We start from the raw sequence: 143,810 nt of genomic DNA on the forward strand, positions 1-143,810 counted from the left end.
ATATGTGCAGATGAGGTCGAAGTTTGGATAAGAACAGAGGGTGGATTTACTTGCACAACACACCTAAGATAACACGCATTTTCATCCACAAATCAACATACTTGAAGGCGGTTTTGCGTCTCTCTCCACTTTTTTTTGCATGGGCACACCACATTCACACGTCAGTGTAATGTATGCAAAGATCAGTTTCCATTGAAAAACCACAGCCTTCGAGCTCAGTCTTTGAGAAAATAGATTTATTATTCAAATGAGCAACACAGTATACACAGTGGCTTCGAGGTTCTAATCAACAAAAAGATTATGAATAAAGCTGCTGATCATATACAGACATATCAATCTCACTCAGAGCAGGAAAAGCCTTTGGAAAATTCACATTCTTATTATATTTAAACATAATTTACTGTACAAACATAAAGAGCTGAAGGCGGAGGGGAGCTTGATTCCCACTAAGGCACTCGTAATTAAAATGACATTCACTACCATCAGTGTGCATTAAATCACACGACAATACAACAACTGGATGGTTACATTATCTTTTTGGTGATTGCATTGAGACAAATTTTCAGATTGAATGTATGCTTTTAATCTGAAATACTAAGACAGGCCTTTTTAGATAAGGACTGACAGTATAGCTTGTGGGCTGTAAACTGTGTTGGGAGGCTATAAAAATACAGAAAGAGATTTGTAACTTCAAAAGGAAATGTGAAACACAAAATTTAACAAGTCAAATAAAATGTTCATTGCCTCGTTAGGAAAAGAGACACCACATCTCTGAAGTCTACCAAGCTGACACTGCAGCAGTAAAAGACTTTGGCTGAAACACATTCCTACCAGTGCTTTCCAATAACATCCTGCAGTGTGGAAATACATTAATCCAAATCATACATAAATGCAGAAAAAAGAAAAAAACATAATCAGACCTTGTTCTATGCATCTTATCATTCCTGTGAAGGACATTTATGACATGAAATAGTTAGAATTTAATTAGTGAGTGGATAATACCTCATTAGAGATTGGAAAAATACACCTGTAGCACTAGCTTCATTAGCAAAACTGTATTCTCTCCTCCAACTTTGACACCTCTGTTTTCACTGTTTGCTAACACCCATCTTCCTAAATGTACCCATTTCTTCCAAAACGTGGGTTCCTAATTACAAATAGACATAAAGAAAATATTATTTTAAATTCCTGTCCAACTGCTGTCAGTTCAACCAACTAAAATTCCAACTGTTTCCAGCTAAAATTAGCTAACTCAGCTAGCTGTAGCTGTAGCAAGCTAGCCGAGTAAGCTAACTTTAGCTTCACAAGCTACTTAAAAATGCTTTCTCAGTTTGTTTCTATGTCATTTCTTTATAAACAAGAATCAACAGAGACATCTTTAATGTGCACTTCAGTGCTACATTATGCTAAAAGACAGCAGCTAGTTAAGTTAGCTCATGTCCTGCTTCTTGGCTTTTTAGCAACACTTGATAAGGAAGTAAGCTAATTACTAATTAGCAAGACATGCTAACATTTACAGCACAGGTTGAAGTAGTTAAAAACAAATTTGAAGTGATTCTTTACACTTTTATTTAATTGTGTTGTTCTTTTACCACTTTGCAGTTCTCTGTTTAATTTGCATCATTAAAGTTAATCAAATGAAAGATGGGCTCATTATCATTTTTTCCCCCACTTAATCTAACTTGTTCATGTATGTTTGTAGCTTCAAAATTAGGCTTGTAGACAAAAGCAATTATCGACATTATTATTTTTTTTAAATTCTGTGTTTTGTGCTTGCAAGTATGAACAAGAACATCTTAAACTGACAAACATTTGTCAATTTACAAGAAAAATGAACAAGAAATGGATAAGGAAGATCTTTTCTCTTTAGATTTTCTTTTTTTAGAATGTAAGTTGAAAAAAGAATTGCAAAGATGTACACAGATGATATTCCAAATTCTTTGCATACGTTTTTTCTCCTATTACAGCTCCATATAAACAGATTCACCCTAGTGAAAAATCCTTGCTGTGGTTCCTAATGCATGATTTGACAGTTGTTGTTTAAAGGTGGAATTTAGCTTATGGTCTACTGCAAACTAACAACATTTATTTTAATAAATAAAAATCACCTTGTGTTTTGAAAAATCACATATATAATCATCACAGTCTTAACCGTTTTCAAGGCATCAGACTTGTGATGACTCATTTCGGAATATTTAGCAATATTTACTATAGCCCTATTAGTGTTTAAAATGACACATCGTGTGTCAAGACTTTGATTCAATTGATTTTTTAAATAGAGACAAAAGTATTTTAGTGCTTGTGGTTGAGGTGCGTTCATTTCCCCAGCCTCTTGGCTACGTCCCTGTAAGCCAGCTCGATTTCTGCATCAGCTGGGCAGGTGTTGGTGAACTCGTCTCGGTCGTAGGCATTGCCAAGGTAACGCCACACACCTCTGAACTGAGACGGGATGTCATATTTTCTGTATTTCTTTGCAACCACCTGCCAAAAACAAGGTATTAGCAATTTCTGTGATCAAATTAACCAAAAGGAAAGAAACTGCTCCACAGCTGGTTACCTTGACAACATGAAGTTTGGGGAGAAGATTGCAATCAGCCAACGTCAGCTCATCTCCGTCCAGGAATTTGCGGTTGGACTCTCCATCACCGCTGTGGCGCCCAGACTGAACTTCTTCAGGCAGTGGACTCATCAGATACTCATCCAGGTGAGCCAGGGCCTTGTTCAGACTCTTCTCCAACGCTGGAACACAAAACACAGATCGTTAAAGATGCTAAACTACTGCTTCTGTTCAGATTTTAATGTTTCCAGATAGCATCCTCACCATCATGTTTATCTGGCCTTGTGTTTTTGACATATGCTGAGAACCTGGCGAAGATGTCATTTCCTGCTGTGTTGGATTCACGGTTCCTGGCAGCGAGTTTGGGATACCTGAGGAACAAGGTGTTAACATGATGTCAGGGTGTCGGCCGCCCTGTTGTCGCATCCCATTTGTGTGTTTTGTGTGTGAAGCCTACTTTGGTGGAGACAGCTCAGCCTCCAGGTACTCCTCTATTTTGTTGACGTCGGTGAGAACCTCTCCCTGGAAGCTGATGAAGGGCGGGTGTGTCCCCGGTGCCAGGTTGTAGAGATCGACTGGTTTCCTTATCAAAGTGGAATCATTTAATAATCTCTTCCACACATATGTTTGCCAGTGATAACATTATAGTTTGCAGTGAACTAATGATCGCATAATGCAACTCATTTCTCCATAACAATTAAATGTTCTTCAGTGTGAACTGCAGAGAGTTTGTTTATTACTGTCAAGTATTTCTCAAAGCAGCACTTGGAGTCAGAGGATAATTAAACACGTCTTAAAGCCGAAAGTGCTGCTGTGTAGGTTTATGCACATCTGCTAAGAAATGTACACTTTGAAAAGCCACAAGGAGCAGTTTTTGAGGGCATTTTTTCCACATAATTAAATAGGCAAGTATATGTGGATTTATTTTAAGGGCAAGAGTACAATTATGTAATTTAGGATTATAAAAAAAAAACCCTCAATTCCTCACTGTACAATGTAGAAAGATTTTGTTGAGAAATGAATAAGCTAGCATACCATACAAGAACAAGTATGGAAGTGTGTATCAGGTGTTTGGACATATATAGTTCCTGTATAAACTGTCAGTGTAGTTAAAAATCTTGAGCCAACCTGTTTATCTAAGGGAAACATCTACTGTAAACTGATAATTGTGTCATGCCTAAATGTAAAACTTCAGCAAACAGTTGACTAACATGTAAACAAATTGATCCTGGAAATACAGTTTCATATGTCTTACTGATATGAATAGCAAATTTGCATTCATTCATCTTCTAGACTTGTCTTTTACAGCATTTTAATGTGAAAGAATTATGATAAAATAGCATTTTTACCTCTTTAGGTCAACAGTGGTGACATTGAAGACGACTCCTTTCAGCCACAGGATCATGAAGAGCCTCTGGGAGAAAGGACAGTTTCCAATACTCTCCCCATCACTTCCAGCCTGCACACACACACACACACACACACGGTAAGTGACTAAGACTGCACACAAATGTACTTTATGACTGCGTACAAATCGTCCCGTGTGTCTGTTTGTCATGCAGACAAACACGTAGCCTTGACACACCGCTGACTGACCGAACGCTGCATCAATTACTCAAATCACTGACAGTACACATGAAGAGGAATCAGTGCCTTTATTTTGAACTGTTTGGGTTGGGTTCGTGTACATAGGATCAAACGTGCTGGTTGAATCCGCATGTGTGTGTATGTGTGTATACGTGTGTGTGTGCGCAAAGCTGCAACAGGACACTGTAATAAGACCCCAAGTCCAACATGAATAATCCACAGTGCTTCCATTTGCTGCCTCACTGCCCATTTGGACCTCCAGTTCCTACATAGTGTTGCACTTCCTATGTATTAGTCATATAACCCACTGTCCTACCATGATGTGTGTCTTTCACCAAAAGTATACATGCAATAGATGTTTATCTGCCTTGTTTTGAGGATTCCTGAAGAAGCAAGTGCGGATTTATTGTATTTATTACAGAAAACATCCGTAACATATGTTTTAGTGGACTATAAGCAAACTATGTGGTGCTGAATGAAGCATTTTTACATTTTCATGCTGCTGCCATCTATGACAATTAGAAAATCACTCAATGTTACATTTCCATTAGGAATGTGGCTGTTTTAAATCAGTTGTAAGGGAAGTGATTGGCTAAGCAATAGTATTGTGTAGCACATACTTAAAATGGTCAACAAAAGGAGCTCAGGCTTGCAAAATACTAAAAGGTACAGCTAGATGCTAGTTCGCTTAGCATAAAGCAATACAGTCTTCACCAAAATGTGTGCTACCTACAGTGATCCCTTTTTTGAAAAACAATAACTTCTTAAAAAAATGTGAGATTTCTTTGTTTCTTTGAAGCCTTTTTTTACACAGAAAAAGTTTGTTCAGTGTTTATTTTTTTATATACAGTCACAGTTTGCTTTTGTTTACACTACAGAAACACTTTGTCCAGTTTAGCTAACAGCTCAAAGCTACAGGGTTAAGTTAAGAAACAATCAACGTTTGGGTTGAAATACACCAGTGCAAACACTAAACACCAAGCTCCAGTTGTTTTCTACATTCCTAGAGTGGCAAAATCTGCCAAACGAATGGAATAATTTCACAACTTTGCAGCCTTTTCCTGTGAAAAGGATGCATTTTGTATTGTGGATCAGAATTGCTATCCTAACATAACCGGTGTAAACCTGCAGATGAGAGGTTTTTTTTAAAAACTAAATGAATAAGATTTAATATTTTAATCTAAAGTCTGAGAGTTAAATTTTAAAGTTTTGTTTTTTGTTTTTTGTTTTTTTAACTTTTGAACAGACAATGGCTAGCCATTTTAACTAGCTGCCGTCCTCTTGTTTGCAGTCTTGATGCTAAGCTAAGCTAAATAGTTACCTGCTCTCGCTTTGTATTTTGACAAGTGGTATCCATTTTTTCATCAAACAATATATTTTCAAAATTGTCACACTTTAGATATTTTAAGATTATTTTTAGACTCAGTTCAAAAAAGGAGTAGATTTTCACTCTATGTAAATATATATGACTTGCCTAATGAGCTACAGCAGACTCATTAGGCTGTCCCACTCAAATATTTAAAGTACAACTATTTGTATTGGTTATATTCACTTAGAGACACATGTTTATGCTGTAATGGAAGAAAACAAAGGCTTATCCATAGGACAAATACCTCAACCTGGTGAATAGCATCATTATGTTGGGGAGAGCATGCATATTTAAACCTACAAAAACACAACAGTTGAGCATAGAACATTTCAAAAGATTGTTGAGGCATCAGTGGACTTTTAAAAGATATCATCTATAAATGTATCTACCTTTTGTCTGATATTTTCAATGGGACATACAAATTTGGTTTGCTTTTCTTTTTCCCCTCATTTGACCACATGCTGAACATTGTGTATTAATACACACAGATATAACTCCACACACAGACCCACACTTACTGTATCCTAACCTTAGATTATTTAAAGCTGCTGCTCTCAATACTGAAAGGGCCCCAGTAATAATTTAGTGGCAGAGAGAAAGAGAGAGATTGTCTGTGCACGTGGGTGTCAGGTTAACACACGGAAAAATCAGCATGCAACAACAACAACATGGCATGCACACGCTTAAAGGAGCCGCCAGCCCACAACACAGCTCAGAATCTGGTGGTAAAGTGTACATATGCAGCTTAAATTTGACTTAAATAACAACTATTATGAGCAGAATGCCTGGTGAGATTGCAAAAATTGACACAAAAATTAGATTTAGAAGTCACACAGGACCAAAATACACACACTCAGAGCCCCACCTTGACAAATAGTTCAATATCAGGGTCCTTGTCCTCCTCGACTGCAGTATCCGTCATGGTCAAGAAAAGAAGCGCTTTGTTTGTGTGTTTTGTGTCTACAGTGTCTGTGTGTTTGTTTGTGTGTGAGCTGTGTGAGTTTCTATCCCAGGTCCAGTCGGGGAAAGCAGCTCGGTCCCATAGCAGCGCTGTCAGGCTGTCAGCTGAGGATGAATGCAGGGTGAGTGTGACACTGGGTGGGAGGGAGAGAGGGAGCGTGAGGGGTTCAGTTTGTACCCGAGGCCTCAGTGGTGGGGCGTGACAAAAATAACCCCCCTGTGGTGGGGCGGGACGGGAGGGGGGTCAGCAGGGAAAGGGCAGAGCAAGTCACCCAAGGGTGCCGTACACCACCCACCTCTTCCACTGTGACTGACAATGAGCGGATGACTTTGAATCACCTCCTCAGACTCATCAGCACCCATCAGGTCCCACGCTGTCCGTCTGGGTGCACCCACTTGGCCTTTCCCCGCAGGGTGACGTCAAACTCTCAGAGAGTTTGTAGGAGGTTCAGGTTCTCACTGGGGTCATATGTGATGGGTGGGGTGTGTTTGATGTTTACTGGCAGCTCGGATACACGTAGTTTTTCATCACGGCAGCACATTGAGCAGGCTTCAGCAGCTAAATGCCAGTGAAATTTATATTTTTCTACTTGCCCTAAAAAAATTGCACAAAAAACAGCAACACCAACCAGCGCTAAAGCCTAGAATGAAATGATCCTACTATCAAACATCACCAAAGTTACACTAAACATAAATTTATCCAAAGATTAACATCATTCTCAGTAAAACCTCTACGTACCCCCAACTACTGAGTGACATTTAATGAAAACTGCAGTTGTTTTAGGAAGTTATGGAGCATTTTTTAACAACAAAAAAGAAAAAATGTATTTGTGACTTTTCTTTATCCCTTTATGAAGAGTTTTCTATTTCATCATATATGATATTTGTATGATGTACTTTTTTTTTCAAATACAGACTGTTTATTATATATAATTGCTGACACTTAGCTTTAGCTTTTTCCTAGTAGTTTGTACTTTCAGCTTTATTTTTCATAACAGAATTAATCCAATCTGTTTCTGGAGAAATGTTCTGCCATTTCTCAATGAGTTTTTTTTAACACTTGTTTGCCAGAGGGATTGTGTTGCCTTACGTTTTTCTTGGATTAAATTCAAGTCATAAAACACATTTTCCCAGGTCATAGTTTTAATCCGCTTAAATGTCAGTTTTGTTTCTTAAAAAATTACTTTATTGAGTTAAGTGAAGTTGTTCCTTCATTCAACTTGTCATTTTAGGTCTGGTTTCAAGAACTTTTTCAACTTTAAAGTGGCATTTTAAATTCAATTAACACAAAATGACATTAAATAAACTAGAAAAGATAAATAGACTAATCACTTTTTGATCATTTACAGCATTAAAGCTAATATATTCAAGTGTCTTAGCATAAAAATCATTCGGCTTGTGGATACTTTGGTGCTAGACTTCGGTCTTTGTAGTCCCTCAGAGTTATATTGCTATAATTTGTGTAACATTTATGACCCCTGCCAGCTCCAGTACAACTGGACTTTAGCGTCAAACGTGCTGACTGTGTTATTAACTCAGTGTGTGTTATGTAACATTATTATGTATCATCTTTATATTATAATGCACTATACTTAGATGTTTTCATTCAGTATAGTGAGTGTGTTACAGCATGATTACTGTAACACACTCATGCGTGTTCACATGGCCATAGGAATCGTCCACAACTATCCCGGTACTGAGTCAGAACATTCCTGTCAGTTCAAGTTAACTTATATTTAGAAGCAGAGTAACATCGTCCAACACACACATAGAAATGACTGACAAACTATAAATAGAAGTGTGTGTGTGTGAACAGTACAGTGAGGTGAACACGAGGCCCAAACAATGGAGCATAAAGTGACAGATCACAATCAGAGTCCACATGTACACATATAAGGAGATACTCTCTGACCTTGCACACTGGTTCATCTGATAGGAATGTAATTATGACTGGGGTTTATGAGGCCTGCATGTTGCTAGAAAGTCTGATAAAACTGGGAGTGTGTGTGTGTGTGTGTGTGTGTGTGTGTGTCTTGACCTGTGCATTTTATTTATTTATTTTTAATTTAACTTTTATTTTACCAGGTAAGTTAGTTGAGAATTTGTTCTTATTTTCGACCTGTTCAAGAGGCAGCATACAGCAAGATGAACAACAGGTTACATATACAGCAAATCAGACAGCATTACAAAAACAAAATACACAAAGACTTTTAAAAAAAATAGACAAGAGTGATATGTATGAGAAGAGTTTTAAAGACTTTTGTAGAATGTTCCTGTCATTAGCAGCAGAAAACTGAAATGAGAATCGATTGAGAGTGGTACGAACTTTGGGGATGAGGAGGTGAATGAAACTGTTGGAACAAAGAGTAGGGGTGGAGTTATGAATGGTAAGTAATGAGCTTAGATAAGATGGTGTTTTACCAAGGAGCTTGATGCTTAATGTGGTCAAGTGAATTTATGTTTTATATAATATTGGAGAGTCCTAACCTTAATGTTAAACTTATCAGATACATTTATAACACCAATCACTGCTGTTTTAATCAGTGCAGCATAAAATCAGATTACCTCATGACGTCAATCCAACCCCTTACCTTAGTGAAAAGTGTGACCTTGATGCCATTGTTCTCAGCCTCAGCTTCCTCCTTCTCAGAGGCTGATGATGAAGACGATGAAGCTGAGGATCTGCGTGACGAGTTCATCTCCCCAGTCGGTGACCTCCTCTCCCAGGCGGCCACTTTGCTGCCCACTACCTCTCTCTTCTCCTCTTCCTCCTCTTCATGACTAGATCCCTCTGATTCTGATTTCTGTCTCACTTCTTCTACCTCCTCGTCGCTACTGGATCCCTCAGATCCCTCTTTCTCTCTTTCCACCACTTCCTCTATCTCCTCTTCATGACTAGATCCCTCCGATCCCCCTTTCCGTTCGTCCTCGTGGTGTGAAGAAGACGAGGAGGATGAAGAGGCCGAACTGCCTCGCCTCTCCTCTGAAGGACGGTCCGGTGCTGGCAGAGATGGTGCATCTGGTATATCTGAGCCCCGACGGGTATTTTCATATTCTGTCGTCACATATATGTGCTCTTCATATGTTGTCTCGATGGTCAGGTCATATTCTCCTGTGCTCTCATTCTGGTAGGTGAGATTTGGAGTCTCATACACGTTCACGTCACGGTGATCCATCCTGGCTGAAGAAGGAGAAGTGAGGTGAGACCAGTGGAGCGAGTCAAGGTGTAGAGCGGAGTGACTGTGATGCCGACAATCGCTCTCAGTCTTATCAAAAAGCACCCCTGGACTTTGGACGGGGATGGCTACAAGACGATGCCAAGGACAGACAGCGGTGGATAAAGGAGAGCTGCATTTGTTGAGCGGTGTCATCAAAAAGTTAATCATTTATGTTCAACTAAATACAAAGAACTGACTGTAAATTACAGCTTAAGCATGTTCCTGTTGTGTTGAGCTTCTTTGATCAACTTTATATACAGTTTTATGTACAGAGGCAGCAGATCACGTGAATAGAAGGGAAAAGTTCTATAACATACATCTGTTGTCATATTTTCTCTAACTTGATTTTTGGTGCAACATTGAGTCATTTGAACATTTAAGAACTCATAGATCTGAACCCAAATACAAATTCCACAAGTCAAAAAGGTGTTCTATTGTAAAAGCTTATTAGAACATTCATTATGTAAAACATTCAGGAGTTTAAAAGGACAATATTTCCCTCTGAAATGTTATGGAGTGGAAGTATAAAGTAGCAAAAGTGCAAATATGTAGCTGACATTTGTACTTAAGTATGTATTTGAGCAAATTAACGACTTTCCACCACTTTAAAAGTACTCAGCTGTGTAAGGTCAAACTCAAAGGACAAAAAAGGAAGAATTTATTCTCTAGATCAGGCCATGTAATGCTGGATTAAACATTTACTGTGTGAGACAACTGTCTTGTCTCATACAAGTTCCAGCATGTGTATATTAAAGTGAATTAAAATGCCTGAAGGGTACAGAATGTATATAGAAGGGATACCAACACATTTGTATGCAGGAATGCATGCTAGCCTGCCTGTTAAATTGCAATACAATGCTGCAATGTATTGTTGAGAGGCATTGGGTTGGTCATGCATTACTAATTTTGACTGCCACATTATTATCTTATAGGATTATTTTCAAGTGATTCCACTACAAAATTAGGCACACGTAATCTTGACTGATCAATTCAACTTATGTGTACATTAAAAGTAATTATTTAACATGTGCTCAACAGCTATTTTAATTTTTGAACTTAAATGCATCAAACACCATACTTGTCCCGCCCCACAACTGATTCTCAAGGCTGATTTGAACTGTCAATCATGGTAAGACTGTTGCGTAAAATCCACTGCAAGAAAAGTAACGGTAGAAAGTTCATGCATCAAAATAAAGGTGTTGCGTTTAAAAAGAAGCCATAAATAAAATAATTCACACAAATTAATGAGTTTTTAGTCACTATTATAAGCAATTAAAGTGCTTTTATAAACGAAAACGAAGCAACAGAAGTCAGAAAGTAGTATTATTTTTCATTATAATGTTTGATGTTTCAAAGAGGGATTTATTTTGAAATTCTCCACAGGAGCTTCTTAAACATAATATTAGCTAGCTTGATAACGTCTCAGCATTTGTAGATTTTAGTGGAGGCTGCTTAATGATGTTGCCGCGGAAATAGAAAGATAATCAACCGTACTATCTGGAGAATATATATAACCTTTCAGCTCTGTAACAGGTAAAATGAATAAACAGACTGTTAGCTTTGTTATGTGAACTGTGACATTAGCAGGCTAATATATGCTACGCTGACGGCTAACCAGCTCTTTCGCTCAGAGTGAAAGTAACGTTAATTTGTACCACCTATTTCATATAACACATTTTTTGTTTGACTTCTGCGTAATGTTCAGTGTTTTTCATGTATATAAAAGTGGGGATTTTCGGTATTTTCCGTGTAGGAAACGTCGTCTTCCTGGTTGCGATTATGTGACCTGCTCATCGGCATAGTTTTTAGCTGGAAGTCAGTGGCGTCGCTGCCTTATTGGCTCTTCAATATGCCTATAAATATGTGCATACATAGTAAAGTGTTCAATAATGTGATACAGACGAGGGAGAATTACTTTTATAATGCCTGTGGTGCCTCTAACATTGCCTCTAACAGACAAGGTGTGTGTACAAACTTAACCATTTTATTTGAAAGGTTTGGGGGCTTATTTAGTTAGTTCCTTTCTTAGTTTGCACCATTACAGTTGTGATAGTCACAAATTTGACTTCACAGAAGTCTTGAAATCCAGTTGATGTAATTTAATCAGGTGGGGAGAGGAATAGGCAGAGATAGTAATGTCTCTCTGTCTTCCAGCTGTGTCTGAAATTAATCTTATTGCTGGAATTTGCTCTAATTTAATGTGAATAAGTATATTAAATTTTACAGAAATGAGGAACAACATAGCCCCATTTAAGAAAGCAGTCATTATCCTGTATAGAATAAATTTCTGTGTGTATTGATAGGATGTGTGTGATCTAAAATCTGTTTTTACACAAGCGCAGTATCTGTTTCAGTTCTCTGAAAACCTAAGTTTTATTGTCTCAATAGTGTGTGTGTGTGTGTGTGTGTGCCCTGTAATCTGATACATATGAAAGAGGATATTGCACTCTGCAGTTCACAGTCCTTCATTAAAATGCCTAATGGAAATTGTTCATAAAATCTCCATCCTGCACCAGCAGTAAGAATGTCATACAATCACTTACTTTCCAAAAGAATAGAAAGACTTTATTAATCAGAGAGGGTGAAAATCAGTTGTCACAGCAAAAAAAATAAAGTTCCCACCACCATAAAAGCAGATAATATAAATGTTAGTGTTTTATGTGCAAATAATGTGCAAGAGGCAATCACAAATTACAGAAACAGAAAAATATAAAACAGAAACAGATGCTACAAGACAAGGAAAATGTTATTGCTTGTGGAGGGACAGATTTCCTAAATGTTAACACAACTAATTATTAGGTTAACCTACCTACCTGTGCTTCAAGCAGAATACTTTGACCACACTATGAGCTAAAAGGTAGAAAAACTGCAAGCAGACAGGACTAAACTATGCTAACTGCCAGTTTTGCTTGTGGTTTCAACATAAAGGTATTGCTATGTTTCACTTCCTACCTAGCAAAAGGGGACCACAGATGAACTTTCTCTCTCTGTGCTTCTGTATGTGGCAATAATGCTTCACATCGCACCTATTCTCTTTATTTTTCTCTGTTGTTTTACTTCAAAAGCTGACTTTTGTTTCCTGCTAAATGTTTTCCAATGAACATACATGACTGTAATGACAGTTTAACAATGTAAGATTGAAACTGCACCGCCAACAGCTAAGTGGGTAGTAGAGCAGATAGGAAAATATGATATGACTCAAGCGTCTTTCTTTCTCGTCCTTTCAGGATGTTGTTTCAAATACTGCTGGGCTTCCTGTGTGGCGTTAGTGCTGTGGCCACGGACAACATCACGGCCCAGCAGGGTCCTCTGCCGCTTCTGCTGGTGTCCTTTGACGGATTCAGAGCCGACTACCTGCAGAGGTTCCCCATGCCCAACCTGAAGCTCCTGTACAGCCAGGGGGTCCTGGTGGAGCAGCTCACCAATGTCTTTATCACCAAGACGTTTCCAAACCACTATAGCCTGGTGAGCATTTGCTGGGGAAGATGTTCTGTCAGATGGTGGCGTGCGAGGCTTGTCTGCAAACACGTCTTCTAAACTGTTTATCTGATAGTGTAAACAGATAAAAACGTAGAGTTGTGTATGCTGTCAATCTGTCGGAGAGTTTAAGATCAGTAGATTTTAATGTCACAACGACGAGTTTCAAAACACCCCTGCTGAAACAACATACTCACTAGGTTGACCTATATTTGAGACCTTTATACATTAAATGTAATGTTTTAAGAGCATGTAATAGCAGGAACCTCATTCATAACTAGACCTCTTCAATAATAGGAGTGTCTATGACTGAATATAGGAGTAAGTAAATTTGGACGCTCTCCTTTATTTATGTGAGATCCACTGATATTGATCAGTTTGTCTGCTGTTCTTCTGTTTTCTTAATCTTTCACTGTCCTGCCACTTTTATTTTCAACTAAAGTTCATATCTTAAACCTTTAAAAATTATTGTTTTCCAGATTCTGTTTCAGGGTAATCTGAAGCTGCCTTCTAACTTAGCCGCCAGCCATTAGCATAGTCTTAGCCACTGTGAGAGTAGCTAGTTTTCTGGTTTGTGGGAACAGTTTGTGTTGTTTGTTCAGTTTTTGCTGCTTGAGAGAGACATTTCTGAGACCATAGAGTGACATCAGATATTTAATTTATCAATAATCTGTCAATAATTTACAGATACAGACAGTAAAATGCCGAATATCAGCCAGGCCAGTAATCAGTCTCTCCCTCGTACTCATGTACAGTACATCTGCACAAATTGAAGTATTTCTAGGTTTCTATACTGCTTTGCACACTAGACCATTTAAGCCTATTATAACTCAAATACACAGTATATTAGCATAACAATGACTTTTAACAGTCACAATACAATCACTAATAGTTGTTCTTGTTTTCCTCTCCAGGTGACTGGTTTGTATGCAGAGTCTCACGGCATCGTGTCCAGTAACATGTACGACCCCATCACCGGAAAGCGCTTCCACCTCCCCAACGACACCGACCCCATGTGGTGGAGCAAAGCTCAGCCTCTCTGGATCACGGCGCTCGACTCCGGCTACAAGACGGCGGCCATGATGTGGCCCGGCTCCGAAGTGATCTTCGGCAACCGCACGGCGACGCACTTCTCTCCGTACAACGTGAATGTGACTTTCCAGCAGCGACTCGGGAACGTGACAAAGTGGATGTTGGGAAACGGAAAGGTTGAGAACTTACTTTAGTGTGCTTGCTTTGATAATATGTATAGTTAGTGTAGTTGAATTTGAAAAGTCTGGAAGGGTTTGCAGCTTTTCTCTGACATTCTCTAATGTTCTTATCATTATGACAGGAGGAGGGAGTGAAGTTCGCAGCGCTTTACTGGGAGGAGCCAGACCGGTCAGGCCACATCTTTGGCCCAGATAACACCACTGCCATGGGCAAAGTGCTGAAGGAGGTGCAGTGATGTGCTTCACTCTGCTTTTTGGGTGCCTCCCGTTCCTTTAGATTGTTCTACTTTATGTCTATAAAAGGCTTGCAAACTTGCTAAGGCCAAAGTCCACCCCAATGGGAGTTTTTCTCCCCTACAGAAAGCGTTGCGCCTCACCTGCCTGGATGTTTTGTTTAAAGTCCAGGCTTTTCCTTCTGTTTCTTATCTACATGTGACACATTTGCATAACACCTGCCTCGTGGCTAGTTTGGCACGCCTTCAAACAAAGAGTGAGCAGCTGCCTCACAGTCAGCCAGTCTTCCCTCAGATAGATACAGATTCGACTGTTGCATCATATCGAATGATAATGATGTTTGCTAATCACAATCGGCAAATACAGCACAGGATTTCTGGAGAATTTACAACTTCCCACTTTGTTTGAGGACCATCATCCAATATCCGTAGTGATTACTGCAGGTCCTGCACTAATAAGGGTCATTCCAGCTATATTCATCAGGTTTTTTTTTTTTTTAAAGTTCACACCTGACCATCTCACATTTGTCAGATTTTTTTTTCTGTATATGTTATTAAGTGAAACATCTGGGGTCATAGATGAAGTATGCCTACATACTCTACAGTTTTTATTTGTGTCAATCACTGGGGGAAAATTCAGCCCCCTAGGGTGAAAAATAAAAATTTGTTGGTGGAATATTGGAGCATTTTTTGACCAAACTTTGCACCATCGTGTAAATGGTTTGTATTGTTCTATCAAAACAGGGTTGTATCATCGAAATCCATATATACATATCAATGAGCATGCAAAATTTTGATTACTACCTACATTTTTCCTCAACTTATGGCACTTCAAACACTGATCCACAGATTGGTGAAAGAAAGCAGCACAAAAATCAGCATGACCTTAAACCTCTTTAAGAATGTTTAACTCAAAAACTAATGTTACCTCTGACTGCAGAAAGCAGAAAATGTGCATAATGTGGACGCTTTAAATGCTCAATGAAACTCTATATCTTGACACACACTGTAGAAAAGTCGTTCATTCAAGCAAATCCTTAATAATGCATATGTAAATGCTTTTATATACTATGTCAGTTAGATGCAGATTTCTAGTGTCTTAGCTTAAATTAAATTCCCTGCTACATAACCTCTGTGAGTCTTTGGCTTTGTTACTGTGTTGGATGCTTGTGTCCTTTTTATGCTTAATGATGCCAACAAGTCTACTGTCTTGCTTGAGAAAAACTTGTTTACACCTATAAAATTTTAATAAATAAATAAAAAATAAATTTTAATAAATATGTAAATTTGTTGTTGTAATAGCATAACTTTGGCATGATCCATTGTCTCGTGACCCTTAATGAAATTTCTACTGAGCTGCTTTCGCTCAGAATTTGCTTGATGGAGACACTTATTGACGGACATGTCTGTTTGCGTGTGATCAGGTCGACGACAACATCGGTCTGCTGATGTCGGAGCTGAAGCGAACCGGCCTCTGGGGTCACATCAACATCCTGATAACCAGCGACCACGGCATGGCCCAGTGCTCAGCCGAGCGCCTCATAAAACTGGAAGACTGCCTCCAGCGTGACAGCTACACACCAGTGGACTTGACACCTGTTGCGGCGCTCATCCCCAAGAACAGTAACTCGAATTTGTGTGATTGATCCCAAATTTGCTTTTCCATTCTCCAGTGGTGCTCATGTTTCTTGTGTTATGCAGACACAGAGGCTCTCTTCAACAACCTCACCAAATGCCACCCTCACATGAAGGCATATTTAAAGAACACCATCCCCGACAGTTTGCACTACCGGAACAATGAGCGCATCCAGCCCATCATACTGGTAGCAGACGAGGGCTGGACCATAGTGCAGCGAGGCAACAAGCTGCCGAGGCGTATGTATCTAAATTATTCTTAGTTTTTTGTGATTGTGAAGGAGAAAATTGAGTCACTTGTGATGTTTCAGGCAATTCATGTTTGTCAGTAAGATGAAGCTTTTGACAGAAATTTGTTCAGAATAAGAGAATAGTGACCAACCACGACTAATTAATGCATATATTATTGACAGCTACCTCCATCCATCAGCTCTCCCTCTTATTTCCTCCCTCAGTGGGGGATCATGGCTACGACAACTCCCTTCCCAGCATGCACCCCTTCCTGGCAGCGACGGGGCCAAGCTTCCGTCAGGGTTATCAAATAAGCAGCTTGCACAGCGTGGACGTTTACCTGCTCATGTGCCACCTCTTGTCGGTGCGTCCGCGGCCCAACAACGGCACCCTGACCCAGGCTCGGTGCCTGCTGGCTGCTGAGACCTGCTGGGACGCCCCCATGGTGATCGGCCTGGTGGTGGGAGTCCTGCTGGTCCTCACTGCAATCACTGGTAAGGACGAATGATTGCAGCAGCATATCTATTGCCCCTTTCAGACATGCGACTTGGAACTTTGCTGTGTTACTCAAACCTAAATGGCATTCTGTCATTCAGTTCCTTTCCCACACAGCTCATTTATTCATTAATGTTCGTCATGGCTGCATCCACACATCGCAGCAGTAATCAATACACCAAATTATGTAAAAAACATAATATTGCAATAACAGATGAATATGAAACTAATAGACACTGATCAAAATGTCCAAATAACTAACATCCCAGTTTATTTCTGATTCCCTAAACACAAGTTCAGGACTCAACCTGAAGACAAAATATTAAACAGCAGCTGATAAACTGTGACTATCTGAGATGAAGAAATGTTAAGAGCTCGTCCATTTGTCCAAGTCTGGATAATTTGTAATTAAACCTAAATTGTGAAGTTTCTTCTGTTGCTTCATTTGTAAATGCTCACAGCTCTCTGTAGACACTCAGACACTTCAGAGTGAAGACAGCAGTGTGGCCTGCCGTCGGATCCCGATCCTGATTCTGTCCGCGATAGTTTATGAGTTACGGTGCTGTTGTTTTTCGGTCTGATGCTGCAGATATGAAACAAACTCGGAGCTAGTAGTTCCAAACAGCTGGAAAAAACAAACTTCAGCTCCTCGCAACATCTTGTGGGGAAAAACACTCATATTCATTATTGGTATCATTTATTTTAAAACTGTTTGTGTCCATTTTCATCGCGGTATGCTTTTATTATTATGGATATTTAATATTCTTGCCTAATAGATTTAAAATTATAGAGGAAAAAGTGTGACGATCTGTTGTGATTTTGGAACAAGAACTGTTTGTAAAGCAGCTCTGCGATGATTTCATATAAATATTGATGTTGAAATGTGGAAAAATCCTTCAAATGAGCACAAAGTGTCATTGCTTGGACGTGTCTGTCTGTCAGTGTTCACATTTGTGCCATGTTGAAAGTTATATGGAAACATTCATAGGTTTTTATGGATAAGTGACCAGGGTGTGCATTCACACATGCAGCCTTGAAAAAGGTTTTTTTATGTCCCAAGGTAGCTTGTTGTTAGAGAATAGAAGAGGACCCAGCATAGACCCCAGGGGAACCCCACAAAAGACAGACGGTTATCTAAAGAGGAGCCTTCTTCTACTGAACCCTCTTCTGTAATGATAGCAGCTTATTTATTAAAATCTGCTGCTGCCACATTTGTGAGTTTCAGGTTCTCTGCTCATCCTGCAACCTGTTATCATGAATGCCTTGCAGAAAAACAAACTAATAAACCTTGTTTCACCTCAGTTCTGTTCAGGTTCCTGAAAGTCCGCCGCCGCTTAGGGCCACGACCCTTCCAGAGGCTGCAGGTCGACTACGACGACGACGACGACCCCTTGTTAGAGTGAACCATTCGAAGCTGATCCGTGTTTGTGCTCCAGTAGGTATTCGACATGTTGCACTTTACTGTTCTGTGTCACTCCGGCGTCAGCGTGTTCGTGTTTTGTAACACATGCAGTGAAAAGACGTGTTGTTTAAAAGCCTTCAGGCCTGTTGACGCCTACTTCTGGAGGTAAAGTGAGGAGAGTTATTGTTAAGACTCCATAAAGTTACTGTTGTTAAAAATCCCTGGACTTGAACATGTGACGGGAAGCCAGTGGTGTCTTGCTGTGGAATGTAATTTGTATTGACTAAATATTGTTGGTGGAAGAACAATGATAATGAGATTTATTCTGGGAGAAGAAAGGAAAATTCTATTTGAGTTACTGATTTAAGAGATTACTTGTATTGTGTTGATATAGTTCATTTAAGTGTGCATTTTTTGTTGCATTGTAGTGTCAACTTTTTGTCAACAGAGGGAGCTAGTAGCTCATTTAAAATTTAAACTGAATCTCATTCAGATGCTGAGGTTTGAATGGCATTACTCTGCAGATTTCCTTATGTACTGTCAGTTTCTGAGTTTATTAGTCTGCAGAATAAGGGTTTGAATTTCATTTGCATGTTTGAAAGAGAAATTAATTACTAACAATGACTACTAATGGCTCACCAAGGTGAAATCTTGTTTTCAGGAGGCTGATTTCTATGCAAATCGTTCACTTCAAGTGTAGATGTGTCACGCGTCCATCTGTGCTTCTTCATGTGACTGATACCAAAGACTATTATTATTAAGATGCACAACAGATGCTCCAGATAATCATTGCTTGGAGAAAATAACATCTTAGAGGGATTTGTGTCACAAAATTAAAGCAATATAATACCTATTATTAGCATCAAGTGGGATAGCTGCGCAGTGGATCACCTAGATTTAAAATAGATCAAATTCAGGCGGCAGGTTGAAACTTCAAAAATCATTTAGGAGGCGTTTTTTAAAAATGTATTTAATTGATCCGAATAGACGCTAAGCAGCCACAGGTCTGGTGTCTTTCGGGTGTTGGGATCAAAAACGGTGGAGTTTTGCTGCTTCAAGGTCACAGGAAAAGTCCGCTTATATTCTCTATTTTTCTTATTATACACAAATCCAATTTAAAAGACCAAACCCAGCAATAGATGCACCAAATTCGCAAGTATTTTGTGTTTCAAAGCCACTGTCATCTAAAAACTATTAGAAACATATCAGGGAGACACACTATTGCACTGAGGGACACATTTCTTCATATACAATAGTTAGCTTACACATACACCCAGTAATAATCCCTATTATTGAACATTTCAGTAACATCTGATACATATTACAATGCCCAGCTGTTTCAGGAGTTCCATAAGATGATGGAAATTATGGGAGACATTTTTGTTTTTTTGCTCTTTTCATGGGATTTGTTTACAATACCCACATCATTGAATATTGCAGGCCTTCTCCTTCAATGCTTGCATGCTTCTCCAACCATGTACGTAGTGATATGTGTATATTCTTCATGCATCTTTTTGTGTGTGTAAATGTAACTCTGGGTACTGAAACAAGCGAAGAGGGAAAATTTCACGTCCAAACTCTTGCCATGTTCTGCTCTTTCTTTTGCACTTTTTAGACTTAGAAATGTAGAATTTTTTCTTGTAAAGCCCTCTCTTGCACTGTTCAAGATTCCACATAAACACACCTGCTCAAAGTTCTCTGCTTACCAAGGAGGAGAAACATTTTATAAGTGGTTACAGAAAGAGGAAAAATGCTTCCCCATTTCCACCATATTCCAATTTTGGGCAGTTTTGTGCCATGAAAGAATTCTCGAGTCAAATTCAGGGCAGTAGAATAGTGTAAAACTCAGTATATATGTTTAAATGCAGCATCTTTGCTCTCAATTTGTGTTTGACCATCAAAGTTACTGTTTTTAGAAGTGTTAAAAAAAAGTCCTTCGTGTACTATGCAACTTGTGCCTGGCCTGTAGAGAGATTTGTGTGATTTATTGACATTTAAAATAAATAAAAGTTGAAAATGTGACTTTTTGTGCTCGTGTGAGATGTCAATGGAAAGGAAGAGCGACACACGTTTGGAAAAATTAATTTATATTCCTTTATATTTTTTCTCCATTGCAGTCACAACATTACAATGTAATAAAATGGTAAATATATAAAATCAAACTCAATACTGACGCATATACATTTCTGTATCGTGTTCAAAACCAAATGAACTGTACATGTTTTCATTTATATCTGTTTTACATCATTTAAAATCTGTCATAATTTCTATGTAGTCCTCTGTATTATTGTAAATCTTTGTCTCTTCACAGATAAATAGACTTTATTTTCAGGAGGTATTGTAACAAAAATAACACATTTCCTAATGCTGGCCACCTAGAGCCATTGAAAATATCCTTCAACTCTTCCCCAGAATGCTTTTACACTATCATAGACACAGAATACACAGACAAACCAGAGATACACAACGTGTCTTCTCGTTTCTCTCCCGTCTCGTTTGTGGTTGGTCTGACATATTTGGTGTGAGTTTGGGAAATCCATCCCCAAAGACCAGAAGATTCCTGAATGGTGTGTTTATGAGCTGACGCAGGAGTGGTTTGAACACGGTTATGACGGCAGCCATCATTTCTACAGTGAAGTCAGGAGCTGTTGGCCAGACAGCTCAGGTATGACATCAGGTAAGTGTTGGATGTTTTGTCACAGTCACCTGGGCTACATGGCTTTTGGTGTCAGTGAGTTAGCTGAGCTGGAAACTGAGGGAAACGGCTAATATGGTTCTTAATTTTAATAAGTACACAAGATATAGTGGATTAAAAAGTTTCGGGTTGACAAATATTTTTGGTCAGAGCCAGACTAGCTTTATTCATAACTTCCTGCCTTCATGCTAAGCTAACATTTGGATGTTGGATGAAGCATTTTGCCAATAATGTTAATTATATCTAATGCAAACATAGTTATTTGCAATAAATGCCTGCTTAAATATATTTTAAAGGATCCATTTTAGATTTTGGAAAACCTGCTTTACATTTAATGTCATTTTGGCTGGAAATTACAAAAGATAAATACCGCTCTTATGTCTGTATGCTAAAATGAAGTCCAGAGGTTCCTTTCACACAAAAACGGAAGCAGAGGAACAGCCTCCCTCTGCCTTCAGTTGAGTTCTTTTTAAAAAAAGAAAGGAAACCAGCAGGTAATGTATCTTATGTTTTGTTTAGTCCATACACAAGCAGATATATGAATTTTTATTTAAACCTTTTAAGTAGCAACTTCGATACGTCTTGGTCTCTGCCATCTTTTACCAGTTAGCTAGCTAGCAGGGAGAACAGCTAGCCTGGCTGTGACGTTTTTTTTTTCTGTTTTAAAAACTTCTACAACCAGCACATCTACATTTTAACTAAGTATTACTTTGTGACTTTATTTTAGTATTTTAATCCATATACAACCAAATATGTGCTCTTTTTTCTCAGAACTTGTGACTTTTAGGTCTTTCTGCTTGTTGCTATCTTTGGCTAGAGCAGGCTAACATGCTAATTATCCATTAGCGTATGGAATGGAAACAGCTAGCCTGGCTCCCTAGTTAATTTTTAAGTGCACAAACCAGCACTTCTAAATTTTAACCATTTGATAATTTATCCCTTTTTTGTTGAAACCATACACAATCAGATATGTAAACATTTTTTTCATAAATCCACAACATCATGTTTAGACAAGACAGAGCATGCTAAATAGCTAATTATCCAAAGCTAGCCAGAAAGCTAGTTAGCCGTTTCGCTCTGTTTCCATCTTTCATGCTACAAAATAGCTGAAACTAAACACTTAGCCACTGGACACAAAATGTACAGTCTTTAAATTGGCATTTTTGCAAAATCAGAAAATGCTAATGGTTAAATTATATTGTTTTCCATAATCATTCCAAGCGGAGGACTTCTTTGCAGAGAAATTAAGGAGCAATGTCTTTAGCGATTTTGGTTTTGATGCTTTTTGAAAGAAACTGGATCAAAACATGGCTATGACTGTCTGGGCAAATCAGCTCCAAAAACCTCATCCCATCTAAAGATCTAATATCAGTGTGCTTATACTCAAGACAACACGATGGCACAGATTCCTACGAAAACACAGTTTCCAGTTGAGCTGTATTTTTCTTCTCTCATCATACATTCTGGATATTTATAAAGAACATTTACTATCATTACATTTGAAAGAGCCATCTAAGCAAATCCATGGTACATAGATCCAACTGAGGACGATTACCAGAAAAGGTATTTACAATCAAAATGCCAACCACGAGAAAAGAAAAGTTACTTTTGCACATCAAATTTGCTAGAGCTACCTTTTTTTTCCAAGCTGAAGAACACAGTAGAAAAGCATGACCCCAACAAAATAAAAGCTCATGGTACATCTTATAGATACATCCATTTTAAGGTTTAGTTTGACTCTGCCCTGTGCTTGTAGAATCCAAATCTGAGTCAAACCACTGAAATCCTTTCCACTCATTTTCTGATTAAATCTGAGTATTTGTGCCAAAACAACCGAAAACCCTCTTCGGTTCCAAAAGGAAAGAATCGTCGTTGGACTCAGATCTGGTAGAAACTGGTCTGAGATCAGAAACAGCTTAGCGTCTGGCCTCAAGTTCCACAAAACCATGATGAGTAATGATACTGTCACAGCTCTGGACCAAGCAAGTAAAACTTTGGCTGAAAAAAAGCATATGAAGCATTAGTGACACGTACTTGCACTCACACATCATGTACATCACACACAGCCTACCACAGGCCTCATATGCTTGCAGACCCTGATAGTGGAACATTTATGTGTTTATCCAAACAAAAATAACTTTCTGGTTTAAATTTTCACAATAAGATGCACATTCCTCAGTCGGGAGGCTGCATTCATCCCAGTTATTCCAAGGTGAAGGTACATTACGCAGGTTTTCCCCTCCCGACCAATTTGAACCCTTCGAAGGACAATCTTGATAGAGATAAATATAAACAAGTCCATAAAACCTGACCAAATTATCATAAACGAATGCAAAAAGCTTAAAAAATGTAAACAAATGGTACATCACATTGTGTTTGCACTGGTACACATTAACACTTAATGGTTTCATCTTTTCATCACTTCTGTTTTGCCAAACTAACAGAAAAGGCAGAAAGTAACACTAAAAAACATGAGAATAGTGATGTGGTATTTTTGTAAAGGTTATCTAAGCCCAGAACCTTCTTGCCTGTAAGCTTGCATAGCTGTGGATGCCATACACTGACTGGATTTGAATTTCATACAGAGTGGGCCTGGCTTAGGCTCTGGATTTCTGGGTGGCGAAAAAAAAAAAAGTTTTTTTTTCTGTAGCAGTGCAGACTCAACTGTAGACCCAGTGTGGATGAGTTTTTGACTGCTGGGTGAAGATACCTGCACTTCGATTATGAGGTCGTAGTCGAGTCTGAACGCTACAAACTTGTGTAAAAAAAAAAAAAAAAAAAAAAAGGAGCTGTATTATTTGGTTGTGTCTGACCTGATTGGCTGTAATAAACCTGATCTCTGATGGCTGTAGCTCTGGGTGCAAAAGGGGGCCGTGGTTTGGGGTTAAAAGATCAGAGGTCAGCGCTGGGGGGGGGGAAATCTCGCGGGGACGGCTGCTCTGAAGCTCCAAAATAAATCTCCCTTTAACAACCCAGAAAGCACAAGCTGTGACTCTTCAAACCTTCGAGCCTCTATTCGTTTGTGCCCTCGAATCTAGAACATTCATGCAAGAAATTCACGAGCACAATCTGTGAAACTAACGAGAAATGCCTGACTGTGTTCTCTACATGGCACATATTCATTTTTTAGGACAACGTGCTAACACAGTATGCTGTTTCTTTGATTTCTGACGCCATGCTTAATGTACAGTGCATGTCCGGATTAGAGTGCACATAAAAAGTAGCTCCACCCTCGTATGACTCTGTTATCTACAGGCGAGCGGATAAGGCATTGTAGCTTTTATGTGTCGCTCGCTTTTTTTAACAGAGACAGAAGGTGTTGCTGTTTTAACGTGCACTCTCGACATGAGGAAACCCAGAATTTGCGGTCTGAATGTCAGGTTTTCTAAACATATTTGGCTAAATTCGTCACTGTAACCACAACTATACAAAAACCATCCAACTTTACTCAGTAGCACCATATGAATATTGTTCCCAAATTATAAAGGGGTAAGGGATTATTGGAGATTGGTGTTTGTGTGTGAGAGTGTGTGTGCAGTGAGGTAGGGGCACATCCCATGTTGTGACACTACTTTTCATTGTGTATTTGTGTGTTTGTGAAGCATATCTCCCTGCTGCAGAGGAAAACCCTGTGTGTGTGTGTGTGTGTGTGTGTGTGTGTGTGTGGTGTGTGTGTGTGTGTGTGTGTGTGTGTGTGTGTGTGTGTGTGTGTGTGTGTGTGTGTGTGTGTGTGTGTGTGTGTACACTAAGCACATCTCCCTGCATCGGAGACTTGCATAGCTTCTGCAGGACAGGAAGAGCAGTTGTCCATTTGGACGGAGCCTTTGGCACAGCCTTGGCCGATAACTGAAGGCAGTACTCAAGTTGCCACCATAGAATTCAAAGAGACAATCTGCCCTTATTGCACCATAAGTACATGTGTGTTTTCATATTTGCACCATATGAAGTGGGATTAGCAGCCAATTGACTCTGTAGCTTGAGAGTGTGCACCATATGAACACCGATGCGGCTGCTTCTGTTGCGCGTTACTGATTCTATTCGCCAGTTTTGCAGCAAAAATGAACTGATTTGTCGTCTTTTTTTGTTGATCGGCTTAGCACCACGGAAAAATAATGAAGGCTCACTTCTCGTTTAAACTTAAAGGGACACTTAAGCATTTCGGGTGTCAGTCTCCATTTTTTTTCAACATTATGATGATAAAAGCCTGCTTCTCGTAGTTCTGATCGATTTTTTTTTGTTTTTGTTTTTTTCAGATTACTTATCTGTTTCCAACCTTGGACTGCTAAAGGCTGCTTGATGAACTAAAGCATTTGCAAGATGATCAGCAAGGTAGGAAAGAAGAAAACACATATTTCTGCTGCAACAAACTTGTGTTACTTTCTTCAGATTTTTACCAATTTTTAGCCTCAAGATTGTTCAGCCAAAACTATGGGGGGAATACTGCCACATTTTGTTGTACTTGCCTGAACTACTAGACACAAATAGTTTTCATTTTTCAGTGGTTACACAAGCCAAAAGGTTTAATATCACATACTAAGATTAGATTTTAGAGCCATACTTTGAAGATGACATCTTGAAATTGCATGTTTTATCTTACCAATCATTCCAAATTAGAAGATCCACCAATTTCAAAGGCTGGAATTGGGGAATATTTGCTTTATTTATGTTTAACCCTTCTGTTGTCCCTCATTTACAGGCACCAAAAATATTGTTTCCTGGCCTGAATTTTTTTTTTAAATTCAGCAAAAAAATCCCCAAATTTCTGAAAATTTGCAAAACCTTCAGGAAGAAATTCCAATAATTCCTTAAAAGTTTATTTAAAAAAAATCCCCCAAATTTGGCTAAACAATATTGTAAATATTCTCAAAAATGAGTAAAAATCTTCCAGAAAAATCCTAAAAATATCTAAAGTGATTCCATATATATCAGTTAAAACTTCTAATATTTTCTTTAAGAACATTCACATAAAAATCAACCAAATCCAGCTGATTTTGATTGATCTTTATGTGAATGTTCTTAAAAAAACATTTTTAACATTGCTTTTTTCACCAAAAAATGTTGAAAGACTTCCCAAAAATGTTGAAAATGTGACAGCAGAAGTTTCACTGTGAAAATATCTTTTTTTACTCATATTTTCAAACTTTAAAACCTGTCAGTTTGACCTGCAGGACGACTCGAGGGTTAAGCAATGAATCAATCAACTGCTGTCAACCTTCTGGGTGTTTATGAGTTGCCAATCTCACAAACACATGACGAGGGAAAAAAAATAAGAGACCAAACTCCAAAATATGTTAAAGTGCCCCTTTAGATTCTCCATATGCACTCTAACTATTTCACCTGCCCCAGCCTCTTTGGACAGCAGCATATTAAGAAGCGTGTGTGTTTGTGTTCATCTTTTCTAACTGCACCACTGAAATGGCTCATGGCGGGTTTCACCTCCCTTCTCCACTGGAGGAAAGGTGTGGAGCGTTGGACACTTTCCCCAAACACCTTTTCAAACCCTCGATTTTGTTTCTACTCACCACCACGCTGAGCGAAGGCAAACCCTCCCTCCTGGACAGCGTGTGATACAGGAGATGCGACGTTTCTCGCTGATGACTGATATATCTTGGATCGTTTGTTGTCGCCTGCCAATGTAACAGCTTGGGATTAGAGGAGATAAACAAACAAAAAAAATAAATAATGAGCCGGCACATCACAGCTAGCCGTGGTGGCTTCGGAGGAGTTGATATTGACGCGATACAAGAGGAGGACAAGTCATTCGGGAGGGTCTGTGACAATTGAAGTCAAACTGTTTCATGTCGGCTTCATGGGCACACCCTGTTAGCGTGGACCAGCATGATTAGGACATTTACAGACAGAAAAATGATCAAAAATAGGTTCGCCTTGCATTCGTTGAAATTGGAGATTCCTATTTTTTGTTGTTGTTGTCGAGCAATATTAGCTGACAGCTAAGTATGAGAAAACTTAACCTCAACATTAGCCCTGTAGGCATAACAGGAAAGATGGAGAACTGATAGATCCTCTGACAACAATGTGATAAGCATGTACTGCCCATATTGTCCCTTCCTGTATTTACGATTATCATAAATACTGAAAAACATCTGCTGCTGGCATTTCTTCACTAATACAGACTTTGATGGTTTATATTTTGGTTTCTTGTTTGTTTCTGAAGTTAGGAGCAGCTTTAATGTTTCGTGGGTTGATTTTCAAAAGCACACAAGTCTGGTAAGCATTTTTGAGGATGTTACATGAAGAAATGTACATTTTAGCAAGTAGGAACTCTTCTCAGTTGAAATTTAGCATAGAAGCTGTTCAGATTAAGACAAAGTTAGCTGTTTTTAGCTTTAGGTTAGCTTGAACTCACCAGAAGCTTCTATGTTTCCACTACTCAATCATTTTTGGGTCATGTTGAACATTTTCACACTGCCTGGTGTTCAGCAGCAAACAATATATTATTTTAGTGTATTCTGAATCTCAATTTTAAGCGCTACTACACTAATTATTTTTTCCTTACTTGAGGGCTAATGCTGCTAGCAACATAATGTATGTAAATGTTAGTGTCCTTAAAGAAACGGTTGGATTTATTTGCTTTTGAGAGGATTTGTACTTGTCTTTTACTTCTCAGATAAGTACAAAGCTACACCCAGGAGCTGTTAGGCCATAGATTAGCGCAAATCTGACAGCAGGGACAAACCGTTAGCTTTCCAAGGTAAAAATTTAATTGGGTAGCCCATAATTCTGAATATCCTATCGCCAAGACTCCAGGAAGTATCTGACCCCTTCAAAGAATACAGTTACATGAAACTAATTAACCAGAGATTGGACATTTTTCGCCATTCCACATAGCGCACAGGACTAGTATCACCAAGGACCTGAGGTCATTGTAACGATTGCAGAGGTTGTCAGTATTTTAATCCTGTGCAAATTCTGCCAGGTCCATTACATGTAAATAGAAACTCCACCACAATGTACCTCCCGTGTTTAGCTAAACACGATGAAATCAATACATTTTGGCAGTATTTGGATACAAATCTTGGGATAATGTCAGTAATTTGTGTAATGAATGGTTGGCTAGTGAGATATTTAACTTTTAGCTAGGTTAGTCATTCCACCTGCTTTCAGTTTTTAAGCTAAGCTAATTGACTCATGACTCAAGCACACGAGTCTTCTCTTCTCTGCCAAGAAATAAACCTACTTCCCAAAAATGTCACACTATTCTTTTAAGAGATTTTAACCTAAAAAGTTTGGATGCGTTTTTTTAATTTAAATCTGTTATTCATTCCTGCTGTTTCTCCATCTTTCCCATCATGCTTCCCTGTTGTCCTTGTCAAATGGCTCCAAAAACTGATGTGTCCAACAGCTTGTCCAACGACGACGTAACAGCACATTAGAAAACATCCGTTCTGTACATAGAAAATATATACACCACCCTTTGACTAGACTAACGACGACATGTTTCACAAACTCCTTTTGTTGAAAGTGACGTTTGTTCTCTTTGTGTCACATCTTTTGATTCTACTGAAACCCGCGACAAGCGCAACATAAATGGCTTTGCGGCGGTCAAGGACTCTGGTGTGAAACGGCGCTCGTTTTTCTCATTTTTTTCAGTTTTTCTTCACAGCGGAGGAGCGCGCAACGAGCCGAAATTATACGAAATGAGACCAGTTGAAGGGTGCGATTAGAGGCGGCTGGATAAGAGACAGAAGGATCGAGAGAGGAGGAAGATGGACTTCAACCCTGAAGCAGCTTGTTGAGGTCCATGGCCATGGACTCGGGCACGGTCGAAGGTGCCTGCAAGGAATGTGTGTTGTATGTGTGTGAATGTGTGACAGATTGCTTTTAGTGTTTGTGTGGCTTATATCGAGTGCGACTTACCTGTGTCTAAATCTTCTCTAAATCTGAACATCCACGATACATACATGTTTTTATTGGGCTCGTGTGTGCTGCAGTGTGTTACCGTGTGTGTGTGTGTGTGTGTGTGTGTGTGTGTGTCAGAGTGAGGACTCATACTGCAACAGTTCATACAGCAGGGGTCCGTCACGGTAGCGGATGCCCACAAGCAGCCGGCGTTATGTACTGCAGGATGTTTATAGTCCTCCGCAGGCGCCTGTCTACGTAGTGGGCGTCCCACGCTGGGTAGCGCTTCCTGGGCATGTCGATCTTTATGAGCGGGCCCTCGGGCTTGGCGGTGGGGGGCGCGGACCTCACCTGGAAGACGGGAAGACACGTCTCGGCCACATCCTCCTCTGTCTGGGACTTGGCCATGTGGGCTGGGGTTGGGCGGGGCAGTGGGCGGGGCCGACGGGGGCAGAGGAGGCCCCAGAGGAGCTGGGCGCAGCAGGATGAGGCGGGGCTCGGCTGGAGGTGGACGGTGGCCGGGTGCAGGAAGCCGTAGTACAGCAGCATGACCAGGACGCCGCCGGCGAACGTCAGGTAGACGCTGCACAGTGCTGGGACGGCGTAGGAGTCGGTCAACGCTGGTCCCTGTAGGCGTACCTGCAGGACGGTGGCAACACAAGGGTTAAAGTCAAGCTTGTGCACTTACCGACGCAAACAGTGCAGCGTATAACAAGTAGGGATACACTGATTATCAGCGTGGCCAATTATTGTGGCTGATATTTGGCATTTTTCTGATTATTACTCCGCCAAGGAATGATGGAGTTATGTGACAATCAGGGTACGTTTGCCTGTCTGCCTGTCTGTTAGCAACATTACTCAAGAAGAAAAGCACTCAGAGAGCACAGTTTTCTGCCAAGACTGTTCATTCCCTGACCTTGTGCTGAGCACAGGCGTGTGTTATGCATGTGTACATTATGTACGGATACCGAATCGCATGACCTAAATATGTAGCGGCCACCGTTAACTGATTGGACTCGGAAACACCCCCACAATTTAATCAGTTGTTCCTTGTCTGATTTCAAATAAATGGGCAGTGGTCGATTTGTTGTAGGATCACAATCGTGATTGTCAGCAGGCAACTGACAAAGCATTCACTTGTCATAGTTACGGTGACGCTGTGCCAGCTGCTATCTCGCGGTGGGAAATTCTCAACAAATCCGTGGATCCAGACTATAACTGGATCATCACTGCCAAAGTCTAATGAGGTGGTCCTTGTATCATTTCTGACCTTCCCTGAAAATTTCATCCAAAACTGTTGGTCTGTTTTTGAGTAATGTTGCACACGGACAGACAGACAGACAGATTCGCAGACAAACGTACACCAGTTGTCACATAACTCTGCCGCGTTCCTTTGCGAAATAATGATTTCTGCTACAATTTTTTCCAAGGTTTCAGCCGTCGGAAATGATGCAACAACAGAGCAGGAGTACTGTTTTCTCTGAGTGCTTTTCTTGTTGCTATCTGTGTTCTTCTTGACTGATTATTGCTCCAATAAATGTGCTGTTTCAGGTGTGATGCAGCCTCCTCTCTCTGTCTGTAGTCTCAGAAATGTCTCTCAAGCAGCAGAAACTGAACAGGAAACACAAGTCATTGCCAAAAACCAGGAAATCAGCTCCTCTCACAGTGGCTACGGATATGCTCACGTCTAAATTAGAAGGCAGCCCCAGATTAATCTGAAACAGAGTCTGGAAAACAATAAATAATAATGTTTGAAGATCTGAACCTCAGTGAGCGATAAAAGTGACAGAACAGTGAAAGATTAAGAAAACAGAAGAACAGCAGACGTAACTGTAAGAGACAAACTGATCAATCTCAGTCAGTCTCACATAAACAAAGGAGATCATCCTAATTTAATCACTCTTATTTCTGTCTTACATATTTAGTTAGAGTTAACCTTAGTAATGAATTAATCTCATTATCAATGATAGTTTATCTGCTATCACATGCTGTTACAACATTACATCAAATGTATGCTGGCTCAAAATATCAGTAACAGACAATAATTGGCCCTGGAAAACCGCTATCGGTCGATCTCTAATAAGTACATTAACGCCCTGTTTCTTTTTCTGGATTTGCTGCTGCCTCCTACACACATTTGAACATGCAGTTTTAAAGGATAAGGGTAAAGGCCTCTACATTTTTATTACTCTCAAACAATTCCATGAAAAGACCAAAATCAATACCATGTTGTTCTGTCTCTCCATGCGCTGCCTGTAGCGCTCTGCACCAAGCCTTCCTACTGCCTTCCTCAAACGGGACTGAAGCGAGCATTTGTCGGGGACTATTTAGTTAATACACGTTTATTCCTCTAGTGAATATTTATGGCATCTGCATGGTGTGTGTGGGTTTGGAAAAACAATGGAGCTCTGTGGCACAGAGGAAGACGAAACAGTATGTCAGGCTTTACCTACTGATAAGACCAGATTAATATTTGGTCCGTGTTTTTGATAATTAGAGAAATGTCAGCACACTTTCTCGGGGAAGCTGGCTCCCTCGTGGCGTTCAAATCTGCACTTGAAATCTGTTTGTTCTTATTGTTGATGAGAGTTGGATTTGGATTGTCATACTGTAGCTTTAGTGTAGTTCACATTCAGCCAACTGGCTCATGATTGCAGCCTTATTCTCACTGGTCTTTGACCTGCCATGTCTAGATTTTAACCTTTTCAGATTCCATCCTCACTAATTAACCCATTTTGAGCATCAATGGTGGAATTAACTAAATATTATTTTACTTTTCACTGTTCTACATTTATCTGGCAGCGTTTGTTGCTTTATAGATTAAGATTGTGTGCACCAAACATATGAAGAACTTATAAAATACGATGTCTTGTTATACATTGAGCTGCCCTAAGTTCAGCTGAAATGATTGGTTGATTATTTAATTCATTGGCAACTATTCTGATAATCATTTAGAGCTCATATGATGACATTTCTCACTATTTACTAAAGCTTAGCAAACCAAACAATCAGTTAAATTATGGGGAAATAATCATGAGACTAATTTCTAATGAAAATAGGAAGCATTTATCTGCATTGACTTTGACTTTTAATCCTTTTAATATATTTTCATGATAACATTTACGTACTTTAACTTAAGTTTTTCAATGCAGAAGACTTTTAGAGTGCGATGTTAGTAATTTTACTTAAATAAAGAACCTGAGTACATTTGTACCTTGGTGAAGAATGTCTTAATCTCTTCTGTACATTTTCACAAACCTACTTCTTCCAACTTTTGTCTTGAGACCTAATTTATTCATCTCATTATGTTCCTAATGTTAAATTCAGGTTGAACTTGCTGTAGTGTAACTGTTGGACTTGTATTTCTCTTGTTTTTTCCTGTCCTCTGCTTTAATTGCACACAAAACCACGCAAAGAGAGCATCCTCTCTTGTGTTTTCTTCTATTTTCATCTTCATATGCAGAGTTATTTTCTGTGTTTTCTTTCTTCTTCCAAACAGAAAGCCCGCTGAGACATCATCGCCGTCTTTTACTACAGGCCCATGTAGCCAAGATTTCTTCTGTGATATTACATCAGTTGCATCCAGGATGTAAGAAAATGCAAATGACCGCTGCTGCTGCATTCTTGGATTTACTCACCACAGGCCGGTGAGGATGGTGTTCTCGGCCAGCACCACGGTGTAGTACGCCACCATCCTGTAGCGCGTCCGGCCCTCCTTCACGTTGAACCAGCAGAAGATGTAGACGATGCCGACCACCATGTTGAACAGCACCTCCTCCCACTTGGACATGCAGAAGTCGGTGCCGCCATGCACCACCCAGAAGGCCATGGCGCACCAGTGGAGCACCACGAAGATGCCGAAGTAGATGTGGAAGAGGGAGGCAAAGAGGGCCAGTGAGAGGACGCGGGACGAGATGGTGAAGAGGCGCCAGAAGAGGTGCAGCAGCGCCCCGCGGTAACTCATGCTGCGCTGGTCGTCACGAGAGTCTCGCAGGAGCTTGTGGTAGGAGGCCAGAACCCAGGCGAGGGAGAGGAGGGAGGCCAGGGAGGAGATGCCTGCAGGGGAGAGACACAGAGGAGGGTTACGAAAGAAGATTTCAGACACATCAGAGCAAGGTAAAGTCGTGTTTTCAAGGTTCGTGAAGTATATTAACACTTTATTATGACTCACTGGGGGTGTTTTGAGTAATGATGCGTATCCTTAAATAAGAGGTAGCGTGTGACACAACAGTAACATTTGGTAATGACGCGTAATGCTCTCAAATGTAAAGTTATTTTTAATGTCCCAGATGCTGTGTGCATACACCCCCCTTGGACTAGTCACATATTTGCATTAAAGTAAGAAGGTGTCCCAAAACTGCGGAGTGATCGGGATGAATAACACCAAGTGGGTGGCCGCCTAGATGATACATTGCCTGGATGAATAAGGGAGAGGAGGGAGAGGGAGTTTGGCTAGCACATCCCCCGAATGTTTCATGATTGTGCTTTCTCTTCTCGGATTACCTGACCGAAAAATGAAATAAATAAAAAAATGGTGTGAAAATCCAGAAGCGGCACCATCTGCAGCCACACATCACTGAGCACAATGTGCGGAAATTGCTAATTACTGTTTGTGCAGCTGCTGATTTGTATGTGCTTTGTTGGCAACACGAAAACACGGTATTATGGTGGTAAACGTGGCGGCAAGTTGGGAATGTTCATGCAGAGCTGATCTGTGTGGATTTTGCAGACAGCACCATGCGGCCCGAGCTCCACCTACACTGCAGCGTCTCGGCTCGGTTCTCCTGGATCATGATGCAGAGCTGCAGGACCAGCTGAGGCGCCGACTCCAGGAAAGTCTCCAGCAGTCGCAGCATGTTTACGTCTGCGTACTCGAACATCATGGCCCAGTACCACCGCCGCTGGTGCTCCTTCTGCCGACGCGACATGACGCCCAGATACAGCGTCCGGATGTACCTGCAGGAGGTTCAGAGGTACAAACATACATTCCTCAGCCTCATTCAGTCAAGGTTTTTCCTTTAGTTGTAAACTTCATGGGCATCTAGCAATGTCAAACAAGTCAAGTGGTCAAGTGAGCATATGGTTAGTTTTTCAAGCACAAGTGCCACAAATGCTGCCATTTTCTCTGTAAAAGTACATGTAAAAGACATGTTTTTATTTCAAACATTCCTTAAATGACAGATGTTAGTCACTATTTTATCGTATATAATGCAGAGGCATTAATTCAAATCCTGAATGGACTAGATGTAAGTTTCTTGCCACAAAACACAGATATAACAAATCATCAGATGCTTAACCTTCCTGTTGTCCTCATTTACGGGCACCAAAAATATAGTTTCCTTGTCTGAAAAAAATCCAAAAATTCAGCAAAAAAGATTACCGAATTTTCTGAAAATTTGCAAGACCTTCAGGAAGAAAATTCCAATCATTCCTTAAAAGTTTAACTTAAAAGTTTTATTTAAAAAAAAAAAAAAATCCCCCAAATTTGGCAAGAGAATTCTTGTAAATATTTTCAAAAAATGAGTGAAAATCTTCCAAAAGAATCCTGAAAATATCTTAAGTGATTACATATATATCAGTCAAACTTGTAATATTTTCTTTAAGAACATTCATATAAAAATCAACCAAAATCCAGCGAAATTCACTTTGATTTAAGCAAAAACTTGGTTTTAAAACATCTGACTTTTCAGAATAAGACAAATCTACTGGTTCCAGCTACATAAATGAAAGGGTTTCATGCTCATTTTTGTTTTTGACATCATGTATGATAATAACCTAAATATGTTTAGATTTGGGATGTTGGTTAGATAACAAAAAGCATCTTTAATAGGTCAGCAACGCAATAGTAGTGGCTATTTTCACTGTTTTTCATGGTTTATTGACCTGCTGATTTCGCCAAGATCAGTTTGTTTGCTTTGAAATTCTCCGCCTGCTGAACTTTTAAAACTTTTCTCATTGTGAAATCTTTCAGAACTCTCTAATTTATGTCTTTATTTGTAATTTTCTGACTCAGATTGATTTGATTGTGTTCATTGTCATATTTGTACTTACCCGTACTCAAACTCCTCTGCCCTGTTCTCATTTTATCTGCTGCGTCTGGCGAGATTTCTTCGATAGAACAACCACTTGACTAATCACGATAAATAATCAGCAGATGATGCAATTATGAATAAAAAATAGCAATCTACTGCAAATAGCAGAATGACAGATCCCAAGATAAAAACAGCTTGCTTGTTGAGACATCGGTGACTAAAACAAAATCCAAATTTGGAGCATGTGAATCGTGTCGCATTTATTTCACGATTTAGGACTCATCTCTTCATGTTAAGCAATATGAGAGCAAAACTGGTTTTCAATAAGTCTGTTAAAATGTTTGATTAGTGCAACGTGAAGATCTCAGTCAAACCAGCTTTAAATGTTCTCTGTTTAAGGTCCAGAAAATTTTTATTGTGACACCGGTGGGTGTTGCTCTGCTAAAAACTGATTAGGATCAATTATAATTATGTCTTTCTGTATCACATTACCTACTCTGTGTCCTAGATTATAACTAATCCAGTTGTTCTCCAATTGAATTAGCTTTAAAAGATCAATTCAGCTCAAATAATGCAGCTTTCCACTGACTGTAGCTCCGACTGTGTGACCAAAATAGTATTAATGCATCAAAATGACTTAATTTCATTCACGAGGGCTACATTTTAGGGATTACAGTCATTAGAATATTTGGAAAAGAGAGAATTTCTTTATTTTAAATTGAAAATGGATCTATAAATCATATTAATTACAGTGTAAATGAGGAGTAAACAACAGAAACAATAATCTGAGCTTTTTTTTTTTACAAGAAATGTTCAGAAACACCCGTTTATGTTGTCACCACAGATGTAAAGTTCTGTGCATTTCATTTAGATAAAAGCAGCTATTCAAACGGGGGCAATACAGCTTTAACAAGAAGAGCACAGTCAGTTTTTTTGGCACATCATGTTGATCGATGAGGTTCGTCTATAAATTATAGACTAGATGTGACTCTCCAGCTCTGGCACAGCAGTAAAACAAAATGTGATATTAGTCTGGCGATGCAAAACTGCTGTTCTGATTTCACTAATGTTCTGTCTTTGTCCCTGTGTTTGTGAACTGAACGCCCTGCCAGTGTTGACCCGAGTTTTCCTACAATCCTGTTTGTCCAGACCAGCTTCTCGAGATTAAATGTTTGTGTTGTGCTTTCAGTCGGTCACTTGTTCATGAGCAAACACTTTCACACACCAGTCTAACTTTCTCAGAAGTGGTGGCATTTAGCTTCATCTGAACAACATTTGCAGCCAGTTCTCTCATTCATTTCACAAAACCTTTTGGTTGCAGTTTGATGTTCCAACAAAATCTCCTGTAAATGCTAATAATTTAAATCGATTTCTCATTTTCCACCCCTTCTTTTGCCTAATTTGACAAATAAAACTACTTAAATTCCAAAAACTGTAACCTGGTCGTTTAGAAATCACAGTTTGCCCAGCAGATCGGCTTCGTTTCCATTGTTTCCAACAGTCTGCAGCACATGTAGCAGAGTAGCGTTTTGCAGCAGAGCAGATGGTGGCGCCAAGTCAAATGTAAGAATATCAGCTGATTAATCAATAGTGCAGTTTTCCACTCCCAAAAAGAAAAAACAAAACGGTGTCAGCATCTCCCCTCCAAACATCCATTTTTGGATTGAGCTCAAACCTGAACATCTAACTATGAACCAACAGCCATGATGAGAAGTTGATCTATACGTACTGAGCTCATCTCTGTATCTGGGAAAGTACAGCTCATGTGGGTGGACGTAGGCAGCGAGTTCAATTAGAATGCCTCAGGTCACTGGCTGAGCGTGTGTGTGCAGCCATGTATGCACATGAGTGCAAATAGCACTCTAATGGTACCCCTCCCCTCATCACAGCTGTACGTGCTTCTTCATCGTAAACGGCTCTGTGTGTATGACTATTACAGCCCATATGGTTTGAAACATACCAGCCTAATTCACACACCATAAATAATGCAGCATGAGAAGGAAAACGCTCCCATGTGCACACATGCCCCTCACACACGGACACTGCTGCTTCATTTAAATCTGCATTGACGGTTGCTTTAAAATGAGGTACAGACCCCAAAATGCTGCATGTCCTTGACTCAAGATCAACGAAGGATAAACAAACCACCGTCATTTTAAAAAAAATTCGTAAACAGAAAGTCATGTCTTTCATATTCACGCTAAAGGTCGAGGTTTTTCTTGTGCCACTTGACATGGAAGGTTGTGGCTTCAAACCATATGTGCCGAATACAGTAGATCTTCCACCCCACCCTACCCCCACCACTCTCACTTTCCCTCTTCCCTCTCGCTCTCTTTCCTCTCCCCTCCCCCTGTTTTTTTTGCCACTTTGTGTACACCCTCATCCCCCTCTTCAGCTCTCCAGCTCCAAGCTTTCTGTCTCAATCAGGCCGTACCATTTCCTCGGCTACAACTACCCCCTTCTTCTCCTTCTTCCTCCTCCTTCTCCTGCTCCTCCAGGTGGGAGAGTCCATTCTGCAGGCCAAGGGGTGTGATTACTGGGAAGAGGTGGAGAGGAAAGGGGGGGATGGATGGAGGTAGAAGAATAGAAAAAGAAGGTTTGTGTGCAAGGAGGGGGTTGTTTTAACAACTACAACCGGAGCAGAGGAGCTGAGTAGCACAGCAGGACGTGAACACACAAACACACACATCACTTTGTACATCTCGCTGCCCACCCAGAGGCAAGTGGACACCATTAAGGAGTTTTCAGAGTGAACACTGTCCTTGTATGGAGGAGGCTGGAGACAATCTAGCACACTCCTGCTACTACTACGACCGCTTTGCAACGCTTTATACATTTGTATGAATCGAGCAAAAAAGTGTATGTGTGTGCAGCAGAAAGAGGGGGCATGTGTGTGTGTGTGTGTGTAGTCTTTTAGCGCTACAATTAGCACCTAATCTTGTCCAACTGTGCGTATACATGTGTGTGTGTGTGTGTAGTAGAGAGAGGGAGGGAGATAAACAGTGAGTGTGTTGCCAGAAGCGCAGATGCTTTTCCTCTTTGTACTCTCCATGCATGCTGACACTCACGGGAAGAGCCGTGACACCGTTTTTCCACTGGTCACACACACATGGACACACGCATTTACACAAACGTGCACACAGACATAAGCCTGACTTCTCTGTTCTCCAGCTGAAGTGAGGAACCCTGAGTGAGACGCTCTCCATGGTGCTGGATGTGGATTCAGAACCATGGAGAGCGCTTCAGTGTGTTTTATTTCATCTTTAGGTAAAATCAAAGGTTTTCTGTAAAGTGTGTCAAGGCTCAGTCTGAACTAGTGCACTTGTAGACAGTAGTGTCACTTACTTGCACCCTCTCTGCCATACATGCTGCTCTTTTTCAATCTGAGCTGCTGAATTAACTTTTCATGAGATGACCCGAAAATTAAAAAAAGTTCAGCGAGTTTGTCTGTGGGAGGACTGTGTCTCTCTTCATATCTGTCTGTCATTCCCAGATACTAACTCAAGCGCAGGAGAGGTCACAGAGAGTCTTTAACTGTCACTGTGAGGCAACATTTCCTCTCTTGTAGCTGCATCAAGTAGACATCCCACTCTACCCATTAGCAGCAGTCAGTGTGTGTGTGACACTGTGTGTGTGTGTGAGAGAGAGAGTTGTGTGTTTGCAGGTAGAAATCAGGTGTGTGTTGTTGTTTGTGTTGTGACCTCCTACCTCCACACTTGTCCCAGCTGGAGGATGTGTATAGTGGCCTGCCACAGCCAGATGGTGGCCAGCTGCAGGCGGTCCCTGCCGGGATACAGGCAGCCCAGAGCCACCGTGCCCCGCTTGGTCAGCCCCTCCACCTCGCCGAGCCCCCCGCCGGTGTAGTCCTGCACGAACCAGCGGAAACTCAGAATCTGGACCAGCACCGACGGCACCAGCACGAAAAAGAGAGTGAGGCCGAACCAGAGGTAGTCCTGTCTCTGGTAGTAGTCCACCGCCAGGAACAGGTCCGTGCCAACGTCCCAGAAGAAGACGAGGAGGGCGAGGATGATCCAGAGGCAGTCCAGCCACAGCTGCTCCCGGGGCGGGCAGTGAGTCTCCCGGATGCCGACCCCTCCGGCAGGCTGGCCCCCGCCGAGCAGAGAGCCGAGGCAGGCGGAGCGGCAGCCCCAGTAGCAAGCCGAGGAGCGGCAGCACTGACAGATGTGGATCGCGGCGGAGTCCAGAGGCTCCTCGGCGTCAACATCGTACAGCTGGGCGAAGCCGCCGCCGCCGCACCCGACCCCGGCTTTGCCGCCGTCGGACTGCGCGGCCATGTTCCCCTTCCCGCTCCTGCCCTCCTGCGAAACGCACGACAACCGCACCGTGGTGCTTTCTCGCGGGGCGCGGATTCCACGTCACTTCCCAGATACCTGCTGTCCCCTTCCCTCTCGCGCCGCGGCGACTGCTGTGTCTCTTTCCCGCCCGGGGCGCGAGGAGCCATCAGAGCCGGCGGCCGCGCGACGGCGGCTCCCCTTCTTCCTCGTGCGGTCCGGACACCGCCACCGGGCGCTCGCGTGCAGCAGCAGCGGAATCCGTTCCCGTTGTGGTCCAGCAGCCCTGCATCATCCCGTCCTGCGCGCGCGGTCAACTAGGGCGACGGGAGGCTATGACGTAATGCATCTCCCGCTGTTCTTAAGACGCGTGTGTGTGTGTGTGTGTGTGTGTGTCCTCTAAGGGAGGGGGGGCTATAATGTGCACCCCCAAAAGTGACTCAAGCGCGTGCGTGCGTGCGTGCGTGCGCACCGATCTCCACACTGTTCTATCTCTTCCTGTATCCTAAAACCCTCTGGAGCTCCACCGACTCCTGCCTCTCTTGTCGCCTGCACTCAGGCCGCAGCTGCCCGGCATCCGCTGCCACCCGTGTCCGCTCCCCTCCTCTTCCTTTCCGCAGCTCCAGCCCTCTGCAGCTCCTGCTTTCCCCCCACTCCTCCTTCACTTTCTCTCTCTCTCTCTCACTCCGCCCTCTACCGGATTCACCCCCGAAACCACATCTGCACACACCTACTGGGGGATGGGAGGGGGCTCCTGCTATACTGCACTGTAGCTCCAGGAACACGGTGATTGTTTTCCAATGAAAACAGCCACTTTGCTCATTCTATAGGAGGAAGGGAAAAAAATAACACAAGGATTTTCACCATCTGCCTTTTGCTGCGCCATCAATCATCATCGTTTCTTCATCCATCCCCTCTCTGAGTCTCGCCCTCCTTCACACTCTCCATGCATCCCTCCATCATCCCCTCCAGTGGGCTGCCTGCCCGGTGGCTCTGCCAGCCTAATCAGCCCTAACATATGTGTGTGTGTGACTGATCTCTGCCAGCCGAGCACACTTCAGCACAATTCTTGTAAAATTAGAAGCTGTATTTTTTATCAGTTATTTACTATATTCTCTCTCTATAGTAGAATCTAATATTTACTGTAAGTAGACGATCCAATGATACACTGTAGTATAATGCTGCCTCTGTAATCAATATTCATTTTAACTGTAGTTTCATGTAATTTACAGCATTTTCTTCTATGGAAATCTGTAAATACTACTCTGAGTTGCACACATGAGCCATAAGTAGCAATCCCAGGAAACAGGAATGTACAGAAAACATTTAAAGAACGTTTTCTGAAGGTTCCTGTATGAATTCTTAATATATATGAGCTAGAATCTCAATCTACTAACCGTTTTTAACATTTTAAAATGCACGTATCAATAATGGATAACTTGAGTTTCATGGACAGTTATCATTTATTCAAAGGCTGCAATGTGTGAAAAATGTTCTGTATTAAATACATCATAGAAATCAATAAAAAGCACATAAATTTATGTAGAAAATAAAAAAGAAATGAGACTGAACAGTGCTTCCTGAACATGCAATTTTTACGTAGCCTGCTGCTAACATCATTCTTGTTTTTGGCTCACAAAAAACATCACATTTGTCAGTATTTAGACATATTTTCCTGCGTTTTACAGTAATTTACTCCAGTGCAGCGAGACAGAGAGGCAAGAAACGTGAGGAGCTGGGATGGGCTCTGTGAGAGGAGAGGAGGGGGAATATAGAGGGACTATAGGAGAGCTGGAAGGCTGAGGGCTGGATGGAGAACGAGAGAGGGATGGGTTTAGGAATTAGAGGAGGGATGAAAGGAGTGTGTGTGTGGAGGGCAAGATAAAGATAGAAGAGATGATTCAGGCCGGAGCAGTTTGAAAGGATGAAAAGATTGACGGGGGGACAAAAAGGGAAGAAGAGAGGGGAAGATTAAGGAATTGTGGCAGGGATGAAAAGGTTGTGTCGGAGAGGAAAGGGAGGAAAAAAGGGGATGTTGTGTGTGGTGGGATGGAGCGACGGAAAAGAGGAGAAAATGGGATTTAGAGTAAAAATTGGGGAAGGGAAAACAGATAAGAGGCAAAGAAGGGGAAGATTTAGGGAGGAAGAAGTGAGGATGGGGGAGTAAAAATGGATTTTTTTTTGGAGAATGTTGAGGAAAAATAAAGCAAAAACTGAGGAATGCTGGCTATCGTGTAAATATTGTCTTTAAACCTGTCCACTGTTGTGAAGATGTAGCAATGATGTCATTAAACACACACCTAATTTATTTTTCCCTCCACACACACACACACACACACACACACACACACACACACACACACACACACACACACACACACACACACACACACACTGTAAAATATGCAAGCATGCACTGCATCTCTTTATCACACACTTTCTCAGAAGCACGTTCCTGCGCGAGCTCCTCTTGCACTTTCTCTCCCTGCGCTGTCCACTGGAGATTAGCCGCTCTGTTGTCATGACGACCGTGGCTGTGCGGCTGAAGGACGGGGCTGGGGAGGGAGTCGATGGGTTTTTCGCCGTTTGCGCACGAGCGAGAAGACAATGAGAGTGAGTGACGGCAACACTCAAAGGCTGCAGACTGTTCTCCCCGACACCTGCACTTAAGGATAATTACATCCACGTCTCGGGGAAAGAGCAGCGACACGTGACTCGCGGGGACTTAAGAATGTGAAGAAAACATGAAATTCTGGAAGTTAATAAATGACACATGCGCAGTCGGAGATGATCCACTTCTCCTGAATCATACTCAGAGAGACGTGCAGCTGCAGTCCCACCCGAAACTATGCAATATTTATCCAAATGAAAGCCGTGAAAGGAGTAAAAAGAAGCAGCAAAATCAGCACCGAGTCCCAAATGATCAAAAAATGACTCTGTTCGGAGTTGATAGGAATCAAAATGAAAGTTTTAATCTCCTCGTGATTCAGGACGATGTTAGATAAGGTGCAGGCGTAATTAAAAAGTTTTTCTGTTCACTGTTCGGGACGTCTCAGATATGCAGGAAGTGTACATCTGCATAAAGGCTTTAGAGGGAAAACAATGGGAAGTTAATTGACAAACTTAAAAAAGTTTCAGACGCACAGATTGTTGGAAAAAATACAATCAAAACACATGAAAAGCTGGGTTGTTATGGAAGAGGATGACTGGTGAGAACTTCCAGCTTTTGAAAAGAGTCTGACAGTGGAGGAAAGAAGTAGTAATTCTGTGATATGCACTAAACTGAGTAAACGTCCTGCATTAAAATGTTCTTTAAGAAATACTACAGTAAGTTAGAAAGCTCTGGCTGCCCAAACACCGTATTTTCAGACTTTTTAAAAAAACTTTTGTGCTGTCTTTTCAAAAAAAAAAATTCTCTGCTTCTCCTGTTCTGGTGTTTAAAGAGGGAGTGCAGAAACAGATGTATAGTTAATGTTTGTGTGGTTAAAGAGATGTTTTAGTTACCAGAGAAAGAAAATTCTGTTGTTTTAGACAATAAAGAAGACACGAAAGAAAAGAAAATACTGAGATATCGCCATGAAACTTTCTCAATTCATTGCCTTCATAAATAGAACTATTTCTTGTGTGTTACAAGTTTCTAAAATGTTATAATGAATATGCAAATGAGGGCAAATTTAATGAAATCTGTACTAATTTACCGAAATTTCAAGAGCAAAAAGGGGATTTTGGATATCTCCTTAAATCACTCCATAATTCTGAAGATACTGTCAGAAACCAGGGGGAAAATATATTTTTGCTATGATTTTAGTAAGATAATATTAAATACATGTGGTTTTCAATTATATATGTAACAGAAAACCTTTGGGAAAATCTTCAGAATATCAATAGGAGTAAAACTGGAAAGTTTGGTGTCTGCAAGTGCTACTGAAGTGGAGATTTTTGGCTCAGATTAGGAGAAAAATCCCATTTTGAGAAAACAACTTAAAACCACATGTGGTATAGTTTACGTCTGCATGCATTAACGTGTATTTTAGGTGTTTTCTTTCTATCTGACTAAAAGGTTTTGTAAGCAAAATGGCCTAAAATCTAAAAAATGGCCAAGTTTTTTTCCTGCAATGTCTCACCTTAAACAGATAATGTTGTCTGTACAGAACTTTTTTTCTTATCATTCTCTCACATTGCTGATAAGACCTCACTTTAATCCTGTTAGTTTGGTCGAATCTGCTGAAGTGAGAATGCATCTTTATCGTTCATGAAGTTTGGTGAACTCCCATAATTCCCATTTTAACTCCAACATGAGCAAAATCAGCCAGAATAACTCCTCTCAGTGTTTTACAGTAATATTCATTGCAGTATTGCATAATATTAGTAAAGATGCATCAACATCTAAGTGTTTTAATGTTGTAGCAGATGGAGGTGTGGCAAATTATAACTACTGCTTGATCAACTCCTACATGGATAGAGCCAGTGGGGTAAAAACACCATACTCCTATCTGAAATACAGATAAAGAACAAATTTAAAGTGACATAAAATGGCCACGCTTTAGAGTAAAAATACCTTAAAATTATACCAATAAGGACAATACTTGGGAAAGGTGTCTGTGTAGCCTCTTAACACCAACCTGACTGTCATAGAAGGAAGCAGATCTTTGAAAAATGGAAGTAGCTAATTTGGGAATACATTTTGTGCATATGTGTATGAGTTGGGAAAGCTAGCAGACTGAAGCTATAAAAAAAGTCATTATGCAGCCAAAGTGGTGTCATTTTAGATTTGTTTAGTTCAGCTAGCAGAGGCAGTTTGGTCTCTTTTTCATTGGAAATTGATGTTCCTCCTTTTCAGTGCTGTGGTAGTGTAAAAATCCTGCTTTTACACTGTTAGAATTTTAAAATGAGATAAATAAGACATTTAAATAACCACATGTATAATGTAGGGTGTAATATTTTTAATGCAATGCTGTGATTTTTTTTTGCAGCATCAAACAAATCGGTTTGAGCTCAAGTTCGTGACAATGTCAGACAGAAAATTACAGCAAAGCCAAAAACAAAAACCTTCTCCTCGCCGCACCCTGAATGAGCCATTTTCTCTTCCCGAGTTTTATGACTAATAATGAGAGGAGCCACTTAAGTGTTGATGGCTTCCTTCCTCCTGTGGGAGCAGCGATTTGTCAAGAACTAAGAACAATGCTGAGGATGAGTGGGATGGGGAGGAGATTCTGCAGCTTCTTCTCAATCGAAGGACCTTTCGTGGTTTGCTGCCAAGGTCAGTGTGCGGTGCAGCTCTGCAGCAGGCTGGACGTAGAGGGGGTCAGCTCAGGAGGAATCTCTTATTTATGAGGCATTGCTACAGGTTGGAAACACGTGGATGTCAAAGGCACTAGTAAACATAGTCGGGAAAAGAACTAACTAACTAAAATGGGAAGAAACAAGCTGTTCTCACCAGCCGAGGCATGAACAGAACAAGAGACTTTGTGCTTCATCTCCTCCGACTGTATAAACTCAGACATTGTTGTCAGCTGGTCAACAAGTCTGCTGCTGCATCATTCAGTGAGAAAGGCGTGTTCGGTTTGTGAAAAATGCAGCAGAGCGGCTTCACTGCTCCGAGTCGTCACAGGCACAAAGCAGGCATTTACATTTTAAAAAGCTGCTGAGATTTGTGACAAATTCAAAACAAGGAAAAGCAGCGAGGATCGACTGGAATGCTGTTTTGTGCTGCAAACACAAAGAATGGAGAGCAAGAAAAATAGCAAAAAAACTGTGATAATGTCCTGTGTCTGTGCCTCTTCACCATCTGTTTCCAGCTCTGTGGGAAAAAAACGATTATGGCTCAGGTTAATTAAAGAGTCTGATGTGATTGGCTGCTGAACTGTGGGTTTCCAGGGCTGAAAACAGAGCTGGGTTTGGTTGAAATGTCTGAAATCAGGCCCCTAACCTTAAAGACCCCTGAAGGTCTGATTATTTAAATGAGATTTCATGTGAAATAAATTACAAAATGAAAGTTCAGATTAGGGGCTGCACAGTGTCGTAGTGGTTAGCACTTTCGCCTTGCAGCAAGAAGATCCTCAGTTCAAATCCTGGGCTGGGCCTGGGATCTTTCTGCATGGAGTTTGCATGTTCTCCCTGTGCATGCGTGGGTTTTCTCCGGGCACTCTGGCTTCCTCCCACAGTCCAAAAATATGCTGAGGTTAATTGGTTACTCTAAATTGCCCGTAGGTGTGAATATGAGTGTGATTGTCTGTCTGTATATGTAACCCTGTGACAGACTGGTGACCTGTCCAGGGTGTCCCCTGCCTTCGCCCGAGTCAGCTGGGATAGGCTCCAACACCCCCCGCGACCCGAGTGAGGATAAAGCGGTGTATAGAGAATGGATGGATGGAAGTTCAGATTAACAATTGAATGATTTTTTTCACCTGTTAGGAGGGTCTCTGTTAGCCTTCTGCACCCCAGGATGGCAATTAGGCTTATTTGATATTTAAACTGATATGCAGAAATAAGTCTAAAGTGAAAAAAGGAACATCTCAAGCAACATTTTGACACAAGCATCGTCTATTTAAACATCCAGTTTAAGCATTAATACTTTTCTGCACAATACCAAACGAGAGGCAGCTGCAACAACAATTAACTGATTAGTTCTCAACTACTTTAAAAATAATTACCCACCAATCAAATAATTGGTTTAAGAAAAACGGAATTTCTCTGATAGTTTTTATTTCCTCCTCCATGTCAATAAACTGAATATCTTTGGGTTGTGGACCAAACAAGATCTATTCATGGGCTTTGGGAGACATTGAGCCACCATTTGCTGACATTTTATAGGCCAGACAACTAATCTATCAATCAAGTAATGATGAGTTTTATTAGATTTTAGTACAGTCTGCTTTGCCACTGAATATTCTAGCTCGGTGCAACTGTCCTGATTTGACATATCACACAGCCCCACGCACAGCTCTGGTGTTGGACTGACTCAGAGAGGTTAACACCCAACTGTACCTCAAATGTCTGATATTATTAATAATCAGTGTGAGCCGGTAATGATTCATGCAAATGCATCACTGCAGAGAGTCGTGTGTCTTTACAGGAAATTCTCTTCATGTCAGAAAAAAAGAGAGATGTGACACGAATTAGGGAGTGTTAGGAGAAATAAAATTAGTCTTTTCTTCGCTGATGGAACACGATGTGAAAAATGTCCTCGCAGCGGAGTCACCAACAGCAATTAGTCGGCAGTTATGAGAGACTGTGGTGGGAGTTTGGAGGAGTGATGAAATGTATTAGACTCCACAATCTGCTGTGGTGTAAATATTTTCTCACTGCTGAGAATCAGTTGGATCTTTGGGACACTGTAGGGTTGAAAAGCATGTTTGAAAATCGTGGCAGGAATTTCACTGTTAGAGGTTTTTATTTATACTGAGCCAACACTCTCTGAGCTGAGATCAAGGATTTTTTTTTCTTTTTTTGTTAAACGAAAGCTGTCCCATGCTGATTTTTTAGTTTGATATCTGAGCTCCAATTGACTTGCTGTGCTACATTTTGTGAATCAGGGGTTGGAAATGTTTCACTTGTGATTGGTGAATGCAGTTTATTTCCTGTTTTACAGGTGCTAAATTCAGGTGCCATGAATCTACAGGTGTTCTTTGTGATGGTGTGTTCCTTTAACACCTCAGTCTCAAAGGTCTCAAAGTGAACTTTGCCACTTCAGATAGAGCCGCACATGTTGTGGCTTTCCTTTTGAATACTGGAAAAGAAACCAGCTGCACACAGGCACATTTCTTGCGACAAACTGTTTTTGACAGGACAGGACAGATTTGTGTAAAATGGCAAAATCAGATTGGACTTGTAGTCTTTCTGCTATGCATGAGTGGGAGGTAAGTTAACAGCATGCTAAGTAGTATTTGAACAATGCGTGTTTTATGGCAAATATAGTGTATAGCTACAGCCAGGAGTTAGCTTAGCATGAGGTCCAGAAGCCACAGTGCATGGGTACAAAATAATCTGACACAAAAACCACTGTGAAATAGAAACTTGTTGTTTTTATATGTGTTTGTATTTAATAAATGAAAGTAAAATAACTAATTAATATACTTTGAAGGTTCTAACAGACTTTTGTTACATTTAAAAGAAGCCAGAAATGCTTTTTCCTCCAGCTTCAAATGTTTATCTTAGCTAAGCTAACTGACCACTATTTACATGTTAGTTTAGCTACATGATAGCAGCATTCATTTTCTTTTCAAACTCTAGTAAAAAGCATTAAAGAAAATTTGCCAAAATGTCAAAGGCTCCCTCAAAGTTGGCTGTTTTAAATAAGCTATTTCAATAAAAGCTGTTTTATTAGTACAAAAGCCATTATGGAATACAAACTTGCCATTTTAACACATTGTAATTAGTGTACCTGGAAGATGCTAGTCGACTTTTGTGACCAGAACTGCTACATGTTTATGCTCGCTAGCTAGCACGGCAGCTAACTGCTAACTCCTAACTATGTAGCTCCATGGATGTTGTTTTGTGTTTTTCCTCCAATCTTTGATGTTTTGGAGAGATTTTGGCTCATTGGAACATTTTAGGAAATAAAACCATATGAAAAGTTTAGAGTAGGAGAGGCAATGAAGCTGCAACTCATAAACATCTAAAATGTGACCTAAATAGACACAGTGTGTTATAGCATGTTATATTAGCTATTGTGTCAAATCTGCACCTTAAATAAAGCTACCAGAAAAATGTAGGGGTGTAGAAAGTGTAATATTTCACCCTGAAATATGGAATAGAAGAATCAAATAACCTCGAGCAATCTTGAAATTGTAATTAAGGACAGTACTTCAAACAAGATAAAGTTTTTCCAATTTGTAGCTACGCTTTACATTTTATAATCACTGGAATAAAGTAGGTTTGGCGTAAGAATCTCAAAGCAACACATACATCTAATTATTCTTTTCTTCCTCATTTTTTGTCTCTCAGTCCCCAGATTATGAACCTTCCCTCCCTGTTTCAGAGAAATCGAACCCTTTAACTCGTGACATCGACCGAGCATCAGCCAGCAGCATTGTGAAGATGCTACAGGCCTGTGATGCCCAGATGTTTCCAGAAGAAACAGGGTCAACCTACCATGTACAGGCATTCCATAAACACTTACTGACAAATATACTATACTGACAACATATTCTAAAAGTTCAAGATATAACTATTTAAATGTGATTTTTAGAGGCTTTTGAGTGACCAAGTGGTGACAACATTGATGGAGGTTGCTAAAAGGGTGGAGCTCATTCTGAAGGTATCTTCTCTCAGACTCCGTCTTCAAGTGTGTACTTTTATTTCTCAGCCTTGCTATCGTGTCCTCTGTTTCTTTAACAGGATCCTGAGGACAGCCTTGTTATACTGAGTGGTTGTGGCACTTCTGGTCGACTGGCTTTCCTCATCACGGTAAAAGTTACTCTGAAACATGATTTAGCTCCCCGGAAACCAGAAATAAGGAGGCAAACAACTGGGCCACAACACTTACTGGAGTGTTCATAATGGAAAGATAAAGGCAGAAGCAGAGAAAACCATGCCAGTAATATCAAAAAATTGCACTAAATTTAGTTATTTAATCAAATCTTGCTCAGTTTATGAAAAAAATGCTTTCTGTGGTGTGTTTTTGTGTGTCTGTGTGTGATGTTAGTCAGGCTTCAACAGAGCACTGAGGCAGCTGAACCAGAGTCCGGTTTATTCATACATCATTGCAGGAGGAGACAGGTATATATTGATATTGATATTGTGGGAATTATATATCATAAACGTACAATTAAACATAGAAAAGCAGCTGCAACAGACTTACTTTGTATAAAATGACCCCTGGCTTGTGTGGTTTTGATAGTTGTTGCTGTGAAAGTGTGTTTTATTGCTTAAAGAACATCTACTTTTCTAAGAGGAGAAATGTGTTATTTCTTCCCTTTAAAGTCACTTTTTCTTCTCACTCTTTTTCCTCAGAGCTCTCCTTTCCTCACAAGAAGCTCCCGAAGACGACCCCAAACTGGGAATGCTCAGTCTGAAGAAGGTCAGTGGCATTGTGGAAAGTGTGTGTTTGAGTGGAAATAGTGTAAATGTGGTAGAGAAGGTCCAGCGTTTCTGCCACTACATGTTTTTGGTGCTCTGCAGGTTTGCGAGGGAAAGAAGAGAGTGCTGTTCATCGGCATTTCGTGCGGATTATCTGTAAGTCAGCCTGATAGTTCAGAGACTAAATTTACATGTAAACTCTTTTGAGAGTTGCTGTTTATTGTACCACTATTAGTGAAACTATCACTGGACTGCTACTGCTGTTTTTTTTATTTCCGGTCCTGTAGGCTCCATTTGTGGCAGGTCAGCTGGACTTTTGCCTGCAGCACCCTGAAGTCTACACTCCTGTTCTGGTGGGTTTCAACCCTGCACATCAGGCCAGGTGTGTGACTGCTTCACTTTGCACACTGTATATTTTCTATACTATATATTTCTCACATAAAAAATACAGATATTTTGATTTCATTACTCTGTTTTGCATGCTTTAGTGCTTCCATGTATTTTTTTTGTTTTGTGGGTCACTTATCCTGAATTCACCAAAAATCCCATCTTTAATTTTACATTTTTTTGAAAGTGGTGAATATTGATTGAGTTGATCGTGTATCAAATCTGGGGTCATAGGTAACATTTGATTTAGAAGAAGTTTAACGTAAAGACAATCTTTGTTTCATTGTGTAGGGATGAACCTCTACCAGGCTGCACATTCACATTTCTCAGTGTGGTTCAGAGGATGCAGGAGCTCGCCAAAAGCCACCAGGCCTTCCTCATCAACCCAGCAGTCGGGGTACTTGTGCTCATCGTGCTCCTGCACCCATTATTCCCGTTCCTCCTCTAACCGTTCAGGCTGCATTTGTGTCAAGTCTCCGAATTAGAAACGAGGGGGAGCTTTGTCGCTCTGCTCTGCCCGCTAACTCTGTGTGTGTCTGTTCAGCCAGAAGCCATCAGCGGCTCCTCCAGGATGAAGGGAGGCAGCGCCACCAAGATTCTCCTGGAGGTTGTCTTATCTGCCGCTCACGCTGCCGCTTTCTCACACGCACCCGTCGCATACAAGTAAGATAGAAACACTGAAAAGCTTTTTGAATTATTTCACCTGCAGCTACCTGAATACACTCACGCTTTGCACGATTCTATTTTAGTTTGCCGCTGTCGCTGTGAGAGTTTCAGGTGGAGGTACAACCACCTCCAAGTGCCCTATAAATAACAATAAAAGAAAGACACTTGAAAGAGTTAAACACTTTAGGAAATAGACAAAACAACGAGGTGGGGAGATTGATAGCCCTCTAGTGTGAGCAGATGATTGTACTAGCTTAACTTAAAGAGTGTAAGCTTGGAGAAACAGCTGTCTCCCTCCAAAGTTAAGAAACGCAGATTAAACACAGAGAACAAACAGATGGGATACAATGTGTGAGCTTTAGAGGGGTTGGTCGGCATATTTTCTTACATTTGGATAGAGGAAGCCCAACTGTTTCACACTTCTTCCTGCCGTTATACCAGCGAACAGAACAGTCTGCTGGCTTTGCCTTGAGATTCAGCATACAGACAGACTGGTATTGATATTTTCAAATAAACAAACATGAACCACATTATTAACAAAGGTCAAGTGAATTCCATTGATTTTCCTGTTTAACGGGATGGGATACATTTGGCTGCAAGTGAACAGTTAGTTCTGGAATTTAGCAGGAAAATGTGGGCAGTGTAAGAACCAAACTGTGATGTCAAAGCATCTCCAAAACAACAGTTCTTGTGGGATATTCTCAGTATTCAGTGGTTAGTAGCTAAGAAGGCGATCCAAGGAAGGGTGACAGGTTCATTGGTGCCCATGGCATATCAGTGTGTGTGAATAGTGAATATAGAAGTAGATACATGTGGAATCTAAAGTGATGCCATATATATCAGTAAAACTTCTAATAGTTTCTTTAAGAACATTCTCAATTTTTTTGTGAATGTTCTTAACAAACATTTTTAACATTTCTTTTATTCCACAAAAAAATTCCAAAGATTTCCCAAAAATGTTGAAAATGTGGGCATCAGAAGTTTCACTGTGAAAATACACTGCTCAAAAAAATTAAAGGAACACTTTTTAATCTAAGCATTGCATCAAATCAGTGAAACATGTGGGATACTGATCTGGTCAAGTAAAAGAGGGGTTTTTTAGTCAGTTTCAGCTGATTTGGTGTTCATGAAATTAACAACAGGTGCACTAGAGGGATAACAATGAGACAACCCCCAAAACAAGAATGAATTTATCAGTGAAGGCCACTGACATTTTTTCCTTCCTAATGTTTTCTGACTGTTTTTCAATAGTTTTGCATTTGGCTAGGGTAAGCGTCACTTCTGGTAGCATGAGGCGATACCTGGACCCTACAGAGGTTCCACAGACAGTCCAACTCCTCCACGATGGCACGTCAATATGTGCCATTGCCAGAAGGTTTGCTGTGTCTGTCAGCACAGTCTCAAGAGCATGGAGGAGGTTCCAGGAGACAGGCAGTTACTCGAGGAGAGCTGGACAGGGCTGCAGAAGGTCCTCAACCCATCAGCAGGACAGCTATCTGCTCCTTTGTGCAAGGAGGATCAGGATGAGCACAGCCAGAGCCCTACAAAATGACCTCCAGCAGACCACTGGTGTGAATGTCTCTGACCAAACAATCAGAAAGAGATTTAATGAGAGTGGTCTGAGGGCCTGACATCCTCTAGTGGCCCTGGTGCTCGCTGACCGGCACCGTGGAGCTCGGTTGGCATTTGCCATAGAACACAGGAATTGGCAGGTCTGCCAATGGCACCTTTTGCTTTTCACAGATGAGAGCAACGTTTAGTATTTTACTGGTCGGTTAAACGCTAGTGTGAAGCTATGGCTTGTTATGTTCAGCAATGTTGCTTGTTGCAATATTGTGACTTTGGCGCTTAAAGGGTTAAATTGCAAGTTTTCCGAACTGACTAGTCGCCTATAAAATTAGTGACTAGTCGGTTCGGAAATTAGTCGAAATTCCCATCCCTAATACAAACTACTGAATACCGTTTTGAGTTGCTGCCAAGGAATTTCAGAAAATGGACCAGCCTGCCACATCAGTTTTTCACTTTGATTTTGGGGTGTCATGAATTTAGCCCTCCTGGGGGTTGATAATTTTCATTTCCATTAAACAATGTGGCATCTTTTCATTCCTAACACATTAACCAGTCCATATCAATGTAAATATCCAGTTTGTTTTTTCCTCGCATTGAAATATGATGTGTTTTCAAAGTGTTCCTTTAATTTTTTTGAGCAGTGTATATATATTTTTTTCCACATTTTTAAACCTTAAAATGGGTCAGTTTTGACCCGCAGCACGAAATGAGGTTTAATAGACTTAAAAGTGCACCAGCGCTTAGACACAATTCCTGCAAGTGGACAGTCGACCAGCTCCTCCTCATCACTTCCATTCCCCCATAGCACCTTCGGTCGCCTCTTTCTGCACCCACAGGAACAACATGTTGCTTCCTGAGTGCTTCTTTGCGTTTACAGCCATCAACCTGCAACCCTTTACAAGTTTTTCACATTACTAGTGATCTGCGCCTTTAAGAGTCACATGTATCGGTGTATCTGTTCGCATTCTTGGCTATGTTAGTGAGTGAGAATTTGCATGCTTGGTGTCAATTGTGTAAACATTTGTTGTTTTTTCATCTCTTTCAATTCAAGCCAAATTGAAGCTTCGTAAATGGAACAGCTGTCTCTCATCACTGAACTGTCGACTGCAGCACAAAGCCAAACCGTGTAACATTCTTAAAACTCACATGGCATTCGTCAAAGTGTCCTTCAAGCTGACAGCACCAGCAAGTTGAGAATCTTCCTGGGAGCAGTTACCCTGTGCAGAATTAGTGTAACGGCAGCGTTTTCAGCATGTTTCCGCTGTGCATTGCTGACCTCTAGAGGTCAATGTGGAAAAGAGAACATTGTGAACATGCTGAGATGCTGCTCTTTGGGTTCATGTAAAATTATTTTATGTGCTATATGTATAACAAATTTCACTTTTGTCTTTCTTTCTTTCCAACAGCGGTATTCTGCAGCGCCTGAGAGCTTATGAGAAAACTCTGGATGTCACTTATGCTCAGAGTGAGATAATCACTGATCTGGTGGAAGCAGCAGGAGAGAGGTAGCACGTCCTCTCTGACACCTTTTACTGTTGCCATGCATTTTATTTAACACAGTAAACCGACTCAGGATACTTTGATTTACAGCAGCGTCTTGGCTCTGTTGATGTCACTGAATGGAACTCAATTAATGGAAGAAAAATAAAGAAAAAAATTCAACCTTTATCACACCTACTACTCTCTGCAACATCAGTTATATCTGTTACAGTGATTTTAAACCTGCAATCATATATTATTGTATCTAAAATTAGCATCAGTAACCTGCTGCTCTGCTCTATGTGTTTCAGTTTGCGTTGTGGTAGGCGTGTGTGTTACCTCGGTTGGGGATCTCTGGCTTTGTTGGGCCTCATTGACGCCAGTGAGTGTAACCCCACGTTTGGAGCAGGTGAGTTTTGCCGACCCATTATCTGCAAAAATGTGAAAAAAAGTGTGAAGAAATATATATTTTCACAGTGAAACTTCTGCTGTCATTTTCACCATTTTTGGGAAGTCTTTGAACATTTTTTGGTGGAAAAAAGAAATGTTGAAAATGTTTCTTAAGAACATTCACAAAAAAAAATCAACTGTTGATTTTTTTGTGAATGTTCTTAAAGAAAATATTAGAAGTTTTACTGATATATATGTAATCACTTTAGATATTTTTAGGATTTTTTTGGAAGATTTTTACTCATTTATTGAAAATATTTACAAGAATTTTCTTGCCACATTTGAAGGCTTTTTGAAATAAAACTTTTAAAGGAAACTTTTAAGGAATTATTGGAATTTTCTTCCTGAAGTTTTTGCCAATTTTCAGAAATTTGGGGAATTTTTTGGCAGAATTTTTGGATTTTTTTCAGACAAGGAAACTATTTTTTTGTTGCCCATAAATGAGGACAACAGGAGGGTTAATCTAATTCAGTGTGCAATGATAAACAATCACATATATGTGTTTCAGATTACGAAGATGTTCGAGGCTTCATCAGTGGAGGATACGGGGAGCTGAACAACAAAGAGGGACCCATGACTGCGCTGGTGAGCGAAAGGAAACAATGAATCATCTATTTAAACATCGATTTAAACAAAAGAGGGCCATTATAATTAATTGCTAATTACTCATCAAAACAAAGCTTTCATTTCACAGAATGCGTGGCTGTACTGATATTTTCTCTTCTGCAGAAAACAGTGCCAGTACTCGCTGACTGCAGACATGGAGATTTATGTTCTGTCTTGTCTGTGGGTTTTATAAGTATTAAAATGTCACAAATCCAGTAAAATCCAATTAAAATGACATCCAGGTCCTGTTTTACACCCTGTAATGACACATCTGTCTCTGCAGCGTGCTACTGGTAGATTAACCCTGAACCGGATTAGAATAAAACACACCCTGCTGTACCTGCTTTGTGAAGCCCTGTTGGACTTCATGTCTGTTTTCACTTAATCTGCTGTAGTCTTTTTTTTTTTAAATGCTGCTCATTGGTCTTAATTAAGTCCTCAGTTCAACTTAAGTAGCACTGACAAGGGATTCTAAAGCACTTTTGCAGAGAAAAAAACCAACAAATTATTCACTCCAGTTTCCACCTGTAGGCTTCCTTCTGTGTTGCTGAGCGAAGTGTTTCCCTGTGGGGAGTGACGAGGTCGGAGCCGATATTCCAATTATGAGATTAATGCAACTGCTTCAAATGTGTTGCCTCAGTGTATGAAACTACAGAGAAACAGTGACATTGCCCTCTAAATTACCTCAGAGAACAGCAGTGGTGTTTTTAAAAACAGTAAAAAACACTTTCATCAGCATTACAGCCACCACAATTTGAATATATGCATATGTATGTAGGCGGTGTGTGTTGGTCTGCATGTGTTTATGTGTCAATCAATCAGTCTGTTTGTGTAACACTTTCATACAGACACACTGAGTGCTTTAAATAACTAAAAGAAGGAAGTCTGAACAGCAAAATAAGACAGTAATAGACACGTGAAGTATTCAAAGACAGATGAAACGAGCAAATATGCATAAATGAATAGATAAATGTTGAGATGGCATTTCACAATATCAACTTTCTCTGCTGCCCAGTTTATGCCAGTAAGTCGTATTACTGTTTTTTAAGGTCAGCAAAAGTTCCCACATAATTTATTCTGTCTGTAAACATGTTGTATGCCTTATTCTGAAGGCCCTTCTAAGGCTGGGATTTTAAAATTTACAGAAAATAAATGTTGTTGCTTATCAGAATAGCAGGTGCTTTGCTGCTGCAATTTAACTTGATGTGGCTAATGCTAGCAAGTAACCAATGTGTGTTTTAGCATTTACCATCAAATGTCTGTCACACAAAGACTTAAAACAACATAAAATATATTTAGCAGGAAAGCTAGCTAGCTGGGAGACCAAAGTGTTTGCTAAAGTTCAAAGCACACTATAGAAAGAATTTGAAGAAGTGATTGTCACTGACTAGCGATTACATGCTCATGACTGCCTGGTGTATAAATTTAATGTATAGACCATCTTGTCATAGACTGTATATACGCTACCGTTCAAAAGTTTGGGGTCACTTAGAAATGTTCATATTTATGTAAGAAAAGCAGTTTTTTCAATGAAGATACCATTAAATGAATCAGAAATACAGTCAAAAACATTGTTAATGTGGTAAATGACTATTCTAGCTGGAAACAGCTTATTTTTAATGGAATATCTCCATAGGGGTACAGAGGAACATTTCCAGCAACCGTCACTCCTGTGTTCTAATGCTACATTGTGTTAGCTAATGGTGTTGAAAGGCTCATTGATGATTAGAAAACCCTTGTGCAATTATGTTAGCACATGAATAAAAGGAGGCCTGCTTGGAAAAGCTACTCCAGTAATCGGTGTAAATAACATGTTTCCATGTTTCCTCTAGGGGCCTGAGTTTTGCATAGCACATGAGGATTTCCTACATCAGGTTCTTCCCCGTCTCACTGACAAGGACACTGTTCTGCTCATATACACACACTCCGGTGAGGAAAGATGTTTTTTTTTCCCACGTTTGGATGCCGTCCAAATCGAATCAGCGTTCAGTGTTCTGACTGCCTCTCTGCACAGATGATGTCAGTAAAGTGGTGGATTTGGCACGCAGGGTGAGAGAAAAGACGTCTAACCTCCATGCTGTTTATCATCAGACTGAAGAGGACACATCAGCGGCTCTGCAACAAGTATATCTATCTGTCTGTCTGTCTGTCTGTCTGTCTGCCTGTCTGTCTGTCTATCTATGAGTCAGAATGGATTTTTTCTTGCAGGACGACATCAGTCGGCTGTGTTTATCTACACTAAAGATTGCCTGGCTTCAGGGAGCATCTGTTTCAGCGAGCTTACAACACATGGTACACTACGCTACATCACTTCTATGACTCACTAGAGCATGATGAATAACCGCTTTGCCTCATTTACTCCCTTATTGTTGGCCTGCCACCCTCTTTCCACAGAGCCCTTTGCAGACACATAAAGAAATAAGCACACTGGACAACAGGATGTGGTTAAATGCAAAGATTCCCTTTTTATCGATTTTTAGTTTTTCTCATTTATTGTGCTCTGTTGGTCTCATTTTAGGGGACAGGTTATATTTTTAATGCTGTTGTTTTTAATGTTTCCTCTCAGTGGCGCTTACATAACTGTAAGGGGAAAGAAAATCAATTGCCTCTCTCTCTCAGCAGTGGGAGCTGTCCACTAAGCTGGTTCTGAACGCCGTGAGCACCGGAGCTCACGTCTTAAAGGGGAAGATATACCAGAACCACATGATCGACGTGCAGGTCACCAACAGCAAACTGTACCGCAGAGCCACACGCTTACTCCAGGTATATAAAATTATACAACAGACGGAATAAAAAACACATTTTTACCTTATTATGTCTGAGTTTTCCCCACTGGATATTCTCATTCAGTAGAGACTACCAACTCTCTTGACTTCTGTCCACCATATTTACAACAGACTTCACACCCAGTGAAGAAGATGTGCTAAAATATTTAGAAAAAAAAGGATCAATGTTGATGCAACACGTTCAGAAGTGTCTTTTCTTATTCCACGCGTTTCTCTTCCTTGTTAAAACCTGCCACCTACATTACCCACAATGGAGATTTGGGTGTTGCTGCTAATGTGAAAAGACATCTGTACAGGTGCCACTGCCTCCTAATGCCACAATACCAGACTGTTTTCATTTTCTAACTTGCCTTGAGACTTCAGTACTCCCACTGCGTATACAAGAGGCTTTACAGTACGTACCGTGCTTCGTACACACAGTTATACCTCCAACAACAACAGTTTTATTAGGTCAAACCATCACGATAATAGGTAGACTCGCACAATATAGGTTACTCTGAGTTATTTAAAGTGATTTATAAAAAGATTTTTCCCATGTCAGCCTTAGTACTGGTCCAAAAACATCACAGAGAGCAAAAGACACAATTTGTGTTTCAAAATCTAAGAACTACTCTCCTCATTCCCTGACAGAGTTCAGAGTTAACTTATTTGTTGAAATTTTTAATATTAGCAAATGAAATTGTATATATTTCTGTCAACTTTTTGTATTGATGTATAGTATATTTCTGATAGAATGTATTCTATATTGCATATCTGCACTGTAATGTCATGTTCTGGTGTTTGGTTGCTTACAAGTATTGACTTACTGCGTTACCTTTGGATTAATTTTGATCATTTTTCATTCTTTTTGTTGTTCTTGTTAATTTAAGCTGTGTTCTGTCTGAGTTAAGGATGTTTCAAAGGCTTTTCAGTAAAGGATGAGGGTCCATCATGGGTGGAACCAGCAGATTTCACTAATTTTCAGATTTTAAATTTCAATTTGCAACATTTTTTGACCTTATCAAATTTTTGGTAAGTTATATTTCAATTTCTGTTTTGAATTCAAATGTGAATTTATTCAATTTATTTTAAGTAGGAGTCTGTAACAGGTCAGACTAATGACACTCACCAATTCATTGGAACATTAATGGCAGCTAAAGTTCAGTTTGTAGGAGTCTTTTCTTTGATTTTATTCCTTCCTGCAACCTCAAACAGCCGCAGGTTTTTTTTTATAACTTTGTTTATTCGATTTTTCCAGAACAAAGTATACAGATAACAGAGTGGCTCTATTCAACAAATCGACAGTTGACAATACATATAGAGAAAAGGAAAAAAGGATAATGACAATAGCACAAGACAAAATAAATCACAAAATGTATGGTAAATATATTTCTTACAAGCTTCCACAACACAAGAAGAAAGAGAAAAAAAAATACCGATATTATAATAATAGGCAGGATCTTCTGATGTACAATTGACCATAAGATGTTAAGTATGGTGGATGGATAAACTGGAATGTTAAAATGTTATATTCCTGTAACTAAGGAACAGCAGACAAGTGGATCTTGTTTTTAATGTCATTCAGGATGGGATTCCAGATCTTATAAAAATTCTTTGTGGAGCCTCTTAGTGCATGTCTCAACTTTTCTAATTTCAAGAAATAAAGAACATCACAAGTCCAATGTGTAAATGTGGGCGGGCTTGCAGCCTTCCATCTAAGTAATATTAAACGCCTAGCAAGCAAAGTGACAAAAGCAAACAGCCACAGGGTGGATATGACTCACGTGGAACAACAGCAGTAACTTCATGAACTTACTAACATTTCACATGGACAGAATTTTCACAGGTTAAAAAATTCATACAACAATGAAGCTATTAGTTATTTGATAAGCTGCTATTAGTTTCAATTTAGTCTTATTTGTGCATGATAATGTATTATACATCACTCGTCGCGTGTATGACATATTGCATGAATACTGTTCTCTCTGTCATGGAGATGGATTTGTTTGTATGAAGCTGTGAGTGAAATTAATGTAAAAGTGACCTTTTTCTGAATGACAGAATGCCGTCACTTTATGAAAATCATGAAGCAACAGTGTTTTCCATGTCTGTAAAGGGCATAAATTGCTTGTTTGGAAAATGTTTTCAGACTTTTTATCAAGTAGCGGTGGTACGCAGCTGAAATCATACAGATACAAATGGACTTAGGGTTAAATTAAAGCTCACTTGTTCTAATTACAGAAGGTCTCTGGTCGTCCGGAGTCACAGTGTGAAGAAGCTCTTTTGAAGACCATCTACCGGGTGGATAAACTGACTCTGGACATGACGTCCTCTGACGTCATCACACACACATGCACTGCCGTAACAAGAACCAAAGTAAGGAAGCAGTGAAGCACATGATAAACTGAATGACCTGAGAGAGACGGATGCTGGTTGTATAAGTTCTCTCTGTGTGCAGGTGGTTCCTCTGGCGTTGGTCTGTTTGCTGACTGGCTGCTCTCTCAGGGAGGCGGAGTCTCATTTGGAGCGACAGCCAGTTGTTAGGGAAGCGGTGGAGGTGTGGTTGTCATAAGTGACGTCAAAGTCCAGCTGAGTGTCTTCGTATACAGTACAGTCATATCTGGAATTAGACCTCACTTCTGAGTGCACAGAGAGGTCATTAGTCAGCCTTAATGTCAGATGAGCAGATGTCTATGTCCCTAGTTTCTACTAAATTGTCAAACTGAACAATATTAAAAAGCCTGAAGCTGATACTGAGGTATGAACATTTTCACCCTGTGTTCTGTAACAGTTTTCTGGAAGTAGAAGCTTCAGGCCCATCTGTCCACGTGATGTAAGTCAACCTCAATCCCCGTGTCCCGGCGTGGCTCAGCACACACACAGAAAACACACTCACAGGTACTGAATTAGTGCGACGTGTGTGTGTATCTTCAGAGCAGTTGAGCAGATTTGGAAACACCTTTGGAGCGGAGCCAAAGGCAGCAGGGAGGCGCAGAGAAAAGGCAGGGCCCATCAGGTCTGGATCAGACAGCATTAGCACATAATTCTCAGCTCTTATACTGTATATAGTGAGAAAAAATGGTGCTGGTTGCCATCTAGAGATGAATACAAGCACTGTGACTGTGCGTAGTAAACCCTCATGTCGTCCTGCAGGTCAAAATTGATCCGTTTTAAAGTTTAAAAATGTGGGGCAAAAAAAAATATTTCCAGTGTAACCTCTGATGCCACATTTTCAACATTTTTGGGAAATCTTTGGACATTTTTTGGTGGAAAAAAAGAAATGTTTCTTAAGAACTTTAACAATGTCAGTGTTCTTAAAGAAAATATTACAAGTTTTACTGATATATATGTGATCACTTTAGATATTTTTTGGATTTTTTTTGAAGATTTTTACCCACGTTTTGAAAATATTTACAAGAATTTTCTTGCAAAATTTGGGGCGTTTTAAAAAAAAATAAAACTTTTAAGGGAAACTTTTAAGGAATTATTGGAATTTTCTGCCTGAAGGTTTTGCAAATTTTCAGAAATTTGGGGATTTCTTTTAGACAAAGCAACAGTATTTTTTTGGATGCCCGTAAGTGAAGACAACAGGAGGGTTAAGCATGATTGACATGATCAGGAACACAACCATCTTATCATATCTTAGCTTAGCTTATGTTAGCTTCGCTGAAAATAAAATTGAATTGAATCATTTCCTTTCAGTTAATGTGATGTGTAAATTTTTTTTTTTACTGTGGTGGTAATTTTTAAACCCACTTCAACTTACGTGTGAAAAAGTGACTTTTAAGGTCACCTCTTTACAGACAGTCTAGATTAGAATGATGCTAACATGAAGATCTGGTGCTCCAGTTAAGAAAGAAGTGTGTCAAGCCATCCTGCCAGCCCTGATGCGATTTGATTCAACACCTGCAGGACAGATTAGAAAAAGGAAGAACATGGAAAACTGGCACACATTCATATCTAATTATGAGACTACAAAGCCAGCAGGTGATTAGCTTAGCTTACGAAAATGGCCTGGAATTTAGATTCCTTTGGTATCTTCTTGTACATGTAATGGACAGAAACAAAGAAGCTTGTTGTGAGAGATAACCACGTCAGCTTTCTAGCTTTCTTTCTGTCAGATTCAATGCTAAGCTAAGCTAAGCTAATTACCTGCTAAACCTAGCTTCATAGTTAATGCTTAGACATTAGAGTGGTACCAATCCTATAATAAGCATTTTTTCATGGATAAACACCATGAAAACAGCTGTTTATTATCTGTGTGAAAGAAAATATCAGATTTTTTTACTCAGTTGGATGGACCCTGTTTGTGTTTCAACACAGACTGTCTTAATGAAGTGGATGTACCCACCGAGACATCATCTACTGGTATGTTGACGAACATTTTTAAGCCTTGAATTTTGAATATGGGTATTGTCGTATTGTCTTTTAAAACTGGAATCTGACTCAGACCTCAGCCACACTATAAGGTAGCAACTTGTCAGTCACAAGGTCGCCCCAGCCTAAAACATACACTACTTTTTGATACATTTTTCTAAAAAATTATACCATAATTTACAAAATGAACATCTTGTTTCACTGGAAGAGACTTGAAACTAAAGGTTGAGACCATAAATTATGAGGAAAGTATTAACTGACATAATTAATCAAGTGAGAAGTAGAGTCATTTTCTCATAGACTTCCAGATAACTTTGTAACCAGAATAGTCGCCCCCTGCTGGCTGTTAAAAGAATGCAGGTTTCAGGCAGTTAGTCAGAGGCTACATTCCTGTTCTTTTACAGTGTTTCAGTGGCTTGACTGAGACCGTGAAACATCGGTGAAGTGTCAAAATGAAGCAAATTTAAAGACAACTGGACAATATAATCCAAGAATGAACCCCAGAAATAATATGAGCACCGCCATCCTGTGCATTTATTTTATTTCTGTCATTGTTGTTACATTCAAACATCCATTTGCTCTTGGTACATGATGTTCCCATGGTGATGACACACATTAATGGACTGATAGCAGCATAGGCACACACACCCTCTTGATACCGCAAATAGGAGGTTTTGTTGGGGTTAAATGTCAGAAAAATACTCCACAAGGGGTGTTAAAAAAGTCTGATATCCAGCATTTGAAATAGCAGCTTTGATCCATTTCAGCCTCTTTAACAGGCTCTGTGATTCTCCCAGAGAGCCGCTAAGAGAGAAGACTTAACCGTGATACCCCCCCGGCTTCTGTCTACCCTCATATAACCATGGATACAGTAAGGCATCAGTAACACGCTTCACGCTGTTGTTCCACACACATGGCCGGTTATGCAAAACCCCAATGAATGTACAGCATGTAACACGCGCCTAAAAAAAAGCTGTTAAAGAAGCAGCAGAGAAAGATTTGAACCTGAAATTCAGACCATCGCCTCCTGACGTTTCCTGTAGATATGCTCAGTGTCACATTGTGCAAATTTCTAAGTTATGTTCCTGGGATAAGATATGCATATAGAGTCAGTAGTAGAACTAAATATACATAAAGAGGGACGTTTGCTGTCAATAGTTTACATGTTTATAGGTTAAACACACCCTGAATGTCAAGAATTTAAAGATAATACATCATGTTACTAAATATAGCTTATTTGGAATAAAGTAATTTTTCTGTCAATTTTAAAGTAACTGAAAACAGAATAGAATGACATTTTTGGATAAATTGTTCACTTTCTAGCTGAAAATGACGCAGGAAAATTGCCACTTTTCATGTCTGTGTGCTAAATATGGAATTTTTTCGTGATTTTATTTAGGACAGATGAAAAGTAGTCACTGCTGCCTATTTTAGGCTCCATGCAGGGTTAGATTTGTTTTATTTTACAGCAATTGGCACAGACTTTTGAATTAAAATGATTGATTTTCATGATACCGCAATGCCACACATCATGGCGTCTTTATTAAAGCCAATTAATCGCCCTCATGCATGAGTCATAAATCAGTATTAGTCAATTTTCTGCATGATCTATGATGACAGAGATCCAGAAAAATAGAAATGCATGGCAAAAATAGCACGGAGATGCTCCAAAATTCAATAAATTAAGTTTTCAGGTGAGTTTATGTTTGATTAAGCCAAAAGCCCTCTGGCTCAACCTTGTAGTTCACACCCTCCCAGAGCGCATAAAAAAATTTATTAACTCATCAATTAAATGTAACAGTTCCCATTGAATACATTATATCTGACCTGGCAACCTCATGTTGATGCTAAGACTAATGAAAGTAAAGACACGTGGAACAGAACTCCTCTTATAGTACTTTTCGCACCAGGTTAAATAATCGAGAACATGCCGATTAGCTGTGGAGGCAGGATGTGTTGTGACACAGCAGTTTAAAGTGTTATGCTAAGCTAAACAAACCGCCGTCTGACTCATATTTAGCACACAGACATGAGAGAGGTGTCAGTCTTCACAGCAAACTCTCAGCAAGAAAGTGAACAAGCCTATTTATAACGCCCTACAGCTCAGAGCTTGTACTTGTTTAAACAGAGGACTTCTTAACAGGCTACAGATTTAAGCTGGTAGTTAAGTAATAGCTATAGGAGATGACCTTCCTAAAAGCAAGCTGGCCGTTCAGACCCCTGAGAAACCAGCGCTGACTTAACCCTCCTGTTGTCCTCATTTACGGGCACCAAAAAATATTGTTTCCTTGTCTGAAAAAATCTAAAAATTCAGCAAAAAAAGTCCCCAAATTTCTGAAAATTTGAAAAACCTTCAGGAAAAAAATTCAATAATTCCTTAGTTTAATTTTTAAAAAATCCTCCAAATGTGGCAAGAAAATTCTTGTAAATATTTTGAAAAAATGAGTAAAAATCTTCCAAAAAATCCTAAAAATATCTAAAATGATTACATATATATATATATATATATATATATATATATACATATCCAGCAAAATTCGCTTGATTTGGGTTGATTTTTATGTGAATATTCTTAAAATGTTCAAAGATTTTCCAAAAATATTGAAAATGTGGACATCAGAAGTTTCACTGCGAAAATATTTTTTTCCCCACATTTTCAAACTAAAATGGGTCAATTTTGACCTGCAGGACAACAGGAGGGTTAATGAGACCAAATAGAAATAAACACAGAACTGATAAACCACGTACTGAAACACCGGTTCTGTCAAATACTACTGAAACAGTCACGTCTAACTTTTCTTCGAGGTACTTGGTACATTAATGGCTATCTGATTTAATACAACAATACAGCTGTGGTCCACTGGAAACAAAACTGAGTTCACATAGTTCACCCATAGGTGCAAAATGTTTCAAAAATATATCGACATATGCCTTTGTAAATCCAGTTAGCTTCAAAAATAAACAAATGTAATTCATACAGTCACACGACATAAGGTGGTAGTTTCAAGTTTCAGTAGATCACTGGGACTCCTCCTACCTTGATAAAGTGCTTCAAGTGTTCAAATGAGTCTTCAAACCTGCACAAAGAGCAAGTTTACAGGAGTTTCTGACCTTTACTGTACAGTCTAGTCTTTCCCAGCACCATGAGGAGTCTGTGTGTGAGCTAAAAGTCATCCAGTTCGTCATCTCCCTCTTTAGGTTTGCGGCGTTTGACCCTGGCAGGTGAGCGGCTCCTCCTGTTTCCCGTCCCGCCGCCGGTAGAAACATCGTTAGCCACTTTGGGCACTTCTATGGAGTCCACGGGGTTTGGGGTTGAGTCGATGTCCTCCAGCGAGCCGGGCTGAGACTCCACGGAGGTCCTGGTGAACTGATGCAGGAGAGCGCTGTCCTCCCCTTTGTCTCCATCCTCCTTACCCTCAGGCTTGAGCTCCACGACATCATCTTCCTCTTTTTCTGCTCCTGATTCATCAGCTCCGTCGTTACGCGGACGTTTGCCGTCGCCGTCCGAGTCTTCGCCGTCGGCTTCCTCTCCTTCGGTCACACAGACGGTTGGAGTGACTACTTGGCCCTTAGGGTTAAACAAGATAACAGTAAAATTAGCTCTGAGCAGCTGTAATTCACTAAATTGGGCACTAATGAGACACTAAAGTCTGCAATTAGAGCTTTAAGTTAGTCACACAGCAAGACAAAAGTAATGAGTGCTATTAAAATTAGTTCCACTTTATCAGTACTGCATTAAAAACTGAATGCAACTGAACTTTAACTGTTTAACTTTAACACTCCTGTTGTCTTCATTTACGGGCACCAAAACATATTGTTTCCTTGTCTGTAAAAAATTCCAAAATTCAGCCAAACAATTTCTGAAAATTTGCAAAACCTTCAGGAAGAAAATTCCAATAATTCCTTAAAAGTTTCCCTTAAAAGTTTTATTCAAAAAATTCTCCAAATTTGGCAAGAAAATTCTTGTCAATATTTTTAAAAAATGAATAAAAATCTTCCAAAAAATCCTAAAAATATGAAAAGTGATCACAGATACTTTGTCATTTCACACTGATATACACTGATATACATATATATCAGTAAAACATTCACAAAAAATCATGATTTTTTTTTTGTGAATGTTCTTAAGAAACATTTTTAACATTTCTTTGTTTTTAACAAAAAAATGTTGAAAGATTTCCTTAAAGTGTTGAAAATGTGGACATCAGAAATTTCACTGTGAAAATATTTTTTTCCCCCACATTTTCAAACTTTGAAACAGGTGAATTTTGACCTGCAGGATGACACGAGGGTTTAAGATCATTGAAGTGGGAACACAATGATTTTAAAGCTTGAGAAAACAGCTTTTGATGACTGACATTAATAGCAGACGTCCATCAGAGGAAACTCCGCGTTGCTGCCGAACAAAACAGATCTGTTAAAGCTGTCTAATTGGATGGCGAGATTATCTTTTCCCACAGGCTTAGAATTAGTGGCGAGGCTGCAGTAGGTCAGATTCCTCTTTAAGGTACAGCAGGTACAGATACTTTAACGGTCATGCTCAGGAACTCAGTGGTGCTTAGGCAGGAATGGTGTCTGATGTTATTCAACCTTAATCTTGGTTATTTCTTTACTTAAAAGATCATCAAATGTGGAGAAACTGGTGCTGTGTAGTTTTAATAGCTTCATTTATAAACTTGCTGAACAAAAATAGGTATAGAAGTGGGGTTCTTTTCAAAGTTTTGATTATTGTCTATCAGTAGGATCATATGGTACTTGACAAAAAGTAAAATCTGAAAACAAAGCACAATCTTGACTGCTCTATTTCAAGGTTAAACCAAAAGTGAGCACTCTTTTTGTGAACCCTGACATGTAACTTAGGTGATTTAAACATACTTGTCATTAATTTACCCTTCTCATGATCTCTGTTTGTCATTTTCTAGTACAGATAAACAGTTACTGTATGATTCATATCTCTGTATAACCGGCACACAGGCCACCACCTAATATTTAAATATGCTCCAAATGGCAGAAAAATGTACATTTTAAAAATAGCTTGCTGCAACAGGCAACCACACACAGTTGTCCAAAAATAATCACCAAATGTGATCATAATCGTGAAAAACTGATTGTGATTACATATATATCAGTAAAATTTCTAATATTTTCTTATAGAACATTCACAAAAAAACCCAACCAAAATCCAGTGGTTTGGTTGATTTTTTGTGTGAATGTTCTTAAGAAACATCTTTAACATTTCTTTTTTTCCACCAAAAAATGTTCAAAGATTTCCCCAAAATGTTGAAAATGTGGACATGAGAAGTTTCACTGTGAAAATATATATTTTTTTCTCCACATTTTCAAACTTTAAAACTGGTCTGTTTTGACCTGCAGGACAACACAAGGGTTAAAAGAAACTCTCCTCAGTTTTTTATCTTTCTTAGAATAATTTCTGAGATGTTCACCTGCGGCGAGCCTCTTTCCTCCTCAGACTCTCCTGCCGTTCCATCTTCCCCATCACCTTCATCCTCTGCCGACCTGCTGACATCTTCCTCCACGAACTCTTCCACCTGCTCTGTTTCTTCATTTGCTGTTTCCCCAGATGCCTCCTCTTCCTCACTTTCCCTGCCAGTCGTTTCTTCCTCTTCTTCAGGCTTGGATTCAGACGCCTCACAATCCTCCTCCTCCTCCTCGCCTTCTCCATTTTCTGTAGCGTCTCCTTCATCTGCTCTTATTTCCTTTACAGTCTCTTTGTCACTCTCCTCTTCCCCGGTTCCCGTCTCTTCCTCGTCCTCTCCTGTTTCATCCTCATCATTCTCCTCCTCTTCCTTCTCTTCATTATCTGTCTTGTTACTCGTCTCTTCCTCTGCCTGTCCCTCTTCTTCTTTGTCGCTCTCCTTTTCATTCCCACCACACTGACATTGGCATTCTCCTTTTTCCTCTTCTTCCTCCTCTCCATTTTCTGACATCTCATCTTCCTCAGCTTCATCGTCTCCGGTTTGTCTTTCTTCTTCCTCCTCCTCGTCCTCAACATTTCCCTCTTTTTCCTCTTCTTCTACCTCCTCATCTTCTTCTGCAATTGTCTCCTCTAAAACAACATCCGCTTTGATATCCTCCTTAGTTTCATCCTCTTCCTCCTCCTCGTCCTCTTCTTCAACTACCTCTAAACTCCTCTCCTCTTCTACAGCCACGTTGTCACTTTCCATTTCCTCCTCCTCGGGTTCTGGTGCAGTCGTGGGTGCCGGTGCCGGGCTCTTTTTCAGCTGAAGAATCTTGAGGAGGTCAAACTCCATCATCACCGGTGCTTCAGCTGCCGACGGGTTCATTTTGAGGGGCCGGGCGGCCATTTTCTTGCGTACACAAGCGTCACAGGGGCAGTACTCGTCATCGCTCCGTTGGTCGCTGAAATCACCTGTCGTCTCTCCATCACTGACAGAATCAGCCGTTTTTACTGACTGGTTCTTCATGACCTGAAATAAAAATCAATCATTATCTATTCCACACCATTTAAGCAGTAGTATCAAGCTTAAAGAGGATTGGTGGTTGGATTACCTTCAACATTCGGCGCCTCTTCTCTGTCATGGTGGACTCTCTGGAGAAGTTCGCTCCTGCTGGCGGCCTGGGTGACCTCCCGCCTCTCCCAGCCCGACCCTGGATCTTCTTCATCTCGCGTTCGATGCTGCTCTGGATGCGTCGGCTCACCTCGTCCCTCAGCTCTGAGATCATGGTGTCCAGGATAAGGCTGTCGTCCAGGTCCCAGCGCACTTTGAACTCGGCCATGGCGGTAATGTAGTGGTTCATGAACTGCTTCTCCAGCTTCTTCAGAAGGTGAAGGACCCACACCGGATCGGGGTCTTGGGAGAGTCTTTTGGTCAAAGGTGCTCGCAGGACAGTTGGAGGAGTGCCTGAGCTTGAGCCTTCCAGCGTCTCTCGCTCGTTATCGGTGGGGGATTTGGAGCCATCGTTTGCAGAGCTCTTGTCCGATGATGAAGGGTTTTCTGTGGTTTTTGGGCTGTCCAGACTTTGAGGAACTGCACTTTGTTCTTCGCACTGCACCGATTCTTCTCCTGTGTCGGCGTCTGCGGATGTTTCCCCTTGATCCGTCTCAGTTTCCATGTCTGCAATCTTCTCCACTGGCTCATCTTCATGTAGAGATTCTGTCTTTTTTGGAGGCGTTTCGTCTCCTCCTTGATTTCCATTGTCCTTCCTTGAACCACCAGAGCCACTGCTCATATCCACCCCAGATGAGGATCGTGGTGGCGTCACTTGCTCTGGCTCACCGTCATTGTTGTCCTTGGTGTCCTTGTTCCTGGGTTCAGTGAGCCAGAGGGAGTGAAGGATGGCCATAATGTCATCATACTGCTGGTTGTGGGACTTGTTTTGGATGCAGGCAGGGCTAACAGCAGGCTCAATGAGCTGGAGTTGGGCCAAACAGTCCAGAAGTCCCCTGGCTGATGTGCTCAGTCTGCGACCATAAACTGGAGATACCTAAACAAAACAGAGAATGTTCAGAAAATAAAGATTACATACATTAATTATACTCCTGTGTAGCTTACAGTGGATGCTTCTATCCAGATGTTAAAGTTGTAGATTAGATTGGGATTTATTTGTTTAGAAACCATACATTTAGTATGAAATACAATGTATTTTACTGCCACAGGAAGCATTTGGCTTACTTCAGGCAAGCTCCGACATCGACCCAGAGAAGAACTCAGAAGAACTTTCATGACAGCTGCAGAAGAATGCCAGTTCCTGGGCAGAGAGGAAGCTGGATTTGAACTCTCATCCTTCTGTGCTGCACCACATTCAGCTTCATCCTCTTTCCCGTCTTCCTCTTCAGCCCCGACTCCCTCCTCTTTCTCATCCTCAGGACTCTCCTCCTTTGCTACCTCATCTCCAAGTGTCTCTTCCATCTCCTTTGCCCTCTGCTCCTCCTCTTCCTCATTGAATTCATCGCCCAGAGCTAGCATGCTACTGTTAGCAGGAATGCTCTGCAGCCAACCACTAACAACCTCATTCGGGGATGTGTTGGGCAGACAGGCGGGCGTCAGTTCCAGCGCCGCCTCCTGATCCTTCTGGTTTCTGCTTCTCCCACTCTTCCCGCTTTTCTTGCTCCTGGACTTGTCGCTGGTTTTGCTGACTTTGGACTGCTGGCTGTGTGGACGAGCAGCAGCCATGGCTTCCTTCAGCAGGTCAGCAGCAGACAGAGGGTGAGAAACGGTGCTTTCACTACACATCTCCAATTTGCTGCCGGGTCTGGAGCCGTGTAAAGGACAGGGACTTGAGGATTTGATAGGGGCTTCTTTTATTTTGACACTCCCGTTGTCGCTTCCTTTGCTCTGCTTTGAGGCCTCTCCTTTTGAGTCTGATTGAGCTGAAGCTGCTGACTCAGGTCTGAGGCTACAGGGACTTTTGGAACAGACACTGGCTGCCTTGTTGTTTTCATTTTCTTCCTCCCCTTTGGCCTCACTAGCTGGTCTACTGATGCCCTGGGCTTCATTCTCATTATTTGCTGAATCTGCAGCAGTTGTTTCTGCTACATTGGTATTTTTTACACTTGCAGGGGATTTGCTCCGACCTTTAGCGCTTGCTGATGACATTGCAGATGAGTTCCTCTTGTTGGGGGCATTTATAGTTGAAGCAGACTTTACACTTTCAGCGTCACTTCCACCGGCATGTTTCTCCTTAGGCTTACTGTTAAGCGTTTCAGCTTCTGCTTTGACGCTACAGTTACAACAAGACTTTTTAGATCTGCTGCTTTTGACTGAAACTACACTGGTTGCTCTTTCTGTGTTTTGATCACCTCCATCTTCACCCTCTCCTGGCATTTCAATAGTAGGGATGTCGACTGCTGGAGGATTATGAGATGAAGCACTTTTCCTACTGTTACCATTGGACTTTTGAGACACAGTGGATCCTGCTCTATTCCCATCCTCGTTTGGGCTTTTGGGAACATCTGGAGTTATCGTCTTCACTTGATCCTTGACTTTACTTGCCGTCTCTCTGCGAAATGAAACGCTGGATTTACCGCTGTCTGAATCAGCTGTTTCCTGGTCTTCGGGCAACCCAAGAGAGACTGATCCTGATGAGTTTCGACTCAGCGGTTGCTCTGTGCTCCTTGATCCTCGTCCAGAAGCTCCTTCACTTTTCATGTCCTCATTCTCTTTAGTTTTCTCATCCTCCTTAGCCTCTCCCTCTTTTTCTTTGTTTGCTCCGCAGCGACATTTGGATCTGCCAGATTTAGCAGAGGTCGCAGAGCGAACGGACAAGGCACTGGACCCTCTTGCCTCTCCAGCACCAGAACTGGGTAACAACTGCTGCACTGGGGACTTGGAGCTTCTGGCAGATGCAGCTGAGGATTTGGGTGAGTGGGCCTTGGGTGAGAGTGTTTGGCCATGAGAGAGCTCAGGTGTTTTACTTTTTGGTGCATCATCATGTACTGTCTCCTCATCTCCATCTGCTGTTTCTATAACAGCAATATTGGTTGTTCCACTATGATTGGATTTGTGTGATAAAGCAGATGATTTTCCTGATGCTGCACTCGGTGCTCTCTCTTTTGTTTCACCTCCCTTCTCATCGTCCCCTTCTGGTGTTTTAATGGTGACAACGTTTGGACTTGTGGGATTCTTGCAAGAAGTATCGGACTTCACTGAAGATTTTGACTTGGCGGAGGTGTGTGATTTCACTGAAATGGCACTGGGGGCTTTGTGAGACTTTGCAGAGGAAGCTGATTTACCAGATAAAGCACTGGCAGCCCGGTCCTCCACTTTATCACCATCTCCTGTGTTTTCTTTACAGTTAGATTTGTGAGATTTGCAGGACCCCGCACTGGCTGGCCTCTCCTCATTTTCTGATTTTGCTGACGTTTTACTTTCTGGCCTGTTTTCCTCAGCCTCTTCTGTTACCTTTAAAACTGGGGATGCTGCCGTTTCACTGCCATTACACTTACAGTTGGATGACTTTGTACACTTAACGGATTTGTTTGATTTAACTGAACTTCCAGACATTTGACTTGTTGCCCTTACTTCTCCATCTTGACCACCTTGTGACCTGGAAGAAAGTGACCATTCTGAAGCGTTCGCAGACTTCTGGGATTTATTAGAATTGACAGAGAGATTAGACTTTGCTGACAATGCACTAGCTGGTCTTTCTTCTCCCTCTGTTCCTTCTCCATTTTCAGTCACCTCTATGATGGGTTCATCTGCTGCCTTACCACCTGGAGATGCAGCTTTTGCACAGTGACTGCAAGTAGATTTGTTAGATGTGCCAGACTTTCCTGAAACATTTGATTTAGCTGATGCGACACTATCTGGTCTCTCAGCCTTTCCTGATTTGGCAGAAGCATTGGACTTAACAGAGAGGCTACTGGCAGCTCTTTTGTTTATGTGTTCCTCCACCACAGCTGGGTTGTCAGTTGGAGATGCAGCTTTAGCACTTGACTGACAGCTGGACTTATGAGACTTGACTGAAGCACCGGATTTGGCTGACAAAGAGCTGACTGCTCTTTCTGCAGTGTTTCCTCCTTCTGCTTCCTCTCTTGAGCTGATGTCAGGCGCTTCAGTTGTGCTTTTATGAGACTTGTTGGACTTGGTGGACACTGTGCTGGGGCTTCTTTCCTCCTCTTTTTCTGCTGCAACACCAGAGTTGTGTGATTTGTGGGATCTGTGGCTTGTTGCTGAGATGGCCCTTTCTTCCTCTTTTCCTGTAGACTCCGGACTGGATGTTCTTCCTTCCAAGACGTTTGACATGGCAGAGTGGCGTCCATGATTGGTGAGGTTGGTCTTGTTGGATTGTGTTGAAACATCTGAGCCAGCATCCTCACTGGTGTTAGCATCCTCTTGTCTCGGTCGAGGTGAAGCTGGGTTCGGAGAGGCTCGGTTGGAGTGATTGGACCTCTGCGATGCCCTGCTGTTGGATTCGGAGTTGACTCCACGTTTGCAGCCCCCACAATTTGGGCACACACTGGATGCTCCAGACAAGCCACTAACAGCCCTCTTTACCTCTTCATCCTCATCATCAGCTGCACCTTCTTTGTCTGATTTTGCGATCTTGGCTTCGCTTATTTTAGACGCAGAGCTGGGTGCTCGATCCATCTCTTCTCCAGCTGTTGAGTGTGGGCTGACTGCTCCACAGTTACAGGAAGAGGCTGCAGATGCTGCCCGGCTACTCCTCTCTTGTTTCTCATGTTCGGTCGAATGGACGGACTTGGCTGAGACGTTACTCGCTCTTGACTGGGATGCTTCATCGCTATGGCAACAATTTGAGGCGCTGGGTGGCAGATCATCATCCTCATCATCCTGGTCCTCCTTAAGCAACTGAAGCACACGTGAGGAGCTGCTGATGGCTGAAAATGGACGCTCCGCCTCTTCCTCCCTGCTGATTGGGTGAATGTTGCTGTCCATGGTGACCACTTCACTCTGACTGCAGCACTGGCTCACCTTGCAGACCTCAATGTGGGTGTCTCCATTCTGCTCCACCTCCACAGTGTGCTCAACCTGCTCCGTCACACACATCTCTTCCTGGACCAGCTGGCTCTGCTCTGAAGCCGAGTCGCAGTTGGAGACTCGTGCCCGGCAGCGCACCACCCTCCTTGAATTACATGAAGAGGAAGAGCTAGAGGAGTGAGTGTGTCTCACCACAGTTTGGGTGTGGCTGGATGAATGCGGGGGTGGGACAGGATGATGGTTGTGGCTGTGTACGGGATTTTTCCACAAATCGTACTGCTGTTCCTGCCTGTGGTAGCAACAGGGGCAGTGGTCCGACTCCAACACACACTGCAGAGGTTGGCTAGGATAGTCCACACCTTCTGGGTCGAACAACGTGGAATCGGGGTCAGAGCAGCTTTCTGATTGGCCCTGCTGCAGGTAATGGGGCTGGCATTGGCTCAGAGGGCAATATTCGTTGGTCAGAGATGGGGATTTTTTAATTTGTGTGGACCACTGGATGGCCTCGTCATTGTGGAGGCGAAAGCGGACCCTCATCTCCACTGAGAGGCTGCCGTCTTTATTGACCAGGACACGCTTCTCGATGTCATCATTCGTGATAGCAGTTGTTGCCTGAGATCCGGCGCTGACACCGTTGGCATATGACTTCTCAGAAGACAAAGAGAAACGGGTGGAGCGGTTTGAAGAATCAGATCGAGGGTGGATGATGCTCTTTTTTGTTTCCAGACCAAAATTCACTAAAAAAAGACAGAAAAGCACATTTGAAATGAGTCTTTTACTGTTTCTAGCACCTTTTATGACATTTACATCAAAAAGTATTTGTATTTTTGGCCAACAACTCACCATTTTTCTTGCTGTCATGTCCTTCGCTGTACTCGCTGGCTCTGGACTGAGCTCCATGAGGAGGGGACCTGACTCCTTGGGTAGTAGGGGATCGGGCCCCGTTTCCAGGAGTCCGGGGGCCAAGACCAGGAGACCTGTTGCCCAGACCAGGTAACTTTTCCTCTGAACTCTTTCTAATAAAGTTCACCAGCATTGGACTGAAAGCTTCCCGGCCGACGCACACCAACACACCAGGACAAGTCATCAGGCTTTGCACGTTGTCAATCTGGAAACAAATTCGCAAAGTGTCAGGAGTGTAAACCCATTCTACATTCTAACTTCACATTCAAATACAGATCACACTGGAAAAAATATCTCTCTCAAAACAAGAAGAAAGAGACAAATTTCAAGGAACTTTTACCTTGAAATAAGGGAAAAAAAATCTTCCAATAGAACAAGTGAAAAATGTCTTGGTAAGATTTCTTGAAATAAGATATGTTATTTAGCATATTTAGAATATTTAGAGATCTTAATATTAGCCGGAAAACTTATTTTAAGCTGTATTTTACCAGGATTGTCAAGCTTAAGTGTCTTAAAATAAGCCTGACATGCTAAAAAAAAAATGTCAGTTTTCACTCAAAAATAGATTTTTGCTTTCATGTAACCTCCTAATTTGAGATATATTAAACTTATTTAGAGTTTTCTTGTAAAATTCAACTCAAAACAAGATAATTTCAAGATTGTTTGACTTAACAAGATATTTAAGATGTGTTGTCTTAAAACAAGTCCCTCCATCTTGCTGAAATGTCACCTGTTTATTGAATTTATCTTAAATCAAGTGGGATGAGACATTGTGACTAAAAATAAGACTAATAGACTTGGTAAGATTTTTGCAGTGCATGTTTTACCCTGCGGCCTTCTGCAGTGTACAGCTTCCGCACATGAAACTGCATCACCTCGGACACTTCGTCTAGAAAGGCTCTGAGGCTCCTGGTTGACCTCCTGCTCAGCACGATGCTCCTCCTCATCCCCGGCTCGCTGTTCTTCACCAGCAGGATCCGTCTCTGCCTGTAGGGCAAATGCAGATGGCCGGGCGGCGTTGTGGACGAGGTGTCGGGCCGATGGGGCCTCTGGCTGTGATGGTACCAGATGTTTGGCCGCCTGTTGGCCATCTCTATGTTTATTGGCTTAGCGTGGCGCCGGTCGGAGCAGAGGTAGCAGCCGCCATCTTGGAGCTGCTCCAGGTGTTTGATGGTGTGTGTGCCGCGAGGCGTGGTCACGGTCCGCACGCCAAACGGCAGCGGCACCTGTATGAAGACACATATACACACTGTATCAGCCCCGGAGTGGCTAATCGGGAAGACCGGGACAATTCCTGGTTGGCCGGTGTGACATTTGGGCCATGGGGGCCGGTATTCACTTTTCTTTTTTTGCTTCCACTGGCAGCTTTTCTTTATCCTTTTCCTTTTTTTGAGATGCACCACAACGTAACACGTGTGTACACTAAACCAATGGTGTTTGAAAGATGGAAAACAGAAAGAGCAAGGGTGGCGTGAAAGGGCAAGAATTAAAAGAGGAAGGCTCAACCAAATGTGCTGAAACTGGAAACTTTTTCACTGAAACGAGCTCGGGGTTTGAAACGACAAAATAAAGACGATGAAACGGGTATGGCAAGATGTTGAACTTTGCAAACCAAGTCAAGTTAATTCATTATCAAGTCAAAGAATTGTGTGGCGTTGTGGCATCTAACATGACGTCATATCATTTAAATAATAGTACGATGCGACGCTTGACATTTAATATTGCAAAAAAGGACATTCTGATGTAAAGAGTAGTGTTGGAGATTTGCCCTTTAACTCGTGTTCTCATATTTATGAAATCTAAGTTGTGATGGAACGGTTTCCTTGGAGAGAAAGTGCAACACTTTTTATTTTGTTTTTTAAATGTTTATTTATTCTTTTATTTCATTTTTAATGGTTGGATATCTGTGAACACCTTTTTAATCAGAATATAGATTCTGATATTGTTTAAAAGGATGTGTTGTAAAGAATAATGTCATCGGTGTGCACCCTCGTTGAAGTAACCCTTACTTGTACTGAATTGGAAATATTTTAGAAAACTACACGGAATTATAAGGCTTCACAGAACAGTGCGCTATTGTAGACTTAACATGTAAGGTAATAATTACATGATATTAATAATAGTAGGTCGTGATCTAAAGAGGGCCGGTCTGAGGCATGAAGCTCCAGGGCTGAAAATGAGTCCCACTTGCATGAATCCGACCAAATCAAAAATCTATGCTGAGCTCCACTGTTGATCCAAAAAAGGCAGTTTGAAAGAGAAGAAGTGTGTTTTCATGAAAATTCAGACAAGCTGAGTTACTTCTTTTGCCAGCTAGAAAACTTGAAAGCACAGTACACTCAAATATGAGCTTCAAAAGAAATCCCACGTCCCACTAACCTTTTGAGAAAGGTCGTCCAGCAGGGCGTCGAAGCATTTGAAGCTGCGCTTGTGGACGGCCATCCTGACGCCTCCAAACTGGCTGTCGCCGCTTTTGTAGAAGGTGATGCGCTTGGCCGGGGTGGCTGTGGTCACATGGGTGTGGCGCGAGCTGGAGGGAGGTGGCGTTGGGAGGGGCGAGGCATGTTTAGACGGGGGCCGGGGGTCCCACATCCCTACCTGGACCGAATGCATGCTGTGATCTCACATACACCTGAAGAACACACACAGAAGAGCAGCACTTAACCCTCGTGTCGTCCTGCAGGTCTAAATTGACCGGTTTTAAAGTATGAAAATGTGGGGGAAAAAAAAAAAATTCACAGTGAAACTTCTGATGTCCACATTTTCTGAATTTTCTGAACATTTTTTGGTGGAAAAAAAAGAACATTCACATAAATATCAACCAAAATCCAGTGAATTCACTGGATTTTGGTTGATTTTTATGTGAATGTTCTTAAAGAAAATATTAGAACTTTTACTGATATATATGTAATCACTTTAGATATTTTTAGGATTTTTTTGGAAGATTTTTACTCATTTTCTGAAAATATTTACAAGAATTTTCTTGACAGATTTGGGGGATTTGTTTTTTAAAAATAAAACTCTTAAGGAATTATTGGTGTTGCAAATTTTCAGAAATTTGGGGAATTTTTTTGCTGAATTTTTGGATTTTTTCAGACAAGGAAGCAATATTTTTTGGTGCCTGTAAATGAAGACAAGAGGAAGGTTAATCTAAAGGGTAAATATCACACCGTCACAAGTAGTAATCAGGTGTTTAACTGAGGATTCAGGACAGGACATCCACTAACAAGACTACTTGATATTATCAGGGTGTTACATGTGCCTTTTGGCTCTAACAGGAAAACATATGCAGAAGAAATGTTATGTTTCAGCCATTGTGATAGATTATTTTTGACCAGTCAGCTTGGAGGTTTAATTACAAATGATTTAAAATGATCATAAATTATTCTAAATAACAACAATTTGTTATTTAGAATAATTTATGATCATTTTAAATCATTTGTAATTAAACCTCCAAGCTGACTGGTCAAAAATAATCTATCACAATGGCTGAAACATGACATTTCTTCTGCATTTGGGCAATTTTGAGGTTGAAAAACCAAAGAATTAGCTTCAATTTCAAATTAAAAATTGTAATTTAATGCAAACTGACACTATCACATGCAGCTACAAGCACATCTATGTAGATATTAATGTCGAGGCTAACCGCAACTGGCTATTTTTAGTGGCGTGGCCTAGCACACATCGAGAAATCCTATTTGGAACAGATCTTTCTGTCCTGTTTCTGAACAGCCAGCATAAACCAGCTTGCATAATATATGGTGTGTAATAAGTGTAGTTTCACTTTTTAAAACTTTACAATGTTAGCCACACAAAAGTAATACTTTTATCTTTATTTTTGCAGGTTTCACAGGGCATTTGTATAATCATACGATCCCATACATGCTGGAAGAGCAAAAAAAATAACAGGTCTAAAACCTATTGTGAGTCAAACAGCAAAACACAAAAATCATGAATCATGTAGGAGGATGTAGAAAATCAGATTTGATTAAAAAAAATGTGATAAAATCAGATCAGATAAACAGGCCTGAAAATCAGTAGAGACAACAATCAGCCCTCCCCCAAAGTGAAACATCACTTCTATTAAACCACCTTAATGACGTGACCCTGGACTGTTCACTGTCATGTCTTTCAGTAACCTCAGTGAAAAGGTGAACGTTGTCAGCAGGCTTAGGAGGCTTTTAAATCCCATGTAGCTGCACTTGAGGCCAAACCACTGATCTTAGCTGTAGATGCTCCCAACGTGACACTCTGCCTCTTAATCCCTCCTTAACCTCATCTTTCTTAGCAGCCTTAGAGCTATAATATTGTTTTATGTTTTCTTGAGGAAATCGCACAAATATTTAACTACAAGGTTACTAAATTACATATAAATGAATGATGGTGGGACTGGATTCTAATGTAACACGGCACAACAATTGAGGTTTGAAATAAACTCTGTGATTGGACCCAAACGGGCAACTTAATCATGTAAGGTTAAATAACTGTATTATTATGAATTCATTGGGGAATCCACCGGTGATTTTACTCAGTCATTTCATTTATTAAATGTCAAAAAATACTGAAAAATTCTAGGGATGATGTAAGAGATACAGCAAGAATATCCAAGTTACATCATATCTGACAAACAAAGCTGCAAAATTTCACATTTAACAAACATGAACTGACAAATATTTCCCACTTTGGCTTCAAAAATACACATAATTGACTAACTGATTGTTTTAGAAGATGCTAAATCACTACAAACCACTAAATAGCACGAGAAATCCGAGCGTTACAGCAACAAGTTGGGTCACTTTTACAAGAAATGAGTAACAACAAGAACATAATTGCAAAAATGTCCTCTACCACTATATTACCAACTGTAGACCAATGTTTAGCGCATTATATCAACATAGAATCATTTATCACAAAGATATTATCTACTGTTAACTACAGACCAGCTTTTCCATCTCACTGCCACTTTGAGCCATTTTAAAGCACATTATAAGAGGGGAAAAAAAACAATTAACAACCACTTTTTCAGCATTTATCCACTACTCACATGTTCAGGAAACATGATCCAAAGAGATGTGGAAAAACTGAGGAGAAATCTGTGGATATCGGGGTCGACAGGTGGAGTCAGACCAGGAGCTAGCTTTGTGAATGTGTGAGTATAACGTACAGCAGAGCCCCCGGTTCCACAGAACTCTGGGTAAAATGGCAGCCGCTAATCGGGTGCAAAGGTGGGGAGGGAGGTGGATGGAGAGCAGAGAAGACAGGACGCTAAGGATAGAACGAAAAGCCTGCTTAAGAACCTGTGTCTATGTGGGGGGTTGCTATGGTGAAGCCAAGATGGCAATGAGACGAGTGACGCCCATGTGCACAGCACCTGAGCAGGAGAAGAGGCTCATGCTAATTTGTAATTAACACTCCTGTTGTCTTCATTTATGGGGAGCAAAAATATTGCTTCCTTGTCTGAAAAAAATCCCAAAATTCAGCAATTTCTGAAAATTTGCAAAACCTTCAGGAAGAAAATTTGCTGGATTTGGTTGGTTTTTTTGTGTGAATGTTCTTAATAAACATTTTTAACATTTATTTCTTCCACTAAAAAAATGTTCAAAGAATTCACAAGAATGTTGAAAATGTGGACACCAGAAGCTTCACTGTGAAAATATATTTTTTCCCAGATTTTCAAACTTTAAAATGGGTCAATTTTGACCCGCAGGCAGACACGAGGGTTAAAGAAAATATGAGAAGTTTTACTGATATATATGTAATCATTTTAGATATTTTTAGGATTTTTTTGGAAGATTTTTACTCATTTTTTGGAAACATTTACAAGAATTTTCTTGCCAAATTTGGAGGATTTAAAAAAACACAAACTTTTAAGGAATTATTGGAATTTTCTTCCTGAAGGTTTTGCAAACTTTCAGAAATTTGGGGAGGTTTTTTTTGCTGATTTTTTGTATTTTTTTTCAAATCATGAAATTATATTTTTTGGTGACCATAAATGAGGACAACAGGAGGGTTTACAAGCAGACCAACAATCACAAATATAGGGGGGGGGGGGGCAGTTTGATTGAAATGAAATTACAGTTGGGAGTTTTATGAGCAAGATTCCACTAAAGTCAGACAAAAATCACTTTCAGCTTTCATGCATTGCTGGAGGTGTGTTTGCTCAGTCTCACTGAGGTGATACAGAGGTTTTCCTTTGCAATGTTAGATTTTAGGTTCCCCTCCTTCCTGCTGTCTTCGTCACAGACGCCCTCCGATCTAGGTGGAGAGGATTGTAATTACAGACAATCTGTCCGACAGCAGGGAGCCTCCTGCGTACAAATCACTGAAAGCACCAACTGCTCCTCCTCAACCGTGTCACAGCAAACTGCAATTATCATCGGTATGAAATCGATGGTGAAAACATCATCTGTTGATCTTCACAATCAGCCAAAACACCAACGTTTACTCAGTGTTTTTTTTGCTGTTTTTGTTTAGTCTCTGCTTTGTTTCTTTGACCCTGTTAAATCAACTGTAATAATGCTCCATACGTAAGTAAAGATGATGTTTAAGTTAAAGTATTCGAAGATAAATATGCTCAAAGTATCACAAGTAGACATACTGGTGTGTACGCTACCGTTAAAAGTTTGGGGTCACCCAGGCAATTTCATGTTTTCTGTGAAAACTCACTTTTATTCATGTGCGAACATAATTGTACAAGGGTTTTCTAATCATCAATGAGCCTTTCACACCATTAGCTAACACAACGTAGCATTAGAACACAGGAGTGATGGTTGCTGGAAATGTTCCTCTGTACCCCTATAGAGATATTCCATTAAAAATTTCCAGTTAGTATCATCATTTACCACATTAACAATGTCTAGACTGGATTTCTGATTAATTTAATGTCATCTTCTTTGAAAACAACTGCTTCTCTTTCAAAAACAAGACATTTTTTTGAAAGATTTTTACTCATTTTTTTGAAAATTTGGGGGAATTAAAAAAAATAAAACTTTGAAGGGAAACTTTTAAGGAATTATTGGAATTTTCTTCCTAAAGGTTTTGCAAATTTTCATAAATTTGGGGGATTTTTTTGCCTAGTTTTTGGATTTTTCTTCAGACAAGGAAACAATATTTTTTGGTTCCTGTAAATGAAGACAATAGGAGGGTTAAGAAAGTCATAATCTTGTGATATCTGTTACTGCTGTGCATGAATGACAAGATTTAATATCAAGAACAAAACAAAGAAGTGACACTGAGCAAATTATTGCATAATTCAGATTTATGTAACTCCTTGCTTCATCAGTGTCTGCTTCACAGCTTTAATGAGACAGAGGAAGAGTAGGAGGACCTCAGAGGATTCTGGGTAGACAAGGAGTCAGGAATGAGTACTTCCTGTGCTGACAGGAGCCAGGCATCAAAGGGAAGCATCCAAACAGTGGACGCTAATGGCTATTCCTTGTGGGCGCATCAAGGAATTCATCACCTGGGAGTTTGTCTGAATTTCATAGGAGACTCCCTCATCCTGCAGCAGCTCTCTTTTAAAGATACTGGATGATAGAAGATACTTTTCTTCTCATTCTGTTTGTCTTTAAGCAGAAGTAAGGAGATTATATCATGCATGGCCTACTTCTGATGGTCCACTCACTCCTTTGTGGACAATCCCTCCTGTCTCTGATCCCATGAGCAGGTGTGTGACTCACCTCCACAACTGGATCACTCAAAAACACACTGTAAATACACAAACATCAGTGCAACAACACCTCCTCCAAAACACTCCACTGCACAATTATGGGTCTGTTTCTGTGGTAGTTTAGAAGCTGTAAAGCAACAGGTGATAGGAGGAAGAAGAAGGAGATCAATCTTACCAATATGGGTGCCTGGAATGGCTCAAGATCGATAATCGATTATAGATCCAGAGAATTCTGATGGTGAGGTAATAAATCCGGATGTTGTCAAGAGCAGCAGCGAGGAATAACCGAGACAGCACCAGGCAGAGCGGCGCTGCGGCTTCAGCCTCCCGGACAGCTGAGATCGCATGTTCACACGTCCGGCAAATTAGCGGCTTTTAGCCCACACCAGGAAGAGGTAGACTTTCAAAATAAAGCGTCACGCGTTTTCCGTTTTTAGTGTTGCATAAAGATGCTAGCTTGACAGACGGTCACCCTCCTGTTCTCATTTACAGGCACCAAAAAATATTTCCTTGTCTGAAATAAATCCAAAACTTCTGCAAAAAATCCCCAAATTTCTGAAAATTCGCAAAACCTTCGGGAAGAAAATTCCAATAATTCCTTAAAAGCTTCCCTTTAAAGTTCTATTTTAAAAAAAATCCCCCAAATTTGGCAAGAACATCCTTGTAAATATTTTCAGAAAATGAGTAAAAATCTTCCACATAAATCCTAAAAATATTTAGTGATTACATATATATCAGTCAAACTTTTAATATTTTTAAGAACATTCACAAAAAAAATGCTGGATTTTGGTTGATTTTTTTGTGAATGAAAGAAAAGCATTTTTTTTCAATGAAGATAACATTAAATTAATCAGAAATACAAACTTTTGAATAATACAAAACAACCGGCCAAAACTGTAAATAACAACTGTAAAATACTGTACTTATATCAGCATAAAAACCTTTATTTTACAGATCTGTCAAAGAACATTCCCTCAGTGTTTTCTCTCTCCTCTCCTTGGCTGTATTTGGTGAAGAACAAAAGGAGGAGGGGAGAAAGAAGAAAAAGAGAGGAGGAGACAAGAGGGAAGATGGGTGGGATTCATTCTAAAGAGGATTATAGAGCTGCCTGAGCCATCTGTGGCTCTGTACTGATAAGCCTTGTTATACGATCAGTAACCAACAGACTCACCAACAGTAACAGAGGCCTGCTGCTCTTTCTGACCCTCAGCCATTATACATCCCATTGTAACAAACTGTTCAATTTAACAGCCAAAATAATTAGCAGCTGTCAGCTAAAGTCTTCAAGCTAACAGCTACAGGCCTGTAATATATTATTGATAATTACTGTGCTGTAATATAACATAATTATATGACATAATGCTGATAATTTGACAGATACTTCGCAGCGATTCAACTCTGGATCCACATTTCACCAGTTGGAGACGTCGCACGTATATTTGCGTCACACGTCACCAGCGTCCGTCTCCAATAGCAACCAAGTGCAGCTGTGTTGTTTATCCAGGATGGATTCCCTTACAGAGAGTGAAATGACACAGATATCAAGACTCCAGGTAGGCGGGCATCAAGTTAACAACTAAAGCTTTGGTTTAATTGATACGAACACAAAGTCGTATTCAAATAGGGCCCAAAATGTATATATTCGACCAAAAACTTCAGTAACCGACCGAGAAAAGAGAGTTAGCATAAAGCTATGTCCTCCTTGTTGTTGTAGGTTATGTGCGTTTTATTTTTTCCTGACACACAAAACTTTCTGCTTTATTTTTGACGATGGAAGATAAAACTAAATATGTATAGTTTCAGTTACTACATTAAGCTAGCTCAATAAAGGTCAGTGTTGAATTCCACATAACTTTTATGCTAACTTATATTGATACTTCCCCATATTTCAAAAGTACTTTTAACTTTACTTTATTGGTAATGAACAATATAAACTCCACAGCTGTGGCACAGCATTGGACTGTACTGGTTCCATAGTTACCATAATGAGAAATGCAAAAATAACAAACAGCAACAAGCAAATAATGCCGAAATAAACACATAAATACATTTAAATATAAATACATGCAAAAATACATAGCTAAATGTATAAATTAATACATGTAAAAAAACAAACATGTTGAAATGCATCAGTAAACGTTGAAATGAATAAATGTACAAAATAAATTTAAAAAAATGCTGAATGTAGAAATACATAAATGATTAGCCAAAGAAACTGAGACACATTAAAAAATGTTTGAAACAGAATAATAAATAAATATCTCAATAAATAGATGCAGATACACACAAATAAACATATATACTATACTATAAAATATAAAATTCATCAGTGTATGTATATAATATACAAATAAATGTAGAAACAAATAAATGCATAAAAATCAAATAATTATAAATAAAATTAATCTAGAAATACCCAAACATATGAATAAAAAATGTGTAAATTCAGAAATAAATGTATATAATACATAAAGTCTGAAAAAAATACATGTAGAAAAGCATCAAAAATATGGAAACAAATAATTGTTGATCAGTATAGAAACCAAAAATTGCCAAAATACATTTAAAAATGTATTACCAAATAAAGGTTGAAATGCACCAACACATGTAGAAACAAATGCAAGCAAAAATGCATCAATCAATGCAGAAATAAGAAAATGTAGAAATGAATCTCCAAAAAATCTAATGTAGATAAAACATGAATTCAATTATGCTCTGTTCTGTGACCAAATGTATTCATTTATAGAATTATTCATGTGTTTATTTATACTTTAGTCCATTTTATCCTTCATACTTCACATGCATGTGTGTTTGCACCAAACACAAATAACAGCTATAATGATGCACTTGTACAGCATCAGTAAATCAAAATAATGTGTGCGAAGTGAGTGAATCATGCAATGCCAGCAGTAAACCAAGTTAACAGCTGAATTATGAGCAAAGAGTTACAGCTCGGCCTTTAAAATGTTTCATACACAGTAATGCTTCAGGAATAAAGGTACTTTGAAAGCACTACGGTGATTGTGACATCTATGTGCGTATATCACATAATATTCTTGCTCTTGCTATTATTTTAGAGAGATGCTGGTATACAGAGGCTCAGTGGTCACTTCTCGTGGCCTGAGTTCTCTGACAAACGGCGGCGCTTCCATCAGGAGTTTGTATTTGACGTCGCTATGTTCGCTGCAGACCGTGGATTCTCCTGGAACAACGTGATCCGAGCGGCTGTGGCCTCCAAAGACGTGTTTCCACAGCTAGATGGTCAGAACAAACAGCAGTGTGCTTTACAGACGCCTGACAGGTGACGTAGAGCTTCACCTGGAGGTTATGATCAATGTAGCCTTTAAGCAGGCTTCATCTGTTGCTATCTGTGTTTAATTTTAACTCTAGGGAATGCCCTGTGATATTAAGATGCAACACGAGTGCATTTTTCCACAATAGAAATGCACAAATTTCACATGAATGGCTGTCATTGTCATTCACCTAAAGCAGATGTTGGTTTTCCAGCCTAAATCTGAATGAGTCATCTGCAGTGAGTCATTCCCCGTGTGGCTCATGAAAACATTCTTCATGCCTTATTAATAATACAAGTCTGTCACACTTGGAAGCTGTTTTGGTTTTTCAGAGAACAAAAGAACAGAGAACAAATTCTGTATTTTTTATTGTTTTGGACTTTCTTCTATCCATCAGATCACAATGTACGCAAACTGCTGTCTGTGCTGAGAGACGTGCTGTGTGAGCGTTTACAAAACCTTCTTCCTGTCCACCGACATGAGCTCACCCGGTACCTGATGGACACCTGTGTCACCCGGCGGAGGCTTTTTCAGGCGGTGGTGAGCGGAGCTGCTGACATGTCCAGCATCCGATTACACCTAGAGGTGCAGCTCCCACCAACACCCTGTCCTCTAGCACAGGTGAGAGGAAACCTTTAAGCAGCAGCTAGCAGTAAGAAACCTGCAGTATCCATCATGTGAGTTCTGTAAAATTCAGGATAGATTCTCACAACTTCGGGAATCACATCATCCTTAACCCTCCTGTTGTCCTCATTTACGGGCACCAAAAAATATTGTTTCATTTTCTGAAAAAAATCCAAAAATTCCACCAAAAAAATTCCCCAAATTTCTGAAAGTTTACAAAACCTTCAGGAATAAAATTCCAATAATACCTTAAAAGTTTTATTTTAAAAAAATCCCCCAAATTTGGCAAGACAATTTTTGTAAATATTTTCAAAAAATGAGTAAAATTTTTTTTCCAAAAAACCCTTAAAGTATCTAAAGTGATTACATATATATCAGTAAAACTTCTATTGTTTTCTTGAAGAACATTCACATAAAAATCAACCAAAAACCTGTGAAATTCGCTGGGGTGAAAAAAACAAACAAAAACAGAGAAGAGCATCCTAAATGAATCATTCTTATTATTAGTTTACGTATTCAGTTATAGTCACCTTTATTAATGAAGAAACCTAGATGAGAACAACAGGCTCTCTGCTATTATATGCTGTTAAACATTACATTTAATGTGTATCAGTTCCTAATATCTTTCTGGATCACTAATAATCGGCATCAGCCCAAAAAACCCATATCGGTCGATCCTGAGTTAAGTCCACAATAATAGAGTCACTACAGCAGGAACATAGAGTCTTAATTTTGCTGGTTTTTGGCTACATTTAAAAGTCATAATTCAGCCTGAGAGACACTGGTAATGATCACCATGGAGAATTAATATCAATGTAAAATCTTGTGGCTTCATTTGCGAACAGATGAGCTTTACAACGGGTTATTAAAAGCAGATTAATTTCTGCTGCTGCTACAATGACTTTAACACATCTTCTAATTTGTCTAAGCTTCCCAAAGTGGCCCCTGCTGATGAGTCAACTCTACTTATTGCTGCAGGGCACAGATCTACAGGAGGGGGAGACTCAGGAGCTACTAGCTAAAGTCACTTCAGCACTGCAGCAGAAAGAAGAAGAGCTGAGAAGTCTCCGAGAGGGGCCACGGGTTACTGTCAGTGAGGTCAGTTTACCAGGGGATGAGCATCTGGACAAACAGGTAGGACTCAGATTTAAAAAAAACAAAACAAAAACAGGAAGCATCTGGGATTTTTTATCGGTCATCACCTCACTGGTTTTCTTTCTGCCTGTACGTGTAGGACATCGTGGAGTTGGTTCGTGCAGCAGTGAGGGCCACAAAAGGGCAGATAGAGGAGAGTTTGAACGAAGAGGCTGCCCTGCTGGGAGACATCCTGCAGCTGAAAGTGCAGCAGGAAGCTTTGGCCACTAGGAGGCACCACCACACTGTTTCTTCCAATACAGCTTTCAACAAACCAGACACAACAGCAACAGCAAAAGCAAAACGCAAAACAAGAGTGAGAGAGAGTGGACAGGCTGTGTGAGGGCAGGACGTCAGAGAATAAAGCTGAATGGAGGTAAACACTGCTAATGATGCTCAAGTTTTGTTAATTTATGACATCTAGTACTTCAGTTTTGTGATTATGTGAGTAGAGTAAGTGGTTACAAAAGTCAGGGCTTTTGTATAAGGATTTACTCTTCTTGAAAAAGTCATCCTCCTGATTTGAAAGAAAATGCTACATTATAAATAACAAATATTAATAAAAAACAATAGCCCTTTAATTCACTCTACACAGCTGCAAAACAGAAGACATCCTTCTAAATCAGTCAAAAAACTGCTAATACATGAACTGATTCATCATTCAGAAATATTTAGCACCAAGACTGCAGCTTCTACATGGAAAATACTATTTAAATATAAATAAAACAACTAAACACACCAGTGCAAACGTCAAGCAGCTGTACCTGCTGTCCTTTTCCGAAAAGGCATATAAGAAAACTGAAGCAGCAGCTAAGCACCTAGAAACTATCCCTGCAGTGCTGCTTTCTCAGGTTACCAGTTTGTGCAGTAGCAGAGGTAAAGCCTGTCAGTGGTTGTGACTACAGTACATATTCATTTAGAGTGCAGCTTTTACAAAAGCCCACTGGTTTGGAGGACAGCAGAAGTCCCACTTAAGGCATACTGCAGGCTGGTAACACACTTATACACTCAATATGATAATACAGACATAGAATACATTCACAGAGAGAGAAGCTGCTGTAGTGACTGCAGCACGTTAAGCACAAAAGCTGGAGAAAAAAGCCACAAATCCAATCAGATATGTGATATAGAGTGATCTGGAATGCTTTTGCCTCAGATATTGAAGTTTATGTCTCCATTATGTTGTCAAATCAACCCTTTGGTATTCATGTAGGATTTCATGTGATCAGATATGAATCTGATCACATGAATCAGATATGAATCTGATCACATGAAATCAGACATGTGGCTCTTGTCTCTACGTCACATTCACTTTCAAGTAAAGCTTTGCATGGAGTTGCTACAAAAGGCTCAGTAGGCTTGTGCCACCTGGTTGCCCAGGTTGATGTGAGTCAGCATCGTCTGCACCAGCTCTGGGAGGTCATACTCGTGCTTCCAGCCCCAGTCCCGCCTCGCTGCGCTGTCCTCCAACGCCATTGGCCAGCCCTCCGCTGAAAACACACACAAGCCGTAGTTAGTTATGATATTCTTCCAGTCAGTTCAACGCTCCTTCCTCCATTCGTCTACACAGTCATGTCACCTATAGCCTGCCGGACAGGATCCACATTGTAGGTGACCCTGAGGTCAGGCAGGACTTTCTGGATCTCCTGGGTCAGCTCCTGTGGTGTGAAGCTCATGGCGTTGATGTTGTAGGTGCGGCTGACAAGTGTGTCTGCTGGAGCCTCCATTAACTCCAGAGTAGCCCTGACACAGTCATCTGGACCAGAGAGGAGAGGAACAGAGGTAAAGATGAATGAAAGATACGAAAAATGGTGTTGGCAGTTAAGCCAAAATAAAGTCTGAGCCTACCAATGTACATCATAGGAAGCCGTGTGTCGCTGTGCAGGTTGCACTCGAAGTGACCGCTTTTTACGGCTGCATGGAAGATCTGGACGGCATAGTCTGGGAAATGGAGAAACAGATCAGTGAAAGCAGAGACAATCAAGGTAGGGTTTGGTGTCATATACAAGCAATTAAACTCAAAAGGAATGTGTCCAAGAAAGTAATTTCTCCTGAAGCCAGTCGATTTTTCAGTTGTTTGCAGTGGGAGCTCAATCTATTTACACAATGCTAAAAATGCCAGCAGTTTGACAAGGCTCTGGGTGTTGGTCATAGAGATTATGTAGCCAGCTGTCCAAGAAGGGACGAGACAAATTCCACATTGGTCATATCCTCCTCGAACAAGTGCAAAACAGTTCTAAACACCAATGGAGAAGAGTGTGATCTCCGAGTATCTGTTCTACCAGATGACATCCCCAGACTTCCACAATATCAAAATGAAAATTACTGCTTGGAGGAACATTTAATTTGCAGTGGTTCTGGTCAGCCAGTTGCTTTTTAGCACATTACTTCTGCAGATACAGAGGGTCCTTGACTTCCCTCAGAGTTCTGTTCCTACAGATTGATGCAAGTCCATTTTTGCCGCAAGTCGGAACTCAGGGCAAAATGTCAACAAAGCAGTTATGTGCATCATAATATTGATCAGTTCTTCATAAAAGTCATACATGTATGAGTCATTTTACAAGAAGAAAACAGAATATGTTATACTGTTTTTACAACTTGATCTAAAAATGCCGATGTTCGTTGGCGTTTCGCCCTGTTCTCAGCGTTTTATTTAATCTAATTTCACTTCCACGGTGTGTAGCCCTTAAGGCAGACTTATCGATGTACTTTTGTTTTGAAAAAGCCTTTATTTTGAAGTTGTCTGTTGACAGTTGTCACTTGCTGTCTGCTATTTTGGTGTTTAAGTGCTTTTCTGGATGCACGGCTCTACTTTGTAAACGCCACAGAGGCAATGTCAGAAGTAATTACCTTCATTTTTGGACTTACTGGTTGAGTTAAAATGATTTATTTACATGTATTTATGTTGCTTTATCCTGTTTTTGTTCCAGTTTTCACTCTGTAATGTGTATCAAGAGCCACAGTAAAAAAGTCAAGTTTGCTGCGACTCACAATTCATTTTGCAAGCTCGAGTTCAACTAGTTGGACAGGTGCAGCTTTTATGTTGTAGTGATGACAGCACACATGGAGATGGCTTTCCTTTTTTTGGAGCATCAGAAGAGTCTGAGAGCCATAATGAAGGGCAAAAAAGTTAGCGAATGTAGCACAATCCAAGCTGGCATACAAACGGCTGATGTAAACAAAGCCAGTCAGCGCCACATGACGATGTATATGTCTGCTCTGCTCGCGAAATAGTTACATGTAACCAGTTATGACGTAACGACAAAACGTCATATATCGGGGACTTAGGTTAAATGTTTTGAACTGTTTCAAACCTGTAGTTCCTCCTCCAGGCTGAGAGTCAGCTGAGATGATGCCTGGGTACCTGAGGCAGCGGAAATCCAGCCCATACCTGTGGTGGTAGTACTGTTAAAGGGAGGCAGGAAAAAATTCAGAAACAAAATCATACAACCCTTCTTATGGGGACCTGAGCTAAAACAGGGAGTTTGAAATGTGAAATTCACACACAAGTCTATCTTTGTGTCTGTGAATGTACAGTGAGCGTCTCACCTCACCCATCAGCTCTGCATGGACCTTGGACACACCATAGATGGTGCGTGGTCTCTGCACACACAGATCAGGGGTGGGGTCTCTGGGGGAGGACGGACCGAAGGCACCGATTGTGCTGGGGACAAACACACGCAGACCATGTTCGGTTGCTATGTCTAATATGTTATGGAGACCTACAAAGAGAGAGAGGCTGTGCTTAAGTGAGCTGGGATGTTGCAGGATGCCCTTAGAATCTGTAAATAAGCGCTCAGTGGATTCTACACGTGTTGAAGAAGCGAGTACCCGTGATGTTGACCTCTTTAGCGAGGGCGACGTTGTTCTCTCCCACGGCCGACAGCACAGCCGAATAGTGAACCAGCCAGCTGATGTTGTTGTTGACGATGAGCTCCCTGAGGTTCTTGGAGTCCAGGATGTCTGAGAAGATGAATGGACCTGTAGAGGACACATGAACACAATAGATAAAGTGTTTGAAACCTAGTTTAAGGGTCATATGTTTTGCATTTATTCGGCTCAAGCGAGAATGAAAAAAAATCAAAGCAAATCCTTAGATTTATTACAGAATGGAGGGCTGTTCTTCAATTCAAAGGCATGTCTGAAGGTTTCATTGTGTCCTGGTCTACTGAGACAACTGACGATAAAGAAATGAATGTCACAGCCTCCTCTAATTGTTTTCTTTCTTTCTAGTGTCAGTAAACATCTGTCAGTTGTTCACAAAAATCTAACTGCATGAAAATGTACACACCGCTGTGGTAGATATGGCTGGGAGGTTTCCGGATGTCAGACAGGATCACGTTGTTTTTTCCAAATCGCCGCCTGAGGGAGAGACATCTGCATGGTCAGTTCTGGGATCTGTAACCAGCAAACACGTCTACAGCATGAATGCAATTAGCACAGTTAGCATGAGGGGAAACATGGTTTGATTAACTCTGAAAAGAAGTCTTGATTTTTCAGGCCTTCAGGCATCTATACTTGGATGTGGGTGATCTTTAGAGACAGAATCCACAATCTGAAGCACAGCTGTACCTACATATTTAGCTGAGCTCATGTAATTACACGACTAGTTGTTTATTTGGTTACCTAGATACAAAGCCTGTCTGATTTATATCTCCGCTGCTTTGATGCTTGTTTTGAAAAATCTGTCTCGGCTAACTAGTTAGCCCCAGCCTGTTTCTTCTCATGTTTTTCTCTGCTGCTGTTGTGGTGGTCCTTCGTGTCATTCAGCTGCCTCTCTGCTGAGTCTCTTGTTCTGCAGATGAACTCCATCATCTTGGACTGCAGCTAGAGGGCCGTTTCATCATGGGAGGACTTTACAGTAAGTTGCGAGTTTAAACAAATTAACTAATTCTTCATCTGCTGCAGGTTCTGGTTTGAAGTTCTGGCTGGAGTGGCTGTTCAGCTTGCAGCAGATCTTCTGGAGAACAGAACAAGAACCCCTGTTGCAGCTCAAAATGGTGAAGTCCATCTGCAGGACGAGTTTTTTTAATGACAGCTAAATGACATCAAGGACCACCTCAGCAGCGACCCAGCCAGCCTGCAGGTAGTAAAACATGAGGCAGGCCAGATGGTCCACGATATAAGATCATCTGTGATATCTGTTTTCACAGTCACATGAGCTGCTCACATATCCCAGGTTATATAATTTTTTTTGCCCAGCAGGTGTCACCTTCTGGTGTCTTCTTGTTGCTGTGCTGCAGCTCTCCTATAATTTGCAACTGAACACATTTGGAAACAACAAAACACTTGAAATGAGAGGTTATGCAAACTTCTTACCTCAACAACTGGGCAAGCCCCACCCCTAGCTGTCCCAGACCCCCTGCAACAATAAAAGGAGGAGCATTGTGTCATCATTGGGAGTGTTTTTTACTGGAATAAAAGACAATAAATACCTGAGAAGTGATATAGCTAGTGCAAAAACCAACCCGTGATGAGGATTTTGGGGTTGTCATTGTCGGCGCAGGATGATGCGTGATTTCTCCCAGAAACAGATAACTGTTGTGAGGATGAGCTGACACCACGCAATGCAGGGATCAGCTGCTCAGCGCTGCACGGGGATCTGCTCCCAAGATGCTTCACTGCACCTCTCAGCAACTGCATCGCCAGCATTGTAAAGGCTCCTATAAAAAAGCAATGATTGGAATAAAAATAGTACTTTCACAGCCTTGGCGCACAACAGATAGGCCACATTACTATTACGAAGCACATTTGTGTGGCCAAGGACAAAATGAACCACTGATTTTAATGCATACGAGTGTCATTCTAGATGCTACCTCGATGTACAGAACAGTGTGTACTGTCCTCACCTAAACATTCACATGCTATGTACTGCATTTCTATGTCTGATCACTAGGCTCCGCTCAATTTAAGCATTTTAGAAGTTCACAGCCTCTTTTTATTACCTTGAAACTGTCCAAGTAAACACATGATGTCCCTCAGGTCTTCACTAACCCCTACACCTATCTCAGATTAGCTCCCTCCTGCTGACTGGGTCTAAATATAAACTCCTTCAAATAAATTCCAGACCACCCTTCAGCTTACAGGGGGCAGTCAGGTTAATCTGTACAATCACAGCATAATGCCATTTGGTAGTCTTGCTACAGATACAAGCAGTATAAGGATAAACAGGGAAAGGAAGCTGTTACTTAATAGAGGCAAAATAACATGCAGACATGACAATCCAACTAAAATAGTGACTACTCAGACAAACTTAGTGAATAAAAATGAGAAATGAGACATTGTATTATGATGCCTTAATGTGACCTTTTCTTTAAACACACACACAAAAATGACGTGTTATGGTGTTAATTATGTTTTCAATGAATGGATAATAAACCAGTCCCCACAGCTGGTACTTGCTGCACATGAAAACAATTCAAATAGTGTCAAAACAGTTAATTATGTGTCCAAAACCGTAATTAATGTGAGGTTGTTTACCTGTATATGACAGATATGATTGTCTCCTCTCAAATAACATTCAGATAAATGCAGCAAAACAGCTCGGTTTTATCTATTCGTCTGCTAAGCTATGATAACCCCATTTACACATTAGTAAATATCGGTGTAACTATAATCTTTATCTCGCCTCCCCCCGCTGCTAACGTTAGATAACGGTTAACGTTAGCTTAGCAACCGTTTAAAGCGGCTTTAGCGAGCTGAAGCTGACAAAAAAAGCGGAATATAACGGCGGCAGAACGGAAAACATGAAACACAAAGTAAAGCCACGTTAATGTCTTACTTTAATGCGAACCGGAGAATGAAAGGACAACTCAAACCTCCTCCAGAGTCTGTAATCAAACATAAGAACTGTCGCGTGGCTGTGGGCAAAGACCGTTCTGCGCTGTGATTGGCTGACAGCGACCCCGCCAAAATAAAATCCATGTTATAACTTTCAAAATAAAACGATATAAGACTTCCTGAAACAGCTGAATACAACCACCGCAAATGGAAATCATGCAAAACACGTCGTTATACAATTAAATGCAGAACGAAAATAACCAGGGGTCTGGGATATAGAATGTCATTTTAAACAACACTAAATAATAAAAAAAGAAATAAATATCACACAAATAAATATGACTATGAAATAAATATAGAAATTAATTAAATAAATTTGATTTATAATAAATTTTAGAATGTCACATTTCTTTATTTCAGGAGAATTTTTTTTCAGAAAGCTAATTTATTTAGAAGACTTTGATTTCTTATTGTCACATTTATTTATTTCAGAGGACTGTTTTTTTTTTTTTTTTTAAAGTGCATTAGTATATTTCAGGGGACTTTTTTCAAAAAATTACATTAATTTTTTTCAGGGGACATTTATTTCATAATGATACTTATATTATTTTCAAAATACATATTCCATAATAGCACATTTATGTAATTATTTCAGGAGACTTTGATGTCATAAAGTCACATGCATTTATTTCAGGGGACTTCTATTTAAATGTGACATTGCGATTTAAATGTTACTTAATTTATTAACTAAATTAGGAAACATCCACCAAATGTATTGTTGCAGTGATTCAAGTGCAGTGTTGTGAAACTATATGATTGTGTTGTAGAAATGCACCTTTTTAACCTTATTTTGAGACAATGCCTGCAAAAGCAGTTTTTTTAAAATCAGATTTGACTGAGGATTTAAATTATGCATCATTATGTTTTCATGCCTTGTGACCGTTAAAATTGCACTTTACGCTTTCTTCCCATTCATTTTGTTCTGTTAGCCCAGAATTCAGTGGGGATGATAAATGTTATATCAATATTTCGAAGATGCATCCCCCATCATAGAAACATGAAATAAACAAAGGATATTTGTTCAAAAACTATACTGCTATAACGTTAACTCATTATGCCTGAACTTTGCATTTTCTTTCACCGAAATAAAAACCATTCTATCACAAATTGATGCTGAAAAAGTTCAAAATTGGTGCAGAAGAAATCACAAGAATGCAAAAATGTACACACGTGGACAAAATTGTTGGTACCCCTCAGTTAAAGAAGGAAAAACCCACAATTCTCACTGAAATCACTTGAAACTCACAAAAGTAACAATAAATAAAAATTTATTGAAAATTAAATAATCAAAATCAGCCATTACTTTTGAATTGTTGATTAACATAATTATTTAAAAAAACAAACTATTGAAATAGGGCTGGACAAAAATGATGGTACCCATAACTTAATATTTTGTTGCACAACCTTTTGAGGCAATCACTGCAATTAAACGATTTCTGTATTTGTCAATGAGCGTTCTGCAGCTGTCAACAGGTATTTTGGCCCACTCCTCATGAGCAAACAGCTCCAGTTGTCTCAGGTTTGATGGGTGTCTTCTCCAAATGGCATGTTTCAGCTCCTTCCACATATGTTCAATGGGATTCAGATCTGGGCTCATAGAAGGCCACTTTAGAATAGTCCAACGCTTTTCTCTCAGCCATTCTTGGGTGTTTTTGGCTGTGTGTTTTGGATCGTTGTCCTGTTGGAAGACCCATGACCTGCGACTGAGACCAAGCTTTCTGACACTAGGCAGCACATTTCTCTCCAGAATGCCTTGATAGTCTTCAGATTTCATCGTACCTTGCACACTTTCAAGACACCCTGTGCCCGATGCAGCAAAGCAGCCCCAAAACATTACTGAGCCTCCTCCATGTTTCACCGTAGGGACAGTGTTCTTTTCTTCGTATGCTTGCTTTTTGAGTCTATGAACATAGAGTTGATGTGCCTTACCAAAAAGCTCCAGTTTGGTCTCATCTGTCCAAAGGACATTCTCCCAGAAGCTTTGTGGCTTGTCAACATGCATTTTTGCAAATTCCAGTCTGGCTTTTTTATGAGTTTTTTTCAGCAGTGGTGTCCTCCTTGGTCGTCTCCCATGAAGTCCACTTTGGCTCAAACAACGACGAATGGTGCGATCTGACACTGATGTACCTTGGCCTTGGAGTTCACCTTTAATTTCTTTGGAGGTTGCTCTGGGCTCTTTGGATACAATTCCAACGATCCGTCTCTTCAATTTGTCATCAATTTTCCTCTTGCGGCCACGTCCAGGGAGGTTGGCTACTGTCCCGTGGGTCTTGAACTTCTGAATAATATGAGCCACTGTTGTCACAGGAACTTCAAGCTGTTTAGAGATGGTCTTATAGCCTTTACCTTTAAGATGTTTGTCTATAATTTTTTTTCGGATGTCCTGGGACAATTCTCTCCTTCGCTTTGTCTCATTCTGTTGTCCATGTTCAGTGTGGTACACACCTTTTCACCAAACAGCAGGGTGACTACTTGTCTCCCTTTAAATAGGCAGACTGACTGATTATGAGTTTGGAAACACCTGTGATGTCAATTAAATGACACACCTGAGTTAATCATGTCACTCTGGTCAAATAGTTTTCAATCTTTTATAGAGGTACCATCATTTTTGTCCAGGCCTGTTTCATTAGTTTGTTTTTTTAAATAATTATGTTAATCAACAATTCAAAAGTAATGGCTGTTTTTGATTATTTAATTTTCAATAAATTTTTATTTATTGTTACTTTTGTGAGTTTCAAGTGATTTCAGTGAGAATTGTGGGTTTTTCCTTCTTTAACTGAGGGGTACCAACAATTTTGTCCACGTGTGTAAGTATTTGACACTCAAAAGGACTTAAAGAGGACACCAGTGTTAAAAGAAATCAACGTCCATGTATATAAAAGAGCCAAAATAGAATTTGTATTTAAGGGTTTGAATTCTTACAGCAATTAAACAGCATTTTTGAGAGTTAATTTCATTGCATTGCATTGCATTCTGCAGAGATAGGAAATGGCAGAAACAGCGCCCCTCTGGGTTGTAACGACTAGTGAACGTAGCCCAGCGTATGTGGTTGAAAATGGTATAGCACCCCTCATAAGAACTGCCCAGGACTCCCAACCAACCGCACAGGTGAAGTTCAGTAACCAGGTACAAACATTGTCGCGCCACTGCTAAACTGTAAACGTACGTTTTTGGAAAATAAACCGTGTTAAATGAGCGAATACAGCTGCAGTCTCGCATGTCAACAAGTAACCACTAAAATTATTTATATGTTAATACTTAAACTGTGAGCGAAGTTAGCTAGCTTGTTTTTGCTAATGTTGTTAGCTAACGGTCTTTTAAAAAAAAAAACATTTTAAGCTAGCAGCGGCAACTGAGAGTAGAGATGCAAACTACAGTAAATAACCTTCACAAGAGCCATTGGAGTTGGAGTACTAGACCACATGGAAAGGTCTACATAGAAGAAAGAAGACAAGAATAAACTTCATTTTCAAAACGTGAGTGAGACACAAAATCTATGTGCGTTATTTAACTCGCTCTTCTTTGAATGTGGTTAATGGTCTCTGTGTTGGTTTCCATGTGAAGTTAACTGTTTGCAGTGTTCTTGATATTATAGAGGCTATATGTTGTACTGAAGCGCCTGTATTGTTGGTGTGGATAATATCTTTATTGTTTTTTCTGTGCTGTAATGACTCATTGGCTTCAGTGACTAAATGGACTGTTTAAATCAGGGGATTTAAGGCGAAAGTCCCCAAAAATGAGACAAAACAGGGATCCCTACTACATGTATTCTGTTAAATTGTATTGAAAGTAAAACTGGGACAATAATAAAGTGAAAAATGACCATCTTAGACTGTATATAAAAGATAAATGTTGCCTCCCAGTGACTTGAACCTCCATGCTGGAAAGTGGGGAGGACTTCTGTGGTTGCAAAAATACGTAATCCAGATTATATAAAAGTCTATGAAAAAGCGAGTTTATGGTCTCAATAACTAGTTTAAAGATTTCATGAATAAAACATGATGTTCATTTTGTAATTTATGATCTTGTAAAGAGTCACCGGAGAAATATATATATATATATATATATATATAAACATTAGAAAATGTTGGTGACTTTGTACACAGCATGATTAAAACATATTTTCCTCAGAGGTTGTCCTTCAGCTAAGCATTGGTATGGTTTCATGACATCTCACTTGAGTTAATGCACCAGTTTGGCTGAAATAGAGCACAAAGTCGGCGTTCTGTGTGTAGGATCATATGACCACCATCTTTAGTGTTATGAATCTGTTCCATAGATATCTATTCAGGATTCTTTAAGTGACAAGTCTCTCTCTTCTTTTCTAGTTGCCAGCTTTTCTCTCCTAAGGCAGATCGTTTGCCAGACAGAAGACCACATCCTGTCTCGACCTATTTGCTTTTCAAGTAAGTGAGGGTAGAAACTCCATTTTCTCAAAGATGTGTTGTTGCAAAAGATTCTGGAAGAAATTCAGAAATGGACGAGTTGTCTTGTTCTGTGTGGACTGCCAGTTGATAGTTCGATGTGTTGCTCCTCCTTTTGTCAAGCTTGCTCAATATGCTGTGTTGTCTGAGTGGAAACTGTATTCATGTCATGATTTGTTGGAGGAAAAAAAAGACACTAATATCTGAATATTTGGGATAGTATCACAGCTTTACGGCCAGTATGTTTCAATAGTTTTTAGACAAGACTGCTGCACTGTGATGTAGGGTAAGGTGTCAGATGTTTGGACAAGGATTTGTGATTAGTTTGCCATCAGCGGTGTTTATTTTGATTCGTAAATGTGATTTTCAGACAAAAAACAACTCAAAAAATAAATCGGTGGCCCACTCCGCAGTACCCCTCTCAAGGATTCGAATTGTAAGTCATGTAGTTCATGCATGCAAGAGTTTTTTAAAATTTCATTTAGAGCTTTGATGCATTCAGTACGAGTGTGAGCCAGCTTGAAGACAAGCTTTGTAGTATTTTTGCGTGCTGAGAAATTGCTTGCAAACATGTCTGAAGTCATGATGGTTGTTTTTGATGTTCACATAAATCTGTTTCACAGTTCACTACCATAATTGAATGCCCTGTGGCTTGTTGGTTTACACCACATTGGAACAGTCCCCCAAATATGAACTGTTTTGCAACAAAATTCGTTAGTGAAATGATACATCATCTTATTTTTTATTTATTTACATAATTAGTCAGAGATGGCTTTTGAACCTTTGTCCTGCTTAAATTAAAGATTAGTTTCAGAATTAATATGTCACCCCCTCAAGAACAGCGGACCCTGCAGTCTGGACTTTAAATAAACAAGAAGCACAACTGCCTGACGTACGAATGCTGCGTTCATTTCATGCAAACCAGTGAATGGATATTATTTAAATCAGAAGTTCCCATAAGAATGAATTAAATGACTGTCAAGTTGTTGTGAACGTTTACCAGAACAATGACAGCTGTGATTAACTAAGTTGAGATGTGTTCATGCAAACCCGGCAAAATTAATGGAACGAATTTCCCTCCTGTAATTAAGATGAGACTGAGTGTCAGTTCTAACTTTGCCCCTGCTAATTACGTACACGTGATTTATTCTCTGTTGCATGTAAACGGATTAATCTGTGTCGTGCATCGCTAGCTGAATGGTGGACGAGTGTGCATACACACACACACACACACACACACACACACACACACACACACACACACACACACACACACACACACACACACTCTGCGAGATGCAAGTATTAGTCTATACATGCATCCATTAGCGCTCCTTGCTGAAGGGGAAACTTTGACTTTGCTCCCCTTAAATCTTCATTTACCAATTAGAAGTATGAGCGGGATTGTGTGACAACACAACCACATTTACATTTGTGTTTCAAAAAGGGCAGTTTGATAGGAATCAAGTTAATTACACTTACATATTCTTTGTAGTCCTTGACTTTTAATGGCAGTGGAGCGATTTGTCAGAAAATTAAGCTTCAACAGTTTGGGTTGATTAGTTGTTTTGTTAGTTGGCTGCACAACAAAGATGCCAAAACTTTTTTTTTTTTTTTGTTAGGGTAAGGCCTGTCACAGTTATTAGAATTGTTAGAAATTTCTCAGTTTTAGTTCATCACTATTTCACACCGTTTGCTCGTCTTCTGCTGTGGTTTAATCGCAACCAACTGTCACCTAACGTCTAATATTTGACCGATTCCATTTTGATAAGCCAAACACCACAAAACTACTGTGGGAACATTTTAGTTTAAGCACAGTGAAACTCGGAGGGGGGAATTTATTAGATTTGCAACAAAAAGGGTCTAATACTGCTCATCTAACACTAACAGAGGCATTAAATGAGCAGAAAAAGACAATTAAAAAGCTAATTGCGATTATTTGTATGGCAATTAGTCATCACCTAACATTTCACCACCATGACAGCTCCTTCATTGTGAGGACTTCCTGCTTTCCTCCTTTTTTCATATAATTGTAAACAATGTTAATGCATTTGAATTTTGAGTTTGTTGATCCAAAATTTAACTAAATATCAGGGCTCGTGATCAGCTTGAGCTAGACAAGCTATGACAGGTGTTGTTTTTGGATGATTTATTGGGAAAACAATTAATTGAGAACATTAATGGATAGACTAGGATAGTGAAAAAGGACTCAGTATTTACAAGTTTATTAATTATATCTGAAATATAAATGTCTTTAAAGTTTATGTGAGGATATTTTTGAAATACAAAGGATCAAACGCTGTGTATTGTGAATATTTTTGTGCTTTCATTGATTTGCCGACAACCACCAGGTGGCAGTAGATACCTAGAAATTCATGAAATGAAGAGACCTGCATCTGTGCTTTCCAGCTGGCTGGCCCTGCAAATAGAAAAAGAATTGTTGTTTTATCCTTTTTAGAAAATTGTCTGCTGTAAATAATAGTGTAACAAAAATATTTGAAATGCCATTTCATTTCATTCTACAAAAAAGCACAAAAGTCAAACATAAGGGGAAATTTGCAGCAAATTATGTTATTTAAATGAGTGTTTTTGGATTGCTTTTTGTAGATTTTAATGTTTGGACCTGTTTTACCCTCTATACAGAGAAATAATAGAACAGTGAACAAAAAATACACACAAAACGCTTAAATAGATTGTCTTATTTTTGAATGGACTGGCCAGGATTTCTCCATCGGCACTGTTCCTGCGGTCACGTCTACCTCCACACTCCGTATATCTGGATACGAACCAGTTTTTCTTTTGGATTCAGCTCCAGCCCTGCAGAACACACCACAATAGATGATGCATGTCTTATTGTTCATTTGCTGAAATAGCCTCTGTTGTTTTTGCCATCCTGGAGGACTGCCAAATATCTGAATATGTTCGCATATCCCCGGCTTGTTGTGCTCATTGTTGCTTTGTGTAAACGCTAGAAAGGACGGACTTGGAAAACAGGGCGCTTTTATTGCAACTGTGGCAGCCTCGGTTCTCCACATGAAAAAGAAGATATTCTTTGTTTAATGTGGAATACTGAGTGGAAATAATTATTGTCTACTCAGACAAACATGAATGTCATTACTCATATTTCTTGGTTGAAACAAAGGCTTTTAACTCATAATATACAATGAAGTGATGTCCTACAGTATCATCATGTGCACTGTCAAGACACGACAATTTGCAGTAAATTATTAGCTTCCATACCGGGTGTTATGGTGGAGACCTTTGAGTTTGTGCACTCTTTTCTTTAGGGCAATTATATTTGCAAATATACTGTAAGTTGCTTTAATCTAAGCCTTAAAGGATTACTGGTGTCATTCTAAGTGTTGTTGTTCTTTGTGTTATAGCAGAATTGTAATTCTGTCAAGGTATTTCTAATTGTAATTACTCTATAAAATGTGTATTTTGATTAAAAAGTGATTAAAATCAGGATCTAAAGAACAATTATAGCTGTCAAATAATTGGAATAAAATACTAAAATAGTTAAATCTGAAATGTAGTGAAGTAGAAGCAGGAATTAGCAAGAAATGTACCTACATATTATACTTAAGCATCCGCTTCTCCCCTCTTATTATCTGTGCTTTTGTCAATATTAGAATGCACTACGTTTTGTTAAAATGACGTCCCTGTCAGCTACAGTCCCTGTTGGCTTCAAAATAAGAACACCACTGCCTGTTTGAAATTAGCAAAATATAAGCCTCTCAGATGTAACACAGCTATATTAATTTGGAGCTATATTTCCATCTAGCCTCCTCCTTGTTTAACCACCCACAAATGGCTTCAGCCCAACCCAAACGACTTGTCACAAACGCTGCTCTGTCAACGCCGAACACACAGATTTCCACACATATACGCCACCACGATTATCTCTGAATTAGCAGTATTTACAAGCAACCTACAGGACAAAACAACAAGCAGAATGTATGTTATTAACAAGCAGATAAATCAGCAGTAATTTCTGCAGATGAGAAAATGAAGGTGCGCAGTGTCAGGCTAACTAGCAATGATCATATCGCACGTAAATGAACTCGAGCTTCAGTTTCATCCCAGCAGTTACTCACTGTCTCCCCTAATTCACCATCATGACTCCGTCCACTAATGGGATTGTAGTCGGGCCTATTTATTGCCATTAGGGAATTGAGGCTACATACAGTGGGTGAGGGGTTAATTACAAACAACTGAAGGGGTCAGAGGTGTGTATGTGTGTGATGTGTGTGTGTGTGTAGCTCATGTGATCATGAGAGGGCCGGACCTTTGGTAATAGGGGGCGGATTTAAACTAGGATCCTTGGGAGAAGATTTATCCGCAGGCTGTGACACGGCGACAAATAGTGCTGATAGGTGAAGGCCTCTCGCTGCAGAGTCCAGTCTGGATGACAAATGGCTTGTGTGTGTGTGTGTGTGTGTGTGTAAAATAGGACGCCAGACCATATTCACTTATCACTGAGTCAGGTCCTTCCTCGAATCCACTCCTGACATCCAGCGGGGACCTATTCGCCTCTCTCACTCGCTTCTCTTGTTTTGACCCTGCCTCTCTCTTTCCTCCTATCTATCCCTCCTCTCTTTAATACTCACTTTCACCCCCCCATCCTCCCCCTTCCCTCACCTCCTCTCCTCCAGCGCTCTCAGCAGTATCTCCCGAGCCTCTCAGCTTCCCATATTACACTGCCAGATAAGAGAGGAGAAGGGCCCGACTGACAGGAACCCCAAATTAATTTACAAGCAATGATGCCGTTCCTGGGCTGATAGAACAGTCTTTATACAATATGAAGGGACGGGGAGTGACGCCTCGGAGGCTACACTGGGGAGGGAGTGAGACTGTGCTATCTTTGTAATTATAGGGAGAGACCTTGATCCTTCTCTCTCTCTGTCTCCCTCGGTCTCCCTTTTTTCTCGATAAATGTACCAGAAGCAACCCGAGAGACAAATCTGAGCTTAGCGCTGTGGATGCAGGCGATGAAGAAATCAGTTTGGCTTCTTTCTCAAGGATTCTTTCTTTTTTTGTGGCTTATATTAAGCATGATTTGATCAAATATTGCTAACGGTATTCTTCAGGGTGTCGCTTTCAGAGGACTATTGTGTGCTCATTCCTCCTCAGTCTCCCAGCGCTGTTGCTTTCAACACTTTTTGCATGATTCTCCACAGCTCTGTGGCCTAATAGGCTTACCGCACCATAGAATCTAAAGAAATGTAAGTGGATTAAGGAAATCAGTTTTCCAGTTTATATACCATTCATTAGCCCCTGCCAACAGTTGTTGTTGGACCAAAGCTCCTACTATGGGAGCTATTACACTCTGAGCTTCTGGCGTACATGCTTCAAGCTCCCCTGACAATCCCTGCAAAATGAGGGAACGATAAGGTCTGGATCCTAGCTGGCTAGCTCATGGGTCGCTTTCACACAGTCAAGGGTTGGTCCTCGAGTCGGACTCGCTTGCTGATCGGCTGGGTGATGGTTTTTGGAGATGCAGAAGAGCTGTGTTAGGCCCGGTGATGGCTAACCTTCCAGATAAATTCGGGCTGCATGATTGTTTGACTATTCATCAAGATCATGACTTTGGTTTCCCACAAGTAAATGATCATAATTGGCTGGGATAACTCAAAACATCCTTGTTTTCTTTCCTTTTTGTTAGTTTTTGGTCACACATCTGTGAAAGTTGCTATGCTGCAATAACTGAGCAGAGACTAGTAGCTTCTCTATGCACAGCCGCCGAGCGAGCATCACCAAGTCTGCATGGGAGGCATTCAAGGAGCACTTGTTATTTGTCATTTTGGGAAGAATATATTTTACCTCGAAGAGATGCACAACCTTCTGGTCTTAATTTAATGCATATGTTTGTCCAGTAGCAGCAACAGGAAAATGAAAGCAGTCATCTGTTTATTTAATTGAAGTGCAATACGTTTTTTTTGCCTCAATGAATAAGTGCAGTAATTAAAACGATCATGATTCTGGTCATTGTCTAAACCTGTGGACTAAAATCTGGAAACAAAACTTCCTTTAATTTATTTGTATTTTTTCCACATGACAATAAGGCACCAAAAAGACTAAGACCACCAACTAAATTCCTCAGAACTGTAGGTAATACTTGTTTTTATTATCATCACCATCTCCTAGTTATTTACTTGCATAATAAATCAATCATTTAGTAAAGAACATGTCATAAGATAATGAAAATGCCCACTCCAAACTTGAAGGACCAAATGATGTCTAAAATCTAAAAGTATTCAGCCTTAGCGCAATGAAACATTGGTATCAATGAGGTAATAATTAAAATATATTACATACTGTACCATCTCCAGTTTCAAAAGTAGAATGTGGCTGAAGGATGGGCTCCATTAAGATCACTGATAGAAATATTGGGTGGATGTCCTTCCAGAATCACAGGATTGGATTTGCTCACATACTAGTTTGAAGGCTAAATGCTTTGTGAGCTGTGAAATGGGTAATTTGTCGAAGTCAGTGTTTGGGGGCAGCTGCACGCAGTTACACAGCCCTGCCCTGATTGCAGTCCAGCAATCCGACACAGACAAAACCGATTTAGGTCCAGTTAACACGTTGATGTTGGATTCCCAGCATTATGGGCTCTGGGAATCCAATATTAACACGTTAATATTGGATTTGTGGCATTATCAGCTCCCGTTTTCGGGCTCAGAGTGTGATGAAGGTTAATTCTGTGGAATTAACCCCATCCTCGGCTTTTTGAACACTTCATAATCGCTGATCTTCATCCTTCACTTTTTGACAGGAAGAAGTTTTAGCTTGCAGTGGCTTGTCCTTTATAAGTATAGGTAACAGGCAATGGTTTGTCTGTTTGTTGAGACATTGGTAGAGCTAGTATTGTCAAGCACATTTGCTTCTATGCCCGAAAGGAATTCCATAATTTCAAGATATTAGCTAATCTCAAGTGCTGTAATATCTTCGACTGATAAAAAATGCGTTAATCACAGTTTGAAGTGCTTATTAGGTATTGTAAAGTAATTGCTTCTCATGTTTTGTTGAGAGAATTGTTGCAAATATTACCATCGAAAGAAATGTGCAGATTGAAACACTCCAAACGTGACGTGACAGAAAAGGGGTTGAAGTGGGGTTGGCGATGAAGCGAACTTGGTAGTGGTGGCAGGATGAGATCAGGGAGCTAACGTTGCCGCCACAGAGCCGTGCAGCAGCAGGATTGTGCTTATGTGCGGCTCTGCGCTCCTTGCAGAGACGGAGAAGTGTAAATCCAAAGCTGAAAACTCCATTAGGCTGAGTCAGTCATGCATCTGTGTGCTCCAGTGCCAGACAGCTCTGTAAATCAGCTCCCTTTTTTCTAGCTCCACTGAAGAAAACAATATGGGTAGTGTCTGGTACTGAGCATTGGGCCCTTGGGTCACACACACACAGACACACACACACACACACACACACACACACACACACAGACACACACACACACACACACACACACACACACACACACACACACACACACACACACACACACACACACAAATACACACACACACACACACACACACACACACAAATACACACACACACACACACAGACACACACACACAGACACACACACACACAAATACACACACACACACACACACACACACACACACACACACACACACACACACACACACACACACACACACACACACACCCTGGGGGCCTGGCTGCTACAGAGTGAGACCAAATGCTCTGATCCAGGTTGAACTAACCACTGACATGTGCACCTGTCAGACATGGACTGCTGAAGGTGTGTGTGCATTTATATGTACAAACTGTTTCTAGGTGGCTGGGTGCTTGTGTTTGCTTTGATATCCAGATTTGGTGAATCTTTTATAGCAAACTCCAGCATGTATGCAGCCCTACACAGCAGAACCATTTGTTTTTAAAGGTGAAGACATTTGAAGCATAATATTCCGTTATTTTGCGATTTAATGCCGGTGCTCTTCCTTCTTCTGTTTTTTAATAAACAAAACTTGAGCCGCTCGCAAACCTGCGATAATTTGGGGCGACTTAATTTCACAGTTTGTTGCAGAACTGCTTCGTTCTGAAAATATTTTTCCTTTTCCTCGCTCAGTGTGTCTAACTCGCAGAGACACACACATGCACACGCAAATACACAGACTGTAAAGTAAATGGATTTGGAGTGTGTCCGCCCGTCCTAATCTGTTGGCCAGTAAAGGCTGACTGAGGCCTAGCAGGTGCTAGACACTTGTCTGTGGAATGTGGAGGGCCAGACCTCAGACCTCCCACCAGGACTGAGCTTCCTCTGTGCTGCAAGTGTGTGTGTGTGTGTCGGGTGGAGGGTGCGTGGGTGGTAGTCACCACCTGCTCTCAACCTAATTACAGTTTTCTCAGGACCAAAACATTGCATTGCACTCCATAGGGTTTAATCCAAATTGTGATGTATTGAATTGCAGAAATGGAATAAGCAAAATTTCAGATTGAATCAGTTTTGCAAATGTTTGGTGTTCACCTAATGAACAGACATTTGTGTTTTATTATCTAAAAAGATTATGATATTTTCAAAATATATATTTGTACGAGCTGTACAGGAAATATAATCGATAGATTCAGCACCTTATTGCCATTTTAACAGTTGATGTTAGCTGACTTTACTGTACCAAATGGTCAAAATATGAACTGACCATAACAAAAATAGAAATATTATGCACGAGAGCAATAAAATATATAAATGTTGACTCTATTATCCAGCATGCTAATCCAAAACAATTCAAATTTATAAGGGAAATACATACACTGTGTCAAAGAAAACCAGTCTTGCTGTTGCATTGGTCATTTCTGAGCCAGTAAAAACCCTGGACAATGAAACCCAAAAGCACCCATAATACTTTCGCTTAGCCTTGAACTGCATCCTATAAACCAGGGTGAAATTAACCTGCTGTTGACCCCCGTACCCCCACTCTTTACATCGTCCATCTACCCATTGCTGCTTAACTACTTGAGCTGGAGTACTGCCTGCTACTTGTTTGATTCATGTTATGTGTTAAATGTAATGTAAAGCAGTTGATGTCGCAATGTAGAGCAAGGAAAATTAAATAATTTCTATACTGGGCTTAAAGAAATGATTAGCAAACTGAAATGTACCTCAAACTAAGAGAAAACCTGTATTGTTCAGGGCCACTAACAGTGGTATTTCTGTACTTTAGCTGGTTGATACTGAAGTGCTGATAGAGACATCTGCTGTGTTGTTTGTCGTGAACAAAATAGTCTAAATGCACAATTGTCTCATATGAACCCAGCAGAAGATTCAGAAATGCTTTGTAAATATCTGTCTCTTTACAGATCTGTTAGATGTTCCACTATTTACCAGCTTTTTAAAAGTTTTTTTTAAAAATAATTTTCTTGATAAGCGCTGCCTGATGTGTCTGGAAATTAGAAATGCAGCACCCTATTGTGTTTATTAGGTTGTTTGGTAGTATTACATACTAATAAATATGACATGTTTTACTTAAAGTCGTGTAAGTTGAAGTAGTTTTCGTATTTTTATTGAAAATCATTGTATTTTTTTTGTCTGCACCTGTCTGTGGACAAACTTGATAAGAGTCGTCACAATAACTTGTTAATTCCACAACAGGACATGTTCTCTGCAATTAGGTGGTAAATTAGTCAGTCATTATCAAAAATCCAACATTGCACGTACCTAGTGGAACCAGTTTTTGATAATCAAGAGAATTTATTTAAGTTGTGGGTCCGAAAACTAAAATGACAAGCTGACAAATGCTAAAACTGAGCAGAATCAGGTGATCATTCTGTGTGTGTTCATCACCATGCCTGACACTTCACATTACATACAGTCATTTGAGCCATTATTAGTAAAACAATATTAATTATAGCAGCTTTAAGTTTAATGTGGAAAGAAAGAATACAGTCCATATTTAGTAATTGATTCTGATGTGTATTTATGCTACAGATGTTGTGTAATTTATATTTATTCTCGTATTGATTAGCAGAGTGAGTGCCTTGTGATTAGACAAAGTGACTATCGGGGACAAATCCAAGGACACCTCATTTTTCAGCCACATTTCTGTCAATGTTTGCCTTTTGAAGCACGGGAAATAAAACTATGATGCCCTCATATCAGTAAATGTTTAAATTGTGGTGTGAAAACATACCTCGTTGCTCGCCTGGAGCTCAGACCGCAGCGAGTTCACCGCAGAACTCTTTCTTGTAGCTCAGCATTAAAAATACTATTAATTCAAGCTTATCAGCGCAGCAACATGCAGCCTTAAATGAGTGTGAATCAGCAGAAAAGCGTTGCGCGCGCCATCTCCAGTGTCTTTAATGTAGATTAATGCTACCTGCCTTGCATTTCGGCTGCCTCTGTGGACAGCAATTAGAATAATCACCTTTTCATGGTCTGCTCTCTTAGTAGGTCATTATCCTCCACCTCATAACAACGGCGCCCTCCCCACAGTACCGCCACTTTCACCAAATACGAGATAATGAGGAAAGTTTAGAGGGTGTCGATGTTATTGTGTGCCGCGTTTTCGTGGGCGTCGTCGTTGTTCTGTTATTATAACCACCGAAAAGCACGAGTCAGTGCTTTGAACAATATGCAGAATATTTATGAGTAAGATAATTCGGCTTGTGTTCTCGGCAAATAGAAGATTCGGCTGGAATTGAATGAAGGTAAAAGGTTGGACCGCTGATTTATTTCTCTCCCCCCTTTTCCTTACCTCTCTCTTTTCCTCCCTTTCTTCCTTCCTCTCTCATTTCTCCTGGTGTCACGATGACTGATGGTGGCCAGCAGAAACGGGTGTCCGGCATTATACCTCCCGACAAATGGCCGCGGCCTGCTCGGCCAGGCCTTGGACCAGACAGAAATCAATATTTCACCATTTAAAATCTATCAAAGGAGGATTTTTGAGAGCGCTACAGCTGCCTGCGTTCCCTTCCACCCACCGTCAAACCAGCCCTCCCCGGCTCCCCTCCACGCGCCACGCCACAAGCACTGAATCAGACACTTTGTAGTTACAACTAGTAATCAATAAGCCAGCACCTTCACAGATCTTAACCGCAGTTTGCCTCGGAGTGGTGATGGATGGCGAGGAAGGCCGCGATTCATTTTGTCAGGCCATTACGCCGGCGAATTCTGTCCACTTCATCCTGCAGACGATCATTTTTCACACTTCATAAGAAGCAGAAATGGGTTGAGATGGGAGAGAGAGAGAGAGAGGGAAGGCAGGCAGACAAAGAGAAGGCAGATGGAGGAAGAGACTAAGGCAGAAATGAAGGACGTGGGAGAAGATTGAGAGGGAAATACACTAACAAAGGAGGGAGGAGAAAACAAGAGGGTGATGACAAACTGTAAGGGGAAAGAGAACATAAACCACACTGAGTGGGTCCTGTGAAAAAGAGGACAAACTGGCATTTTGTGATCTAAAATCTTCAAAACCTCAGCTTTTCTTATTTAACTCCCTCTGGAAGATTACAGTGACCTCTACGGGCGAAGAAGCAGCCTTTTTAATCACGAAAGCCACTCTGAATTGTGCGAAATAAGCCCAAACAACAACAAAAAAGTACACTTGTTAAGCTAAAAACAAGACAACAGTGAGCTCGACAGTGTCTGTGCTGTGTGTAACCAAATCAGTCAGGAGGGAAATTGATTTTTTTTTTACCCCCTCGCTGAAAGAATTTTATCGCTGGAAAGCACACAAGGGTAAAGTAACCATGAACAAGTCCCACTAGTCAAACGTATTATGTTTACAAAACGGCAAAGTGGTAAATTAGTTGAGCTATAACACACTTCGCTTCAGCACAGTAAAATATTGTGCTATTACTTTGCTCCACGTTCAGTTATAATAACCGTGGAGTACTTAACTTTGTGTCATTTATCAGCTTGGGGAATGTAATGGTGGCAGGGAACAAGTCGACTTAAATAGGAGAGAGAGGGAGAAAAAACAAACCCCACTCCTTCGTATCTTCCTTCCTGCCTTCTTTCCTTCACCTTCTGTCATTTGCATTAATATATCTCCCCCTCCCTCTCCCACCTTTCTCCCTTCCTCTCCCTCTTGGCCCGGCTCCCAAAGACCCACGGTGTTCTTGTTGGATCGGACTTGCCTCGGAAAACAAGTGACAGCTGCTGTGTGTGTGTGTGTGTGTGTGTGTGTGTGTGTGTGTGTGTGTGTGTGTGTGTATGTGTCTGCGTACGCTGGTGTGTGTTTGTGCGTGTGTGTGTTTGTGCGTGTGTGTGTTTGTGCCGTCCCTTAGTCGTGGTCTCGCCCGTTGGCCCTCACCTGCTGGCGGGCAAGGATTATGAGCTACAAGCCCTTATTAAAACTGGATTTGTTTACCCTCCTGCTTGCATGCGGCGACAACAAAAACAGTACGACCTGTCCGTTCACTGGGCCGCCACCCAGGACCGTGAGAAAAGCCGCAGTGAGCCCAGCGAGCCAAGGGGAGATGTATGGTCAAAATGCACAGAAAATACACTGAGCGAGAGCTGAGATAGTGGCTGTTCTTGAGCAACAGACGGGATATTTTTTGCTTCATCATTCAAAGTTGCAAACTTAAATATCAAAAATTAACCTTTTTCAGCTTCCCACGTGCTGCTTTTCATTTTCTTAACGTAGATCTTGGTTTAGATCACCATGGGCTTAAATAAATTTCCTGACATTCTTCTAATACACCAAATGTTTACAATATGCAACATTAACCCTGTAAGACCCAAATATAGAAAGAAAATGAGCAAAAAAAAAAAACGAAATAAATTCTCTCTCTTAATTTTTTTTGTTTTATTTTTAAAGCTCAAATGTAAAAAAAATGGAAATGAGCATTATAATAAATAAATAAAACTAAAATAAATAATTATATATATATATATATATATATATATATATATATATATAATCCTTAATATATAAAAATAGCAATAAAGAATTTTATATATATATATATATATATAATCCTTAATATATAAAAATAGCAATAAAGAATTATATATATATATATATATATATATATATATGTGAACAGAAATGTAAAAAATGAAAAATGAGCAAAAAAAGAAACTAAAATAAATAATTATATACACAATTATATATACAGATATATAGGTACCCAAATATATATAAAAGAGCAGATTTGTGTGTGTGTCTGTATATATATATATATATATATATATATATATATATATATATATATATATATATATATATATATATACACACCCAAATGCAGAAAAAATAGCAGCAATAATGTATAGAACTAATGGAAAACAAGAATAAAAATAAAGCTGATGTATTTTTACAGCAGTGGCTTTTACAGGGTTAAGCCATGCAATAGTCTTCATGCGTTGTTCAGTATGTGTTAAGATGCTGTTTAATTACAATATGTTGCATTATTTTTTACTAATGTAAGTGCAGACACGAGTATGTGGTTGTCTGTCGCATATCTCAGTGTAATTTATATGTAAAATGTAGGCTTAGTACAGCGACACAAGTATGTCATATTGTTTTGTAAACGTTAAAATACATCACGTTAATGAGACCCAGTAATTTTCGATGTGACTGTAGTACATCCAGATTAAATCGTTGAATTTACAGATAGCTCTCCTTCTGTAGATGCTTTCTGAGGAGCCAAAGCTGCATTGGTCAAGTTTGTATTTTGGTCCAAATTTAGTGCACATAGTGCCACAAATTATCCAGGAATGACAATAGTAAACAATCTGAACCCACTGGCAGCTGATGCTAACATTTCACCAAGGCCTAAATGTGTGCAGATGTTTATTCCTAGCACTCACGGTAGCAGCTGATGTCAGTGATTTACATATCACAGTCTAATCAGTCACTTTAAAAGACGATCTCTGTACTACGTCTACTGTATGTCAATAATTGCTCTTGCAGCTTTGAGTACGACACATTTATTTGGGTGTCGACAACATGGATAAAGACCTCTATTATCATACATGGGATGAATTAAAATTTCTGGATGATCTTTAGAGAAACTACAAATAGATAAAGGCAGGAATGTTTTTGTTTGGACGATGCATCAAATAAAATAATTAATTATTCCAGTGTTGCCATAAAGCAGCATTTCACACAGCGGTTTAATATGCCACGAAATATTAAAGGAACAGACACAAGAGTCTAAAAGATGTGATAAATCTGTCATGTAGGCAAATTTAAATCATCCCTTGGTTTATATCGCATCTATTTTGTTATATCGCTCAGACTATCATATTAAATTATTTATTACATATATAAAATGCCGCCCTCTTTATTATTACGCTACTGGTAGTAATAGTAGTCTCCAGGGTTCAGGATGGGCTTCATCAAAGCAACAAAAAGTCACATTTATTTTCTTCTTCTGCTCTTGTTCCTTGCTTTCCTCTTCTTCTTCTAGCATTCAGCAGTGGTTCAGATTTAATCTCTTGTGTTACAACTCAGTGCCCTTGGTCTTATTTTCCTCTCCTTCATCTGTTTCTATTTGGGTGCTGACAAGGACAGCAACCCATTTCTTGCTCTTTTCTTTCATTGTCTTATTTACATCTTTTTCTTTCATTTTTGCCCATTTTTTATCCATCCATTTTGTTTCCTTTATTCCTTCTCCTTTTCCAACTTCCTTCTCTCAGCCTACTTTCTTCTCTCTCAACCTTTAGATGTGCAGCGTTTCCTTAGGTAGCCATCGGTCACAATAAGATTTTGGCCTCTTGGTGTCTGCCTCTGGTTAAAATCAGTGTTAAAGGTGCCAATACTTCCCTTGAACTGTGCCTCACACATACAGTAGAGAACACCCTCACACATCCAATACCACCTCACCCCACCCTCAGTACTATTACCGAACGACTGCACAGTCAGCATCTCTTTTATGGAAATTAGTGGGATGTGTGGCAAAATGTGGGGGTCAAGGCGGCGACTGGAAGTACAGGGAAGAGGTAATGAAAGGAATAACGTAATGAAAGTAGAAAAGGAAGGCAGAGAGAGAACAGAAGAAGCAGATAAAAGGAGAAGAGGCAGAGATAAATTGGGACGAGAATGAGGCAGAAATGGGGAAATATGGCGGGAGAGGAGTGGAGTGAGGGGAAAGAAAGAAAGAAAGAAAGGTAGAGAGGCAAAGTCAGCATCTGTCATGGAAATTAATGGGGAATGTGACAAGTTATGGAGTCGCGAAGGAGAGGGAGGAAGGGAGTGAATGAGGGAGTAGATGGAGAGTGTGCTGCCTTGTTGGTTGCCAGAGTACACGGACGTGACAGGGGAAACGGCTGATTTGGTTCCGATTATGTTGCTACGCATGATGTTTTTTTTTTTCCCCCACTGTATCGCACTTCTGCTAAACAATCCTATTTATGTTCAGCTTCATTTCTATACTGTGAAGAGTTAACGTTGGGCATGTAATTTAGGTCAGATTGGAGTTTGACGGCTTTCCCTGGAAATAACAACGGACTCATTAAATGTGGAGTTCTGTTGCTGATGCATCCCAAATAACACTGGTGGTATATTTAGACTTATTAAAAGAAATCTCTGTTTTTTTAAAGCCGCTTTGAATCTTACTATCATCAGAGAGACTAATGGTGTTTGTGTATTCCTTAATATTGTGTTCATGAGTCTCTTGTGAAAATCTAATAAGGTCAAAGCATTGTTGGCCTTGTAGCTGCTGGGGAGAAGATAGTACCACTATGTTACAAACGTGCTCATTTCTGCTTATCACAACTATATCAGCTGGTCAGCTTTTGCCAGAATTGCCAGAAGGGGGCACAAAACTCCTGGCTTATAGTCGCTACAGGCCAAACAGAGAGGAGCCACAGGCCTACCTCTGGCCATCTGCATGACTGACTGCATGGCTTTGATTTCCAACGTTTAGATTTGTATTTATATGGAGGTTTTACTTTTATAATATGTGAAAAAAATTCGCCTTACATCTTGTAAATTGAGTTAGAAATGTTTCTTTCATTGGATTTTGTCATTGAAAAACAAAACAATAGGTGAGAAAATGACAGATTAAACAAGAACATAAATTCATATTTAAAAAAATACATTTTGAATAACAGCAGACCAGAAAATGAAATTGGTAAAGTATGAAAATAACTTTATGAGATAATGTGCTTACAGAAGTATTTTAATTTTAGTTTGTGAGTTGCTCAAAATGACTTTAGGTGGATATTGAAGTCGTATATTTAAAAAAGAAAACCGTTGGAACACTTAAATGAAAGAACCATATTCCACCGAGCAACTTTAACAAAGAAAAGTACATATAAAAAGCACTGATTAAAGGTACTAAAATAAAACCAAAACCAAGAAACACATGGCAGATATGTGTATTTGTGTCAGAGTTTAAGGACAATTCCAGTTTTAATAAATGAGAAATCAACCGCAGGTTAAGTAGCTCAGAGGCGGGACAAAAGCCAATTTCCTTTCTGCTTGTCAGCTTTGTGCCAAAGAACATTGGAGGATTGAACCTGCCAGTCAGAATCACACCAGCATGTTGGCCCTGCAGCAAGACAATGAGAAAAGGTTGAATCCTTTGAAGGGGCTTTTAATGGCGTTTAGGGAAACAAAACCTGACCTCTGTCCATGTAACAAAAATACACAACATGTCGTGTTGTACTGCAGTCAGAAAGAACATTTCCTCCAGTCAAGCCTTTTAAAGTGAATTCATTAGTTTGTCTGGGTTTGCATGGTTATTTGTGGGTTATTTTTCCTTTTAATTCTCCTTGAAATCTTGAAAAATAATTAACAGACTTTTTCTAATTAATCAAAGGAACACAAATTTATAACATTGCTCTGCTTTCTGGACTAATTGCTAATTCTATGGAGAAATGCTTGTGGTTGTAAAACGGTGCGCCCACAGTTCACTGTACACACCTAACTTTAATTGCTAAGTGTGCAGATGTACGTGTGAAATTACTATCGTTTAAAATTATAAATGTTCAAGTCCACAAATCTGTTTGACATAATATTAAACAAAAAATACGGTACAGATGGAGAATAAAAACCATTTATCACATTTTTGAAGTATATTGCTTCTCACCAGGGCCTCAAAAGACAGAAAAAAAGGATGAAATAAAGAGTGGGGGACCTGGGTGCTAAAGCACAGATTGAAAAAACTTCCCTCGACCGGCCAAGCATCACAGACATCAAAGTGAAGACATTGTTTGGGAGGAACAATGGCTGCCGTCACAGTCCAGGAGTTTGTGTGTTGTTGCATGTTTGCGCTCCCAGAATCCCCCTCTGACGGCGAAATCACTGGATTATCAAACTAGCAGATGCAAACCGCAGAGAACAATATCATCCGCAGTCCTCGGAGGGGAATCCTCAGAGGCCCGTCTGTAAGAGATGCACAGATAACATCAGACAAAGAAAGTAGGAACTCCTGCTCAAACCCAGAAACTCTTACTCACTTTGATCTAGTGCCACTTTTTCTAAAATATGTAGTTAAACGATAAAAGAAGTATTTAAGAATAAAAAACTCTTTGAGGTGAATTTTGATCTTATTTGCATCAAATTTACATCAAATTACCAGTTCCAAGTTGAACTACTTTTATGATTTTGTCTTGAATTTGCACTGTTTTTGCACGATTTGACTCGAGATGTAACCTTTGAGTGGTATTACAAATAACAGAAAATGAACAGAAAAGGCAAAGATTTCAAACTTTAAAATCCAAGCAAATGTCAGTGTAGCAGAGCCTTAAAGTTCTTGTTTACATGACAGACTATGCAGCCATGTATAGGACTAATTTTAGGTGAATAATTTGTGACACAATAAATATTGCTTTTACTTTTTGTAAGTTAAAAACTCCTGATTACACTCACTGCTTCTTATTTATTTTGTTACCTATGACTGGTACACTTTAATCTAATTTTTACTGTTTTACTTTGATGCACTTTACCGCCAAGTCAAATTCCTTGTATGTGAAATTTCTGCTTAGCAATAAAATCCTGATTCTGATTGAAATCCTGGACATTTTCAGTTTTTAAATGTGTTTGAAACTTGTTAGTTTTTATAGTTAATTTTCCACCAGTGAAAGCTAAACAGAAACGCAACAATAATTACATATTTATCACCATCCACCACACTAAATTTCCTTTCAGATGCTCCAACGCATTTGTTACCCGGCTTTATGTACCAAATGTCGACCATCTGGCTGCCTTTAAGGGTTAAATAAATCCAGAGAATTATTATGGAGCAGCCAGTGTGTACTCTGGAATGAACTGTCCCAGTCAGCTGGGAGCATATGGGAATGCCATCAAACTGTGATTTGCTGTGTCGACATCCTTATAACCTCTGGGATGCTTCAGCCATGGAGGTCCAGGCTGCCATGCCTTCCCTGACACTTCAAAACCTCAGACAGACTGGTGGGGATAATGCAAAACATCGAACTGGAAGTCGGAGAGACAGACCAAAAAGGGAGAGATAGGAAAGGAAATACGCGGGGGTTAGAGAAATATAGCTCCTAAATGCGTTCTGTTTTCCTGCCGCTGCTGCACTTACGGTATCTTATGTTTTCATGCGATTACAGTTAGTTTCACTAGAGCTCCTGCGATCCTGAAATAGTCCGTTTGAAGACACGAATCCTTGGAGGAAGTCCACCTGGGCGTCCGCCGGCCAAACAGAAAATCAATAGCGATCAGAGTAATGGCGCAACACACAACACACACAGAGGTTCAGTGAATAAAACTAACACTAATCACACCTTATTAGCAGAGGCTCAGCAGAATTGATCTGCGGGTCCATTAATGGGACTCATTAGCGTTTTAATGAAGCCAAGTTTGGCAGAAACAAGATGGGGGGAGAAAAGGTAGAAGGAGTGAAAAAGGAGACTAATATTGCAGTGAGCTGAAAGTGAGAAATGTGGATGATGAGGAGGAAATAAGAGAAGAAATGGATTGAACCTTGACTCCTGATCAACTTGGCTGTTTTAAAGTAGCAAGAAACAGCTGATTTAAATACACTCTCTACGTCCTGTTTCATACATTTAAATATTTTTGTTTGTCTTTGTTTACGACCAAGTTCCCCAGTTTTTTCAAGCATGTAGCTCGAGCAAACCTGTTGCTTATAGAGGCAGAAACATGTAGTTAGAAGAATGCGAAAGCCAGTGAGCCAGAGTGGCAACAGGCCAGGTTTTATCTATATCTGTACGTTTGTCTTCAATCCATCAAGCATTACAAACAGCAGGACAACATTTTCAAGTAGTTCTCAACATTCATCGCTGATAATTGGTCCTTATCCTGATTTAGGAGCAAGGTGAGATTTGAGGTGTTAACGTGAAAATGAGATTCATACGCTGATATGACTTAAAGAGTAAACAAAGATGGAATATTTTATCGGATATTTAAATAGAGGTAGTGTCCTTCATGCCGTCTGTGCAGTTTCACATCATCAATTGATACAAGCCACTTAAATCAATATAGTACTGATAGAGGTTTTGGTAATGAATCAGCTACTTTTTGGAGTTTTAGTGAAAAAGTACTACATGACATAGTATTTTTTTTAACATAGACACCAAATAATACTTTTATGAAGGCACTTTTACTTTGAGTGTGTGTCCTTCTCCTCCACAGGGTTGCAACAGATGAATTCCTCTCAGTAAAACCACTTAACATATACAAACTTTGACCCTTTTACCAGAACAACTCACTCTCTATCCCTCTATCCGTCCTGCTCATGTAGCATTAGCATTAGCAGCTACCTGTTGTCACCACCACAGTGCAGCATCTCATTCGGAGTCATGGATATTTTTTTCTGAATGTCTAGAGGAAGTTTCAGATGAACCGTCATTAATCCTGAATCTTGTGCAGTTATTTTAGCAGCACCATAAATGTATCCAGCTGTGTTGCATTAGCAGCCTGCACGTTTGTACTTTGTCTCAGCTGTTTTGTTGCTGCTTCTTGTCAAATTCTTGTTGTTTTTAGCTTCTAAGTGTGTTTCTTTTAAGAGCAGGTAACATTAGATAACATAAAGTTCATAAATGTAAAGTGATCTTATCGACAGCAGCACAACAGATCAGCTGCTCCTGAACGAGAGATATAGAAAAAACGTTGTGCATGTTACTTTGGTTGTTAGAGGTCTTAAAATTAAGTAGAAATTGATTGCAAAAATGAGAGTAAATGCACTCTGGAGCTTTGATAATTTAATTAGCAGAAATTGTAGTCAACACTATGATTAGTGAAAAGCTGAAATAGAATAGGGAGGAATTGAAATATCTCTCTAAGATGCTTCTTTGCAGGTAGAAATAAAGTCTGAATTACACCTCAGAATGAAAAACATTTGGTATTTCACTTATAACAAGAAATCACAAAAAGATTGGTCACACAGCAGCAGATACCAACATATTCTGACTTTTTGTGTCAAGAATTGGTGAAAAACTGGCTCTTACATTTATTTCCCATAATGTAACTTAATGTCATCAGTGCTGAGTAAGTGATGCGGCATAGTTTCTCCTATTTTCAAGCTTCATAAGTTGATGGAGAGCATTCCACAAGGCTACGTAGTGCTCTTTGTGAGGACTAAGCTGGGCTTCATGTGTAAACTTGGTGGAGTGCCCCTTTAAATATGTGAAAGGAAAAAAAAGGCAACCTGATAGAACTTCACAGTTAATTTATCCTTGATTCCAGCCTATAAAGCACTTTACCCCTTGGTGCTGTTTATGGAAGTCTAACTCCAATCTGCAGAAGAAGCAATGAAACAGGCCTGGGGACCTGACTTTGAGAAATGCTGACATATACAAATGCAGTTTATGCGTTTGGCTGACACTCTTATCCACAGCAATGTAAAATAAGTGCAACAGTGGGGAAAAAAATGTTACTCGAAAAAATCCCCGATAACCAAAATCCTAAGCAGCTGTTGTGCTGCCAGACAATAGATGTGACAAACATTTGTCTCCCCTTGAAACGATGACGGGAACTAAAGAAGAGCTGGGTGAAGAAATATGAGCTGAGGAGCTGCGGTAGCGGCATTTATTTTGTCAGGAGTTTTTCTCAGTGCTGGTTGAGGAGGAAGAAGATACAGAAGGAAGCCAATGGGGGGGAGAGAAGGGGTCTGTGATTACTACAGTGTGCCAACAGCAAAGAAAAATGATGTGCATAATAGTTTCCTGTCTCCTGCAGAAGATGATGGGGTGTTTTATGCCTGAGTGGTGCCTTTGAAAACACAAGCTTCGGCTAGGAGGGTTTTCTTCCCTTTGGACAGTAAAACCATTGAGTTGTGGAATGTAGTGCGACCAGTGTTTAGTGATAACCCATTAGTGGGTCATGTTAAATTTCTACCCCGTCAGAAATGCCCACAGACAGAAGCTGACTTGTGCAGACCAGATTCTGAAGGTGTGTGGAGACACAATATTGTTGAAAAGCTGCTACTTTAAATTTTTCCATTTAATAAAATAGTGTACGTCCAATTCAAGTAGTGTAATTTTCACCCCACAGCTAAAGATCAGTTCAAGAATGTGATGTATAACGTGACTTTCAAGCACATCAACGGTAAACTACTACAAATAAAGGTCAAAATAAGTCAGAATACATGCAAATGTTTCACTAGAAAGACATAACTGACCTGTGCTTTTGAAAAATCTGTGCAAATCACCAACAGTTTTATGACCTGATTAAACTTGCAATGGTTGGTTTGGTGCCAGCCCAACAGCAACTTTGTTTGTTAATAGAAACATAAAAGAATGGTGAGTTAATGTGCTTTAATGCCGTGCCCAGCCCTAATTTTTACACATTCATCTTTATGTCTTAAATTTGTTGCTTCTGAAGACATTCAGTCCTTGAAACTCTCGAGGTGTCAGGAAAAGCGAAAGCATTTCTTCTGAAAGGCTGCACAAATATCAGTGTCATAATTTTTTACTCCCTAGAATTAAAATCGGCCCCCTTAAAAAAGCATATTTTCTAAGAGACAGGGTTGTTTGGATTGATCCTGCGGTGATTATAGATTAAATTTTATGTCAATCTGTCCAATAGTCGCCCTGTTAAATACATGTCAGTTTTTGAGGGTTTACTGAAACAACTGATGGTTTTGAAAGTTTTTAATAATATTTTACTGCTTTAAAGAGAGAATTACAGTTTCTATTTAGCCATTTACAAAAGAAAATCAGACAAAAACAGCTCCTCTGTAGTGTAATTGACTGGATGCACAGACATACCATTGAACTTGACTTTGTTTTGGTCCATAACACGTGAGAAAAAAGCCACAATATCTAACAAAAAGCACTGAAATGAAAAAAACAGCCGACAAATCATCTAAACTCAAAGTGTAAAGATTTTTATTATCCTTACTATGTTTACTAGTAGCACAACTTACACAAAACCATGACATTTATGAGGCCTATTTTGTTTGGTAATGTTTGTTGAATTTAACTAAATGCATTTCCACTGTGAAGCGTTTAGATGATAATCACAAACTTCATTCAGACTTCTGGTGTTGTTATTCTTCTGGTGTTGTTATATACAAAGCTAAAGAACCAATCCTATCCTTACCATGCATGGTTGGACTTTCTCTATCATTTTTCTGGTTTCCAGTTTTCTGAGTTTAGTGGATGATTTACTATCATATTCCAGCTTGGCACTGAGTAGCGTAGAGGAGTTTTCCAGTATTTTTAGTCAGAGGTGAGCTGGTGTGCTTGAGCTGCAGAGAATAAAGTGGCCGGGGCTTAATAGAGCTTTACATTCTTGAGGAATTATCAGTATAGTGTTACATCTTAGGTATTTTAAGGTCAGGAGAAATGCGTGTATGGAAAAAAAAATCGACTGAATATGTAGCTTTGATACATGGAAATGAATTTTTAGGGACTGTAATTCTCGCATTAAGAATTATGGCCAATTAGAAGTTCATTTTTTCTGTTTTCTCTGCTGAAAATCCACTGAATCATGACCAAAAGTAAGGTACATGCTGGACTGTGAATTTAGTATGCAGTTACACCCCGTCAGTTTGAATGTACAATTTGTACACAAAGCTTTATTAGCTGGAATTGATTCTTGAGCCCGATGTGCTTCCATTTTTCTTTCCCGTCTTTTCTTCCATTTCTTTGTCCTCTTTCCCTCAGTTCCTCGCCCTTGGCTTTGACCTTTTCCACGTCGAATGCAATATTTTCTGGGGCTGAATGTCAGCAGCCATCAGAAATGACTCCCTACCCAAAACGGCATCAATTTCAGCCTTGTTAGGCCGCCACGCTTTCATGTGCACACACACACACGCACACACAAAGTGGTGGGCCGGCGGCGCACAATGTAAACCAATCCCTCCATTGCTGTCAGCGAGCAAGTGGCTACCCGCTGGGTGAAAAAAGGGCACGGTGAGAAACGCTCTCAATCACTTTCAATTAATCCCCCCTCCTCCTTGCTTGAAGGGACTCTAAAAGGACAGTTTTTCCATGGGGTTTGTGTGAAGGGGGCACTTAGGCCGCCTCCTGGCTGTGATGGCACACAGATATTGATTTATTATCTTCTCTGGTAATAATATATGGCTGGCAGACCTCACAGCAGACCTGTTGGCATCAGGAGTCATTAGTTTGAAGCACTGGGAAAGATTGGAGTCGCTTCTTAGAGCAGCAAGTGGGGGAGACGTGTACAAATATTAAAAGCATTTTCAGCCACAGTTTCCTCAATAATCTCTTTTCTACATCAGATTCACCCTGTTGTGATTTCCAGACAGTTCTTATATCATGCTAATAGTGTGGATAATGATAATAAAAGAGAGTCGGTGTGTGTGTGTGGTGGCGGCGTGCGAGCTCAGGAGCGTCCCTGCTTGAAATGATTAGAAGGTTGTGGCCATTATGAGCTCCTCTCTGCCTTTTGTATCTGCTGTAATGAATATTGAGGGGGGTATTTGGAGCACTTTGAGGAACTAACAGCCTTTTTAATCCTTTAATCCTGAGGAAAACCAATTTCACCCCTATACACACACATGCGCACACACACACACACACACACACACACACACACACACACACACACACACACACACACACACACACACACACACACACACACACACACACACACACACACACACACACATCTGAAAGGGGTTATACTGAACCTACTGTGTGTGTTTAACCTGCTCTTGTTAATTTCCCGGCTCAGAGACCTGGTGATCCTGGAGATTAGGTTCATTAAAATCACATATTGTACGCACCGTGGTATTGGTGTGTGTGTGTGTGTGTGGATGGAGTCAGCAGATAGGGAAGAGGCCACCGTTGTTGAGGTTATCGCTCTTGTAGGGCCCTCCACAGACACCAGCACAAACTTACACTTGCAGATGACCCCAAACCCCCCTCCTGTGGCTGCAGTTTGACTCCAACAGCCTCGACTCCTGTCTGTCCTGCTGGGATGAAAGCGACAGAAGCCTTCAAGTTTAATTCTGGTTGCATCAAGAACATAAAACACTTCAGTCAAAGCACTTTCATCGCACCTTATATAGTCAACCAGTAGCGTCGAACATAAAACAAGATACTCTTATAGCTGTCTAGCTTGAGAGGAGGCCCCTTATTGTTGTTTTTACATAAAATAGCCATGAAAGAAGCTGATTATTGCCTTTACTCATAAGTGTGAAAATGATATTTTGACATTGAAGCATGCCAATGTGGTCGAGCTGGTTATTTCTTGGGATCGATTGATGTGTTTTTTTTGGAGCCAATGCCAATAATAAGTAATTAAGGAGAATGATAACCTGTATGTGAAACTGATGAACAATATTTAGCTTTAGAGTGATGCAAACTCCAAAACAAAACTTTGCTGAATGCCTTTGTTTTATATCTTTTACTGTTGGATATACTTTCTGTTTTTTCTATGATAGAGTTTTGTAAAATTTTCGCCTCACAATATCTGACCCAATAACGTAGGTTTTTATACTATTAAACACAACTGAGTGATAAGAAAGCGCACATGTTGGTCATTTTCAAATACACAAATGAACAAAGATTGCAGTAAAGACATTATCATTTTACTACTTCTGCATAGTCCTGTTTATGCTATATTCATCAATATATTAAATATTTATATTGTTTCCGAATCAAAATGGGCCTTTGGTGGGTGACAGCAATCATGATTGGTCACCTACGGTCAATATAACAAGTCTGTATTCATGGATTTGGCAGAAATTTGTGTACCTTCTTGATATTTCTGACCATTTGATGAACAGAATGTCTGTAAGAATTAAGAAAATGAAGTCCTAATGAACACACTGTTAAAAAAATACGTTCATGTCTTCTATTCTTGATTCTTATTATATTAATGCTTCTGCTGGCTGAAAACTTCTTTGAATGATGACAAAAAATTCTTTCTAAAGTCATTATAAAGTTAGTACTGATGGAAAGTTTTCTGAGCACAGCTCCTCATATGGTATATAAAAAAGAAAAGAAAAGAAAACATGTTGAAAAATATAACCAGCACACGAGTTACCAATCCCATTTTCTGATCCATCACAGGCAGCCAGTATTATAAATATTCTATCAATGACAGCTGGATTCTTGGAGGATTATGTTTAAGAAGAGCACATGCAGCTCACGCAGTCGGCACTGAAAAAGCTCGATAAGGCAGCGGTGTGTGTACAGTTCTTTATGTGCTCGCAGCATTTGTGTATTCTGTATGAATGTGTGTGTGTGTGCGTTTTAGTGCATTACTCCAGGCAGCACCTCCTATCATTGCTCCATAATGGAGGAGTGTCTGGGGAGTTTTATCACCGAGCCTGGCTGTTCGGGGGACTCGGGGGCCGCGGGCCCTGCTCAAAGGGCCCCCATGATGCTGAAAAGGTGACAGAATTGAAAAGCGGATTGGGAAATTCTGCTTGTCTTTATATGTGTGTGTGTGGGCGAGAAATGAGCATGTTTGTGTGTAAAAGTCAAGGGGGCAGGACTCAGGAGAGCATGGGGGAAGAATCGTCTTCCCAGCATGCCACAGGGCTTCTCCTACTCCCTCCATAGGTGAGTAGCAACATAATTAGACAGATAAAAAGCAACAGTGAATGTGGAGGCGTAGATAAGGTCTAATGAGAGGGAGATGGGACAGAGGAGGAGAATGATACAGCCAAAGAGGAGAGGGGGGGGGGTGGAGGAAGAGAAAGGAAGGGGAAGAGGAATGAAAGGAGGCGAGGCAACGAGGTAGACATGGGGAAAGTGGGAGAGAAGGGGACAAAACAGGAGGGAGATTCAGATCAGATGAGGGTTATTAGCGTGAGATGACACATTCGAGGAGTCCAGGACAGCCGATCTGATCTCTGCTTTCTCCTTGTCCACCTGCATGCCTGCACACTGCAAAAAGTGTCTGCTGAGCCTTGAATCTCACCTTTCCAAATACTGTGCATTTCAACATTGATTAATTGTAATTTTCGCTCAAATTGTAATAACAGTGCAACGTATTCTGTTATCCTCTTGTAAAATGACTCATATATGCATGAAATTGTTATTTATGATTTTTGCGAAGAACTGATCGATATTGTGATGCACGTAACAGCTTTGTTTACATTTTTGTAAGAGTTCCAACTGACGGCGAAAATTGACTTGCGTCAATCCGTAGGAACAGAGCTCCGACATAAGTCGAGGACCGCCTGTAATTGCCCTTCACATAAAAGACTGGGAATCTTTTCAGGACTTTGTCCCAACAGGTTTTTCGGGGGAAATGTTCTGGTTTATTTTGTACCCAATAACAGAAGAAAGGTGGTTTTCTTCTTGAGTAAATGGAGTTTTCAGAGTTCCTGGAAAAACTTCCAACATTTGAGGGACTAAAGTAGCTCTTGCAGATTCATTTTAAAACGCCAGTGTTACAGACACAAACTCTGTGTTCACTGTAATCAACAGCTCACATGTATGTTCTGTTCATTCCAGGTGCTATTTTGGACAAATGTGAAGAGTTTGCTATAGTTTGACTGTAAAATGAAGTTGTTGCTTTTTGCCATGTGGAACAAAACCAACACAAGTAGTTCAAAAGTATCACAACTACACAAAGTTGAGTTGTTTATATTATTTTTGTTTTTAATAAAAAATGTTTGAAATTGTTTTTGTTGAACTGCAATTACAATCATGTTTTGTCATTTATATTAATACAAAAACAATACATGTTATTTTCAGCAAATGGGCCATTTTGCAATCACGAGTAGATGCATTTCTGATTTTCAGAAGTTATATGAATATGGGCAGGTGCACACTGATGGGCTCTGAGTCTGTTCTTATTTCATCATAAAACACCCATGTACAAATATTCTGCAAATTGAAGCTTTATGTGTTGAGGCAGAATTCTTGTATGCTAACAAGGCCAGTGCAGTCGGTACGCTGTCCACTGAGCTAATCCTGAGTTACCATGCAGATTTTTTTTTTTACCATGACCAATCGGTTAACTCAAGGCGATATGATTTAGCTTTACCAGGATTTTCTGTGATTGACTACAGCTTGACAGTTTAATGTAATTTATTATTATTATTTTAAGATGAGGTAAACCCGTGTAGCACTGAGGCTTCTCCAAGACGCATCAGAAAAAAAAACCCTCACTGACTCTGTTGTTCTCTCCCAGACTGTTGGCATATTATGTCGGTGCAATGTGACATACACATATTTTAATGAATGCTGAAAGACACACAGCGTGACCACATTAGCTGCGGGGCTAAAGAAACTGCCAAAGAAAATACGCTGTAGAGGGATGGAAAAAACACCTGTTACCATCATTCTGACAATTCAGCTTGATTCTTCCTATGTACATATATATTATTATGCATATATAATACTTAGAAATGCATGCTTGTTTGAATTAAACTACAGGTTTGCGCTTGTTTGAGATAGCAACAGCGTTTCCGTGAAATGTAGTTTTGACATTGAATACTTGTTTTAGCAGTGCTCTAATGCAAATTGATTTATTTAAAGTGTAAAATAAAATCTGCTACCATATTCTTGGTACTTCCAAGAAACTAGGCCAAAATTCTATAATCAAATATTCTCCAAGTGAAAAGGCTTTGGAAACAGCTTTCACTGAAATACAAATCTGAATTATTCTGCTTTTTAAAAACGAGGCGGTGAGATATTTTTTGCAGTGTTGGCTCTCTTTCTTTCCCTCTCTCCACCTATCTGATCTCTCCTGCTGCCACCAACTGCTCTGTGTCCATCTGGGTACAACATCCGCTCCTTGGGAGGCGTCGCTGTTTATCTATATCATCCTGCAGCAGATTAGCTGACACCTCTCGCCCCTCCTGCTATGACCTGCCCTGCTGTCTAACCCCGACACACATTCTTTTACATTTCAATAGCTCCATTCCTGAACACTGTGTAAGTTCTGTTTTGTTATTATGATGTGAAAAGAAAGGCACAGTGTGGGCGATAAACTAGTTATTCATTCAGTCTGTAGTGTAATGATTTGTCTGTTGTTTTTCTTGGCGTTATTTATTCCACTACTCATTGCAGATCATTTGGCTGTGACTAACTTGGCAGCGAAGACACAAACAGAAAGAGGGCCATATCCTCACAATAAACAATCCAATCATGATCAGAACCGCTCAGCGGGTCGACATGTCATCATTGTACCTGCAGTGTAATCTTCTTGATGCACTTTTGCTTGGCTTCTTCATGAATTGCAGAATGCAGATTGGTTTTGAATAAGGAGATGCGTGTGATTAAAGAAAACAAGATAAATTTCCATCTTTCTCAGGAGAAAACAACTGCTCATTGTTAGCATCTCCATCACAGCCTGGCAGCATGAGTTTCAGTGCATCAAACTTTGACAAGATGCAGACTTCAGACTATGTTAACTAACAATTCCCTAATATGTTTTGCAAATAAACAAAAACTGAAGGCTGAAGACAAGGTTGTATGCATTTTAATAGAGGCCACATCTGAATCAGATACATTGAAGCAACAAATAAATAAAATATTTCTGATATTCTCATACAAAATTATTGTGTTACAATCTGAGCCTGGACATTTATCCCAAAGCTGTGCAAGTAAATGGCAAGGATGTTTGTTGAAATTATTCTTATAATGCACATTTAGCAGTTCAGTTTTCTGTTTTTAATCATGTGTGAAGCCTTGGCAGGAAGACATAAAAATATCAAATTGATATTCCCACACTCAAAGCTACTGACACTAAGAACATCATAATTAAGCAACACCTGCAGTTTTGTAATAAATTACACTTTTTGTCAATTGGTGAGATCATAAAAAAGCATTTTAGCAAATTAGAGATATATGTAAAGCCAACTATAAAACATATTTTTGTAACCTGCTGTAGTTATTGTACATGTACTGATGCAAAAATATTTCCTCTTTCAAACACTTATATGTAATATTTCAACTTTTGCTTCTCCACGACAAACACAATAATTGCAGACTCCACTACTGACAGCACAAACTACTTGGCTACTCAGAAAATAGAAAACATGAATACATTTAAATCGACTGACAAAAGCCATGAGTCGCAAACAAATTAAGGTGATATTGATGTGAATCTTAGATATTTAAGTTAATGTGTGTTTTCTGTGCACTCCTGTTAATGCAGGTTATCCAGACCATCTAAAATGGTTGAGACACTGTTTCTGATTCCTGTCAATGGACAAACATGACAAAAGATTAGAAATTTGTCTTGGTGTTGACCTAATATCGCTTATACTTTGCAGTTATTACTGGTCTTGCGATTCTTATGTTGGCTTTTTATCATTATTTAGATATTAAAGTCCAGAGATATAAGGACTGTTTGGGTAAAACCAAGGGTTACATGTCATAAGTAAAGGGCTATCAACTCATTAACATCAGCAAAGGCATTTCAGTTGGGTTTTGTGTTGGAGTTTGTGCTATTTTAAGTTTTGACATCAAGATTTTCACAGTTTTTGGAAATGTCCATCAGTTGTAGGTCTCTTTGGTTACTCATCATTGTACCCTGATAAACTATTTGATTAGAGCCCTAAATATGTCCCTTGATGTTGGGAATCTTCCTATCAGAATGCTGTAAATGTAGTGATAGACGATCTAGTGGTTGGAATGTGTGTTAGCTACGATAACTATCTGCTGCCATTCTCACGTCTCTCTTTGAGTCTGGGTTTGTTAACAGACTGCTGTTTAATCCAAAAGAGGTAATGGTATCGATTAACACAACCAAACCGGTTGAATACTCAGCAGTAAGATGATCAATCATATCTTTAGGAGTCCCGGGCCACATGTTTTAGCCCCTGCATTAATCCAATCTCCATTATCCGGGCTAAGGAGGAGGTCGTAATGGATTTGTGCACTCTAACAGAAAATGGCTTTTTGAACCAACACACAATTAGCACAAAGAGTTTTGGCAAACCATACCCATATTATCAACATAATGGGAAATAAGCCTGCAGCTTTTTAAATGAGTTAGAAAATGGGGGGTTAATAATGTGTACAGAAAGTTTTCAAGTTTAATTTATCATTCCAGGAGAGACCATTAATCAAAGCAACTGTGAAGTGATGTTTTTCCTATTGATTTTAATCTATTATTTAATCTCTTTAGTTAATTTCCACACAGATCTACTGTGCTTTTTAGTTTGCTACTGGTAAGAAGTAGCCCTCATACGGTCATTTCCACAGCATTACAAAAGGTGAATAGCAAATCGAAGTTGGGCATTGAAATCAGAAGATTTTACACTCTTGAACAGTGTACAGGAGTGAAGACTTCTGCTTCTATTGATTAGAAAGGTCAGCATACAATGTTTACTTGACATACTGACACTTGCATTGCCTTTACAATAAGCCAACCGTAAAACTAATAATGGCCTTCATTGAGACTACATCCACACTACTCAGGTTTTATTTTAAAGTTTAAGCTTTTTGCTTCCAGATGAGCATTTTTAGACCATTTCAGAAGAAAACTCCAACGCATGAAGACAGTTGAGTGCTGTATGTCAACCTCCACTAAGTTCCCATACAACAAAACTTCTTTCTCAGTTAAACTTTGAGAGAAACATAACATTACACAGCATTTTCTCAACTGTGACATCATAAGAAAACCTTCCAGGTAGAGTCAGCCATTGGACTTTCACTCATGGAGACTCAAATTTTGATCCTTTAACTTTTTGTTTTCATTTATTGTTGCTTTCTGGTTGGGTATAGCCACTGAAAATATATGTTTTAGGTTTACAAAAATATTTCGCTTTGGTTGGTACTTTGACATTTGATAACTACATGTGAGGTTAGGTTTAGGAAAATATTCATTGTTTGGGGTAAAATACGACAATCTCACTCCATGTTTGGAACTTCTTCTACAATTTGTGTTAGCAATGTGATGAATCCCTCCCCATCTAATGTATAATAGATGCTAGATATTGATTGTATAGTTGTACCTATAGATGGAAAAGATGGGTTGATTAAAAATATATTTGCAAATACTAGGAACGTTTGGTTTCCACCAAAACGTAATGAAGAATGCAGCTTACTTTAAAATAAAGTTTCAAAGGCTGAACTTTATTGTAAATGTACAGCTTGTCTTTGCTTATGTTAACTCAAAATATAGAAGAGATTTCCATAAATTTGACCGATTACTTTAAGAAATTCGGTATCTATTCTTTGTTTGTCTTCATCTTGCAGGACGGACCACATGTCTTTTGAGACATGATACAGAAAAATGGATAAACAAGAGTTCAGTGTCACTGAAGTTGACCAAGGTGAAAGCAACATTCCCATACAAGTGGCACAGGAGAAAGGAGAGGAAAATGGAGGTTAGTCGGGATTTTATTAAACATGATGACTTGTCTGTTGGGTAAACAAAGCTTCCTCGCCTGGTGGCCTAATACTCTGAAAAAGTGCCAAATCAGCCGGTGAGGATTCAGTGTGTGTGGGGATTAAAGCTAAAACCCGCGAGTCCGTGGCACCCCTGTATGCAAACACAGTCCGCTACGTTAACCCAGTTTGATATCACAATGCATAATCTCTGCTTTTTAGAAAACACACAGACACACACACAAGTACACACAGGCATAATCTCTTCTTCCCGCAACTGTTGGGGTGTGACCTCCACGGCCTGATGCCTGCTGAGTGACGGGCCGCTCATCTCTGCACAGCACGCTGTGTTAGGCTCATGAACAACACACAAACACACTTTTGTACACGCACAAATAACATCAACTATTTTTGTGAGCTGCCGTATTTTTTCTGATCTGCAACAAAAGCACATGTTCGTTTTTTCCCCCGTGTCTGTTAGATTACAGCGTTTCTGATGTTTTTACGTGTCGGTGACCTAAAGTGACCCCTCCTCTATACAAGCGGCAGCCTCTGCTATGTTCGGTGTATTTTCTCATACAGGTTTCTCCATCTGCCTGTCAGAAAAGTGAAAACATGAGGCTTTATGTCCATAAGATAAATAGGATGTTCTCCTACAATGCAGCAGCTTAGCTTTAAATCATTCATGTAGTCAACAGTTTAATCCGTGAAGACGCCACAAGGTAAGATTTTGAGTGTTCATGTTTGATCATTTCACTTGAATGTCACCTTATAGATGCAGCCACTGGTAGAAAAGTCTGCAGGTAGCCACAGATTGACTTTAAAGCCATCAGAAAACTATTGCAGTGCTTGGTAATTAGAACCACAAGCAAAGATTGTTTGTATTGTTGATTAATCTCTGTTATTTTCTTGGTTAATCAACTAGTTGTTTGATTAACAAAATGTCAGAAGGTGGAGGGTATTGTTGATGAAAATCCCAAGAAAATCTCCTCAAATGTCTTCAAACATCCTTGTTGTGTCCAAAGTCCCAAGATTTTGAGTTTGCTTTCACAGCGATGGAGAGAAACCAGAAAATAATCAAATTTCAGAATAGGCATCACAGAAATTGAGTTTTTATCTTTTCAAAACGATTGATCATCAAAACGGGCTGCTCAGTGGTGTAGTGGTTAGCACTTTCGCCTTGCAGCAAGAAGATCCCTGGTTCGAATCCCGGGGTGGGCCTGGGATCTTTCTGCATGGAGTTTTCATGTTCTCCCTGAGCATGCGTGGGTTTTCTCCGGACACTCCGGCTTCCTCCCACAGTCCAAAAATATGCTGAGGTTAATTGGCTACTCTAAATTGCCCGTAGGTGTGAATGTGAGTGTGATTGTTCGTCTGTGTATGTAGCCCTGCGACAGACTGGCGGCCTGTCCAGGGTGTCCCCTGCCTTCGCCCGAGTCAGCTGGGATAGGCTCCAGCATCCCCCCGTGACCCTAATGAGGATAAAGCGGTGTATAGAGAATGGATGGATGGATGGATGATCATCAAAACAGTGAACAATTTTTAAAATATTTGACAACTAAGCAATTAATCATCACACCAGTTGGAGCTGTTTGGGATTTGATCTTAAGTCCATCTTCAATCCGAAAAGGTCCAACTTGCTTATCCTTAATAATAGCAGCCCATACCCCACCTACACCTTGACATCTGACTCCAAGGGGAGCTCTGCGTGAATTGATGATCCGTCCATCCATCTGGTCTGTCAAGAGTCGGTCTCATTTCATGTGTCCATAAAACCTTTGAAAAATCTGTCCTCAGATATGTCTTAGCCCAGCCTTGATGTTTCAACTTATGAGTCTTGTTAAGTGACGGTCATGTTTCAGCCTTCCTTACCTGGGCCATGTCTCTGAGCACCAAATACCTTTGTCTTAAAGACAGGAGATTGTGCAACATCCTTGCTTGGACGTTGTAATTAACTGTAGCAAATGTGTCCTTATCTGATGAATTTGTTTTGAAAGTTGAAATTGTTAGAAGAATACATCTACGACTTTACAAACCTTCATATTCCTGCTTAATTTCTCCGTTGCAGCAGCTCTTCTAATTCTTTCTTTCTCCACAGTGTGGTTTGTTAGATTATGGCTACCTCTTTAGTCTTCTGAGCAGCGAGGCGTCTAAATAACAATACAAGGCGACACGAAGTAGACACAAACTTGGAGCTGTCGACTCCTTTCCATTTCCAGCCGTTCACCTTCACTCTAACCTGCCACCTTGACGTTTCGCAGCACTTTCAAACGGTTCAGCAGCTTCCCCTTCATATCTGCACCTGGCACGCATCAGACCTGTGGACTGACGGCAAACAGCCATTAGTTAATATTTGCACAGCGTTTACAAAGCCACTTTTCCAGTCAGTTATAGGTGCTCTGCAGATGTTTATCGCCGTGCATTGATCCGTGTCTTTCCATGCAAAGGTTGGACCCTGGAAAGGTTAATTGGAAAACAAGACAGCAGAACAATTGAGAGAAAGTTTGTAGGTTTAGTGTGTTTTCTGCTGGCACTCTAGTGGACAGTGAAGGTGGTGGAGTTGGTGGAATCAAAGATGTGTGTTTAAAATCTTCTAAACTTAAAGCCTCCACATGCTGGAGTAACCATCTTTCAAGTTGGGTGCAAATAGCTATAGGTAAATATACGTTCCATTTCTATCTACTATCTATCATTGGTTATCAAAGATAACCAAAGATCTGTCCTCATCTTTCTTCATATTGTTTACTAATTTGCAAAAGGCTCTTCATGTGATTTTCTGTGGGTTTTTTTTTAGACCAACATAGTTAAAAAATGAGCTTAAGTGAAAAAAAATCAAACAAAAACTAGACATCTTGACTTTGGTCTCACTGCTGCACACATCCTCTCCAACACTGATTTAGTCTGCCCATTGTTGGGCTGGTCTGAATAGCAATTTCTGGGCTCAAGTTCGGGCCCAAGTAATGACAAATATCCAAATATTAATATACACCCCCTGTCAAAAGTTTTAGGACAGGTTCTAATTTATTTGAATGAGAAAATCTCCTAAAACTTTTGACAGGGGGTATATATCCGAGGGAGCGGAATGACACAATATTATTCATTTATTTATACTATTCGTTTCTTTATTGATTAACACAGTAAATGGCATTCAAACAAACTCAAATCTGAGTATTTGTGTCTCAAAATTAATATTTGGACACCACCACAACAACCAAATATTCAGATATTTGGGTGCAGCCCTAACCCATCGACAAAATCAGAATCATCCCTTAAATTAGGGCTGTTGTGATAACAGATTTTCACTACATGTCAATAGAATTCATAATAATATTGCAATATCTGTGGAAGATCAGTCAGTTTTATTTTTAACTTTGTTTCTTTTTTCTTTTTTCCATTTTTTTGGCAGATAAATTACACTTAAAAAACAACCTACGTAGGTGGAGAGAGTCTGTAACCGTAACTGCACTCTAAGTTGTTTCTATGTGAAAGTGTGCTGGATTATTTAAGATAGTAGCAGTGAAATTTCATTGTCAATAGTGCTAAATCGCGACATTTAGTTGTGTGTTACGCGATTTTCGACTGAATCGTTTCTCTGACTAACAGCTTACCTGACATTGTGTAAATGGTCCTATCACCCCTCTGCGGGTCCCGAATTGTTTGCAAACACTGTTATTTCCGGGTTTGTGTTTTTATTTCATACTGTGGGAAACTGGAACTGGAGCCAAGGCGAAGATCTGAGAGGCCCTCGAGCTGAAGAGGAGCCACTTTACAAGCAATTCATCACCTGGCTGCAGCCTGTCTCCCCTCTTTCCTCTTATGTATTTCTCCCACTCTCTCTTTCCACCACTTTCACTTTTTTTTTAAAAAAACTCTTCCTCTCTCTACTTGTTCTCCTCTCTTCCCCTCTGTCCTGACAAAAACCTCCCCCCCTCCACCGTTGTCCCTCGGCCCCTGTCTAATCCCGGAGGAGAAAGCTTCGGTTCTGTTTTGGCGTATGGGTATCTGACCTCAGCATCGCCTCTAATCCGGCTTAGTTCACTTAATGATGCCACTTGTGGTGCCACGAACGCCACCGAGAAGTCTATAAAAGCCTTCCATTAAAATGCAAATCCGACCTGGCGGAGAGAAGCTAAGCGACACAAAAGTGGGAGAATTTGACCGCAGACCCCTTCTTTTTCGTCTCTCAGCTATGCAGCCAATGCAGCAAATGCTCCCATCCAATAATAACTGATCCTGTGATTAGGGCCACTGCTGCATGTTGGCGATGAAATAGACTCTTGTCCTCTCGCAGAACAAAATGAGAAAGAGAAGGAAAACTCAACCTATTCCATTTCAGAGGAGACTCGTGCATTTTTTTCCTCCTGTTGTTGTCAGGAAATGAACAAATGGTTATCAATGTTCGGAGGGGAAATCTCCCATCTCGTGGCCAGGTTTTCCAAGCTGATACTATTTTCTCCGTACACGGCAGGAAATGAAATTTCTCTGTGCCGCTGTATCACCTCTCGCCCGCCGCCCCCTCATCTGCTCTACCTTTTTATCAGGATATCCTTTACTGGGAGCGAGAGGAAGGAGCCTCCTCTCCATCTCCAAACACAGAAGTTGTCTCCAGCAATAACATGCCATACACATCAAAGCCGATACACGCGGAAATAGAGTAGTTTCAATTTACAGAATTATTTGGTGACGGATTTGTGAGTAATTTTTTTTTCTAAGGAGGGATTACACCGTATCATGTCTGTCACACTCCTGTGTGGGTGCGGGTGTGTGATAGTGAATTAATAAAACCATATCAGTGTGCAGGTGGACATTCGTTTATTTAGAAAAATTATGTATTTTAGGATTTTGAAATGTAATTATGTGGCTTCCACTGTTAGGAAGATAAAAGCACTTTTTTGTTATGGAATTTTAAAGGACATAGCGAAAATATCTTTACATCAGTCAGTTTTTTGATGTAATGCATGATCAATGTGGGCAAAAATATTTTCTGTTTCAAACTACATTTGTATAACATTAGTTCATTGTCATTGTTAACCATTAAATGCAACTCTAAAGCATATTTATTTTACAAACAAATAATTTAATATTGTTGCTTATGTCTGGATTCTGCTATAATTGTCTTTCTAACACATTGCAATTTCATTTTTTTTACAGCCTTAGCCTGTTTTAAAAGTCTGTTTGCTTGTATTTTAATGCAAAGCACATTTGTTTGCACATTTTCACGACAAGTTAATGTAGAATGCTATAAATTAGACATTAGAAAGCATTAAAATCAAGCATGAAAAATATACAGGACAATATAAAATGATTTTAATTAGAGTTAAATTAATTAAAATATGAAAATATGATCAAAAATTAACAAAAAAAGATTTGAAATTAATTGTATAGTGCAAGATAAATAATTTTAATAGTCCAAATATTTCACATAGTATACTATATGAAGACTTTAGTTGTTTTATTTCATTTTACAGCACGTACCTAACACCAAATATGAATGAAAACAAAAACTAAGAGATTAAACCAGCTCAAAAACTTATTAATGGCACAAATTCAATAGGAGTGTTGCACTTCTAGTTCATGAATAAAGGGGTAATCTGAGGCCTTGGGTGCCAAAGAGCTAACATTTTTATCAGCTCAGGTAGCGCGTCTCCTTCCAAACAGCATCTCGAAATGGAAATTCTTGAGACAACACACAAACATTGTTGTTGGCAGAGCAGGCTGATGAGACACTGCTGTTGGCTCTGCAGTGAAAACAAGCCTATTGAGAGTGAGGAGAGTGAATTTGGGGTCGCTTCACTGCCCCGTCGCTTGCCAGTGATTGGCCTGATTCCTGCTCTCAGAAATGTGGACAAATACACTGAGCAGAACTTATTGTCGAGGAATCTCTGATAAAGTGTGAATCTTAAAAAGGTAGACAAGGTTAAAGCTGAAACATATGAGGATCAACATTTGTGTTGCCTTTGAAAAGCTCATTCACATAGATTTGGAAGCTAATTTAGCATTTTTTTGCATGCTTTTGTCACAGTTTTGTTCATATAAAAAACATTTCCCAGCTGAATACAAGTCAGACGTAAAATTGAACTCAGAAATTGAGATAATTTCCCTAAATTAACTCGGATATTATTGTGCAGAGTGTTACTACCTCTGCTTAAAAGCTGTGCATGCTGCGTTTCACAATACAGGCCCAACAAAAAAATAGAAAGCAGTGGGAGGACTGTGTCTCTTAAACTCTATAAAAAAATATTTTTCACTTATATTAGAGTACAACATCAAAAGTCCGAGGTATAAAATTGTGAATACCTTTACGAGATTATTTTTAATACCAGTTAATTCAAATTTTTTACTCTTGTGTTTGTTTTGTTGATTAAATTAATTTAAAACCTTCTTATTTAGATTCTATGTCAAACCTCAAAGTTCCAAAATTGATCAACCCCACGAGCAAATATGTAAACGCGTAGTCTGTATTAAGAACATTTTAGATTTCATGCCTGTAATCAAAATACATATTTTGACTAACTGAATGTTTGTGCAGTTAATGACCAACAAGGCCAACTTAAATTATTAGTTGTAGAATAGAAAAAGTAACTAAATTAAGGTGGTTATTATTATACGTGATGTTTATAGTGTGCAGACTGAAGCTGTGTTATAATAGAAACTTGATGGATTTTAAACTTTACACTCTGAGAGGAGACAAAGTGTAATATGTAGAGTGTGAAACAATAATTTTGAATCCAAATCACTCAAATGAAGTGTTCCAAAGGACTGAAAATGTCCCATCTGTGCTCATTTGGCCTTCAAGCGCCCAGAGGGAATTAGGAGAAATTAACAAATGGCATTTACTCAAAATGGCACTCAAACAAAAAAACCCTCGTCACAAACCGCACTGTACAGTATATTTTAAAAGCAGCTCAAATATAAAAGCATCTTCCACCTTTCTGCCATCGTACAAATGCGTCATTACTGAAAACATAGGAGCAGAACTTTTACCTCGCAAGTCCTGAGTCCGCTTTAAATTGCAATTCAAAAGAAGTCCACCCAAAACAATGTAAATGTAACTGTGTGCCTGTTTGGAACAGCAGTGTTAAGTTAGTTGTGGGAAATGGAGGGTGTAAAGTGGGAAGGGCACGACGAGGGAGAGAGATGTGGGGAGCATCTGCCTGTGGTCATGGTTCATTCACTTTGGCTATGGCCTCTCGGCTCTTTGAAAATGCAAGACTGTGAAAGAAAAAGAGAAAAAAGGGGGTCGGAGGGCGAGGGGGGCAGTCGAGGGGAGTTGGCATGGCTCAAGATTTCCCCTCATTTTCGTCTGCCACATTCATCATATGCTTGAGTCGAGCGGCGTTTCCCCCTTTTTAACCGAGGTTTTAGAGGAAGTAAATAAAAGACTGAACTCGGATATGGTTTGCAACTAGAAGAGTGGCACACACTTTGCTCTTCTTCTGGCATCATGTAGCTTTTTTCCCTGTTCTATTTGGTGTTAAAAGAGCAGGAAATGGTCAGAGCTTGCTTGTGTGGTCAGAAGAAATAAACAGAAACTCGGGGACGAATGCTACTAAATTCAGTTGCAATCAAAAGAGGCTCCATCATGACTTGTCTGCAGCTCTCTTCTGCTTCTTGGATAGGCCAGGGATTTGGGTGCTAGAAGGGGCGGGGAGTTGGTTTGACAAAAGGCAGCGCGTTTGCATGTTAAAAAAAAAAGCACCGTTTGGGGGTGAAGAGAAAGACGTGAGGTCATTGCTCCACTGCTGAAGAAGTCTTTGGCGCAATGCTGATAACACAAGTCGCCGCATTCGACAGCGGAAGATGCATCTGCTTGTAATATGGCGTCACACCCGGACCTGCACCACCCTAACCCCGCCCTAACCCGCTCCTACCAACCCCGAATCTATAGCATCGGGAAGCAAGGCGTCACTCTGCTGAATCCATACCAATGGCACGTTGACCTCGAGGGCATCAACGTCCTGAGCTGTTCCGAGTAGATAGCACAATGCAACACGAGTCCACAAAAGTAAGTTCGGCTACAAAACCAGGCCATTCAGCAATAATCCTTTTATTCCCCCTAAAGAAAGAGTTACACATTGGAGCATGAGGTCTTTGTCAACACTTGACATCTTCTCATGTCGCCGGTTTGTTGTTGGTTGTAATGCTAATAGGCGGCGGTACAATGACAAGATAACTGAAAAGGTGAAATGAGTGATTATGTCGGAACGGGCAAGGTGCTGAATACAGAAAGACAAACTGATGAGGGAGAGGCAAATCTTAGCGTCATTTCTTCCCCTTGATATTCAATGTATTCCTTGTATTATTCCATTTTATTTATGTACTGCATGTGCAAGTATCCCCTTTATCCAGGATTACATTCCAGGACTTTATATTTTCAGGAAGCTAATGACAAAACAACATTGCTCTTATTTTGGACTTTTGAGCCAAGCTCTCATGAAACTCATTCCTCTTTCTGTGCCGCTCCTCTCCGTCGGCTACACTCTTTCATTTGCGAGTCCTTTGTCCTCTTCTGCGCCTCCGTTTTGTCCCATTAACTCAGACGTGTCAAGGCATGCCCATTGCTGGCTGTGCCCAAGCCTGAGCATGGCAAAGCAGGACAGATGGTTGCTAGGGAGGTTGCCAGGGCGGATCAGTGGGTCTGTGAGCGTGCCTTGTGTGTGTGTGTGTGTGTGTGTGTGTGTGTGTGTGTGTGTGTGTGTGTGTGTGTGTGTGTGTGTGTGTGTGTGTGTGTGTGTGTGTGTGTGTGTGCGTGCTGCTCAGTATCTCAAAGCCACGCTTCACCGTTGGACAATGGCATCGCCGGCCCACACCGGGGTTGAGTTGTGGCACCAAGCCGCGACCCAATAATGCCGGTGCCGCTGAGGGTTGCGACCTGGAAACGGGGGCCGACTGTGATAACAGCTTGGCCGAGCGGCGGGGAGGACACCTTGTCAGTGTCGCCACGTCGTAACGCGTGAATGTCACTGTCCTGCTCGCCCGCCTGCCCTCCACCTCTTATTTTTCTCCAGTCAGCCCCCCCTCCACCTCCAACTTCACACACTCCTCCCTGCCTCCTTCTTTGCAAGTCTGCGCCTCCATCTTGATAAAAAAAAACCATGTAAGATATGAAGAGCAGAACCAGGAAGAAAATAGGATCCCGCGTTGATTTAGTGCGCCGTTTCTATTCTCAGCTCGGTTTTTGAATCCACGCCTTGGCAAAAGGGCTCGATTCACTTTGATGGCCTTTCCTGCAGACTGTAATCCTTGTCTTTTGGTTTATGGCACGTTGTCAGTTTTGCCTGTCTTCATCGAATATGGTCTGTCTTGTGTGCAGCCATAATACAGACACCAACAAATTATAAGATTAGAGACCTGTGTTTAAGGGCCTGTGGTGTCTCGTCCAACTCTGAGCCGATTCTGAAGACCGACACTGAATGTTCTTATAAGAGAGGGATCACTGTCTAACAGGTGGATGACTGCGGATAGGAATTTAATTCATTTTAACTGGAATTTGATATTCAATAATCAAAAATGTCCTATGCTTAGTCATCAAGGAGATCGATAGACGATATCTTGGTGTCAGAATTTAAAGTAACACTTAAACTCTGTGAAAATGCCTTTATGTTTTGCATATCTGTAGTTTTAAAAGAGATTTTTTTTTTTTTACCATTTTTAAGGGGTTTATATGCTGTTAGTTCTGATGTGTGGCCAATCAGAGGCCACAAAGTGACTAGAAATGGAGAGAGCCAACATAGTGCTGTTTTACATAATTTTATTTTGTTAGGGATCAGTTAAAAAGCAATAAAAATATATATATTTGGAGAACTCTAATCTGATATTCAGATAATCAGTCAACTACTCTAATATACGATATAGAAAGTTATACACAGGAGTTTACATATGTGTGTTTTGTGTGTAAAATTACCTCAGTGACAACTTTCATTAGTGTGCTGCTCGAGGAGGTGCAAAGGCCTCAAAGTATGTGTAAATTTAAACTTGGCTTAACCTTAACAGGACAGATTACACTCAGCAGGTGAGTCTGTGGGTAACAGGGACAGGCTGCTTGCGTTGGCACGCCGCCCCACCAGCAATAACTCTAATGGAGCACTTTCAGAGCTCCTGGGAAGGGGAATCAAATGATGTCAACCATGTCATAATCCAGGCCTGACTCCATTACAGAAACTACGAGTTTTTAGGAGAGAGAAGGGTGAATTGGCTCTTATCATGACTTCTCTGATCGGACATCTGCGACGTCTGATGCACATGACTGGAGAAATCACTGTCAGCGGGACAGTCTGGAATAAATTTGACCATCAAAATTTCAGGACTATCTCTCCTCGAGGAGTTTAATTCGAGATAAAGGAACTTTAGAACTTTCTTGTCCTGCTGTAAGCCAAATTACAGACGCAGGACACATTTGTGCTGAGCTTAAACAAACGAATTTCCCACGAAAAAGATATCTTCAATCAAACGAAACACTGCGTAAACAAACCCAGCAGTGGCGTGACAGTGTTTCAACAAAAGGCTGCGTTCCTCAATTCCAAACCTCAAGACTTTAAAACAGGAGTATTGTCGTGTCTGTCTCCGTCTTACACTCCATGTCTGATGTCTTGCTCTTGCCAGCGGCTCCCTCAGGTTTTTCTCCGTTGGATCATAAAGCCGCAGTCTTGTATTTTTTGAAGTTAGCACAGTGTAACCACAACCTCACGCTACGACACCGAATGGTATCAATTGTGATTATGAGCTCAGGCTTGCTGACAATGTTGGCTCAGGTCATGTCTCATTTTCTCCCAGGACTGGAAGATTAGTGTTGATGGTGCTGCCTTATAAAGAGCCTGACTTAAAACTCAACCAAAAGCATGTTATTCTGCTTAGTTTGCGCAAAAAGACCCCACTTTGATACACTTTTTACAACTGAAACTGTTTCCACAAGTATGTCATTTCGCAGATTTGGTCAATGGATGTGATAAAGAGAAAGATAACAGTTAGAGCTGTGTGAATAATCAGCGCTTAAGTTTTAAAGCTTGAGTAAAAGTCTAATGAATTCTGGTTGTGCTGAGCTGGAAAGTGACAGCCAAGAATCTATTGATCAACCATCATCCACATGACATTAGCAGAGTCTCTTACTGAAGCCTATTGAAGCAGCACACCGCCATCAGATCCTCTGATAGGGCTGCAGACCTCCAACCTGTGTGTGTGTGAACAATCTCGGACCATTCAGCCGGTGACTGATGACGTTCCCCTCCAGTGCCAGGCCACATTACGGCACAAAGGGCCACTCCGAGTGAGACAAAGACCCTCTAATTGTGCCTTTGAGCAAGCTGCTTGGTCGGTCAGCTGGTGGCTAGTGGGTCCCTCGGGTCCGGCTGTCCTGCAGATTGGCTCAGGCCGGGACTGTGGCACAAGGAGGAAATTGGGAGAGAAGAGGCTTTGTGTCTCACATTTCAGATGCTTAACTCATATTACAGTTGAGCTTTGAGTTATATACAAGGGTAATAAGTTTTGTCTGTATATCCAAAGCCTGATATGTTGTATTTCTGTGCAGCAGAGCTCAAAAAACACAATAATACACATTTTTACACAATGTTTCTTCATTATAATTAGCTATTTACCATTTCAAATCAATCACTGTTCTCTGTTGTAAGTATTTATTTCAATGTGTATTACTCCACAGCTCAAAATAGTTCCTAACAGATGCACTCTTTGTTATTGAGTCTTTTTAAATATGAAATTATATATTTGTCATCGGTCTTTAACCCTCGTGTTGTCCTGCGGGTCAAAATTGAACCGTTTCAAAGTTTGAAAATGTGGAAAAAATAAAATAAAAAATTCACAGTGAAACTTCTGATGTCCACATTTTCAACATTTTTGGGAAATCTCTGAACATTTTTTGTGAAAAAAAAGAAATGTGAAAAATGTTTCTTTCAGAAAAAAATCAACCAAAATCCAGCATTTAATAATAATAATATAATAATATATATGTAATCACTTTAGATATTTTTATTCATTTTCTGGAGGATTTTTACTCATTTTTTTGAAAATATTTACAAGAATTTTGTAGCCAAATTTGTGGGATTTTTAAAAAATAGAACTTTAAAGGGAAACAAGGAATTGTTGGAATTTTCTTCCTGAAGGTTTTTCAAATTTTCAGAAATTTGGAGATTTTTTTTGCAGAATTTTTGGATTTTTTTCAGACAAGGAAACAATATTTTTGGTGCCCTTAAATGAGAACAACAGGAGGGTTAAGGATTCAAATAATCAGGTGAATCTAATGGGTTTGGGCCTGAGTGCCACAAACAGAGTTGATGTGTTTGAAAGCATAAAGAGACACATGAAAGCTTTGTTGTAACTATCAATAGGGCTTGCAAGCAATAAGTAACAAAAATGGCTAACAGCAGTCTTATCTTTTATCATCTGGCTGATGTTGAAATATAGAAGATGATAAATCCACCTACACTCACTTTGCAAGCTTTTTAATCTGTGGAAAAGATTATTCTCACAAGAAATCTCATGTAAAACACATATATTACACACACTTGGAGTCTTTTAGGATAGTGTTTGAAAATGTTACTTGTGCCTTAATATTAGTGGTTTCTTTTAATAATTGACCCCTATTTCTTCCTTGCAAATCCACCCTGGTGGTATACATTATACTAATAGTAGGAATTAAAGTGTTTTAAGGTGGCAGTCGTGTTTTAGAAGTGACAAAGCAAACTGAAATAGAATGAGTATGTAACAAAAAAACAAGACAATGCACGGCAGAACAAAGCAGCGCAGCAACAGCAATCGTCCCGTACACCATGTCTGACTGCAAAATATACAGTGGCCAAATACGCTGCTCAAAATAGTGAGTCATGTCGTCCAAATCTTGTGTGCTGGGAGTGTCCTGACTGTGATGGATGGTGGATGCTGGTGGTCTGTTGTTGTGGATGCAAACACACAGGCCATTTGGTCCTATTGTTAGCCATTGTTAAGGGGGGCCATTCAAGACTAACCCTGCCTCTGTTCCTGAGGTCAATGAGGTTTGATGACGCTGTAATGGATACTAAATGACTCTTTAAAGGAGTAAAATTAGAGTGTACTGCAGTGTTTTCACATCTAATAAAGTCTATTTTATGGAGAGCTTCTCTTACAAATGAAGCGATAGAAGCATAATGGGGAAATATGCAATTTTGATTTGTCATACTCAGAATCAGAGCAAAAGAAGGCAGTTTATAGCCCAAGTCGGCTTCAGTTATTCTTATAACAGAACCTCACAGAATCCGCACCACTGCCGTGACAACTTCTCCACATCAAAACATGTTTTCTTCAAAACCAGTCGGCTATTTGTGGCGTCTCCCATGTAGCGGCATGTCGCGAGTAGAGTGTTTGTTGTTGCTGTGAAAAGACAGCCTGCTCTCAGATACATATTTGTGTGTGAGAAAAGACCGGCTGCTCGGGTGAGGCAGCGACAGACGACAGACTGAGAGGCAGTCTGCTCCTGCTGAGCCTGTGCTGCTGTGCTCTCAATGCGCCGCTAGAAAGTGCTCTTCTGCAGATTATGCACGACTCCCTTCGCTTGTAGCCACGACTTCTGTTTCACACACACAGTCTCGTGCCTCACACACACTGTGCACAGATCTGTCTCGCTCTTTCTGTCTGAACATTAGCTTAAAGCTGAGACAAAAAGAATTTAATTCATAAATGCTGCTTCTGTATGGCTGCAAAAAAAAACTGCTTACAAACCTTATTGGGTGTGTTGTGTAAAGCATTACTGATTGGATTACGAACCAAAAATGTTGAAAATGCAGTTTGTGTTGGTGGCCTAAACAAACAGAAAATACACAAATTACTTCTACAATTACACAAACTACTGTTGCCTGGATGATGAAAGGCACATAAAAACAGTTTTAAGACATGTCAAACAACATAAGACTAAACACAAAACATCAGTGGAGTCATTGGCGCACTGATTTCATTTGTGTCAGACAGATTTGTTTGACATGGAAGATAAGAGGTGGGGCCAACTGGAAATCAAAAGGGGCGAGTCGAGTGTCTGCCGAATAAGATGGATGAAGAGAGGGTTTTAATTAACTCTGATCTCATAAAATCTGTCTGTGCTTCGTTCACTGCTCACCACTGACCTGATAATTTGTTGAAACTCAAAATCAGCGCCACAAAAGAGTCAAAACAGCGTTTGTTGAAATGAATTTCACATCAGCCTGTGTGTTCTGCTGTGCTTTCTTGTTGAACCATACATGTTTTATGTGTTGTGTGCCTCCATGGCAGGGTAATAAATGTAAATAACACTCTGCAGAGATTAGGG

The 143,810-nt window shown here is 40.1% G+C and overlaps 7 protein-coding genes and 1 long non-coding RNA gene across 11 annotated transcripts; 3 read left to right on the top strand and 5 right to left on the bottom strand.

Moving 5' to 3' along the window:
* Positions 1 to 219: 219 nt before the first annotated feature.
* On the bottom strand, positions 220 to 6,602 carry LOC110953618 (chloride intracellular channel protein 5-like). Its single transcript, XM_022197717.2, has 6 exons — positions 6,379 to 6,602; positions 3,907 to 4,016; positions 3,015 to 3,140; positions 2,822 to 2,928; positions 2,558 to 2,739; positions 220 to 2,481 (listed from the first exon to the last, which is right to left on the bottom strand). Exons 1-6 carry the CDS (start codon positions 6,433 to 6,435, stop codon positions 2,317 to 2,319), a joined length of 747 nt encoding a protein of 248 aa, XP_022053409.1. The 5' UTR covers positions 6,436 to 6,602; the 3' UTR covers positions 220 to 2,316.
* Positions 6,603 to 11,095: 4,493 nt separating this feature from the next.
* enpp4 (ectonucleotide pyrophosphatase/phosphodiesterase 4) lies at positions 11,096 to 20,397 on the top strand. The gene is made up of 8 exons (XM_022197715.2): positions 11,096 to 11,224; positions 12,919 to 13,156; positions 14,083 to 14,376; positions 14,502 to 14,606; positions 16,037 to 16,235; positions 16,314 to 16,487; positions 16,703 to 16,972; positions 18,276 to 20,397. Exons 2-8 carry the CDS (start codon positions 12,920 to 12,922, stop codon positions 18,374 to 18,376), a joined length of 1,380 nt encoding a protein of 459 aa, XP_022053407.2. The 5' UTR covers positions 11,096 to 11,224; position 12,919; the 3' UTR covers positions 18,377 to 20,397.
* Positions 20,398 to 29,021: 8,624 nt separating this feature from the next.
* On the bottom strand, positions 29,022 to 40,321 carry xkr6a (XK, Kell blood group complex subunit-related family, member 6a). The gene is given in 6 exon segments (XM_022197714.2): positions 29,022 to 29,130; positions 29,132 to 29,553; positions 29,556 to 29,569; positions 32,569 to 32,986; positions 33,690 to 33,886; positions 38,671 to 40,321. Coding segments are annotated over 6 exon segments (1,704 nt in total). The 5' UTR covers positions 39,258 to 40,321; the 3' UTR covers positions 29,022 to 29,064.
* A 5,718-nt stretch (positions 40,322 to 46,039) lies between these two features.
* gckr (glucokinase (hexokinase 4) regulator) lies at positions 46,040 to 59,961 on the top strand. 2 transcript variants are annotated; one of them, XM_022197713.2, is made up of 19 exons: positions 46,040 to 47,113; positions 48,201 to 48,350; positions 48,445 to 48,513; positions 48,594 to 48,662; positions 48,901 to 48,974; positions 49,209 to 49,275; positions 49,377 to 49,430; positions 49,562 to 49,656; positions 49,953 to 50,058; positions 50,206 to 50,324; positions 53,303 to 53,401; positions 53,687 to 53,784; positions 54,334 to 54,410; positions 56,264 to 56,360; positions 56,446 to 56,555; positions 56,640 to 56,723; positions 57,054 to 57,194; positions 59,438 to 59,572; positions 59,655 to 59,961. In XM_022197713.2, exons 1-19 carry the CDS (start codon positions 47,063 to 47,065, stop codon positions 59,766 to 59,768), a joined length of 1,809 nt encoding a protein of 602 aa, XP_022053405.1. In that variant the 5' UTR covers positions 46,040 to 47,062; the 3' UTR covers positions 59,769 to 59,961. The 2 variants fall into 2 exon arrangements, with proteins under 2 accessions (XP_022053405.1, XP_022053404.1); XM_022197712.2 differs by having other exon boundaries at positions 46,049 to 47,113; positions 57,051 to 57,194.
* A 4,143-nt stretch (positions 59,962 to 64,104) lies between these two features.
* Positions 64,105 to 82,041, bottom strand: rp1l1a (rp1 like 1a). Its single transcript, XM_022197711.2, has 8 exons — positions 81,744 to 82,041; positions 76,279 to 76,531; positions 74,727 to 75,125; positions 73,840 to 74,104; positions 69,229 to 73,733; positions 68,105 to 69,040; positions 67,018 to 68,022; positions 64,105 to 65,141 (listed from the first exon to the last, which is right to left on the bottom strand). Exons 2-8 carry the CDS (start codon positions 76,510 to 76,512, stop codon positions 64,737 to 64,739), a joined length of 7,749 nt encoding a protein of 2,582 aa, XP_022053403.2. The 5' UTR covers positions 76,513 to 76,531; positions 81,744 to 82,041; the 3' UTR covers positions 64,105 to 64,736.
* Positions 82,042 to 82,499: 458 nt separating this feature from the next.
* c22h8orf74 (chromosome 22 C8orf74 homolog) lies at positions 82,500 to 87,075 on the top strand. Of its 2 annotated transcripts, none has more exons than XM_022197710.2 (5): positions 82,500 to 83,121; positions 84,646 to 84,829; positions 85,259 to 85,482; positions 86,464 to 86,619; positions 86,720 to 87,075. In XM_022197710.2, the coding sequence occupies exons 1-5, from the start codon at positions 83,074 to 83,076 to the stop codon at positions 86,960 to 86,962; spliced, it is 855 nt and encodes a 284-aa protein (XP_022053402.2). In that variant the 5' UTR covers positions 82,500 to 83,073; the 3' UTR covers positions 86,963 to 87,075. The 2 variants fall into 2 exon arrangements, with proteins under 2 accessions (XP_022053402.2, XP_051799418.1); XM_051943458.1 differs by having other exon boundaries at positions 83,088 to 83,121; positions 84,758 to 84,829.
* Positions 87,076 to 87,175: 100 nt separating this feature from the next.
* LOC110953611 (L-threonine 3-dehydrogenase, mitochondrial-like) lies at positions 87,176 to 93,524 on the bottom strand. Of its 2 annotated transcripts, none has more exons than XM_022197709.2 (10): positions 93,401 to 93,524; positions 92,088 to 92,282; positions 91,939 to 91,981; positions 90,911 to 90,981; positions 90,451 to 90,600; positions 90,169 to 90,341; positions 89,934 to 90,024; positions 88,468 to 88,560; positions 88,199 to 88,375; positions 87,176 to 88,109 (listed from the first exon to the last, which is right to left on the bottom strand). In XM_022197709.2, exons 2-10 carry the CDS (start codon positions 92,269 to 92,271, stop codon positions 87,970 to 87,972), a joined length of 1,122 nt encoding a protein of 373 aa, XP_022053401.1. In that variant the 5' UTR covers positions 92,272 to 92,282; positions 93,401 to 93,524; the 3' UTR covers positions 87,176 to 87,969. The 2 variants fall into 2 exon arrangements, with proteins under 2 accessions (XP_022053401.1, XP_022053400.1); XM_022197708.2 differs by lacking the exon at positions 93,401 to 93,524 and adding an exon at positions 93,100 to 93,322.
* A 33,128-nt stretch (positions 93,525 to 126,652) lies between these two features.
* On the bottom strand, positions 126,653 to 136,609 carry LOC127532209 (uncharacterized). The gene is made up of 2 exons (XR_007939611.1): positions 136,511 to 136,609; positions 126,653 to 131,851 (listed from the first exon to the last, which is right to left on the bottom strand). It is a non-coding gene; the product is annotated as an uncharacterized LOC127532209 (long non-coding RNA).
* Positions 136,610 to 143,810: the final 7,201 nt, after the last annotated feature.

The sequence above is a fragment of the Acanthochromis polyacanthus genome, chromosome 22 (genome assembly GCF_021347895.1).
Source record: "Acanthochromis polyacanthus isolate Apoly-LR-REF ecotype Palm Island chromosome 22, KAUST_Apoly_ChrSc, whole genome shotgun sequence".
Taxonomy (NCBI): Eukaryota; Metazoa; Chordata; class Actinopteri; family Pomacentridae; genus Acanthochromis; species Acanthochromis polyacanthus.

Bases quoted from the DNA above. Each gene is read 5' to 3' on its own strand.
- LOC110953618 (XM_022197717.2), bottom strand. From the start codon at position 6,435: ATGACGGATACTGCAGTCGAGGAGGACAAGGACCCTGATATTGAACTA. The intron at 3,141-3,906 runs GTAAAAATGCTA...CACTTTGATAAG, and splicing joins ACCACTGTTGACCTAAAGAG to GAAACCAGTCGATCTCTACA. The intron at 2,482-2,557 runs GTAACCAGCTGT...TGTTTTTGGCAG, and splicing joins CCAAACTTCATGTTGTCAAG to GTGGTTGCAAAGAAATACAG.
- enpp4 (XM_022197715.2), top strand. From the start codon at position 12,920: ATGTTGTTTCAAATACTGCTGGGCTTCCTGTGTGGCGTTAGTGCTGTG. The intron at 14,607-16,036 runs GTGCAGTGATGT...GCGTGTGATCAG, and splicing joins TGGGCAAAGTGCTGAAGGAG to GTCGACGACAACATCGGTCT. The intron at 16,973-18,275 runs GTAAGGACGAAT...GTTTCACCTCAG, and splicing joins GGTCCTCACTGCAATCACTG to TTCTGTTCAGGTTCCTGAAA.
- gckr (XM_022197712.2), top strand. From the start codon at position 47,063: ATGGCAAAATCAGATTGGACTTGTAGTCTTTCTGCTATGCATGAGTGG. The intron at 47,114-48,200 runs GTAAGTTAACAG...TTTGTCTCTCAG, and splicing joins CTGCTATGCATGAGTGGGAG to TCCCCAGATTATGAACCTTC. The intron at 48,975-49,208 runs GTATATATTGAT...CTTTTTCCTCAG, and splicing joins ATCATTGCAGGAGGAGACAG to AGCTCTCCTTTCCTCACAAG.
- rp1l1a (XM_022197711.2), bottom strand. From the start codon at position 76,512: ATGCATTCGGTCCAGGTAGGGATGTGGGACCCCCGGCCCCCGTCTAAA. The intron at 69,041-69,228 runs GTAAGCCAAATG...TGTTTTGTTTAG, and splicing joins GATGTCGGAGCTTGCCTGAA to GTATCTCCAGTTTATGGTCG. The intron at 68,023-68,104 runs GTAATCCAACCA...TTTTTATTTCAG, and splicing joins AGAGGCGCCGAATGTTGAAG to GTCATGAAGAACCAGTCAGT.
- c22h8orf74 (XM_022197710.2), top strand. From the start codon at position 83,074: ATGGATTCCCTTACAGAGAGTGAAATGACACAGATATCAAGACTCCAG. The intron at 83,122-84,645 runs GTAGGCGGGCAT...CTATTATTTTAG, and splicing joins CACAGATATCAAGACTCCAG to AGAGATGCTGGTATACAGAG. The intron at 85,483-86,463 runs GTGAGAGGAAAC...TTATTGCTGCAG, and splicing joins CACCCTGTCCTCTAGCACAG to GGCACAGATCTACAGGAGGG.
- LOC110953611 (XM_022197708.2), bottom strand. From the start codon at position 93,139: ATGTTATTTGAGAGGAGACAATCATATCTGTCATATACAG. The intron at 88,561-89,933 runs GTTTGAAACAGT...TCCATTTCCCAG, and splicing joins GCCTGGAGGAGGAACTACAG to ACTATGCCGTCCAGATCTTC. The intron at 88,110-88,198 runs GTGACATGACTG...GTGTGTTTTCAG, and splicing joins TCCTGTCCGGCAGGCTATAG to CGGAGGGCTGGCCAATGGCG.